We start from the raw sequence: 144,179 nt of genomic DNA on the forward strand, positions 1-144,179 counted from the left end.
TCAGTACCATACTTATGAAGAAGGAGGTAAGGTAAATAACCTGAAATATGCCACCTATCATGGCTTCCCCCCACTTATTGTTTTAGTGATTTGCATTCTGGGAAATTTGTCGCCCGTTATAAATTGCATGACTGCAGGCGAAAATCTCCAGAAAATGCTTCTCCACAGGCAATAATTGAAATCGCCAGTGCGTGTTGCGAAGTTTCCCCGATGTTTCCTAGGGAGGCAACTTCGGAAGAACGAAGTGGTGTGCAGATTTTACCACTGGCAATTTCAATTATTACCGGCAGAAAAACATTTTTTCTGAGATTTGTCGCCCACAGTCATGCATTTTTATCTCGGGCGACAAATTTCCCTGTCGCCCATTACCCATTCAGATTATTCATTATTTTAACTTATTCGTATTACTGATCCTTTACTAGCTGAGTAGGCTCAGTCCCATACTTATGACAAAAGGTAAGGTAAATAACCTGAGTTATGCAAGTCCAAGCATTCAGTGTAGAGCATAAATATGTCTGCAGAAAATTTGGTATAAAATTTTTTTCTGAATTTTTGAAATACTGCATTTTATAAATGCAACTAACTTTTCTCTTTAGCTCTGCTGGATAGGTAATTCTGCATGCATTTTCCTAATAGCACATTTAGAAAAAGTCTTAGGGTAAAACTACACGGGGGATTTTGATCAGATTTGATCTGAACTTGCCATCCAACACACGCAACAGCACAAGATTTGTAGGATCCTGCTAAATCTTATCCCTGCAATAGCTAGAATGTAAAGTCGGTTGGTGTCATTTGTTCATGCTTCTACATCCTAAAGTCAATGTATTTTAATGAAAAAAAAGTTGGTCATACACAATCAGCTTTTATCTTTTCAGATGAACACAAATCATTCCGATCCTACAGTGGTGTCGTGTTGGATGAAACATTTTCTATGTAGTATACACATCAGGTTTTTGTATCAGGCCCATTATATGACTACATGACCCATGTGACTACATCCAACTTGTAGGAAGCATTTGTCAATCCTACAAAATCTCCTGTGGGGTTTAGCCCTTACAGCTGACCCACTCTTCAGCTGTTGGGGGGGGTACTCAAATGTGTAGTTAAAGGGATTCTGTCACAGGAAAACATGCTTTCCCCCCCCCCCCCAAACACATCAGTTAATAGTGCTGCTCCAGCAGACTTCTGCACTGAAATTTTTTCAAGAGCAGATTTTTTTATATATTACATTTTGAAATCTGACATGGGGTTAGACATGTTGTTAGTTTCCCAGGTGCGATCGAACATCTGACTAGTGCTCTGATAAACTTCAGTCACTCTTTACTGCTGCAATACAAGTTGGATGGATATCACCCCCCTTTCCCATCAGTAGCCTAACAACAGTTAACAGCTCCATGGTAGATATTAGAACAGGACTCAATAGTAGAAAAGTCCCATTGTGACTCCTCCAGTTACATTGAGTAGGAGAAACAATAGCTTTTCTGAAAATAATTCCATCCTAAAGTGCTGGCTTTTCTGAAAGCACAGGATCAGGCAAAATGACCCAAGATGGCTGCCTACACACTGATATTACAACTAAAAAATATATATATACTTGTTGGTTCAGGAATAAAATTTTACATGGTGGAGTGCATTATTTGCAGTATAATTTAGGAATAAATACTACACCATAAAAATCATGACAGAATACCTTTAAACAAATGCATGAGCAGGAAAGCCTTTCCCTCGCAGCTATTGTTTTTAGGAAGCTGTTAAATGGGATAAACCTGTCATCAACTTTAAGGCCACCTATCATGAGAAAGTTGCTTCCCCTCACTTATTGTTTTAGTGATCTGCATTCTGGGAAGTTTGTCACCCTTTATAAAATGCATGACTGCGGGCGAAAATCTCCAGAAAATGCTTCTCCACAGGCAATAATTGAAATCGCCAGTGGTAAAACCTATGTGTTGCCCCGATGTTTCCTAGGGGGGCAACTTCGGATAGAACGAAGTGGCATGTAGGTTTTACCGGCAATTTCAATTATTACTGGCGGAGGAACATTTTTTTGGAGATTTGTCGTCCACATTCATGCATTTTTTTTCTCTGGTGACAAATTACCCTTACTTAGGAGTTCAGTGCTAAAACACATTTCCTACAGTGCAAGAGAAAGACCCAAGGCAAGAGATAGTAGCAGCAGATATGAGAGACAAAAAAATTAGCAAGTAGAACTGGAAAATAGGTTAGATAAAGGCACAAGGTAAAACAACACAAAGGATAAACCGTGACAACCGTTAATATAGCATGCTTTTAAAAACACACTGAGCTCACTTGTCTGTCATCCTGCTTGCACCAGGGGACAAAATATTGCTGGATAAAGAATAATTATAACTTATAGACCATCTGGATATGTACGTTATTGCTGTATTAGCTGACATTTCACTCAAATCCCTTTTAGTTTAAAGCCCTTTTACATAACAACAGTAAAATAAGCATGCAAAAGGCTTGGCCCTACCAAGATTTCTGAACATTAATATTCTTTATAAAACAGAACAAGAATTATGGAACCACTTAACATCCCTATAAGAATATTAATATATAGTACATATCAGATCATTTATTTCATGAGGTATCTAGAAAGAAAAAAAAAAAGATATTCTATGTGTATGCATTATAATATAAAACTAGAAATGATTTTGCTCTGATACAATAAAAAATACAATTTGTAGAATCTTCATAAGAATAAAGTGTGCATTAAAATTAGAAGCCGCATGCAAAAAAGATTTCGGCACATCTAATGCAGTTATTTGTTAAACAGATTTTTCCCTTTCTTCCTATCAAATTTCAGGGTTCCCTTTTCTTTTCACTAACAAGGCATGGAATTATTGCTAGTCAGTAGCTTTTACAAGAAAAAAAAAAAAAAAGAGGTCTGGTTAAAATGTGCGACTGTCCCAGCTGAAACAGGACAGCGTTCCCTGGGGAACTCAGGATTTCATCTCATGAACGTGGACATCCTCACTTTCGAAACCAGGGTTGTCCATGTGCGGAAGGACTTCAATAGATGTAGCTGAGGCCTCGTGTACAAGCTCTGTGTTCTCATCTGTGAAGGTAACCATTTTTATTTAATCACTACAACAGGAGTCAAAAAGCCAGTACATATGTATCATACTTTCAGGGGGACACATTCTTTTCATTTTCTGTTCTAACAGTAAAATAGGAGGGTGTAGGCGCATTCCACTTTCTTAGCTATGAAGGATGTATGGTGCAATGTGAAGGCACCTATCATTTCTATTTATAAATGGAAGCCATATTGGCTTGTGTAGCATTTGTATTCTTCATAGGATTTAGGATAATGGACATATTTTTTTGCCTTCATGGAAGGTGGAAACTGGTTGAAATTGTCCACAATTCAATTTCATATTGAATCATCACCAAGTATTATCTATTGAGGCCCAGATTGCTCAAAAATGTAGCCCAGTGCATGATGCCAGAATAGAGGATGGAGCAGCAGATATCATCCCAATCTACAGTATCTGCCCCTAAATACAAACCCTCAATACACTTGCTATACTTGACCTAAATCGAGTAATTGGATTATAACCCTGTACATCTTTTTCTATAACCAAAGGATTAAAGTAAAATAAAAGGGAAAAACCCACAAATGTGCTGTCCTTCATCCACTTGTTCATCTCCACCTCGAACAGATGCATAGCCAGAAGAAGCCGTCTCACTGTGATTCTCCTCTTCTGTTATTTGCACTGTGCTCCTCTGCAATTCACTAGAAACAGAAGGTATTGCTACACTTGTGCCTTCCTCTTCATCTTCCTTTAAATACCCAAGAGAAAAAAAAGACATATTGAAAAAAAAAAATCAAGTAGAAAATAGGTCAACCAGTTCAATAGTGACTTAATAGAAATGAACTGCCTACTGCAAATGTTTGGCTGTAGGTCAGTGGGGAGCTATGTGCCAAAGTATTGTAAGCTATGCTGGGTGCATTGTTTCCAAGTGTTTTGATCCTAGCACATAAACTGTGTTGAGGTATAGGTATAGGTGTACAGGTATAGGATCCGTTATTTGGAAACCAGGTATCCACAAAGCTCCGAATTACGGAAAGGCCATCTCCCATAGACTCCATTTTATAAAAATTTTAGAAAATGGTTTCCTTTTTCTTATTAATAATAAAACAACACCTTGTACTTTATCATAATTAAAATATAATTAATTCTTATAGGTGGCAAAACCATCTTATTGGGTTTAATTACAGTTTTAATCACTTTTTAGTAAACAAGGTATGGTGATCCAAATTACAGAAAGACCCCTTACAGGTATGGAAAAAATGTCCCATACCAGTACACAATTTAAAAGTACTACATTGTATTGCACTCATATCCAAGAACTAATTTGGGCCATGCACATGAGTTCTAAGCAGCATGCTGGGCGGTGTTCATGATTTGCATTCGGACATTTGTAATTTAGTTCAGAATATGTAAATTGAAAATATTTAAGCATTAAATAAACCTAATATTGTTTTGCTACCAATATGGGTCATGAAGCTTAGTTACCATCAAGTACAAGATACTGTTTTATTATTACAGATAAAAAGAAAATAATATTTAACATTTATTGCTTAAAATGGACTGGATGGGAGATGGCCTTCCTGTAATGTGGAGCTTTATGGATATTGGGTTTCTGGACAAGATATTCCATATTTGTATTGTGTTGAGTACAGTGCATGGAGCTAACAGGAGATCATTAGAGGGGTGCCTAATATTTTGCCACCCCCAGTGATTACAACTTTCAGCAATTAAGTTTGCATGCTCTTGTAGGTCTGTTTCTTTTAATTATTTGCTGTGGCTGGAACTGGCTAATAAATTTACCGTACATGTTGACCACTAGATGGTGATGTTGCACAAATGTAAGTATGGTTCAGGACAGGTGAGCTTGCAAGCTCTACCCTCACATTCTACTGTGATTTGAAGCAAACATAAAAATGGAATAAACCGTTTTGATAGCATGCTACATAAGGGTAAGGGCACACCTGGCGATAAGTCACCTGGCCGCATGTGCCATGCCGCAGGCGACTTTTCAATATAAGTCAGAGGGAAGGCATTCGGGGTGATTAGTTGCCCCAAAGAAGAGGCGATTAGTCGCCAGGCGACTAAATCTCCCCGAATCACCAGGTGTGCCCTTACCCTAAGGAGAGATAATAACAGGCTACAAATTTATAAACATCACATATAGTTTTCCTTTACAATCTAAAAGTCATGTACATTTAAAAGACAGCTGTGGCTGTTAGCAGGCACTGTTATCAAGCAATTCCTATTTGCTTTTGGGAGCCATGGGAAATATCGGATTTGTTGTTGTGATTTATACTTAGTTCCCACCCCTTTGTTCAACACAAGAGTAGTGAACTGGGCTTGTGCTGAATATACAAATCTATTGTTTTGCTTAGGTAAAATCTATGGTTTATTATTTCTTAAGATAAACAGCTTAAAGGGAAATTGTCTCTGCTCCATATTGGTAACTTCTTGGTTCTTGGAAGGTAGTTAATCACATTACCACAAAAATGGATAAATCCCCATTGCATAGAGCTGTATAGGTCCTGCCCAATTGATACGTGGCCGAAAATTAGGTCACATATATTGATTTTTCCCACTATCCGATATTTTTCATATTTATCAAAGGAGTTTTTAGTGCAAGAGCACTTTAAAACTGTAAGTATTAACACATTTCCCCCTATAACCAGAGGAATTCCAGTTAAAAAAAACAATCCAAACTATGTATAAAAAAGTGAGGTTAATTAACACAATGTATTATTTCATACATTAATGTATGTCTTGGCAGCACAGTGAGTCTATATCCCTGTCAAAAACTACGTGTATGCATAAAGCACACTAGTCTGGTGCCACAGCTTGTGTTTAAAAAGCTGGCAGCACTAAACCAGAATATACCGCTTTATATCTGTAAGGTGCCAGGTGTTTCCAGATCATAGTGACATTATATTAGCAACTAAAATATGCTTCTCATTAGGACTAACTAATGTGCAAAATAAAATAACCAATATTATCTTTATCTACATCCAGCTCAACTACTGTACATGTAACTATCTACATGGTGCCCCAGCTATGGGGCAAATTCACTAAGGCGCGAAGCGCCGAACACTAGCGTTAATTCGCTAGCGTTTGGCATTTTTGCTACTGCGCAAATTCACTAACGAACGCTGGCGTAGTTTCGCTAGTGTTACTTCGCAACCTTACGCCAGGCGAATCTTCGCTAGCGACGAAACTACGCAAATTCACTAACTTGCGGAGTGTAGCGAACGCTACCTTTTACGCTAGACTTCCTTCGCCACCTCAGACCTGGCGAAGCGCAATAGAGTAGATATGGATTGTTTCAAAAAAGTCAAAATTTTTTCTAAGGCCCAAAAAACGCTGGCGTGTTTTCTACATGATGGCTGATAGGCTGAAAAAGATCGAAAATTTTTTGGGGCTCCCCTTCCTCCCCCCTACATTTCCTGACTCATGGCAACTTACCTAGACAGTGGGCACATATTGGCTGATTTGAAGGTTTTCTAGGCATTTGTAGTGCAGATACGTGTTCCTCCATTGAAATTTGAATTTCGCGTCGTATGCAAATTAGCCTTCGCTAGCGCAACTTCGCAACCTTACACTACCCCTGTGCGCAACTTCGGATTTTAGTGAATTTGCGGAGCCCAGACGAAACTTCGTCTGGCGAAGTGCGGCGAAGTTACGCCTGGCACAACTTCGCATCTTAGTGAATTTGCCCCTATGACTCCAACCATTGTCAATCAGTACACTGACTTTTTAGATCAGAAACAAACTGTTGTGAAAGAAGTGTTACCTCCAGAATATATCCAACATGGCAGTATCTGATTGTTCTACCTGGTCGGAGCATATGAAAGGGCCCTGGGCAGGTTGGATGACCCTGGGCATGCTAAGCCTAGCATTAACTAAGGCTGGAAAAGCAATTTTGGGAGCTGAAGTTCAGTTCACTAACTGGTAAATTTAAAAATCTGAATTATTTGTTGAATATTATGGTGTTATGCAACTTGCAGGTCCTAGTTAATAAATGTTGGCTATGACCATGTAAAACAAGGTTTTTCAAGAATTCTCCCAGACAGTACTGTAAATCTTAAAGAAAGTTCTAAAGTAATGAAAATATCATTTAGTGTTGCCCTGCACTGGTAAAACTGATCTGTTTGCTTCAGAAACACAACTATAGTTCATATAAACAAGCTGCTGTGGAGCAATGGCAGAAATTGAAAAAAGGCTATATGGCACAGGTTAACTAATAGATAACAGATAACACCATCATGTTCTACAGAGCTTATCTGCTATCTGCTGTGTAACCTGAGCCTTTTCTCCTTTGAGTGGCTGCCCCCATTGCTACACATTAGCTAATTTATATAAACAACAGTATTGTTTCTGAAGCAAACACAACAGTTTTACCAGTGCAGCGCAACACTGCGTTAAATTTTTCTTACTTTAAATCACTTTCATTTTTTGATGTTACTGTTCTTTAAGAGACTTAAACAAAGAAAATAGACAGAAACAGGTACTCTCAGGCTAGTTCGTGTCTACCAGAACAGCACACGTAGATGGAGTAGAACTTGCAGGGAGGAGAGGAACTTGCAGCACAGGTCCAGATGGCAGATGACTGAAAATAGCATGGCGAGCAAAATTAAACACATGTTCTATTATTACTCATCTGGTATTTCCTTCCATAAAACAAGCACATGGCTTGGGAGTGATGCAACATATAATTTGTGTACCTTGTGACGGAGTTTAGCATTTTCAGTACACCACACCGTTCAGAACTAAAAGTTCCAGCCCAGTTAGACCATCAGTTGGTGGATGCTGACATTTGTGGTTGTACAAAAGCTGAAATGCCCAAGACTGGCTCTCCCAGTTCTTACTAACTAAGATTTCCAACACAGAGATGCCACACTAAAGCCTCTCAAATGAAATAGGTAATTGAGGAGGTAGAGCACTTACTGCAATTCCAAGTGATTTTAGAATGTCGCACTTGCACATTGGACATGTTCGGTGTTCAAGCAGCCAGGGATCAATGCAATTCTTATGGAAGAAATGGCTAAAAAAGGAATAAAAAGACGTAGAAAATGTGCTGCATTCTTTACATTTCATAAACTGTAAAGGTTCTCCAGCTCATTCTCAAAATCGAGGGAAGAGACAGTCAAAACAACGTACTTCCATGGTCTTCCTCAAGACACAATGACCTGTACCACAGTTCACAATTAAAGGAACAGTTCAGTAAAAATCTAATTAAAAAGGCTGTGCAAAATAAAACAAAAATTCAATATGGTTAGTTAGCCAAAAATGTAAGGTATAAAGGCTGGAGTGATTGGATGTCTAACACAACAGAACAAAACATTACTTCCTGCTTTTCAGATCTCTAACTCTGAGTCAGTCAGTGACTTGAAGGGAGGACACATGGGACATAACTGCTCAGTGAGTTTGCAATTGATTCTTGGCATGCAGCTCAGATTCAAACTCAAACGCTTATGATGTATATGCCCCCCCATCCTTCAAGTCACTGATTGGTTACTGCCTGGTAACCAATCCGTGGAAACCAAGAGAGCTGAAAAGCAGGAAGTAGTGCTCCAGCCTTTATAAACTACATTTTTGGCTAGCTAACTATATTAAAGGGTCATATCTATAATACGGTCATGGGGAAAAAAATGTTTTTCAAAATGAATCAGTTAATAGTGCTGCTCCACCATAATTCTGCACTGAAATCCATTTCTCAAAAGAGCAAACAGATTTTTTTTATATTCAATTTTGAAATCTGACATGGGGCTAGACATATTGTCAATTTCCCAGCTGCCCCAAGTCATGTGACTTGTGCTCTGATAAACTTCAATCACTCTTTACTGCTGTACTGCAAGTTGGAGTGATATCACCCCCTCCCTTTTCCCACACAGCAGCCAAACAAAAGAACAATGGGAAGGTAACCAGATAACAGCTCCCTAACACAAGATAACAGCTGCCTGGTAGATCTAAGAACAGTGCTCAATAGTAAAAACCCATGTCCCACTGAGACACATTCAGTTACATTGAGAAGGAAAAACAGCAGCCTGCCAGAAAGCATTTCTCTCCTAAAGTGCAGGCACAAGTCACATGTCATGGGGCAGCTGGGAAATTGACAAAATGTCTAGCAGCCCCATGTCAGATTTCAAAACTGAATATAAAAAAATCTGTTTGAGAAATGGATTTCAGTGCAGAATTCTGCTGGAGCAGCACTATTAACTGATGTGTTTTGAAAAAAAAATGTTTTCCCATGACAGTATGCCTTTAAAAACATTTTTCATTTTGCACAGCCTATCTATTTACCCAGTTTTTATTTTTATACTAAACAATGCCCTTAAAGTGACACTGTTACTGCACAATTATCCACCATTTTTTTAATGTATGCTTTGCTGTACTTTTTTTCCCTACAGTTGATCAATTTTTGACCTAGGCTTGTTATCATTGATGTTTGCTGGACCTCTACAAAATAAACTGGCCAAGCGAGGGGCAATTACACTAGAACTAGTAAATCAATATTACACAACAGCACAATGCAAGCATAACTGCTAAAATATTTGCAAACTTGCATGCGATTAAGTACGGTTTATGAACATTATTAAAAAAAAATTGTTAATTAACACTCTTTATTTGTGTATTTTGTAGAAATTCTGCATTGTTGTGCTAAATAAGGCGTAAAGTTTAATGTTCAGAGCATGACTGCAATGGAGCCCTACACATAACACTTAAATACCCATTTATAAAAGTCTGAATTTATCTCATTATTTTCTGAAAAACACTCCGATCGAATCCCCATGTTTTTTTTCCCCTTCTGTATCATTACATTTTCCCGAAAATTTCCTGTGCAAGAAAAAACCCGGAAAAAAGTGAAAAAAATTAATTATACAAATTTTTTCTTTTTTTTTCAGATTTTTGCCCGAAAACCATGAAATCTTCAGATTATTGCACGAAACCCAGCGCATATCAAGATAATCTTCAGGACTTCTTCCATTGATTTATAGGCAACCTCGGCAGGCATGAGATGCCGGATTTTTGGATTATGACTTTTGCCATCCTTGAGGTATAATAAATTCTGAAAAAATCACGTTTTTCTTTTCCACTAAAAATTTGGATTTTATAGTAAGAAAACATAAATTTTTCAGGTTTTTGGAATTTTGACTTTAATAAATAACCCTTTATCCTTTGTGCTGACTTACCTAGCTAATCACATGTCACCATCACTTCTGGCACCATGCTGCACAAGAAATGACACTTTGTATACACCATGATGCCAGAAAAATGTGAACACAAGTAATGACTATGCAAATATCCCTACATTGCTTTTTGAGACATATTAATATTCTCACTTATTACATGGTATTGTACGTATTTAATGTAGGTTTCCTAAAAGGATTGGGATGCTACACAGAAATAACAATGTACGGTGGTTCTCTCTTTCTCTGTTTATGGGTGTGACTCCTAAAACATATCTCACAGGATTCTCTTCCCATTGTATCAATCAGATGGCTCGCAACACAGTTTAAGTGCAGAGACACGCGGCTATTTGGGGAGACAAGTCGCCCGGCGACTAGAACGACTAGGCGACTCTTCTGTGGGGCGACTAATCTCCCCGAACTGCCTCCCTGCCGACTAGAACGAAAATCGCCGGCGGATCGCTTAATTTTGCCTCACAAGGAAAATTCAGGCGACTTCGGAAAATGAAGCGCTCCGAGTGCCATCCCGCCTGCGATTTTCATTCTACCCAGCGGGAAGGCTGTTCAGGGAGATTAGTCCCTCGAAGAGGAGATTTGTCGCTGGGCGACTAATCTCCCCGAATTGCCGCGTGTCTTTACCCTAAAGCTTCAGCACCAGGAGTCCATTGAAAATATGTAATTAATGTACAATGGAAAGTTGTACTTACATTTCCTTTTATTATGAAAAAAAACTTATTTTTTGGGTGAATGACCACTTTAAAAATGGTATTGTTCTGCCACTACTGCCCACAGGTAACAAATAAAACCCTACATGTTGTGGCTTTCTGTGGCACTGTTAGTTATTCGTTAGTTATTCATTGGTTACAATTGTGTAGAAAACTCTTAAAGGAACATGTTCCGACACCCAAAATAACAGTAAATACTTACTTGCAGGTTAAAATGCGCACAACATCACTTGGCTTGTAGGGCTCAATACACACAGCGCAGCTATCTCCATCAGGACCAAGTACCTAGGGATAATAAAAAGAATGTGAACAACACAAACAAAACAATAAATATACTTGCAACTTTTTCCTCTTAATTGCATCCCTTTTCTAAAGACATTTAGGCTCCATTTCAACCAAATACTCCAGGTTTTTAAGAAATGATTTCGTTTTTCTCTGTAATAATAAAACAGCACCTTGTACCTGATCCAAACAAGAGACAATTAATCCTTATTGGCAGCAAAACAATCTTATCGGGTTTAATTAATGTTTACATGATTTTCTAGTAGTCTTAAGGTATGAAGATCCAAATTATGGAAAGATCACTTATCCGGAAAATCCCAGGTCCCTAGCATTCTGGATAACAGGTCTAATACCTGTATCACTTTAAGTGTAAAATGACTTGATATTGGCTGCCATAAATATAAAATGTGCAAGTGGCAAGATTATCCACGGCCCGTGTACTTCTGTACAGCATATATATTTGGAACTACTAGAGCTTTGTTTGCTATTCCAGTGGATAATTTAAGCAATTTAACCCCCTGGATGAGTGTCTACGGTAATAATTTCCACTACTTTATAACAATGCAAAATATTAGCCAAACTCAAACTAGTTCCTGATGAAATGGCCCAGATTGTGTGAATGTGACAGGGCCCTTAGATTGTAAGCTCCTCTGGGGCAGAGACTGATGTGAAGGATGCTCTAGTGATTTCATTTAACTTCATTTAGGAGGATAATATGATGATAGCAGAGTGTATGGCAGGCAGAGGGTGTAGCACGAGAGGAAGAGAACAACAATTAGCTCCTGTGTGGATACAGCTGTATAATCGCTAGAGGGAACCTGCTGAGGTCACGCAGGAGGAGAACAAGTAAAACAGTCATTTATCCAGCAGTGACTCAACACACTCTGTTCCCTCTAGAAATACCTTGTTTTTGTTTACAAGTTACACTCAGTAGCCCAGACAGCCAGCAAGTTAGCACCATACAATCCAATAGTCTTGAAAACAAGGATTGCAGAAAGTAATCAGTGAGATCAAATAGGGAAACACACAAAAACATGGAAAAGAGCTCTCTTTTCATTGCAGGTGCCTCCTTATTAATTGACATACTGAATATTGTAGAGGTGGTGGCAAAGAACTATAGCCAGAGACACCCTAGGCATTCTGCCTGTATGTGATTTCATTTTCCAAAATTCCATAAATCTAAAACTTGCCTTTAACAAAAAGCTGTTCCTGCTGGGAACAGGGGACACAGGATGTATGTCCCAGAGTGCACAGATTCATATGAGTGAGGTGGAATTTTGTCAATGTTTTTTTACACGGCTGATAAGCCGTTTGTAATGTTTATTGTTCTTATTTTTGGTTATTTGTTGGGCTTCACCACATTCTGCCAGTTAATCCAGGCAATATTTGTTGCCCCGTTGTGTCAACGCTACAAAACGTGACAGTACGGAGAAGTGTCTCTGCTAAAACACTCAAATCGCTCAAAAATGCATTCAAAGACATTTTTGAGAAATTATACATTTTGATCGTTTAAGCAGAGAGAATTGTCAGTATTGTCTATGGCAGGGTATTTTTTTGGCATTTTGTAGCTGTAACATTACCATTAGGGAGACCACAGGTAGTACGATAGAAACAAAACAATTACAAACTGTGGGATGAGTATCAATTAAATGTAAAGAGTATTTATATGAAATGCGTGAGCATTTCTGCACAGAAATACGCTCCATGTGCCTGCACCCAGGCTGACGCAGTGATATGAATAAGAGACTGGAATACGAATAGGAGAGGCCTGAATAGAAAGATAAGTAACAAAAAGTAGCAGTAACAATACATTTGTAACCTCACAGAGCATTTGATTTTAGATGGGGTCATTTGAAAACTGGAAAAAGTCATTAGAAAAACTATAAAAATACATTTTTTTTCCCCAAAACACATAAGTTAATAGTGCTGCTCCAGCAGAATTCTGCACTGAAATCCGTTTCTCAAAAGAGCAAACAGATTTTTTTTATATTTAATTCTGAAATCTGACATATTGTCAGTTTCCCAGCTGCCCCCCCCCCCCGCAGCCTAACAACAGAACAATGGGAAGGTAACCAGATAACAGCTCCCGTAACAGAACCATCCCTTTAATAGGCAAAAGATGAGATGATAAAAGACCAGTATTGTCATTATGAGCATGACTACAATGGAAAGTTATGTGCAACACTTTCCAGTCTTTTGACGCCTCTGTTTTCCCAAGAAAAGTGGTGGCAACAAAGATTTCTGTTTTTAACTCGAAATTCTATAGCATTATTTTATGCAATTACTGGCAGGCCTAGCTGGGGAAGGGTTTCTATTGTTACTTGTGTAAGGACTAAAAAATGAAATTCCCTTTCCTTATATACAGGCTGAGAAACAGCCCAGTGTGGAACTAACTTAAAACTCAGTCAATGCATTCTGCAGCCCTTTCTAAATTGCAAAAGTGGCTCCTACATAAGTAGCTTTGCAATCTTCACTAGATAAGGGTTTGTTATTTAATTACTGAAAATGCTTACATTGTAACATTTATTTGCTGAGTCAACGAGAAAAATTAATCTGTAAGTAAAATGGAAGAAGAGGACAATAACAATGTTCTTTAACAAGGCCCTCCACCTCAGTACCCCAGCTATTCGGTTTATCCTCAGGTTTGTCTGAATGAACAACTAAATTACTAGTGGATTTACCATAAGGGCTCTTACAGACGAGCGTTTTTACCTGCGCTCCCCTGCGTTCTGTTTTTCTGCGTTCAGCCGCAGGGGAGCGCAGGGATAGACGCATTACATTTTTTCCAATGGGGCTGTACTCACACAGGTGCGTGTAGGCGCCGAACGTAGGAAAAATGCAGCATGTTGCGTCTCAACCTACGTTCGGCGCCTACACGCGCCTGTGTGAGTACAGCCCCATTGGAAAAAATGTAATGCGTCTATCCCTGCACTCCCCTGCGGCTGAACACAGAAAAACGGAAGGGGGAGCGCAGGTAAAAACGCTCGTCTGTAAGCGCCCTTAGCCAAGCAGAAATGTCTGTAAGTCATGACCTAGTAATGGAAAGCAATCTTTTTTTGCCAGGGATATCCACCCTGTAGTAGTAAAGGGCTCAATTATGAGCACAAATGCAGTATGCAAAGTGCAATTTTGGGCACAAGTTGCCATTGTTTCCCACTCTGTAGTGTTTCTTCCCCATAACTACTAATATAATTGCAAATGAAAGGTGCTGATGAGTTGGGCAAAATTGCAGCCAATGAGTTAAATTGTGCAGTTGCATGTGTGATTCAATATAAATCGGATTAAACTGCCTTGAAATTTTTTGGGTGTTTGTCATGTTAGGTTTGATACAAATCGGATTCAATTGCCATGAAATTCTTTGGGTGTTTGTTATTTCTGGTGCTCAGTTATACAATGATGTCTTACAGTTTAGTCTCTTTTGGGGGGTGGCTAAGCTTTGCTAAATCTTCATTATTCTCAAACTATGAGTTTTACAGATTGACACCTCATGGAGAACCACCTTAAATAAAAGATGCATTTGAAGGGTATATGAGCAACTAGTATAGAAACATCCTTAAAGGAGTATATACACGGTTTCCCTCCATCAAGATCATTACAATAAAGCTAAAACATCTTCGCAGCAGTTAAGCCTCATTCTACTTAACCACATGCCAGTGATGTCAGAAAGCTCAGCAGTAATTCATGGTTCAGTGATATGACAGCTTCTCAGGTAACCTTCAATTTTCCATCATAAGCGTGTAAGCAAACAAATGTCAAGCCTATCCTCTATCTACCAATGGCTTCTTATTTGAGCCTGAACAATTGGTTTGGTTCTGATGTAAAGGTTACAGGCAGCTGCAGTAGATAAAAAAAATATAGAAAATAATTAAGAAACAATTAGAGTATAGAAAGCATATTCGTGTGTCGTTACCTTATCTCCTTGCTTGATGGTTCGAAGCTGGAGCTTACCGATAGCCTTCTTTGCTTCTGCTTTTAACCTTTTCTGAAAAATGCAATAAGACACATTGTCAGCTCTCTGTTTAGTGGAACAATAACCCAATTTTTTTTTATTAATACATCCCCCTTCAGCCAATGTTTTACCCATTGTAGGAATCATGGTACAGGTGTTTATAATACAGATGGAGTAGTATTCCATAGCATTCCATACAATTTTTGCTACCTAGATCTTCCTGTAGTTGAATTATCAGTGCAAATGTTTGCTAAATTGGAGCAAAATGGCTTAGATCTCAGGTAAACCCAGTGGCATATAGTATGTTTTTACAGCAGTGGTCAAAACTCCCCCGTTGGTCAGACATCGCCTGTAATACTACTGAATGAAAAACACCATATTGGACTCAGACAGGAAAATCTCAAGGAAAAAAAAATTTATATTTCCACCTAAAGCTGGGCATGTACATGGGGTGTACAGGGTGACTTGATCCGTTAAATCTGATAATCTGGTGCATTTAAAAATTAATCTTGACACTCTGTGCAGATCTGGTTTGTACCCTTATGGTGTTAGAAAAGAAGGGGGCCCTTAAAGAGATTTGGAGATGCGGATAGGGAGGGTGCCCAATTTCTTCCTAACTAAACCCTATAAATATTTTACATACTAAACTAATTGCACCAGCCTAAAGTTTCAGCTTGTCAATAGTAGCAATGATCCAGGACATCAAAGTTGTCACAGAGGGTCACCATCTTGGAAAGTGTCTGCGAAAGTGTAAGCTCAGGGGCCGTCGCAAATTATCAAGCAGAAAATGAGGTTGGCCTGTAATATAAGGTTGATTATTAAATTCTGATGCTAATTGCACTGGTTTCTGTGCTGCCATATAGTAATTATCTGTATTAATTAGCAATCAGCCTTATATTGTGACATTCATATTCTGCTGTATATTGTGAGTGGGTCCCTAAGCTCAGTAAGTGACAGCAGCACAGAGCATGTGCAGTGAATCAGTGGAAAAGAAGATGGGAAGCTACTGGGGCATCTTTGGAGACACAGATCTTTTCTGCTAAAGGGCTGTGTTTGCCTTTGTCTGGTACAGAAGCCCAAAACATAATGTATGATATTTCTAGCCTACTTTTTTACTTAGGCTTTAGTTCTCCTTTAAGCAAAATAATCAGTGGTGGAAGGGGTTAATACCTGGCAGTTCACTAAATCAACAGTGAAAGTTATGTTTGCTCAAACTATAAATCGGTGCATTGCACAAGATTCCACATATCTGTAGAACCAGCTGGTGCCAGTCACTTCACAGGAGGATTTGTGCAAATCAATAGCATGCGGCGTGACCTCCAATAAACAAGCGTGCTAAAAGTCTGTGGCAAGAGCAAGGTTAAACAGTAGTTGTAGGCAGGGCTGTCTCCAGCTTGTACTTTAAATATTGCTAAAGGGATATTGGCAAAAAGTAAACAGAAAGGCTTCCATGCCTGAGACAAAAAAAATCACACAATTCATCTTTATTATCCCTTAAATAAAATGTCATTATCAGGGCATACATCTGTCCAACAGGTAACACTGACAGCTCACTTTTATCTTGCCTGTTAGTAAATGTTCTAATTCATTTTTAGTTCTAACATTTTTTTTTAGTAATATAGACAACATGCTTCTTAGACAATATGAAATTCTTCTTTCTTTTCATTGTGTGAGGGCCGAAGACCCCTAGCTCCACGCCCCGCGCCCAATCTCCCCAACGTAACTGTTCACCAGTTTGTTTAGATGAATGAAGAGCAGCAAGACTGCGGTCTGCTATGACACATCACTTGAAGGGGTGGGTCCCTTTTCTGCTAACTTTTAGTATGTTATAGAATGGCCCATTCTAGGCAACTTTTCAATTGGTTGTCATTATTTATTTTTATCGTTATTTTAATTATTTGTCTTTTTCTTCTGACTTAGATGAATCCAGGATTCGGCCTTTTTCAGCAGGATTCGTCCGAATCCTTCTGCCCAGCTGAACCGAATCCAAATTTGCATATGCCAATTTGAGCCGGGAAGAGAAATCGCGTGACTTTTTGTCACAAAATAAGGAAGTAAAAATGTTTTCCCCTTCCCACCCCCAATTTGCATATGCAAATTAGGATTCAGTTCGGTATTCGGCCGAATCTCTCGCAAAGGATTCGGGGGTTTGGCCGAATCCAAAGTAGTGAATTCGGTGCATCCCTACCCGTAAGGCTACAAATGTAATGTTATTGCTACTTTTTATTACAAGTCATCTCCTATTAATTTGACAGTTTATTTATTCAAATCAGTGCATGGTTGCTAGGATAATTTGCACCCAACTACCAGATTGCTAAAAATGCTAACTGGAGAGCTTCTGGATAAAAAGCTAAATTAGCTCAAAAACTACAAATAATAAAAAATGAAAACCAAATTCAAATTGTCTCAGAATATCGTTCTCTACATCGTCCTAAAAGTTCATTTGAAGGTGAACAACCCCTTTAAGTTCCACGCTTGTACATCGGCTGATCAGGGACATTTGAACTGTGCCAAGATTGGTCTTTAGAGCACCTACTATACAGGTCTGGACTGAGAATCAAAATAGGCCCAGGCATTTCAGGTATACAGAGGCCCAAACAGCCCCCACCAGCCCATTAAATAGTGACTTTCTAGGTCTATGGCATCATATAGCAGCCCCTCTGGCATTTGCCAGAACCCACAGATTGCCAGTCCGGGCCTGCTACTATCAAAAGAGGGGAGGTTTACTTCCCCTTTAATTATTAGTTCTTCTATTTTGGCTTCTTCTATTAAATGACTTTTGAGGTGGGCTTTTTAATAGTTATTAATTAAAATCTGCCATTCAAACATACTGTACAGATACCCTAAATTCAAAACTCGCAGAAAAAAGTGCAGACTGTCTTAGAATATCACTTTTTACAGCATACTAAGAAACTAATATAATTTTCCGATCAGTGCTTCCCTTTTCAGCTGGCCAATCACATATACAGGCCAATAACTCTTTATTTACCAATCATTTCTGCAGCCAACATTGTGTATGCCATGTGTTACATTAAAGGGATACTGTCATGGGAAAAAAACATTTTTTCAAAATGAATCAGTTAATAGTGCTGCTCCAGCGGAATTCTGCACTGGAATCCATTTCTCAAAAGAGCAAACAGATTTTTTTATATTCAATTTTGAAATTTGACATGGGGCTAGACATTTTGTCAATTTCCCAGCTGCCTCAAGTCCTGTGACTTGTGCTCTGATAAACTTCACTCTTTACTGCTGTACTGCAAGTTGGAGTGATATCACCCCCCTCCCTTTTCCCCCCAGCAGCCAAACAAAAGAACAATGGGAAGGTAACCAGGTAACAGCTCCCTAACACAAGATAACAGCTGCCTGTTAGATCTAAGAACAACACTCAATAGTAAAAACCCATGTCCCACTGAGACACATTCAGTTACATTGAGAAGGAAAAACAGCAGCCTGCCAGAAAGCATTTCTCTCCTGAAGTGCAGGCACAAGTCACATGACATGGGGCAGCTGGGTAATTGACAAAATGTCTAGCCCCATGTCAGATTTCAAAATTGAATATAAAAAAATCTGTTTGCTCTTTTGAGAAATGGATTTCAGTGCAGAATTCTGCTGGAGCAGCACTATTAACTGATTCATTTTGAAAAATTTTTTTTTTCCCATGACAGTATCCCTTTAAATAATGTAGGTAGAAGTGTTGTTTTGGGAGAGTTGCATGTTAAGAAATCAAAATTGCCACTCAAGGAATAAAGTGCAGAGTCAAGCACTGTAATTTAACACCACAAATTCCACAATTGCTTTTACCTGGAAGTATCATGTAGTATATTCTCTGAAAAAACACATTTGCCTCTTCTATAAAAAACACATTTTTTTTTTCAATACCGGAAAAGTCTATAGATCTCACTGCTTTGCAAAGACATGCACCATCCTTTATGGCTTCTTGTGTGACCCACCTCCACCCAGAGGCTGAGGAGAAATGCCTTAACAGTGCCATCCCACAGGATACAGGTTCCCAGTACCCACACGTGTACCCACAGTTGGTGGATCTGAGGGCCCCTTGCTTGAAGCACCCAAACATTGCTGCATAAAACAGGGGAGTCACTGTCACTGGGTCCCCAATAGAAGTTCTGGCTGTCCCTCTCAATGGCAGCCCTGAGAAAGGCAATAGATCAACTAGTACTCCAAAAAAGCACAGGGCCAGGGTGACAACAGCCCACAAGATACCAGAGACCTCAAAAACATCTGAATAATGAGCCACACAGCTAAATACCTAGCCCTAACACTTCTCATTATACCAATATATAATCATGTTGTATTTTATCAACATTTCCCATTAAAGGAAAAACTATAGTCCCAAAATGAATACTTGAGCAACAGATAGTTTATATCAAATTCAGTGACATATTAAAGAATATTACCAAACTGGTATATATATATTTAAGTAAATATTGCCCGTGAACCACAATTTTGTGATGTTCTGTGTGCTGCCTCAGATCACCTGACCAGAAATACTGCAACTCTAACTGTAAGGGTCAGGGCACACGCTCAGATTCAGGAAGATTAGTCGCCCGGCGACAAATCTCTTCTTCGGGCGATTTATCTCCCAGAACGGCCTCTGTAAATCGCCGCGGGATGACACTTGGAGCACTTTGTTTTCCAAAGTCGCCCACAGTTTCCTGGTGATGCAACTTCGGAAAACAAATCGATTCGAGTGCCATTCCACCGGCAATTTACATTCTAGCTGGCGGGAGGGAGTTTGGGGAGATTAATCACCCCGAAGAAGAGATTTGTCGCCGGGCGACTAATCTCCCTGAATCTGAAAGTGTGCCCTGACCCTTACAGGAAGAAGTGTGGAAGCAAAAGACAGAACTCTAGTCAAGTTAATTGGCTCATGCGACCTATCATGTATGGTTTGTTTGTGTGCACTGTGAATCATACGATCCCAGGGGGCTGCCCTTATTTTTTAAAATGGCAATTTTCTATTTATGATTACCCAATGGCACATACTACTAAAAAAGTATATTATTATGAAAATGGTTTATTTACTGTACATGAAGCAGGGTTTTACATATGAGCTGTTTAATGTTATATATTTTATAGAGGCCTATTGTCACGTTCGGCACCCTATATCCAGAACCGAACCTAAGCACCCTGGTCTCGGCTCTCACTTCTACCTTTAACCGCCACCTTTCACCTCGTGAGGAGCACTTGGCTAATTGGCCGCCAGGTCTTAACAGAGAAAGGAGCAAAGCGAACGGTTGTGGACGAGTAAAGGGGCACGATCGTCTCACCAGGATACTGGAAGGAAGAACACCACTAGGAACAGGCAGGCCGGGCCAGCACAAGCAGATAGAATGGTCAGACAGGCCGTAATCAGGACAGAGAGCGTAGAATAGTCGATGGACAGGCAAAGGTCGAATTGGAGAGGTCAGAATAGTCAGGCAGGCAAGGATCAAAACACAATAGATAGTCAGAATACACGTTTTAAAGCACCCAGGAACAAGGCAAATTTAACCTAACAACGGGCAAGGTCCTGTAATCTAAATGGGCTTTTTATACCATAAGAATTTTACGCCAATGCGCGCTAGCGTGATGACTGCGCCTTTAATTACGTAGAGGCAACGCCTGATGGGAACGGAGGCATGCGGCGTGCGTCCCCACTGAAGAATGGCGGGCACCCCCGCATGCCGGAAAAGGAACCACTGGACCACCAGGGTAAGCGTGATATTTTATTACACCTATATTGTTTGAAGGGTATAGTTTTCCTCTAAGTTATGCAATATGATATAATAGCATCAACATTTTCCATAGTGTTTTTAATCAACAATGATGTTTTCGTTTTTCCTGTTGAATGCCTGCTTGCCAGTATTTCAGCTCGTCCCTGCCAGTTGTTGTCTAGTGCGATGGTTTCCAGACCTCTCCCCATGGACCCAATCAGTGCATATCTTCAGGATATAATCAATCAAGCACCTTGGTGATGGAGTAGTCATCAACAGATCCACCTGCAGGTCTTCTAAAATTCCACACTATTTAAGGCCTAAGCATGGCTGCCTGTAAAACAAGCTGGTCAATGCCTGTTGCAATATATAAAATAACTGTTTTGGTTGCTAAGAGGACTGTGAATTTTGATACGTTCTCAATAAAAACTATTTCTAAAAGTAGGGGCTCATGACAACTGAAGATGGCGAATTTGTCCACTACCCAGGTGTTGAGTCAAAAGCTTGTTTGGCATGCCTTTGTATGAGACAAAGTTCATCCACTCAATTCTTTCTGTACTAAGAGCACATGTGGTGTCAGATCACGATTTGCCAACACCAAGGGCCCGATTTATGGTCAAAACTGTCAAATTCGACTAGGGAGTTATTTAAATTCGATTCAAGTTTTTGAAAAAAAAACATATAATTAGATTTTTGAGATTAATCATACTCTGGCCGTTTAAGAACTCTAATTCGACTATTCACCACCGAAAACCTGCCGAATTGCTGTTTAATTCATTTGGGAGACGTCCAGGGATCAATTTGGAGTTGTTTGCAGCTTTCCAGACGTTGAGTTTTTAAAATACAAATTCGATTTGAATTAGATTCGAGTTTTTGGGTTGATCCTATTCACCAAAGTTTAAAAAATTCTACTTTTATAATAAATTTCGATTGGTCGAATTTCAAGTTCACGGGAGTTTAAAAAAAAACTCACATGAATTCGACCTTTGATAAATGTGCCTCCAAAAGTAGACCCTCTCATTGCTAGTCAGGGTACACCTAACACAGTTTTGGGCCCTAGGGGGAAGTGATCTTTCACACTACAATGTGTCCTTTTCATTTGAATGTGTAAGCCCTAACCAACCATACAATACTTTACAAATACCAAAGGCTGGAGCCATTATATGAATGTAAAAACAACACATGATGGCAAGCTATGTGGTTTAGAACAAAAGAACACACCGGCACACGAGACTTGTATCTGCAGGGCAAGCCCTTGCAAAAGTTTTTACTGCGGTGGTGCAACGTTTTCGGGGCTCCGCCCCTTTGTCAAGCAAAGGGGCGGAGCCCCGAAACGTTGCACCACCGCAGTAAAAACTTTTGCAAGGGCTTGCCCTGCAGATACAAGTCTCGTGTGCCGGTGTGTTCTTTTGTTCTAGTTACTGGGAGGTCACCGTACCCTCCATTCATTGAGCACCGAGCTAATCTACACATCTACACAACGGGTGTGCGAGGGTCTACTCCAATCGAAGCTATGTGGTTTAGACATGGACGCAGCCAAATAATGATTTTATGTTACCTTATAAAACAAACTGTTGTTTTTCAACCAAACCCTCTACAATAACAGATATCCAGCAACATAAACTTGACTACACTCACCACTGAATAAACAATGATATAAACACATATACACGGAGTATATTACTGAGTGTAAATAAATAAATTGTTCCTGTTTTACCAGCATACAAAGCTGTACAGCACCTGCACAAGGACTGATGTGGAATATTAAGCATGGAGTGGAAAGCACTGTGATATATAGCAGCAATATATGAAGGTTTAATTTAAGGTTTCTCAAAAGAGCAAACAGATTTACTTATATTTAATTTTGAAATCTGACATGGGGCTAGACACATCAGTTTCCTAGGTACACCCAGTCATGTGACCTGATAAACTTCAGTCACTCTTTACTGCTGTACTGCGAGTTGAAGCAATATCAGCCCCCCCTCTTAGAAGCCCATCAGCAGAACATTGGGAGGGTAACCAGATAACTGCTCCCTGGTAGATATAAGAACAGCACTCAATAGTAAAAATCCATGTTCCACTGATACACCTTCAGTTACATTGAATTGGAGAAACAATAGCCTGTCTGAAAGCAGTTCCATCCTGAAGTGCTAGCTCTTTCTGAAAGCACATGGCCAGGTAAGGTGACCTGAGATGGCTGCCTACACAGCAATATTACAACTACAAAAAATACACTTGTTGGGTTAGGAAGGAAATTTAGAGTGAATTATTTGCAGTGTAAACAGTGTAATTTAGAAATACAAAACCATACCTCCCAACATTTTGGAATTAAAAACGGAAAAAAACGTTGACGCGTGTAGCGCAGCAAAACTTTTTGACCACGCCCATTTTGTGGCCACACCCCCTAATTACCATGTTCATTTTACAAAATTTGCCAGGTTATGAAAGTTTTAACATATTTTTGTGTTTTTTTTTTTTAGTTATTACAGTTTTGCGAATGAAGGTGAATTGCTCTTTAAGCTGTGAGTCTAACTTTTCCCAAGGGACCTGTTATCTTATATTGTTACAATTACTTATTTCCTTATCTCAAAATTGTTACAAAAGTATCTTATCTGAAGCTTTGGCTGTTCTGGGGTCTCTGCCAAAAGCCAATTAAGTTAGAAACATTGGTTTTTTTTCTGGCTGTTCAGTGCAGAGAAAATCGGGACTTTCCAGTACAAATGAGGGACTGCAAGTTGAGCTGTCAAAAGAGGGACTGTCCCTCTAAAAACGGGACAGTTGGGAGGTATGCAAAACTGCATCATAAAAATCATGACAGAATCCCTCTAATGCCGAGACACACTAATAAACACTGAGTGTCACTTTATGTCCAATCTACTTGGCCAGATAAGGGTGTGGAAGAAAACTAATGAGAAAACTGGAGTTTCAGGAAGTACAAGAAGAACAAAAGTAAATTATAGGTTGTATGGTATTCATGTGATATCTACTTAGCAACAAGTATATATGAAAATAAGTTTTGTTTTTTATCCACCTAATGTGACTAAACAGAGCAAACAAACCGCTATTTTTTGTGCTCATTCGAAGCACAGTCATATTTGCCCTTTAAATAGTTCGTCATTAAGCATTACACAATAACCTTCTTGTGTTTTCTAGGAACAATGATCAACGGACTAAACTGAAACTCGATTTAATATTAGCGTGGGCCGGGTACAATGAACATTGGTGTGAAGAAACCACGTCATTTCAACAGAAGTTTGGAACTCGGGAAAAATGCAAGTGCAATGTCAACAGCCAACTTTGATAAGAACACCAGAATCCTGCAATGTATGTAGCAATACGATAGTATAATTGCTGTTTGTGTAACAGAATGAGTGATATTGCTAATCGATCATTACTCCTGTTTGAAGAGAATTGGTACAATAAGAAGTTATCATAGACATTCAGGGGCAGATTTATTAAGGTTCGAGTTGTGTTTCCCATGAAAATTTGCATATTTCTGGTTATAAAAAAAAACGAAAGCAAATTGGTAATTGTCTAGACCTTGCAGTCCCCGGACTATGACTGTTTTTACAAATAAAAATAAATAAAATTGAATTTAAAAAAAAAGTAATTTTTCGAGATTTATTATAACCCAACCCTGGAAATAGTTTGAACGGAAAATACATCATCCAAAACCTGTCAGGGTCATCTAGAAATCAATGGCATGTTCGAGTTTTTTTCGGAGGGTTTCACTTGAAAACTTGATCAAGTTTTTTCCGTCGAAAACTTGATCAATTGGAGCTTTTGGGTTGTTAAAGGGGACCTGTCATCTGAAAATATTATTCCAAATCACATAAATCAAGCTAAATAAACTTTAATTACACTATATAAATTATTTGAATCTGGTTTCCTTCGCTCTGGCAATTCATACAGTAATTATAGAGAGCAGGCAGGAGCCATTTTGTGGACACTGTTATTAAGGCAAGCCTTGTATCATCTCAGAATTTTGTTTGTGCACCAGAATGGGAGACCTGATGTCCATCCCCATGCACGGGTTACACAATTAAATGGTGACGAGAGCAGGGGGAATGTGGAGAGAGCAGTGACATCTAGAAGGTGCTTAATGGAAAGTGAAAGTAATTGCATGCCCCACCTCTATGCCTAAGGCATAGAGGAGGGGCAGGCTATATTTGATTGACAGCTGAGATTTTTAAATTGCGTTTACAACTATGAATGCTGTAATACAAAAAAGAATTTTGATTTCATGTTTAATAGGAAAAGGAGTTTTATTTCACCGTTTTTTATGTCTAGGTGACAGGTCCCCTTTAACCCTGAACTCTCGGATTCAAGTTTTTTCTTAAATTAGAAACCAATCGAGTTGTGAGTTCATTGGAGGTCTAAAAAAAACTCATATAGCTCTTAAAATTTGATAAACAAGCCCCTAAATGTTGGCCAAATTAATATTGCTAGGCACAGACCTAGATACAAAAACTGCCATAGAATGTGCTTACGTCTACTTATCATTACCAGTGTGGTTCACCAGTTGCGCTTAGTTTTGTGCAAGGAAACCCTGTACTTATAATCTATCTTGACTAGGGCAAAGTACAGGGATTCCTATGTGTTAAACTGCACTCAATTGAATGGTGTATATTTGCGAGTATATGTTGCATGCACACAGGTACATGTTGTGCCTTAAAAAAAAACACAAAATTTAACAACAAATCCTCCCAAACATATAGGCACAAATTCTCTGAGGCTGAATTGCCCTGAATGGGTCTCTATAAAAAAAGGCTGATCTCCTACCAATGCCATATACTTGCAGAACTGCTCTAATGTATGCAATCATTCTAATTCCAGTTTGATATTTCCATTTCCTAACACGGAGGACAGACCATTCTAAATATGAACATATGGACACTATCACTGTGCCACTACTGTGACATCTGTCACAAAAGGGGTCTGCTGCTTTTTTTTTTATTACAGAAGGAAAGCAGAAAAGTAAGGTATATAGTTTCTACCTTATCCAAAACTGCAACCCAGTAAGTCCAAAAACATGCGGTTTATAATAGTGCCTTTTTAAATATGTATTGTATTCTTTATTGTGTGTGTGTGCGTGCGTGCGTAATATTATACTATACTAGTTTTGTGTATAAAGCACTGAACCCCAGGGAAAATAAATCCAACCCTTTTCATCAGAGCTGTGGTAAAACTGACAATGGATATTTGAGCAGCAAGCCTTACCTGTAGGCCGTGAAACCACAATGGAAGCACAGTAGAACTGGTATGCACTTGTAAGAACCCTCTCCTCGCATTAAGCAGCAGCTTTTGTTCCACATGGGAACATTAGCTCATATGGTTAGGTTACATTCCCAGTCCACTACCCATAGGGAACTGGATTATTTTTACATCCAGTAGTCGTAAATGGCCGGCAGGGCCTCAAGGTCTGTAACAGACTCCAAACTATAAGCTAACCTAAAGCTTATGGAGAATTTCAAGTCTAACAAAAGAAAGGCCACATTATTTTGTAAGTAGACAGAATGACCAGGTTCCAAATAAGAAATGACTTTGCTTATTGAGTGAATAACAATTATCAGAGCTGAGGGTAAATACTTTGAGCTGTTTTCAGACCCTAATACAGTGATCCCTAACCAGTAGCTCGTGAGCAACATGTTGCTCTCCAACCCCTTGGATGGTGCTCTCGGTGGCCTCAAAGCAGGTGATTATTTTTGAATTCTAGGCTTGAAGGCAAATTTTGGTTGTATAAAAACCAGGTGTACTGCTAAACAGAGCCTGGATGTAGATTGACAATCCACATAGGAGCTACCAAATGGCCAATCACAGCCCTTATTTGGCACCCCAAGAACATTTTTCAAGTCTGTGTTGCTCCCCAACTCCTTTTTCTTCTGAATGTTGCTCACAAGTTCATAAGGTTGGGGATCCCTGCCCTAATACATGGCAGTATATATATATATACCATTCGTAAATTTGCATGATTTTTTATTACGGATTCACAAAATTTATAATTTACTGCAGGGCTGTCCAACTTGTGGCCCGCGGGCTGATACCCCCCCTTATGTGCCCCCCCACATGAAAGTCTGCCTGCTGTGTCTGCTTACCATGTGTAAGCGTTGAAAGGTATCAGTACTGATATTAAATGGCCCCTGCATGGTTTAAACCTCAAATTCAGACTGCAGTGGTTTAACTAGATATTAACTGGGCACCAAAGCAAATTATTTGTCGGGCCTCCCAAAAGTCTAGAGGTTGACCTGTTTTACCAATATTTATTGAAATTGTATATGAGTTAGGTCCTCATGGGGCCCCTATACCTCCTGCCTGCCCCCCCACCTGCAGTTGCAGGGTCCGCTTCCTCTGTAATTACGCCTGTCAGACTGTATTGTTCATCCATGTGATCCCCCCTGCATTGTTCACACCTTTAACACGTCTATTGTTCACACCTCTAAAGCCCTGTACTGTTCACATCTCAGACCCCGACTGAAACTGCATATTAAGACTGGTCCTGATAGGTTTCCCTGTCTCCTGCTCTATTCTGCCTGCCCTATGCTCCGTGTGTGCCTTTACTTTGACAGTGTGTCTTTACTCTGCCTGTCTGTGCCTTTACTGTGTGTGCCTTTACTGTGTGCGCCGTACTCTGCCCGTGTGCGCCGTACTCTGCCCGTGTGCGCCGTACTCTGCCCGTGTGCGCCGTACTCTGCCCGTGTGCGCCGTACTCTGCCCGTGTGCGCCGTACTCTGCCCGTGTGCGCCGTACTCTGCCCGTGTGCGCCGTACTCTGCCCGTGTGCGCCGTACTCTGCCCGTGTGCGCCGTACTCTGCCCGTGTGCGCCGTACTCTGCCCGTGTGCGCCGTACTCTGCCGTGTGTGCCGTACTCTACCAGTGGAGCATAAGCCTGGTATTTGTTCTGGGAGTTTGTTAGCATGTGAAAATTGTTAGAGACCCCTAAGATGTTTAATCATGTGTTGGGGGGGTGCTGTCCTATCCACAGGGGAGGAGGCATATGGATTTAAAGGAACAGTTCAGTGTAAAAAAAACTGGGTAACTAAATAGGCCATGCAAAATAAAAAATGTTTCTAATATAGTTAGTCAGCCAAAAATGTAATGTATAAAGGCTGGAGTGACTGGATATCTAACATAATAGCCAGAATACTACTTCCTGCTTTTCAGCTCTCTAACTCTGAGTTAGTCATCGAGTTTATGGGGGCCCACATGGGACATATCTGTTCAGTGAGTTTACAATTGATCCTCATCATTCAGCTCAGATTCAAAAGCAACAATTATGACCCATGTGGCCCTCCTCAAGTCTGGTAACCAATCAGTGGAAACCAAGAAAGCTGCAAAGCAGGAAGTAGTATTCCGGCTGTTATGTTCGACATCCAGTCACTCCACCCTTTACAGATTATATTTTTGGCTAACTAACTATATTAGAAATATTTTTTATTTTGCATGGACTATCTATTTAGCCAGTTTTTATTTTCATACTGAACAATTCCTTTATACATCATACTTTTTTCACATATGAGTGATAAGTGATATCCCCTGGTGTGCTACCACCATTAACGTGGACATGGTCTTGTCAGGGCCAGATTTACATAGCGGGTGCACTAGGCCTAATGTCGTTTATCGCTGTGTCCCCTCCCCTTTATTCATGCAAATTTTCATTATTGGAACCGGAGCAATGGGGATTGGTGCACTGCTTAATTTACATAGCTTTACATAGCTGATTGCTGCAAAGCTTAATTTAAATAGCAAGAAGTACAAGACCAGCTGGAGCACCTCTTCTTTGAATGCTATATCAAACTTGCCCTCTAGGGCCATGGAACAAAGTGTGCAAAAAGAGTGTGATGACTTTTGATTAAGACACTTACTTGTTTTTTGTTCTGAGCCCGTGTGAGCCTCCACCTGCGCGCTGAGTAGAAGATGAAGTAACCCACAGTAGCTGCAGTGACGATGAAGAAAGACACGGAGACAAAGAAGATAGAATAATGGTTTATCCATGATCCATGTTTCCTCCCAACTTCTATCACCATTGTGACCTGCATGCCACCTTTAATCAGGTCTACAATCTCATTCCCTTTCAGGTTTCCAATCATGATGGCAACGGTGTCCTTTGTGCCTGTAAAACAAAATGATTGATGGGAACTACAATTTTGGTTGTCTGGATGTGTGTGCCTTAAAACCACAGGCAGCATAAAGAAGTAGTTATTTGAGGGTTAAAATAGTCGTTACACATAATTCTTGATAATGGCTCCTACACACATTGAAACAGATCATGCCATAAATTCCTAAAACTGCAATTTGTTGTTAGAATTCTGGCAGTTTTATCAATACAATAGTTATAGATTACATGGCATACAATATATCAAGGACTAATAACATGCTGTTTATTTAGTAAATAGATTTTTTTTATAGTTAACCTCAATACTAGGTTTACCTTGCATGCAAAGATCTACAGACGTGTGGAATGTTGTTATGGGGTTAAGCATTTAGGTCAGTGTGTAATGTATCTTAGAAATGTATATGAAGGCATAACCTCAATCTCTAGACCGCATTTCATTCTTTTGTCACAAAAATAAGCAGGTACAATGAAAGATCTCAGTAATTTTTTAAGTCAAAAATGTGAACCTGAGACCAATATCTATGCCTACAGGCAAATACTGTATGTTCATGTGTTCCAAATATCTCAGCCTGCATTAGGTAAGTGATTGGATTCTAGGTCAAACATAGGGTGGAGAGGACAAAATATTGAGAAAAAAATACATTAAAGCAGATCAAAATTCTGCCTCCTGTTTCCCACAGTGTCCCCTAGTTCTCCATTGAAGGTGACCAAAAACTTAGCGCTGGTAAGGAGCATTCCATACCTCACCAACATTTGAAAAACGAAAAGAGGGATAAAAAATGGACCATGCCCATTTTATGGCCACATCCTATAATTTACTATGTCAAACAAAATTTGGCAGGTTATTAAAGTTTAAACACATTTTTTGGGAGTTTTAGTGCAATATTTTATGTGTTATAACAGTGTTGCTAATGAAAGTGAATTGCCCTTTAAGATGCTAGTCTCAGTTCTCCCAATATACCTGTTTATTTTAAATAGTTACAACTGTATCTTTGCTTATCTCAAATTTAGGGATGCACCGAATCCACTATTTTAGATTCTGCCGAACCCAGAATCCTAAGCGAAAGATTTGACTGAATACCAAACTGAATCTGCATCCAAATTTGCATATGAAAATTAGGATTAGGATTCGGATTCGGCCCATCAGAAGGATTCGGCCGAATCTGAATCAAGCTGAAATGGCCGAATCCCGGCCGAATACTGAACCAAACCTGGATTCTGTGCATCCCTACTTAAATTGTTACAAATGTATCAAAGTGCAGCTGCTGGCTGTTCTGGGTTTTCTGCCAAAAAGCCTCTTATTTTAATCTTTTTCTCGAGTCAGTGCAGGAGATCATTTTAGTACATTTTACATTTTAGTAAGAAACCCAGGACTGCAGGATGAGCGGTCAAAATTGGGACGGTCCTGCAGAAAACGGGGTAGTTGTGAGGTATGACATTCTCATTGGAGAATTCTCTTGCATCTGTAATTGTGAGTCATCTTGCGGTTACCTTACATATGGAGATTAGTGTGTTAAGTTGGTTTCACAATATTATTATTGTAATTTTAACATCTCAATGTAGGATATGTTGCTTCTGCTGCTGCTTAGTTGGTCTGTGATAAACTGGATTTAAAATCCCCAGCTCCAGTTGCAGGAACAAAGAATATGGAGTCATATTTACATAATTCAGGTGCAATTCTCAGTGGCAGAAACACACATACAAACTGACTGATGGTTGGCTAATTTAGATAAAGAAGAATATTTTAAACATTTTTCAATGTGTTTTGACATGTTTACCTGTTTTACCAAGACACTGTCAAACTAAAAAAAAACCCTACAGTTAAAATAAAGATATAACTCCTAAAGGTGAATCAATGATTCATGCATTCATATGCATAGAGAACATTTCCATGCGTTGTGCCACCTAAACTGCATCACAAATCTGGTACCAGATTCACCCCTGGCTAAGCATAAGATAAGGACCAAAACTGTAGCAGGTATGTGATCCCTTATCTAAAACCTGTTATCCAGAAAGCTCTAAATTGCAGGAAGGCCATCTCCTATATGGTCCAATAATTCTAATTTTTAAAAATTGTTTTTTTTACCCTGTAATAATGAAACCATAATGGTAACTAAAAGCATGAATCCACATTGGTGGCAAAACAATCCTATTGGGTTTATTTCACGTTTAAATGATTTTAGGGCACGGTGATCCGATTTTTCTAGATAATAGATTTTATAGATATGTATGTAGAAAGGAACGTGGCTAATGTTGATAGGAAACTATACAGCTTGGCCAAAACTGTTGTACAAAGTAATTGCTATGTGTTTATATGTTACATGGGCAGATAGGGGAGTGCAAGCTGGAAGCCGGGGGGGGGATCAGGGAATGTGTGTTCTACAGTTGCCTCAGTGAGCTCCGTTGGAAGTTCTCGCCAGAGGTAATTACAGGGAGTCATGCATGACTGCCAGCCTGACTCCTTATTTCAAAACATTCAATTAACCCCTTATCTGTCATGGATTGTAGAACTTCTATGGAAACGCCAGCACTGAGGATTTTACATTTCTGGGGTTCATTTATATCTATGCGTGGCAGCATACTGCATGGTAAGATAAAACCCATGTGGTTAACCCTCTAACTGTATAAGTACTTTAAGGTAAAGTCACCTAGCAAGTTTGGTAAGGGGTCATAAAACTTAGGAACGTTGTTGGACTAAAATCCCCAGCATTCTTGAGTACATAACAAAGAGTGAAACGTCTTAAAAGGTTCACACACTGCACAGTAGCCCAGTTAATGCAAGTGGATCCCCCAATGAGAATCCCGATGCCTTGGTTTACATGTGACCCTATGTCATGGCTTCATACAATCATTGGCAAGAGATGCCTGCATGCCAAGGCACAAATAGTACAGTACTCAACATTACAGATGTACCTCTAGGAGAGAGTATTCTTATTCTAGAATTGCCTTGTATAAAATCAATTTTATTTCTGTCCCCTTTAACGAGAAAATCATACTTGGCTCTTATTAAACCAAATATTCTTGTGCATACCAGACTGGCTCTAGACATAAAAGGGCCTCTATGCTGCATTAAGAATGTTTGCAGAAGCATGTTCGATGCCAGATGGCTATGTAGAGGAATATTTTGTGTACGGGGCATCTGAGGATCAAATCAAAACCACCTAGAGTGACAAGTTCAAGGAGGGACAGACAATAAGCACTTTGTTTTGCACATTCACCTGGGACACCTCTCAAACATATCTAGTTTCTTTGGTATGCAAATGGAAGAACTGCACGGATACCAGAGTTGAGCTGCTCTGCATACAACTAAGTGATACAGGCAAACGACCACATTTGGAGAAGTAGGAAGTAGCAGGTGGGGGATTGGCCCAAGGACGGGTGTTTACTTTACTTTTAAACATATTTATATTCCAGTCTCTTATTCAAAGCAGCACATGGTTTCTAGGGTAATTTGGACCCTAACTACAAGATTACAGATAGGAGAGAATAAAACACAAAATAACTCAAAAAACACAAAAAATTAAACCAGTTGCAAATGGCCTCACTCCCTTCATCATACTAAAAGATCATTTAAAGGTGAACAACCCCTGAGCCAGTATGGGGCTCCATTTGCAAAAGCTCACTTTATAGTCCAATCAATGCAATTGGTATTAGAGAGCTTTAATTTGCATTCAAATAAAATGGAAAATAAATTGTAGCAGGACAGATAAGAGATATTTTATTACCTCCAAGATACGCAAGGAGTGCAAATAACAGTGTTGTAATATAATGACAAATCATCAGCCCCAGAAAAACAAAAGGGATTGGACAGCTTGATTTCCTTCAGAATATATTTACTTACTTTACTTATTTACTGGAATTCTGGAAATCATGGATGGTTGAGGGTCACTGAAAACTTGAGAATCACAAGTAAAAGAGAATAAAAACTAATTGGGTTTGCTTTAAGGGTTATGTAATAAAATGCACTAAGTTTGCCAAGGGGCAGTAACCCAAAACAAGTAGAATTTAAGTCACCTTAAAAAAGCATTATTGGGCGCTTTGTGTTACTGATACCGTGCTAACTTGGTGACTTTCATTACATATGGTGATTTTTCCCATAGACTTCAATAGAGTTTTCACATGATAAACTGAGATCATTTTTTCTGAATTGAATTGCATCTCATCCATGCATTTTTACTAGATAAAGCTTTTTCTCGCTGCATTGAATCTGGCCCTGTGAGTGGTTGATAATCTGGTCAGTTTGGTCATATGTATCAACAAGAAAAGCAGGGAAGGAAAGAAACTAGCAAAATAAATGCAACATAAGAGGAGAAAGGAAAATGGTGGGGTATGAAGAAAAATATACCCTTTGTCTGATGATAGTGTCCCTGTAAATAAGGATTTATTCTATTTCCACCCTTTCCTTTTTTCAGTGCTACAGCAAATTTCACATGGTATCTCCCCACTCTGTCTATAATCCATTAACTTTCCATTAGTCATGCAATATCAAGCCATAGATATCTTTATTGTGCACAGAACTTCTCTAACACTGAAGGGTGGAATTAGATTACCCAACAAAAGAACTTCCCTGAAATTAAACAAACATAGTGCCTGATGGGCAATCGTGGATTTAGATTCTTTGTCAGTTTTAATATATAAATAATACATATAAATGTATATATATATATTCCTGTACAATTGCCCAACGTGCTCCCCCTTTGCTTATTCTTATTCCATCTTTCCTTGGTTTCCTATGTTATTGCTCTATTCCCCAGTTCAGCTAAAATGCAGTAGGAAGTAAGTTGTGTGTAAATCCATTTTCATTTGAGATACTTGCGCCAAAATGCGTTTTTCGCACTTCCGCATAATTGCATTTGGCACCTTCCTGCCCTCCGGTCTCAATCAGCTGCACCTATTGAGGCTGGGGAAACCTGGAACTACCTCCACCTCCTAATCAGGGAGTTCAGCCATTCAGGGTTCAGACATTGGTCAGGGCACCCTCCAAGGTTCAGTCGTTGGTCAGGAGCCCTCTAATATAATGAAACACAGACAGATATAGGAAATTTGGTGGGCGGGGCAAAATTTGAGCTGGCTGGCAAAAAAAAAAACAAAACTATTATGTGCCTACCCGCCTCTCCCATCCTCTTAGAACTGTTTTTACAGAAGCCAGTAGGACTGTGCGCTTCTGCAAATATTGCGCACAATCCTGTCTGCTTCTGAAATTACGATTGCAATACAGGTATGGGATCTGTTATCCAGAAACCCGTTATCCAGAAATCTCAGAATTACAGAAAATCCGTCTCCCATAGACTCCATTTTATCCAAATAATCCAAATTTTTAAAAATGATTTCCCTTTTCTCTGTAATAATAAAACAGTACCTTATACTTGGTCCAAAGACATAATTAATCCCTATTGGCAGCAAAACCAACCTATTGGGTTTATTTAATGTTTACATGATTTTCTAGTAGACTTAAGGTATGAAGATCCAAATTACAGAAAGATCTGTTATCCGGAAAACACAAGGCCCCAATAATGCTGGCTCACAGATCCCATACCTGTACAATGCGCATGGTGGGAACCATAGGGGAAACGGAAGGGGGCGGGGGGAAATGCCGGGCAATCCACCAACAAAAAGGGCCTGGGTAGAGCAATGCACTCCTAATCTCACCATAACTGATCTTCAAGATGGGTTTTCAGGTGTAGCAAGAGGAGCAATGACCATTCTACCAATTTTCACCCTAACTAGCCTTCAGGGTTTAGTTTCATTTGGTTATATTCAGGGCTCAGAGTGTTTAAGTAATGATACCATTCATTTGTGCAAGGATAAATAGGAAGAAATGTTATATTTGCAATAAAGTTATAGGACCTATTATCCAGAATGCTCCGGACATGGGGTTTTCCACAGTTAACTGATCTAGAAGCTGTATCCTTATTTTTTATCTCCTGGATCAAGGAAAAAAATGGTAATAATCATTACTCATATACCAGGCATGAATTTCCTTCTGGAGAAGGTTAATTGGGAGCATGAAAATGTTGACTGTGCATCTGTTGAACTTTGAAAAGGAACAAGGATTTCAAAAAGACTCCAAAGCACAGGGTTTCTGTCCTGAGCAGGGGTCTGAATACATAATACAAATTATCCAGTTGGTAGAACTTTTAAAATGCTAAATGTTAATATTGCTTACTTTCCACAAGGGACTGATAATTATAAGGAGTGCTGATGGAAGTATTCATTGGCTGCATTGCTACCAAAAGATAATGCTAGTGGCATCTTTTTATTCTTATAGATATCAAATGCCTCTTCAATCTGGTTCGTTTGCATACCTGCCAAGCAACAAAAACTGTATGTGTCAGGCAGAAGGTGTGAAGACAGACATACATCCCAAGATTTGGTCAGGCAGTTTGGCCATTTTAGATCACAATGACTAATCTTCTGGGTTCTTCCTTTGCCACAATGCATTGCTGAGTAGTTTTCTGATATTATGGAAAGGGGGAATCCCATTGGTCAAACATGTTATTTTGGAGTAAACAAATAGCAGTTTGAAGCTCAGTGTGCCTGAAACCCACAGGAGCAGGTTTTGTTGGTTGATTATTTCAATGATACTACAGAATGGGTCAATTTAATTGGTTAGATAGGAAGAGTGTGATTTTAAGATAAATAGATGGCAGAATAAAGTTAGGACACCTTTAAGAAAGTGTTGCATTTGGTCTTATGCTATAAAGCAAGTAAATATTTGATTGGGCAGATAGAATGCAGCTATTGTGAGGGGGTGGGATGAAGTCCTGCGTATACAAAGTAGTCGTTGACCTTCTCCTTGATGTGAGGACAATTCCTGAAAAGGAAATGCATTCTGTGTCGAAACAGATGATTTGTCGTAATAGGAAATAAAGCATCTATGATACAGTATATGCCTAACTGTATATAACAAGTAGAAACTGTCAATTTCGCAGCACAGTAGAATACATGGATGTATACACTGAACATACAGATTACATGCAAATGATAACTGATACAATGGGGTAAATAGGGCCCTGACATACTGTGTGCCACAGTCCTTCATAGAGAATGTTGTTTAATCATTTACATCTGTCTCTACCCCTGTGGAGGTTACCATTTCCCTTTCACAAGTACACAAACACATGCTAAGGTCCACTTCCTCATCTGCCAACTGAGAGAACATCAAATCACAACACTTAGAGCCCCCCACCTGTACATGAAACAGCAAGTCTAACCACTATAATACTGTGAAACCTACAAACTGAAAAAGGGGACAATTATTATGTATTTGCAGGGGCGTAACTACAGAGGAAGCAGACCCTGCGCCTGCAGGGGGGCCCAGGAGGTATAAGGGGCCCCATGAGGCCCTAATTAATAAACCATTACATTATATATTGGTAAAACAGGGCAACCTCTCAATATGTTGGGGGCCCTAAAATTAATTTGCTGTGGGGCCCAGTAACATCTAGTTACGCCACTGTGTATTTGCTAACAGAAATCTGCAAATGTGCCTGCTAGCAATCTCCTTATTAAGGGACAAGGAAAGAGTTAAGTACAGGAGAGTGCCACCGTGTTGGGCAGCCCCCCAGCGATTAGAACCTCAAATCCAGGGGCATTGTATAAGCCAGCAGAGAAAACAATCAATGTCCCAATAATCTAAATAGGTGCCATATAAACTATAGAGACTCTGCAACTCAAAAGGTGGCCATACACAGGGAGATCCGCTAGTTTGGTGATGTCGCCAAACAAGCGGATCTCTCCACATTGTGGTGGGCGATATAAGACTGATCTGATTGTGGGCCCTAGGGCCCAACGATCAGATCAGAATGGAGGCTATACGGGTGGTTGGATTGCCGGACTGCATCAACGTACATATTGATCGGGGACGACCGTCGGATGGCCCCACACACAGGCCAATAAGCTGCCAACAGACCAAATTGGCCTGTGTATGGGGGGGGGGGCTTTAGGGGCAGATCTATTAAGGGATAAATTGAAAATTCTAAATTCTAATTTTTTAGTTTTTCTATGGTCATAACCAGGACCGCAGTCAGAAATCGCAGGGCCCCATACAACAAAATTTCCTGGGCCCCCTGGGCTGCACCCACCGCAAGCCCCACCTACAGGTCCGCCCTCCCCACCCCACAGGTCCGCCCTCCACCACACAGTAAAAAAGCAAAAAAAACATTTGTGGCCAGGGCCCACTGATTAAAAATAATGGTGGCTAGGACCCCACATGAGAAAAAAAATTGGTGGCCAGGCCCCCCCCCCACATTATGAGAAAATTGGTAGCCAGGGACCCTTAAACGTCCATGCCTTCCCGAAGTCAGCAGCTCTCAGAAAGATGGGGGGCCCGGCTAATCAAGTAAGTGTGGCGTGGCTGGCCCCCCTTACCCTCGGGGCCCCCTACAACTCTCCCCCGTCCCCCCTGATGGATGCCCTGGTCATAACTGTCAAATTCGACTAGGGAGTTATTCAAATTCGATTCAAGTTTTTTTTTTACAAAAATCTATTTTATTAATAAATTTCAATTGGTCAAATTAAAGTTCATGGGAGTTTAAAAAAAACTCACATGAATTCAAAATTGATAAATGTGCGTCTTAATCTATAGAGCACTGCAGGACAATGATAGGCCAATACTTTCTTTTTGAATACTGGAATGACAAACATTTATGCAGATCATTTGCCACCATAACAGCCAAGAGAGCGAAAAATATCTAAAGCCTTGATAAGAATAATGTCACACCTTGCTGTTCCTCTGCCTGCATATAAACACAGGTGGAGGAACGTCCAATGCACTCCCATCTGCTCCTGCCTGTACCTGTGCTGAGATAGGCCTGCTTACCAAAGAGTAAAATTAAAGCTAACCAGAGTGAGATTCCTCCACTCTTTATTCGGTTTTATTGGATTTTTAAGAGTGGATTTATCAAGGGTGAACTTTCCCTTTGACCCACTAATAAACTCATATAAATGAATAGAGAGTGGCGTAATTTCACTATGAAAGACTATGGCAAGCTCTAATTAATCTGTCCCTTAGCCCTGAAGTGGTGAAACCACTAAAATCATAGTGCTGTGGTACAGACCATAGTAGTAATACCAATGGTTGTAAGCAAGTGCACGTTATATGGAACACACAGGGCTATCTCTGCCAATTGTGATGCCCAAAGTTTCAGAACCTGCATTTGCCCCCCCCCCTATCTGTCCCATTGCAGAGAACTTTCTCTTTAAAAATGAAAAAAGTTCTAATATGAAAGGTAGCTTCTACCCCCCTTGCAGCCTGAGGTGAGGTTCTCATAGTATTTATTACAATATCTTTTTTACAGAGAACATAAGGTAACAGGATATCCCATGAGGCTGTTATAATGTTTAGTTTACACTTCGAAAGTATACTGGGCTAAAAATCACAGTATGCTCCAACATATGATCATTATTAAGTTACAGCATTCTGGTAACTTTAACACTCCAGCAACATCAGGGTTGTAGGTGTTCTATGCAGGATTAAAATGACATTTATGTGCACCCCCTGAATGTCTTGGTGTAATGCCCGAAGGCGCAGTTGAAGTAAGGACCAAAGAGAAGGCAACAATCCAAGTTCGCGGTACAGAAAAGGGTTTATCAAAGAATGGTCGTAAAACAGGCAGAATGGTCAAGACAGGCAGTACAGATTCAAAGTCGATAACAGGCAAGGTTCAAACACGGATAAGCAAAACAGAATATATCGCACCCAGGAACTATATGAAATAGACCTATAATTGGGCAAGGTCAGGATGGAAATGAGGGTCTTTATAGTCCAGTCTATTGGCGCCAAAATTGACGCGCTGGCGTCAGACGCAGACGCCAGCGTCCCCACGCTGACGCCTTGACGCCGGCGCCCGATTCTGACGCCGGCGTCCGTTCCGTCGCCGGCGACCAATCACAGGGCAAGAAGGAGATGATGCAGGATGATTGCGACCACCCGGAGCCATGTGCAGGGAAGAGGAATCGCCATTTTGGACGCCATCTTGGAGCAGGTCAGTAGACTCCATTACACTTGGTCGTTTCCCATACAACACTTTGAGAGTGTACTTAAACGACTAGGCCTCTGACATGGTTAATAAAAAGGGTTGCACCAAATCCAGAAATCCATTAGTTGTTTGGCCAAATCCCAGTACTTTTTGAAGTGTTTAGCTGAACAGAAAGAAACTGAACTCTAAAGCAACGTGACTGCATAACTGAAGATGATTTTTTTCTCTCAGTTGCTACAATATTTTGGAATTTGTCCTCAGATTTGAAAATACAAATTAGGGCTTGGATTCCCTTCAATAATCGAAAACATCGAAAATTATGGATTTGGTGCATCCCTAATTACAACAGAAACTCCCAACCATGAAAGCTGCTCACATGTTTCTCCTGCAGATTTATGCCTTTATGGAGGTCAGTAGTTATTATAGAACAGTGATTAACAGAAATGTACTTTGATTCCCTTTTCACAATGACGCAGAATATTGCCATAGCCTGCATGACACCCAGCATAGGAAGAATGTAAATCTGTTATCCTTGTTCCAACAGTAGTTGGTTCATGGAAATGGTCAATATTTGTGATTGCTGAAATGAATAAAACAAAGCATAGAAGCGAAGTCTAAAAGTGGCTATACACGGGCTGATAAAAGCTGCCAACTCGATCCTTCTGGTGCGAGCTGATGGGCCTGCCCAACCGATATCTGGCAGGTTTGATTTTGCCATGGATGGAGGGACTACATCTGCACATTCATACGCCCCATCCTGACTGCCTGTCTAGGGTCAGACAATCGGATCAGCTTAATATTGTCCGCCTCAAGTTCTGATCATTTGGGGACTTCACTTAACTGTATGACGAGTGACAGAGCAAGCGAGTGTGTGTTTTGTATATAGTGTTGAGCAAATGTATTCACACCAGAGATGGCAGCTTTAAATCTTTTTAGATTAGGACCAGCTTTCCCCAGGAGTGATTTTGGCCCATTCTTCAAGGATATTCAAAAGCACCACAATTTGCAGTTCCCAGTTGGTTAGTAGAGCGAGGTCACACGTTGTGTGTTTATGTTGCGTTTTTAAAAACGAGCGGTCAATGGTAAATACACCAATGAAACCACACACACAAGATAATATGCCTTTTTCAGCCTGTAGTTGTCTTTTCCCAACATACACTTTTGTTTTTTCTTGTTCCCCACAATTCCACTCTGAAGAATTTTAGTAAACTTTCGTTAAAAAAAAGCCAAGCAAAAAAGCAATTTACATGCAAAATGTAGCCATACTGATCAATATGCAACGTAATTACACCAATTCACCAGCATACAATGCCGCAAACACGTATATGCACAATCCATCTTGCAAGAGTGTTCTTGAGCCATTCCAGTGTTACATTGGTCTTGTGTTTGACATGAGGGCCTTAAATGTGAATTTTTGTCCAGAGTTCGCTTTTTCAGCAGACTGAAATGAGTTTGTATGCAACTTGATATGGATCCACACCTATAGTGAAGTATGGCGTGGCAGCATTACCATGTGGGACTGCCGTTTAAAATGCAATAGAAGAGTGTCTTATTCGAGAAAATTAAATAACTTGTCAATGGTGTGGATATTTTTGCAAAAACAATTTCATTGGTGAAAAAATAGCACTAGACATATTCCTATAAAAAGTAGGAACGTGTATCACTTTAAAAAAGTGTAAGTCAGCAATTATAAACGGCCTTGTTAATCTACTGATTTACATCTGTCCATAAACAGCAGTCACGTTGTGCAAATGAACCTAAGTCTGATAAAGTTGAACTTTCCATTGGTCCTACACATACAACATAGTAAGTTAGGTTGAAAAAAAAAAAGACACGTCCATCAAGTTCAACCTTTTAATTCTTTAAAACCTGCCTTACTGCTACAAGATCTTCAGATTAATACAGGTGCTTGGGTATTGCAGTCGTAACCATAGTCTGTAAGCATACACCAAGGGGGTACTTATTTATCAAAGGTCGAATATTAGAGTTTTTTTTTAAATATAAATGAATTCTAAGGACCTCGAACTCGAAGAAAAAAATAGAATATCTAAAACTCGAACGAATATTAACGATTTCAAATTCGAACCGTAATAAATCTGCTCCCGAGTTTCTTTGGTTGTCATTCAGAAATGGAGTTTTTCAAAAAGAAATGCATTTTTTATTGTAATTACATTTAATGGGCCTCCCCAACTAAAATAACTGTTTGATAATTAAAATCATTTGTAAGCCTGCATTGCCCGATAGGAAGGAAAAAAAATGTTAAAGCGCTAGGAACATACGCACTAGAGAAAATCAGTCACAGATATTTTGTACAGGATCAAACATGTCCTAAAAATATAAGTTTTTATAAATTTTATTTTATCTCTTTCCTTGGCTGAATGGCTGGATATATGCAACTGACATGCAGTGGTTTCTACAGATGAACCAACTTAGTAACGAAGACATTTCACTATTATATCACACAGGTTGGGCTTTGCCAAAGCAAGTACATCTGGAATTACAGTTAGATAATTACACAGTTGTTAAGATGAATATCTCTTCTTCCATCAAGTTAAAGCATAAGTAGGAGGTTTATATAAACTCCTCACATCCCATTCCTCGCCGGTTAGAAAGTGTCTGGGAAGGAGGGGTTTTCTTATTAGCTACAATATAGAGCAGTGGTCCCCAACCAGTAGCTTGTGAGTAACATGTTGCTCTCCAAACCCTTGGATGTTGCTCCCAGTGGCCTCAAAGCAGGAGCTTATTTTCGAATTACAGGCTTGGAGACAAGTTTTGGTTGCATAAAAAACAGATGTACTGCCAAGCCGAGCCTCAATGTAGGTTGACAAGCCACATAGGGGATACCAAATGGCCAATCACAGCACTTATTTGGCAGCCCAAGAACATTTTTCATGCATTAGTTGTTCCCAACTCCTTTTACTTCTGAATGTTGCTCATGGGTTCAAAAGGTTGGGGATCCCTGATATAGAGTAAGCAGAGCCCAACAGTCCAGGCCCCCCTGTTCCCTGGATTCCCCTGTGACTGTGAGGTTTTCTTCCTCTACAGTTACACCACCAGCTCGAAAAATGTAATGTATAAAGGCTGGAGTGACTGGATGTCTAACATAATAGCCAGAACACTACTTTAAAGCAGGAAGTAGTGTTCTGGCTATTATGTTAGACATCCAGTCACTCCAGTCTTTATAGATTACATTTGCAAAGCCTATCTATTTACCTAGTTTTTATATTTATACTGAACAATTCCTTTTAGAGTTACCACTGGGGTCTTAATGTGGCCGTAGACGTGCAGATACAGCCCTTTGTCCGACGCACGATTGTTCGTTACAATCTCCAGACCTACCACTAAGAATTCAGATTAAATAAAGTAGTACAGAGAACAAATCAGACAATGTTCCGGCCATTAATTAAAAGACAACAATCATACAAAAGTTATGTTCGACAAATATTAGTGACAGTTACCCATTGATATCGTCAGATAGGCAATGCATGCAGAGATAAATCGTACGAAACGAAGATTCATACAATTTAGGGAAGGGACAGAACAGTAAAGCTTTTTAGTCATTTGCCAAGAACAAAAAGAACATAATTGGCAATGAACAACAAGCTGTGAATATTGATTGACAGCTGTAAGATTTTATCAGGCAACCAGTCACAAGAATAGTCACAAGCAGTTTTTGTGATAAGCATTTAGCTTTTGAACAGAGCAAAAGTCAAAGAGAAACTTAAAGGGGTACTATCATGAAAATTACATTTTAATATTAGCTTCATCATACTGAAATAAATAACTTTTTAAATATAATCATTTAAAAAATCTGCACTGAAATAATCAAGTATTTGTATGATGCAGAACTGTACCAAATTGGTTACAATTCTGCTTGCCAGTGCCAGGTTAAAATAAGTTGAAAAGCAAGGGAGAATTGCTGCAAGGTCCATTACCTTAAAGGGGTGGTTCACCTTTAAGTTAATTTTTAGTATGTTATATAGTGGCCAATTCTAATCAACTTTTCATTTGGCCTTCGTTTTTTTTTTATACTTTTTTCTGACTTTTTCCAGCTTTCAAATGAGGGCCACTGACCCCATACAAAAAACAAATGCTCTGTAAGGGCTGGGACACACTGGGCGATTTGGGGAGATTTAGTCGCCTGGCGACTAATCGCCGCGACTTTCCACGACCAATCTTCCCCGAATGCTTCCCCTCTCTCTGCGCCTGGCTAAAATGAAAAATCGCCTGCGCTAATCACACGCGGCGATTCGTTTTCCGAAGTCACCCGAAGTTTCCTCGTGAGGCAACTTCGGGCGACTTCGGAAAACGAATCGCTGCGTGTGATTAGCGCAGGCGATTTTTCATTTTAGCCAGGCGCAGAGAGAGGGGAAGCATTCGGGGAGAAAAGTCGCTGCGATTAGTCGCCAGGCGACTAAATCTCCCCAAATCGCACAGTGTGTCCCTACCCTAAGGCTACAAACGTATTGTTATTGCTACTTTTTATTACTCATCTTTCTATACAGGCCCTCTCTTATTCATATTCCAGTCTCTTATTCAAATCAGTGAATGGTTGCTAGGGTAATTTGGACCCTAAACTGGGGAGCTGCTAAATAAAAAGGCGAGCAACCCCTTTAGGACAATGTAAGAGAAGCGGTTTCCTTGTAGCACTAATACAGCATATGCCGTGGCTGCTGAATCACGCAGTGAATATATTAGTGTGCACATTACAAGGCATGAAAGACATTTATTGATAACATGGTTTCTGTTTAGGTTGTGTGATAAGCAACAATCATTATTGGTCTGCAGAGGCCTTGTACCACCTCCTGCACAGTTACGGACCACACACACACATTGGGGCAGATTTACTAAGATGCGAAGTGGCTAACGCTAGTCGACAATTCACTAGCGCTGCCACCCGCACGGACATTGAGGATTTACTAACAGGCGCGGGCGCCAATTCACTAGCGAAAGAGGCCATTGCTAGCAGTCATTTGCAGTCTTTTCGCTCTGGCGAACTGACGTTACTTTGCAAATTCACAAAAATGCGGATTTTACAGAATGTTACCTCTTTCGCCAGAGTTGCCTTTGCCACCTCAGACCAGGCGAAGTGCTATAAAGTAGTTAGAACTTCCTCAATCTTCTGTTACTTACATCATATCCTGTGTGTCAAAAATGCATCTAAGTTTGAAAAACACTGGCGACTTTTCCTTTTTTGAAGTGGGATTGCCTGCAAAAGTCCCCACTTGAACTTTTTTTTGGTAACTGGTTTTCCCCATACATTTTCAAACATATGGAGCATTATAATAACTCTATTGTCTTAAGGTTCTCTGGACATGTGTTTTTAAAAGTGGAATTTGTAAGTACGTATATGCACCAACAGACGTCCTTACAACTTTAAATTTCCCAACTTATGCAAATTGACCTAAGTACAAGATCACTTGTGAATTTTCGCTAGGCACAAATGAACGCACTGCCGAAGTACAACTAGCAAAAAGTTGCCAGTGTTTGGCGCCCAGGACAAAACTCCACATATTAGTGAATTGGTGTAGTTTGAGCACATTTGCACCTGGCGAAGTGTTGTGATGGGTGCAAAACGGACACTGGTAAAAATTCGCCGCTTAGTAAATCAGCCTGATTGACTTATGTAAGTGATGGAAATGGAAGTGATAAGCAGCTACAAATGAACTGATAACCACACACACAGACAAATAAGGGTAATCAACTTTGTCCTGCACTTTGCACCCTGCCTTCATGAATTGTAGTAGGTTTCTCACTCCATTTTGGAGCACAGACACCTCTTGTGACTGCCCCTATGGATCCAGTGCTGCCTGATTTATGTGCGCTGAATTCATGAGGGGTGACAGGCTCGTAGGCCGGCTAGGCAGCAGTAATGGCCACAGGCCAAAATGGAGCCCTATAATTACCACATGCCCTCTACCCTAAAGCACTCTGCACCTCAGGGAGGATTTTTACTTATCCAGATCTATGTAAATGAACCATTGTGTCCCTACCTGTGTACATATTTATATGGACAACTGGAGAACTATGTAACCTATACCCTGATTCTGTTTATAAATACAGAATAGAAAGTTACTTATTGTGACACTGGAAATAAAAAAAGGATAAAGCTGGCCATAGACGCAAAGATCCGATTGTACGAATCGAGGATTTGTCCGATTTTCTGACCGTGTGTGGAGAGTCCCAACATTTTTTATCCGGTCGTTTGGTTGATCGGACAGGTTAAAAGATTTCCGTTGGCTGCCGATAATATCTCTGCGTGTATTGACGATCATACGATTTTTAGTGGGAGACCAGCTTTGTTGGGCATAACTTTCGTACGATTGCCGTCAGGGGCAGAACATCGGCTGATCTGTTCTTTTACTACTTTATTTGATCTGAATGGTTAGTGGCAGGTCGGGAGATGGGGAAGATCTTTGCATTTATGGCCAGCTTTAGGGTAAGGGCACACGGGCAGATTCGGGGAGATTAGTCGCCCCGGCAACAAATCGCCTCTTCTTCGGGGCGACAATCTCCCTGAACTGCCTTCCCCTCAGCTATAATAAAAAATTGCAAGCTGGGCAGCACTTCTCTTTCCGAAGTCGCCTCACGCGGAAACTTCAGGCGACTTTGGAAAACTTAGCGCCACGAGGTGATTTTTCATTATAGCCGGCGGGAAGGCAGTTCGGGGCGATTGTCGCCACGAAGAAGAGGCGATTTGTCGCCGTAATCTCCCTGAATCTGCCCGTGTGCCCTTACCCTAAAGCAGCCTGTTCCTACTGGCTTTCCATTTGTGTTTGTCACTCTCTTCAGCTCCATTCCCAGCACAGAAAGAATGATTAGAGGCAACAATTATACAGATTCAAGGTTAATACCCTGAGCCTTCTTCATTAGCTGGGGATGTAGTCACAGGGCTGGAAACAAAGACTTCAAAAGAATAATGAAAAGGACTACTTTAATGGCTACATTTATTAAAGGGTACAATGTATTAAAGCTTACATATTACCTTGCAGAATAGTGAGTGCACTGGAGCACAATAGTGGGACAGCCAGCGACTAATAACAACAAATAAATGCAAACAAACAAGCCACGTGCCCGTTATGACATTACAAGAGGGATCACATTCCGAGCAGCGTCGGTGCCAAAGTACAGGGCACAGTGTTGAGGGGAACTTGGGGCAAACAAACATAAATAAACGCTACGGACTGGAGAGAGTTGGGAGAGACTTTTGTGAGGGGGGAGCAGGACTACTACTAGATATGAAATCAGAGAAGCAGAGCCCCGCCACTTACCCGGGTGAGACATCTCAAACACCTCATTGTCAATGCCATTGTTATAAACGACCACTGCCCGGGCGCCCCTCTCGGCAGCTCTATTGATCTTCTCAGTGAAAGTGCAGCCCCCTCCCCTCTGGATGAGCGCGATCCAGGGGCCGGTCCAGCCGCTCGGGACGCTGAAGTTCACGTTGTCTTTGCAGGCGGTGTAAAGCTTCTCCGACTTGGGCAGGACCACCAGCCCCGCCGCCCTTTCAATGGGGGAGTCTTGTCCGAAGACCCCGATCTCCCCCTCCTCCCCGTAGGTCTTGTTGTCATACACGTACGAGTAGTTCACGTTGGCCGTCCAAAGAGTCTCGGCGCGGGTGAGCGACAGGTTTAAGAGCAGTAAGGCCAATAGTGATAAGTAGGGTAAGGGGAAGCATTGGCAGCGCATTTTTAGCGCCCCCATTCCTTCTTGTGATGTTTGGGCTCTACCAGCCGCTGCTTGTGTGCTGTGCCAGTGTGTGCACTGATTCAGCGGTCACTCCCTACCTGCTGCACTCTCCAGGTGATATCTGCTCCCACCCATAGGCGAGGCCTGCTGCTTGTAACCTAACACTCTCCAACCCTCACCCTTCCATCCATCTACTGAATATCAGCAGCAGCACCCATATAAACACACACACACATTATGTAATATAGAAACTGCCCTCTCCTATCTCCCAGGTGCAGAGCACTGAAATGTAGAACAATATAGCAGGGTTGTCAGGTGTAATTTTCAAACCCAGCCAAATTCAGCTCCAAAACCATCCCAAAACTAGCCAAAATAGCACAATATGTGCAGTGAAATAAAGTCTAAATAATATATAAAAATATATATGAAAATACACCTTTTTTTCATGTTTCCATGAAGCAAAATGGGACGAATTCACCTGTCATCAGGGGCGTAACTACAGAGGGGGGCCCAGGAGGTATAGGGGTCCCATAAGGCCCTGATACATATACAATTTCAGTAAATATTGGTAAAACAGCTCAACCTCTAGACATTTTTGTGGCCAGTAGATTTTTGCCCCAAAATTGTCTGAAATTGAGGAAAGTCACAGAAAAATGCAAGTCAGTCCCATTGCATGCTGGGTATTGTAGTCTTACATTAAAATTTGCAAATTGTTAAACAAAAACGACATTACCCAACATGCATTGGGAGACTCAGGCTTGGCACAATTAGGGCAAGAAAAAACTTTGGCTGGTTTCCAAAGTACAAACCAAAGGCCCAAAAAATAGCCCAAATTCGTACTTTGTCTAGTTTGTACTTTCAAAACCCGCCTGGGCTTTAAATTTAGCCCAATTTGGCAACCCTGCAATATAGTGACTAGGGATGCACAGAATCCACTATTTTGGATTCGGCCTAACCCCAGAAACCTTTGTGAAAGATTCAGCCGTATACAGAACCGAATCCTAATTTGCATATGCAAATTAGGGGTGGGAAGGGGGAAATGTTTTACTTCCTTGTTTTGCAACAAAAAGTCACGTGATTTCCCTCCCCGCCCATAATTTGCATATGCAAATTCGGTTTGGCCAGGCAGAAGGATTCGGCCGAATCCGTATCCTGCTGAAAAAGCCTGAATCCCGAACCGAATCCTGGATTCCTTAAAAGCACAAGCCAGATGTTTAAAATTTCTTTAATCAAGAATTTTTAAATGTAAATGTTTCTGCACATGACAATTTTTATTGTCCATTTAGGAGAAAGGAAAGTCTGGGTGTCATTCCAGTCCCTGGGAAGGGATTTGATAAGTGCACTTTAATTTGCATGACTGTGAGTATAAACAACAACCAGAGCCGATGCAGAGAATACAGTGAGTTTCTACCATACCTATACCATTTGTCTAATACTGATCACTAATTCACATTGTATTTGATGAATGTGTGGCACAATTAAGTGATTTTCACAAAGTTTGGGTGTTTGGAGTGATATTCCTTGGATGTTTTGGACACTGATATGGTGTGAGTGTATGGTACAAGGGTGTGCATATTTATGGGAACGCAACACTATATTTTTCTTGTTTATTCCCTATTCTGCATTTTTTGGAGTTTTCCAGCAACACTGGACCATATATGATCCATTCATTTATCCTATGTGGATGTTTATTGGTTGTGGAGTTCTCTCGCCTAAAAAATGCTACAGCTATGGGCCATTGCAAGATGCATTTTTGAGGACAGGAGTTGCCAGCCTATGAAAATTATGATTAAATGTAATCAATGTAATTTGGATATTACATTGATGAGTGTGGATGTTTAGCAGCTAGTATGCACCTGTGGGGACTGTATTACTGCAGAAATATGGGGCCATTGAATGTGTATTGATCAAACCCCTTTCTATGTGAGTTGCTGCACCAACGTTGGCCTGATCAATAGCACTTTATACCTTAATTAGCCTTGGGGTGCTCATACAACCATCAAACTAACCATCTAACTCCTGCAGATTCATAACACACTATAGGGGTTAAATGCTTTGTTCCCTGCAAACAGAAGAAATGCAGTGCCACCCTTTTTGCTTGCTTAGCAAATAGAAATATCTGTCTTTGCTTTGTTACTATTTACTTTCTCTAGTCATTTGTACAATCACATGCACATAAGGGGGTGAATTCGTATATCAGCAACTTAACATTATCTTTGCCGTTGATTTATTCACCTTTATTTATACTCTAAGGCTAAGGGCAGAGACGCTCTCAGATTCGGGGAGATTAGTCGGCCAGCGAAAAATCTTGGGGCGACTAATCTGCCCAAACTGGGCCGGCTAGAATGTAAATCGCCTGGGGGGATGGCAATCGGTGCGCTTCATTTTCCGAAGTTGCGGAAAATGTAAATGAAGCGTTCCGAGTGCCATCACGCTGGCGATTTACATTCTAGCCGGTGGGAGGCAGTTCGAGGAGATTAGAAGAGGCGTTTTATCGCCGGGCGACTAAATCTCCCCAAATCTGAGAGTGTGTCTCTGCTTTAATTGTACATGATGGGGGGGTGCATCTGCTATAGGTGCAGGCCTAAAAGTCAAATCGACCTATCATAGAAGTTTTGTTCTACCTAAATGTTGCTGGTTTATTACTTTGCATTCTCCAGGGTTAAAATATGGGATCTGTTCAACTCTAATTTCTTTTTTGATAACATGTACAGATATGGGATCTGTTATCTGGAAACCCGTTATCCAAAAGCTCTGAATTACGGAAATGCCATCTTCCATAGACTCCATTTTAATCAGATAATTCGAATTTTTAAAAATGGTTTCTATTTTCTATATAATATTAAACCAGTGCCTTGTACTTGATCTCAACAAAGATATAATAAATCCTTACTGGAGACAAAATAATCTTATTGGATTTATTTAATATTTAATATTTAAATTTTTTTTTTTAGTAGTCTTAAGGTACAGAGCTCCAAATTATTGAAAGACCACTTATCTGGAAAACCCCAGGTCCCGAGCATTCTGGATAACAGGTCCCAAATATCTCTTGCCCACATTTTTCAAACCAGTGTGCAAATATTTTCCTTTTTGTGTTTCAGTAACATTTAGTTCAGTAAAATGTATATTTTAAAAAAGAGTCCTGGGTTGTCCAACTTTTTAAATCCAGCATCACAACCTGTCTTTTTACTCACTTGGACCTGCTACCCGAACTATAATCACCTTATCCACAACACGTTGACCGGCTTTAAACAGGAAGTGCTGTCGCTGCTGACCAGAAGTGACATCATCAGAAGTGGACAGTGCAGAAAAACAGTTTTAAAATGTGTAAAGGAGTAAAACGTGCAATAGACATGTAGCACACCTGTGGGTGGGCCTGAGAATGGTGTGTCAGAAGTGTGCTGCTAGTGTATCCTGGAATACCCTTGAGCTGTGGGCAACTCCCTGCAACTACCATTAGTGTGTGTTGACCCCTTTAAGCACCTTAACCTCAGATGAATCATGTATATCTCCTGGTGCAGAGATCAACCTGGTTAGAAGTAACAGCAGTCTAGTGCAAGAGTGTCCTTACTTTACTAATGCTACTTTTAATGATGATATCCCATTATGATGTGCATGCATAAAACACTGTTAGCATTCTGTTCCATGGAAAATATTGCTTAAATATTGATTTTTGAGAAAATGTATATTGCTATGTTTAACAAACAGTTTTTTCTTATGTAACCTTCTTATGTAACCGTAATAAATATCTGAATGAAAAGCAAATGCTTTTGTTGACTATGTCTTGAGACCTTCTGATCACCAGCTAAAGGTCTACTGGTAGATCCCGATCTACCTTTTGGACACCCCTGGTCTTGTGGGTTGCTTCAAACAATAGCTTATGTATTGAACAATGGCAGTAAATATGTCTCACAGCAGTCCGGCAGTATATATCTTCAAGTATATTCACTGTAATCAGTGGAAAACCTTTCCACTTTGAGATATTTCAAGTCGATCCCTCTTAGGGGGTAGTGCAGCCTGTCTTGGAGATTTTCCCCAGCACAAGGGATCCCTCGGGGTATTCCCTGCTCTTGAGTTCACGCACTTGTGTTTCTGTCTAGAAACACAAGTGCACCTCAAGGGTGCTAACCCCAATTATTCTCCTTGTTGGAGCCAGAAAGCTGCTCACTAAATACACTGCTTCTAACTTTAGCTCCTGGAGCGACTATTCTAGAACACCCAAAAAGTGGGTGTAACAACTTACCCTGGTGGTCTAGCGGTGCGACGGGACGGCCGCCATGCCATCCTTATACGCTTTCCAGAAGAGTATTGTGATTGCCATTGCAGGCACCTTGCATATAACTAATTATTACATAAGCTGAACACAGGGAAAAACAGTCATGAGATGTCATAAGCTTTCCAAAAATAGTTTTTACTGGTGTTGTGAGGTCAGTAAATCTGGACTAAAATAGTTACCGGTTTTGCCATTATCAAAAGGTGGCAGCCTAAGCCCTAATTACTAATTTGTCATAACCTGAAAATCTGGAGTCCTGCTGCACTTGAACTGCATCTTGTTTCCCATCCTCTCTATATTAACAATGCAAATACTGTATATTGGCACCTAGCATTCGCTTGTAACAATAACCAGAAAGACTACAAACACCTGCTTCTGCTTTGCTCTACTTGCAAGTGCACCTAGCTACTATAAAAGAAGAAAAAGAGTAGCATATACAGTATATAGGGAAATGGGACCTAGACCATACTGTATCTGTCTTTCTTGCGGATACACTGAACCTTGCAGTGTTATAAATAAATGGCCCAGAATGCATTTCAAACGCAGTTGTATAAGCATCCACAGTGACGTCACTTGCAGATTAACACTGATAACAAATCAAGAACCAGCCACATTTTACCTAGTCATGCTAGTATCTTGCCCTGCTGGGTAAAATCAAGGCCACATTCCATAGCAAGTTGTAGATTTAATTGACTGGTTTATGTAAAATGGTAAGGCAGTTAAATAACTTTGTTGTTAGAAACCAGGTCCAAAATGCAGTAGGAATTGTTATTGCTCCGGGATGCCTATAATGAAATCATGAGGCCTTAGGATATAGCAAGATAAATCACTATTTATCCAAAAAATCAAATAAACGGATTTATTATATTTTTTCAACTCTATAAAATAGTTTTAGAGCATTAATAATTTAATATAATAATTTTAAGCAGTTAAAAAATACATTGCCTTCATATTTGCATTACAGTAAAGACCATTTGTTCGCTGCAAGTCTGGGGCTTGTAGTTAAAAAAAAAAACAGCTGGAGGGCCACAGGTTGGACACCCCTCATTATAATTACCTCTGTCCCTCAGATATTCACCCCTCATTATAATTACCTCTGTCCTTCAGATATTCACCCCTCATTATAATTACCTCTGTCCCTCAGATATTCACCCCTCATTATAATTACCTCTGTCCCTCAGATATTGGCCGAAAGTTTCTTTCTTTTCCAGGTGCCTCCCTTTGTAACTCTGGCTCTTATTTTAAAACAAAGTACTAGATGTCAGTAATAATTTTTACCTGTAACAGTAGTAAAGCGGGGGGGGGGCGGATTTGGGGGATGAATTTTTATGTAGTATGTAGTTGAGTAGGAGGTCTGTATGAAAAAGTGTATGAAGAAGGCTGGCCAGCCAATCGTTTCTATATTTGTGTGTGATGGTTAGTAAATGATTAATATATTAAGATAATTATTAGGATAATTAAAAAGTGGCAAACAGGAACAGAACTACAAATCAAATGAGGACTAAGCCAGAATATAAAGACACATTAGAGGAAGTAATATACAGAAGAAGGAAAGATACAGTGTAACACATATCACTGCAGCAGCCTAGCAGAGAAAAAATGTAAACTATAAATGACATTGCTCAGCGCCATATAATTAGCTGTGCATAATGGTTACTGATCTCAACTGGGCTTCTTCCCCTGTGTGACTGAAGAGAGGGTTTAAACAGGGTTGAACTGGGTTGGCCAGGCCTGGATTTGTGGAAAGGCCCGGGCCTAAGACGGCAGGATTTTAGGGACGCGGCATGCTGTCCAATCACACCCATGTTGGTTCAGAAACACTGGGGATGCTCAGGAGATACAATAGTTTTTTATTTCCTGTGCGCCAATCCCTATTGCTCCGGTTCTAATGATGAAAATTTGAGTGAATAAAATGGAGGGGACAGGGACCACCAACGTCAGCGGGCCTAGGGGTGCCCGCTATGTAAATCCGGCCCTGGGGCTGGTGGGACACTAGGAAAAACCGGTGGGCCTCAGTCCAGTCCCACTCCCCCTGAATGCCTTAAACAATATGCTCCCTGACCTCCCCCTTTCCCGATTGACAGAAGAAGAGCAGTTCGGGGGGCAGAGGAATCAACCATCATTTTTACCAGCCAGGCCGGTAAAATACCATGTGGCAACCCTAGGCCTAGGGGGGCCTGTGGAGTTAGGGGCCCAGGCAGGTGTGTGAAGACCCTTGGTGCGGCAACCCTAGTGGGCCCAGACCCTTCCAGTCTGACACTGGATTTAAAAACTTTTGCCTTCTTACTACCTGCCATCTCAACCCTATTCTTTCCAAATTTTGCTGCCATCTCCTTTTCTCTATAATCAAAGTTCACTTCAACTATTTAGTTTTCTCCTCTTAACTGGAATCTTTGCAACTCAAAACATTATTTACTGCTATTGTGAAAATCCCCTTTCTTTCTTTTTCTTTCTTTCTTTCTTTCTTTCTTTCTTTCTTTCTTTCTTTCTTTCTTTCTTTCTTTCTTTCTTTCTTTCTTTCTTTCTTTCTTTCTTTCTTTCACACCTGTTGTGCAGTGTTCTCCTAAGACCTCTATAACTTACATCCGCTGGAGAATTACTGCCAGCTGCTCTAAGCATGGCAGCCAATAAATGCCATCAGGACCAAGCCTAAATTCAAATGTGACAGCAGGGAAATGTAACTCTGTTCATCATATGGTACCTGCATGAAAATCATTCATCACCTAAGGTTCTATGTTTCTAGTATGGCACTTTTATCTTTTTATATGGCAATGGGGACATAGATATTAATTACAAATGATAGAGTTTAGAGACACGTCTCTATTGCTCAGTGTAGTCAGCTTTTAGCTGAAGCTACATACAGTTTCCAAGAATGATTATTCTCTTCCTTGGTTTATGGTTTTCTAAAGCAATATATATATAGCAGGGGTGTGCGACTTAATTTTATTTTTCATAAATACATTTTATTCTCTTCACTGCATGGTACAAACAGGTTGTAATATTCTTGTAGCTCACATAGGCAGCATTATAAGTATCATATGATGTTGATTTTTTTTAAATCAGTGCAAATCAAAAGTAATCCATTATCTCCCTCTAGTGGCAAATATTGTTCATCACCTCACAATTAGGTATCTGGTAGATGGATATAATTATAATCACATATTTATAAAGTGCCAACATAATCTGCAGAGCTGTAAAACAGAAGATTGTATACATTAAACATATAACTGACATACAGATACTGACTGATACAGAAAGTACAGAGTGCCTTTCTATTTAGAGCTAAAAAAGTTTTAAAGGTATGCAATAATACAACACATCTGTAATGCCTTACATAACTATATTAAAGGGGTGGGTCACCTTCAAAGTTAACTTTTAGTATGTTAAAGAATGATACATTCTAAGCAACTTTTCTATTGGCCTTAATTATTTCTTTTTTTTATAGTTTTTAAATTATTTGCTTTTTTTTTTTACTTTTTCCAGCTTTCAAATGGAGGTCACTGACCCCATCTAAAAAAACAAATGCTCTGTAAGGCTACACATTGATTGTTATTGCTACTTTTTATTACTTATCTTTCTTTACAGGTCATCTCCTATTCATATTCTAGTCTCTTTATTCAAATGAATGTATGGTTGCTAGGGAAATTTGGATGCTAGCACCCAGATTGATGAAATTGCAAACTGGAGAGCTGCTAAATAAAAATACAAAAAAAAATGAAAGCCAATTTCAAATTGTCTAAGAATATTACATTCTGCATCATATTAAAATTTAATTCAAAGGTGAACAGCGCCTTTAATAAATCATTTCAAAGCATGGAACCTTTAACAGACTTTCTTGCATTCCCTTATTTAGAAGCACTTATAGAAGCTGAACTGTGGTGAGTTGTGATTCCTATATTATATAGAAATAATCCTATATTATACAGTATATGATACATATTGGGAGATTTGTAAAGTGTCAGAGCTTATTCTGCCTTGAAGCAAGAAGAGTCTTTGCAAGAATTGCAAGAAGAGTATTAGCACACTGGATTTGTGTTGAAAAGTGCCCAGAAGTGATTTATTGGCTCACAGTGACACAGTCAAGCAAGATGGGTTCAAAACTGGATAGATGGCAGGCCTAACCAAACACCAGCAGTTATGGTACCCAGAATGTCTGACTGACAAACTGACTGATATCCACTGAGACTAAAAACAAAGTGTGCGGTGTTCCTAAAAAAAACGACAAGAACCCAGATGCAAACATGGCATGGGCAGCGTAATTAAATAAATTCAAATAACACAAGATATGAACTCTCGCTAAAGCAGATTGACATTTGCACCAGTGCAGTAACCCAAAGCAACAATTAGCAGTTTGTTTTTATTGTTCTTGTTCAAATAATTCTGTACACAACACCGACTAATATTAGTCCTCATTCACAAAGCCGCAATGTCACCCTGCATTATTTGAATAACCATAGGGTATGGAAAAAATTAATTAAGGCATCACATGCTTTCACTGAATGTACCAAGGGCAGATAACAAGAGGGGGTGGTGCTTATAAAAATAAAAACCAGCACCAAGGGTCTTGCAAAGTCATTAATGCATAGTAGGTACAACCGACATTTCAATCCCCAAAGGTCCCAATGAAAAACGAAAATTTTTGACTTTACAAGACCCATGGTGCTGGTTTTTGATTTTTATACACACATTGATTCTCCATGCACAAGGGCAGCTACAAGGTAGCTTAAAGGAAAACTATACCCCCCAAACAATGTAGGTCGCTATAAAAAGATATTGCATAAAACAGCTCATATATTAAACCCTGCTTCATGTAAATAAACCATTTTTATAATAATATTCTTTTTTAGTAGTATGTTCCATTGGGTAATCATAAATAGAAAATTGGCATTTTTAAAAACTAAGGGCAGCCCCCTGGGATTGTATGATTCACAGTGCACACAAACAAACCATACATGTTAGGTCACATGAGCCAATTAACAGACAGAGTTGTGTCTTTTGCTTCAATACTTCTTCCTTTTACAGTTAGAGTTGTAGTATTTCAGATCTCCCTTTGTATGGCCAGATGAAGGGTTGGCATCTGTTTTTGCAGTGGACAGCCCAATTTTTCTAGGCTGTCTAGTTCAGCATTGGCCGAGTATCAATGTTCTGAGCCAGTACGGAATGCATTTTAGGACATCCTGCAGTGAAATTCCTGTCCTTCATGCGATATCCTATGCCTTCGGCACAGTTAGAGTTGTAGTATTTCTGGTCAGGTGATTCTTGAGGCAGCACAGAGACCATCACAAAATGGTGGTTCAAGGCAAGAGATGTAAAAGGGCAATTTTTACTTAAATATATAAACCAGTTTGGTAACATTCTTTAATATGCCACTTAATATGATGTAAACTATCTGTTTCTTAAGTGTTCATTTTAGGGGTATAGTTTTCCTTTAATGGGATAATAATCTCTACATCATGTACCTTATTTCTCTGCGGACCCAAATTGCCATTAAAGGCTTCTTTTGGTTTAAAATCCACCCCAGCATTTATTATTTGGAACATCACACACCAATAAGGTGCTTGTGTAACAATAGGTCTGTCACAGGAATATGATACAAGTGTCCATAGTTGCAGCACTTTGTTTATTAATTATGAAAACTGGTACCAGGACCGTGAGCTGCATAGCAGGGTGTGGGACAGAAACTTCATGGCTTGTAATGAGTCACGCAAGTATCTGTAATTCTTTACCCAGCAACATTTATGATATTATGTTTTTGTTTTCTTTAAAAGGAACCATCCGTATATTATCTCTCCATCAGCTGATAAAAAAGTCCCTACTCTGTAACCATGAACTTTGATAATTTCTTGTGTAAATACCGAATGGCTAGAACACTTGCATCTGCTACATAATGATATAGCTTACATAAATAGTGGAAAAACCTGTAGGGAAATTGGGCTATATATTTAGGACTTTAAACATAGAGATAAGGTCACTGTGGTTCACTGGGGTGCTTATGAAACCATGATCCAATCTAATTAAATCATAAAGCACTAATTATAGTATAGCCCAGAAGGTATTTACAAAACAGTAAGACTGTTATAACTAATAACTAAGGCATTTTCTCTAGTCAAGGAAAGGAATTGCCATTAAGACTTTATTATAAACTGTATTCTGGATAAGGTCCCCCCAACCAGACTGTGACTGATTTTTGTCAAATGATTACTGATAATTTCTGGGAGAATACACAATGTTGCAGGCCAAGTCCTCTTTATACACTGGGAATGGAAGCTCAACATTCATAGACTCCCATGGTAATCAAACTGATCCTGCTGGACCAGGTGATTATAGCTTTGAACAGGGCCACTTTAACCATAGGACCAATTGGGCATCTGCCCAGGGCCCACTGTGCTAGAAGTTTTTTTTTTAATAAATTAATTTATTTCCATCCCTGCTACCCTTTGCCGCCACTCCCACTGCCCTCCTTACTCCTGCTGCTCTTCTGTCTTTTGCAAAAGGCTGTGTATTCCACTGTGGAATGCATGGAAATCTTGGAATTTCTGCAGCATATTGAGCAGGCAGACAGAGAGCACACCAAGCAATTGTGGGAGCAAAAGGAAAGAAGGAAACTTTGCTACTGGTATTCTGCTTGTGCAAGTGTAGGGTAATGCTTTCAGTGTATCTACTGATCTTATTGGCATGTATGGAGTGCTCATTGGCCATTTTTTTAGTGATCCTGCTGGCATGTGTGGAGTTAATGGAGTACATATTGGGCATTTTTCTGTGATCTTGCTACAGTAAATATACTGGCACAGCTGGAGTTAATATGCTGATTATTCATTTTCTATAGTATTATACTAGAATGTCTAGGATTAATATGTCTGTTATCCATTTTATTTAGGGCACATCTGGGGTTAATATTCCCATTATTCATTTGTATTGTAATTATATTGGCTTATCTGGGTTTTGTTGTAGTAAAATGGGTGTTGTATTTAGGGGTGTGCCTAAAAAATGTTGCTGCACTGTGCTCAACACAATAGTTTGGGCCCACCATTTGGCTCTTTGTCCAGGGCCCACCAAGGCCTTAAAATAGCCCTGGCTTGAAATTTCATCAATGTCTATAGGGGGCCCATTCATTAAGTTCGAGTGAAGGAATAGAAGAAAAAATGCTTCGAATTTCGAAGCATTTTTTTGGCTACTTCGACCATCGAATGGACTACTTCAACCTTCGACTTCGAATAGAACGATTCGAACTAAAAAACGTTAGACTATTCGACCATTCGATAGTCGATGTACTGTCTCTTTAAGAAAAAACTTCGACCCCCTAGTTCGTCTAAAAGCTACCGAAGTCAATGTTAGCCTATGGGGAAGGTCCCCATAGGCTTGGCTAACTTTTTTTGGTCGAAGGATAATCCTTCGATCGTTGGATTGAAGTATTTGCGAAATATCGAATATCGAAGTCGAAGGATTTTCATTCCCCAGTCGAATATCGAGGGTTAATTAACCCTCAATATTCGACCCTTGATGAATTTGCCCCTAAGTGAATTCCACAGTCAGGATCAGTGCAGTTACCCGGAATTGTATGATATTAAAAACAAAATTCAAATGTATTAATGTAATTGTTATCATTAAACGGTAATAAAAGGTCATAAATTAAGGGTGTAGATTTTTGGCACAAAAATAACAGCCTTTTCACTAAACAGTTTTATTACATACACTGCACATTGTCACAAACTAGAAAATATGATCTTTTTCCTTGTTGGATGAGTCCTGTGGGTTCACACATCTTGGATTAAATATGATACCTGCCCCTATGTCACAATCGGGTTGGGCAAAGTGAACATATCAGCGGAAGATCCAGGACAAGACAGGTAATACAACAATGCCATTAATTCACCAGACTTGTGGGTAACATGCAGGTCCTGCAGCACCAATTCTACGCACCAATTCTACCCATATAATTGCTCAACGTTTTATATTATATTTATATTAGCAGTTTTTAAAAGCTTCCTAAATTATCATATTAATTATCATATTAATATGTTGCAATACTCTCCAGTCCCCTCCTGGACAGAACAGCAGTGGCATCCCCTACGACACATTCATTATTTTAGCAGTGTAACAACTGCTAAAAAAAATATTAGAAGAAAAGTGCTCAGAAGAATTTTACATATAGGTGGGTATATGCCCCAATAAAACATGATGGGAGCTGTAGTCCAGCAGCAGAAACAATGGATTTTTACAACTTTTTTCACCAAATCATCCAGGTCAAGTGGCCCAATTGTTGCAAGATAATCCAACAATACAAATTCTGCTTGCTCCTGTTTATACTTGAATGTCATAGGAAAGATTCTAACTAGAGAATCGCCTTGCATCTTTACCTGTTCACCTTTAAATGAACTTTTGATAAGATGTAGAGAGTGATATTCTAAAACAATTTACAATTGGTTTTAATTTTCTATTATTTCTGTTTTTTGAGTTATTTAGCTGAATACTGAGATTATTTTGTGATGGTTTTTTTTCCAACATTTCACTGCGATCAAATTTAAAAAAAACAATACACAATAAAAAATATATGTTTAAAACAAATACACACTGCAACAAGCTGTGCAGGTGAAATACACACAACCTGCATTTTGATACACTTGTGAATTGTGAGCCAGGCAAGAGGGGCTTATCTGGAAATAGCACCTCATTTGTAACCATTTATAGCTTTCCTATGCTTATATATAGGGAAATGCACATCTGTAACTTTGGCATTGCTGCAACTACTCCAGCACAGAAGTTAAGGCTAAAGCCCCGTACAGGGACAGATATAAGTTGGCAGTTTATTGGGCAGTGTAAAAACCCTGCGACAGGCTTCCCCGATCGTTTTCTGTCCGAAAGTCAGATAGATGTTGATTGGTTTTAAAATCCCGTCAGATCGAGGACATCATTATTTTATTAATGAGGTCCTCGAACCGACCGCCCATATTCTTCTTGTTGTGATCCCCGATCAGCCCGATATCGGCCACCTCAAGGTGGACATATCGGGGAGAGATACGCTCGTTTGGCGACATCGCCAAATGAGCAGATCTCCCTTTGTATGGCCAGGTAAAGGGTTGCCTCCTGTTCAGTTTTGCAATGGACAGCCCAATTTTTCTGGGTTTTCTAGTTCAGCATTGCCCGAGTATCAGTGATCTGAGCCAGTGCCCTCCGTGATGTCACAGCCCCTCCTCCAGATCAATGCCCCACCCCTAAAGGGCACAGCCCTCCTAAACATCATCACTTCACCCCCATATCCTGGTCTCTTAAGTCATTTCTTAGGCAGCAGGATTTAAAAACAGTGGTTTATATATTTTAAACCACTTTATAAACATGTCACGGAGGATGTATATCCAGTTTGTTGCCATTAGATGTCACTGGTATCCTACATCAGAGCTAACTGCCTTGGCAATAACTAGGCTGTGAGATCCCAATATGTAAATATAGATGAGAGGGCATCTATAGGTATAATAAGGGCTAGTCAGTGGGACATTGATCAATCCAATATGTATGTATTAGCTATCAATGACATTCAGGCAAGGAACAAGAAACAGTTCCATATCTCTGTATAGCTTATGCTTTAATCTACATTCATTTTAAAATGATACTATTAAATGAAATACCCAGTCCAGATTTATTTAAACTTCTGATGCTCTTGTACTTTAAAGGAGATGTAAACCCAAAATATAATTTTGCCTAAAAAAAGAAAATGTAATTCTAAGCAAGTCTTTGTTATACAATGATTAAATCTTTACAGTCCGTTCAGTTGCTATTGACTGGTGCACTGGTGGTTCTGACTTTTGAAAAAACGTAAAACAAGCCTTCCGATAAACTTGGTTGGAGAAGAGCTGACATTGTTTGAAGAGTCACAAACAATGGAGAAAAATGCAGACACATACTCCTTTCAGTTGCAGATACCTTAAAACCACTGTAACATGAAAAGTTGCATAGAAAGTCATTTTCTTTGATTATGCAGAATTTTATTCTGGTGTTTATACCCCTTGTAAATTGTTGTGACGGGATGTATGTGTGGAGCAAAACTGCTATGGGAAGCAAAGTGCACGCAGGTGGTAATATAAAATAAGAAAATGTAAATTATTTGGTTTAGAACCATACCTTGGATATTTGCTTAAATATTCAAACTCATTTTAAGAGGCTCAATTGCTAAACAACTGAGGGATAGGGGATATTCTTGACAGGTACCCCATTTAAGTTGATTGGTATGGATATGCCACTTACAAATAAGATCTAAACTTTAGGTCAAGGTATAAATAACCAGAGAAAGGACCCCTAACCCCACAATTCCTGCAAGTGGATCCAACCAGATTTCTGCAGCCACACAATATTTTGTGCTCTTGTGCACATATGTCACTTTCAGAATTAAATGTGTCTTTCTGCAAGTATTTTAATATGAACATTATTGGCCTGTAGGATCTAGAACAGGGGTCCCCAACTTTTTTTTTACTCGTTAGCCACATTTAAATGTAAAAAAGAGTTGGGGAGCAACACAAGCATGAAAAAGTCCATGGCGATGTCAAATAAGGGCTGTGATTGGCTATATGGTAGCCCCTATATGGACTGGCAGCCTACAGGAGACTCTATTTGGCAGTACACCTGTTTTATTTGCAACTAAAACGTGTCTCCAAGTCTGGAATTCAAAAATAAGCACCTGCTTTGAGGCCACTGGGAGCAACATCCAAGGGGTTGGTGAGCAACATGTTGCTTGCGAGCTACTGGTTGGGGATCACTGATCTAGAACAAGGGTTTTCATCTACAGAGCCTGTAGTGAATAAAGCTGGCCATAGACGCAAAGATCTCATCGTACAAATCGATTCGTACGATTTTCGGAACATGTGTGGAAAGTCCCAACATTTTTCGTCCGGCAGAGATCGGTCGTTTGGACGATCGGACAGGGTAATATCTCTGCATGTATCGCCGATCGTACGATTTTCAGTGGGAGACTGTCACTAGCTTTGTCGGACATAACTATCGTACGATTGCTGTCAGGGGCAGAACATTGCTGATCTGTTCTTTTACTACTTTATTTGATCTGAATGGTAAGAATTGGATCTGAATAGTTAGTGGCAGGTCAGGGGATGGGAAAGTCTGATCGTACTTTGATTTGTACGATCCGATCTTTGTGTCTGTGGCCAGCTTAAGGAAGCAGGATGAATCTATTATAATATATGTTGCAAATCTTCTTTTAGCAATTAGGTTTGCATTTTATGCTTTTCTTGTATTATTTATTTGACAGTTATTCTGTACATTTATGTAAATTGTCTTTTAAATGATAAAGACTGATTTTAAAACAAGGTTCTGTAATGAAATGTATAAAGTTATGTGTAAAATTGTGTTTTGCCACAGTTGTAAGTTTTAAGTGTGCATTATTTTCTCAAAAACAATAAAATAAAACAGGCAGAGGCGACTCTACAGGTGTCAGGACCTGCCCAGCCAAGACCTGAGAAACATAGGGGTAATTTACCTGTACCCAGGACAGAAGTGCTATAGCACTGATGGGCACAAAAGAGGCTCCCTTAGTGGTCATTGAGAGTACACTTTTGTTAAAGGAACAGTTCAGTGTAAAAACTGAGTAAATAGATAGACTGTGCAAAAAAAAAAAATGTTTCTTATATAGTTAGTTAGTTAGCCAAAAATTAGATGTATAAAGGCTGGAGTGACTGGATGTCTAACATAACAGAACAGAACATTACTTCCTGCTTTTCAGCTCTCCCTAGTTCCAGAAGCAGTGGTAGCAGTTTTTCGCTCCCCTGCACATGCGCACTTGTGCACCCCCGACGCATGCGCACTTGCGCCTCCTCGGCGCATGCGCACTAGCGCGTCGCGTCCTCGGCGTATGCGCTAACGGTGGGGGGGGGGCGGAGTAGGCGCTGGGCACTGTTCACCTTCCAAACACGTTTTGCTGTTTTCAGATTGTTCACCAGAAAAAGAGACTTTTTTCAATTGCTTTGAATTTTTATTTTTTACCGGTTTTCCAAAATGAAAGTTTAAAGTTTTAAAGGGGTTGTTCAGCTTTAAATTAACTTTTAGTATGACGTAGAGAGTGAGATTCTGAGACAACTACCAATTGGGTTTCATTTTGTTTTATTTGTGGGTTTTGAGTTATTCAGCTTTTTATTCTTCAGCTCTGCAGTTTGCAATTTCAGCAATCTTGTTGCAGGGTCTGATTTACCCTGGCAACCATGCTCTAATTTGAATAAGAGACTGGAATATGAATAGGAGAGGGCCTAAATAGAAAGATGTGTAATAAAATGCAGCAATGACAATAAATTTGTAGCCTTACAGAGCGTTTTATATTTTAGATGGGGTCAGTGACCACCATTTGAAAGCTGGAAAAAGCCAGGCAAATATTTAAAGAAACTATAAAAAATAAATGCCAATTGAAGTTTCTTAGAATTAGCCATTCTATAACATAATAAAAGTTAACTTAAAGGTGTACCACACCATTAATGTTCCTGTATCTGGTGTTTCATTCTGGCATTCTGAACTGTTACAATTTGCTACTTTTATTGATACATTTAATTGACATACTGTATTTCTCAGCAGCATCTCTGGAGTATTAGCAACTATTGTATCAATTCTATCAACTGTCTTTAATGAAACGCAGGGACAAAGGTGAGAAATGTATCAACTAAATGTTTAGAACAGTTACAGAGTCGGCAATCCCCCTCCCCCCCCCAAGCTCCTTTAGAAAGACAAAAATGAGGTGAAAAATGAAACTTTACACCTTAAAATTACAAAAACGTCACAAATTGAAAATAGAAAGTAATTGTAAAAAATCTTTATTTCTGGTGAACTATCTGAAAACAACTCAACCGAAATAAAGTGTTGGAAGGTGAACAAACCTTTTTATAACCAATGATCTGCAAAGTGGGCAGTTGTGGTATTAGAATGGCTAAGGGAAGGGTTATAGCAGTTATAAAAGCAAATATGCAAAAATATATAATTTTTGCATACAATAAGTTTTGCTATCATCGTTCCTGGGAATATAATGGCAGTATATTGTGCAATAGTAATAATATGTGTTTTGAAAATCCTGTTTATTAGCTGTGTTTAAGTACAAAACTGTCTAATAATGTGCTAATGTTTGCGTGTCAGTGTGAGAGCCACTTGACAGTTTATGATCATTCCAGGCAGGAATATGCAAATAAGTGCTAATAGGCTCATTAAGTATCATGATTAAATATTTAGTTGCCAACATATTAGACAGTGTTGAACAGTTGGAGCAATTCATCAAACGATAAATATACAGATAAAAATGTCTCTGTATGTGGGAGCTAACAATCTATAGAGAGCTATAACAAACTGAGGGCTGTCAGTGGCCAAACAATAATCTGGTTTAAAGGTGCAGTGAAGTTATCTTAGCCAACCAGATTTTTACTCATTAAAATCACTTAAGCAGACCTAAGAAGAAATCCAATTGTACATACTGTTACAAAGGTGGCATCACATGATGATGTAATATATATCCTGTATATAGATATTATTGCACTCCACTTACTGTCCAAATCTTAAGAGTAGAGCAAGATTTCAGCCTATAATAGTAAAGCTTTGTTAGGTACCAATCACTGCCCTAGATGACATTCTGCTTACAAAAAGCTGTTACCCATGATTTGAGCATTTGCAGTTGAAGCCAATTGCTGACTTAGCCTAACTGTGCTTGCTCCAGCATGCTTCATGTCAGCATTGAGTCCTGAAAGAATAAGAACTGGTGGAAGATGGTGCCCTGGAGCTCCGCTGCGCTGCATTTTAGGATCAGATTTTTTTAAGGTTTTTTTTTTTTTTTAACTAATGTACAGTGTGGGGAGGGAGAGGGGGGCAATTCTAGGCAGTTAAGGGGGGGGGGCTTTTTTTGTACAGAGGTTTTAGTTCTCCATTAAAGGAGAAGGAAAGCTATGGAGGCATTTTATTGCCAATAGATTAGCTGTAATAGTGCAAGCTAGAATGTTTTACCATCCTGTTTAGGATAGCAGCTGCAGTATTAGCTTGGTGTGAAATCACTTCCTGCCTGAGTCTCTCCCTGCTCACTTATAGCTCTGGGCTCAGATTACAGCAGAGAAGGACGGGGGAAGAGGAGCAAACTGAGCATGCTCACGCCCGGGGCAAAGGGTTTAAGCTGAAGGCAGGAAGTCTGATACAGAAGCCCATGTGTACACAATAGAAGGAAAGAAATGCTGTGTTTCTTTTGACAGAGGACTCAGAGCAGCATTAGTTTGAGGGTTTACTGGTATATTTAGGTGGTCCTTTTTGATAAGGCTTACTTAGTTTTAACCTTTCCTTCTCCTTTAAGAAGAAGAAGAAGGACTGTTGTGAGTATATTCCTTATGACACTTGGCATAATAGGAAGTGGCTAAACAATATACCCAAGCAGGAATAAAGGAAGCCAGTATTATGGTGACACATCTGGCGATTGACACTTGACAAAGAAGCAGAAGGCAGCTACATATCTGCAGACTGGTGTGTTAACGGCTTTAGAAGGTGATTTGGTGTTGCAAATGAACAGATCTTCAAGTTTGTGGCTAGCTGTAGTCTTGAAAAACATTAGTCTACAATGTGAAAAGAGGTGCTATAATTCTAGGGGCTGCATACCTCATGACTGTGGTTGCCCAGTAATGTGCAAGTCATGTATGAGTGTGTGTGCCCATCACTGGGAAAGGGGCAGGATTCCACACCCTCCAAACAATGTGTACTAGGGGTCCCTAGCTCTGAGGTTTAGATTTTGACAGAAGTTACAGAATTTATTTACCATTCAACCATTATCTTACTAACATTCAACTGCTTCATCATTGCTCATCTGTCTACCTCTACTACTATCTGGAAACATAATGATGCACAGTCTCGGTATTTTATTTACTTAAATATATATTCCAGTTTGGTAAGATTCTATAATATGCCACTTAATATGATATAAACTATCTGTTGCTTAAATATTTAATTCATTTTGGGGGTAAAGTTTTCCTTTAATGCTTAGAAAAATTTTTTCTGCATGGGATTATCTAATCGCATATATTACTAGAAAAGAATCATCATACGTATGTGATAAAATGTTCAGGGTCATGGTTTGCCTTTAACAGCAGCCTTTCTTTTCATTATGGCATGGTCTTTAATTGGCTATATTAATTCACCATGGCATTGCATAATTAGTACCATACTTATTCACTGAAAATATTATAAACAATATCTAATATTTACATTTTTGACACTAAACATGCCTCAATGCTATTTCACTTGATCAGCTGTACCAAAGCTCTCTCTGCAGATATGTGAATGGTTAATCTGGGGGATACAAATAAATCAGTTGTTTGTTGTAACCCTGTCAGCCATTTCATATTGCTTTGCCCCAGCTTCAGCTATCAGCCATAGCTCTGTGACCTCCTTTCTTTAACTGCTCTCATAAACGCTGTCACATTATACAGAAAAAACATTTATAGCCATATGGGTAGTATAAACAATTACTTTAAGTGTATGATTAAACCTCGGCTTCTTTCTTATCCCAAGGATTTTATGTTTCGTATAAAAATCAATTTAAAAATAGTAGTAAATCCGAAGAGGAGTGGCCTGCATCATGGCTTGTGCTACTAAGCCACTGTAACTATCCTTTTTGCCTCTCCTGGAGACCCAGGATCCTGCTGTTGATCACCACACTGCTCCCTCCAACTGGGGCATGGGCAGCAATAAGGCACAAAAGCTAGATGAATATGAAAACCGGCAATGCAGAAATAACCTGCGAGTAGTAGGCCTGCCAGAAAGAACCGAGGAAGACAATCTAATTGGGTTCGCTGAACCCTGGCGGCGCAAGCTGCTCCCGGTAGCCACCAGAGACCTCCTTCACAGGGTCCAAGATGCTCATTTTCTGCCCCATATGGTATCAGACCATTCACCATTTTACTAATTAGATTGGTAATGCTTCCTGCGGCAGGCAGTAGGACCTGGCACCTGAGCCTACTATAGCTAATGAAACAGTATTGGATAATATTGCATTATCTCTCCAGTAGTATTCTACCCTAATCAATGACACAACCACCCCTACCACAGTTTGGGAAGTCTATAAAGCGACCATGAGAGGCTCCCTCATCAATGCCATTGGAAAGTCACAGAGGCTGAAATCTTCCAAACACAGGCAAATCTTTTACAGGCAGAGTCACAGTACATAGCAGAACCAACACCTATAAACCATACAAGCATATGTATCAGCACAGTCCACACATGAGTGGGCTAAAATGTCTGCATCAAAGGTCTGCACTTAAGGAATGTAGAGAAACGTATATCTCTGTACGCAGATGATGTCCTGTTGTACCTAAATGACCCAGGCCCATCACTGCAGATGGTACTTGCCATAGTCAAAGACTTTGGGACATACTCAGGGATCTCGGTTAACTGGGATATATCCAGCATTTTCCCTATAGATTCTGGAATGAGCCCCCAACCCTTCCACTCCATGCCGCTTGCTTGGGTGCTTTAAATACCTTGGGATCATGATGAACAAAAACAAAGAAAAATATGTGGATTTATACTTGTGCCCATAACAGACACTATGTCAAGGATAAAAAGCTGCGCCAGGATTAACCTTCTAAAGATGATACAGGTACAGGGGGCAGTATGATGGTTGGCTACTGGCACAGGTACAGGGGGCAGTATGATGGATGTGGCTGAAAACTCTGCAGCTACATATTAAGCTACCTCAAAAATGGAAGGGCTGGCAGTGTAAGGGATTCCTCATCACTGAGGAGGTTTTAGCTTATTGCACTTGTGTTAAAAGTAAAATGTTGTGGCCATTCCAGTATTGATGTTAAGTGAACCCTTCATTTGCACCTTGTTTAACAGGATCAAATTATCCTATTGTTTTTTTCCCCTGACATTTACCTTATTTTTGTTATATATAAAAATGCAGGGATTGACAGCACTCCAAGGAAATACATCAAGTCAATAATTCAAATGAAAGTGGAGATTTATTGGTGATCCAACGTTTCGGCTCCGCACAGAAGCCTTCGTCAGGCTTTCCATTCTGTTTGATTTTATATATATATAATCTACAGTCTGGTCAATTCCCTATGGGACCAGACTGTAAATTATAACCTTATAAACAGCGCGTTCTGGCGTCAGAACGCGCCGTTTATAACTTAATGCGTCGGCAGTGGTCACTGCCGCACGCTACCTGCAGCTTATCTTCCTGCTTGTCTGCCGCACTTGTCACTTCCCCACGTCCTCTCTCTCCCTCTGCTGTTTCCATCGTCAGCGTCTCGCTCACTCTTCTCTCTGATCTCGCTCAGTCTGCGTGACGTCTCTCTCTCCCTCTTCCGCTCCCCCTCCAACCACTCCCTCTGCCCCTCCCACACACTTGAAAATAAAACCTGTCAAAAATGACATATGCTGCAGCCCGTGAGCTTAACTCTTACAAAACAGCAACATCCCTTAGTTACATACCTTGTGCTTGTAAGGGTGGGGCAATTATGGATATTTACAGGCAGGTAAGCCAATGGCTAATCACGTGGGTGTGGATTTCGAGCAGCTGGAAAAGATCAATTGGTGGATGCCTGTACTGAGGTAAAGTCTTCTAAGTGCAAAACAAGTAGATTGCACGTGCTGCGTGTCTGCTGTGTGTAGTGATGCATTACAACATGTGCCCCTAAACTGTGTGGCTCATGCGACATGATTTCTGGGGCATATAAACCTTGGATGCAGCTGGGTATAATGTCCCATGTTTTCTTATAACTGTAAGCCTGTTAGTTCATAATTGAATGAGCATTAGATATTGACTAATAGTACAGCAACAGGAACTTGCTTTTAGCAGAAAAGGGCTGCATTAGTTGTTGCTGAACTTCAATTTTCACCACATGGGATTTTCTTTCTATTCCTAAGCGTATAACTATATTGCAATACTAATCAAAATGTACCAGAAACAAGTAAACATCAGAAAAACAGAACAAGCATAAAGAATCCAAAGCCTGGGCCCTGCTCTTAACTGCCTACCCAGTTCCAGTCAGACTGAGCTCCCCATGCACCTCCTTTATGGAAGCTGCCACTACATTCTGGAAAACTCTGTTGTAGAAGGACAGATGAGAAGAAAAAATAGTGTAGGGTAACTTTTATTTTGTACAACAGCTGTTTTCCCTCATGAGGTAAACAAATCTTTTCCTCTGAGGGATGCCACTTTAGTTCAGCCACTGAAACTGAAGACTGAGAGACCAGCAAAATAGACTAGTTGGCATTATGTAAAAAGCAAAACACATAAATCTTCAGGAAGTAAAAACTGAACTCAGAACTTTAGATTATAATGAATAATGTACCCCCTACTTTAAATTTATAAAGATATTAATAGTCACCTCGGAGTTATGTGACCTGTATAAAAGCACTCGGCCTGCGGCCTCGTGCTTTTATATGGTCACATAACTCCTCGGTAACATAATATCTTTATAAATTACAGTAGGGGGTACATTATCCACTATATAATACACAAAAGCCACGAATATCCTGTAAATTATATCCTTATAAACGGTGAGTAGTGATGTCATCAGTTATAAACGGTGAGTAGTGATGTCATTTCTGTCACATGACTCACTAAAATTTGTGTATTATAATAAATAAAGTACCCGCAGTTGTAAAATATGAGGATATTAGAAGTTACCTCGGAGTTCCATGACCTGTATAAAAACACTCGGCCTTCGGCCTTGTGTTTTATATGGTCATGAAACTCCTCGGTAACTTATAATATCCTTATATTTTACAAGAGGGGGTACTTTATTCACTATATATATATATATATATATATATATATATATATATATATATATATATAATATATATATATATATAGTATATATATTAGGGATGCACCGAATCCAGGATCTCTAAAAATGAAAAGTTTCATTCATTAATGTGTTGTACACTTTCTTGTTTTCTTTATTTAAATATCCACGGTAAGGTGGAAAATGGTAATGCTCTTTCAGGGGGGTGGGGGGGCGCTAATTGAAGCTCTTGCCTAGGGTGCCAAACTACCTTGGCCCGGCCCTGCTTCCTAGCCTCACAATTGTACTATACTGCTTGGTGGTTCTCACCAGACCCCAATAACCATAATTGTCAGCTCAAGCTAACCTGGGCGGCTCAGTAGAAAGACTAAAATATATATCGTACTGGAAAATTTCAGATTTACAGGTTAGACCTCCAATTCTGGAAACACCTCACCAAGCATGGAATGTGGCATTACGCCGTAGACTTACCTTAGGATTAATAATTATTTGGACAAAGTAATGTCATGTATAAAGGACAAAACTACATTTCCAAATATAATTAATCTGTTAGGTATACTAGATGACCTTGGCCCAGAAAATGCAAAAAGGGACCTTTGGTGATCCCTGGTGTTCTATGTGAGAAAGGCAATTCTTATGACGTTGCTTGATGGGCGCCCCCTCCATCAAATACTAGCTAGTTTTTACCCTCAAGAATCAGCCGTTGATACAACTAACCTATTTAGCCAGGGGTTGCCCCGATAAATATGATACAATCTGGGAGGATTGCCACTTCCTAAACAAAACAACAATATACTCACAGGGGGGAGATGTATGTTTTTTCTTGACTGCTTTTCTTATTAACATTATGGTTGATCACACAAGCCTAAGATGACTATGTATTACATGCTACTGATAATGGTGTGCCAATGTGCCTGATAACCCCTTCCCCACCCTCCCACTTTTCTTCTGTACTCCCTTCCAGTTCAAATGATAAATAAAAACTGTAGTAAATCAACTTTGACTATGAAAGACTGAAACTGGAAATCCTAAGATGATATCTAAATATCTGAATATTCGTAAACTTTGTGTTATGAAATGTTGGTCTATTTGAAATAAAAGAAATGACACGTACTGACAATACTGAAGTCCAAGCTTATAATAACAATATGGCAATAATAACAACTGACAAGCAGCACTAAAAAATGGTACCAAATATAAATATTTTGGTGCATAAAACACTACAATATACCTTATTATCCTAGCATGTTATTGTATTTGTGGAGTTGCAGAAAGGTCTGTAAAAAAGTGACTCCTCAAGGGTGCACACGTTTGGTGACAGTGACACACGACAAAAAAGGTCAAACCATGCAATTGCCTTTAGTTTGTTGACAGGAACAAGCTAGTCCAAAAGAACACTAATGTGTACACTGTAATGCAAAAGGCAAGCAAGCTGAATCCTCTAATTGTGGAAACACAATATAAATATAATATATGGCACGAGTAAAGTTTTTTTTGCTAGAGTAAAGCTAAAATATAATTAAAGATGATTTCTTAGGATGTCTAGTCCCTCCCCTTTAAAGCAATTTTGGTGTTTCAGCCTCTATAATCATCATCATCAATTTGGTTCTAACAGGCAAGTAACTCTCCTAGTCCTGAATTAAGCAGACTTGTTTTTCTGAATCCTACAGTACTAAACACACGATACATATTAGAATTCATGTGTTCCCAAGGGGTATTTTGGGGAACCTCTCCCTGCAGCAATAACAAGTTAAAATGTAAGCAAAAGTATATTGTATGGCTCCCAGCTAAAGGCATTTACTGAGGGACCTTAAGCAATATTTCCAGTTCTTCTTTCACTGCATTACAGTGCCACGTCAAAGTACGAAAGTACAAAGTAAGGCACTGGTCTTAGGCCTAGTTCATACAAGCTGTTGACAGTAGAATTATATTACTGCTACACAAACATATCTTGTAAGCTGCTGTTACCTGTAACCTTTATCCTCCAGTTCATCTTCAGTATTTAGCGACCGGCATGCGGGTTTGGTATGTATTACAGGGATACCCCTAGCAACTGGTTGTTGTTAGTGTACATAGCAGCAACACAGTCACAGAACCTGAAGGGTGTGATAGTGAAGCTAGAGACCATAGTAGTGCTGTATAAACATTGGGATAACTATTGGAGATACCTTTAAAATTGAGGCATAAGGGATTCCTAAGAATTTCCTTCATAGAAGCTCTAGGTTGTTTTAATCTAAATCCTACAGACAGGAAGATATGGTAGGCCACTAGGGATTGTACAGGGGACACCCAATAAGGAGGATTAAGGGAGCCTCAGCTTCCCAAAAATAAAAAAAAACAACTTATTTAATACTGGCGCAAACTATAAAGTGCAAAATCATTTTCAAATGGCAAATGGGTTGCTTAACAAGATATTTTAAATGTGTGTAAAGGGGAGATGGTTTATGCAACAGTGAGATTTCTTTTATTGGCCGTATTTTCCGTCAACTTTTATTGGATTCTACTAATAATATTTTATTTGTATCTACTGCATAGCTGTCCAACCTTTGCGGACCAATTGTTTACTATTCTACATATTCAAAAGTCAGATCATAATAAAATTAGGGATGCACTAACCCCAATCTTTCATGAAGGATTTGACTTAATTTTCATATGCAAATAAGGGTAAGGAGGGGTTAGGAAGAACAGAAAAAATTTAGCAAATTCCTTTTGTGACCAAAAGTCACACAATTTTAAGGGTGCAGATTAGGGTTCGGCCAAATCCAAATCCTGCTAAAAAAAATGCTAGGATTTGGTTGTATCCCACAATGAATCTGGCATTTGGTGCATCTCTAAATAAAATGATAACATGGAAAGAGGTCAGTCAAGCTTTTCAATAGTCTGTGGGCCAAAAATATGTCTTGGATACCAATTCAATATGATCCACCAATAATACATCACCCCTCAGAGGCTCAAGGTTATGGGTAGATCAGAAGGAGCGAAATGTGCAAAATGTGGCACAGGGGACGCAGGGTTCCTCCACTTAATATGGGAATGTCCTGGAGCAGTACTGTCCAACTTCTATGGTACAGAAGGCCAGAATTTTTCTAATCTACATGGTGGAGGGCCAGTGTTAGCCACTCCCTGTTTTTAGACCACACCCTCTTTAAACCACACCCATTTAAACCACACCCATGTTAACGCAAGACCACGTCCACATTAATAGCACACCAAAAAACCAAATGGTTGGTGCTCACTGCAGGGATCAGGGCCGGAACTAAGGGTAGGCAAAGCAGGTGGCTGTCTAGGGCGCCATCATTGAGGGGCGCACTTTTAAGGGGATTTTTTTTGTTTTTTTCAAGCGTTTATTTAATAATTTGTTTCAGTAATCATGGTCACCCAGTTGGGTGGAATCCATCTCCTTCACCTTCTCCCTCTTGCCGGCAAGTAATAGCTCCTTCTGTGCATTGCAGCGCAACATGCGTAAATTACATCACTGATGTGTTGGATGACAGAGAGAGGCAGAGAGCTGGCGGCCTGCTTGGTGTGGCTCTCGCTGCTCTCAGCCTTGCACAGTTACACTGAACTGAAGACATTCTTTCTATTACTGTAAAGTGTGAAGCTTCCTGCTGGCACAGCCAGGTACAGATTTGGGGGCCATATGTTTGCTGTTGCTGCTGGGCGCTGGCACAGGTACATAAATACTTGGGGGCAATATGATGTGATCAGATTTATTTTTGGCTGCTGCTGACACAGGTAAAGATTGGGGCAATATGATGGCTGCAGGAGGGCTGTATGATGAATGGCTGCTGAGCTTGCTTGCACAGGTATGGGCGGGGTGTATTATGGATGGCTGCTGAGCTTGCTGGTACCGGTACACGGGGCAGTAATATAAATGAAAAATGTTGTACACTCTCTTGCTCTCTTTATTTAAAAACCATCATGGTAAGGAGGGAAATGGTAATGCAGGACAGGGGGGCACTGATTGAAGCGCTTGCCTAGGGTGCCAAACTACCTTGTGCCTGCCCTGGCAAGGATGTCACTCATATGTGAAAAAAGCTAAGCCTCCTCCTCCCCTGTGTATAATACAGTACCCCAGCATATAATTAAACACCTTAGGGGCCACTAACAATAATTTTCAATTGCTAACAAACCCCCAGAAAAAATACCAAAGTATGACACACAGGGAGCATAGGGAAGGCAGAACAGAGCAGGAGACAGGAATCAGGAGCAGTCTAATATGTACTACATACAGTGACACAGTGCTGGTGCACCATTAGCATTTTGTATAAAGTGTCAACAGGTGAACAAAGTGTGAACAATACAGCGGGATCACAGGTGTGAACAATACAGGGGATTGCAGTGTGAATTTGAGGTTTAAACAATGCAGGGGCCAGTCAATCTCTGTAGTGATACCTTTTAACATTTACATATGGTAAACAGACACAGCAGGCAGACCTTGATTTGGAGGGCCATATAAGGAGGGGCCGCCAGTTGGACAGCCCCTGTCCTAGAGTAATATCATATTGGAAAGAGGTAATTCAATATAGTAATGAACATCTGTCTCTCCCTGGAGTCACTACTCCCGAAATCTGTTTGTTAGATGTAATAGATTAATTAGTGCCCTTACAAAGAACTAGAACATTAGTATATCACAAGTATAAAGTGAGATACAGTGAGATGTTTCGGGGCCTGGTGTCCCTTGAAGGGATATGACAGTCACTTCTGATATGTAAATGATTGTAAACAGTATTTTCTGTAAGTGCCAAGAACGATTGTTATATTATCATTTATTGTTAATTTTTCTTTGTTTGTTTGTCCAAAATGCAAAATAAAACCTTTACAAAAATATATATATATGTCTTGGATAGCTCTGCTTTATTGTATTGTGAAACATATTTTCTATGAAAGAGGTCAGGGATGTTAATGTTATGTTCTCTATGGAAGGGAAAGAGTAAAGAGGATAGTGCTGTTATAAGATATTCTATTTATGAGCGTAATGCATTTGGTCACATGGGTGAAACCATGAGAAGAATCCACTGTGACATGTCCAGTGGCACAGGCAGAATTGTAAATTAGTAAAAACAAACCAAGTTGTGTTTTAATTCATATCCCTTGGGCATAAGGTCACCCACAAAGCACTCAAACCTCAGCTTTAGTCAGACATTTCTGTCTTGTATATTCCCGGAGAATGCATTTGATGATTTTTGTGCAGCTATTTTAAGTTGAAAAAAGCAGAAAGGTTATCTAAACCCGTCAGTTTTGTGGCATCTGCTCAGTCTGATAAATTTGATCTGACGGTGTGCTCTAATCACCAATGATCTGCCCCACGATTTGTGTTCTACACAATGGGTATACAAACGATGAGCTAAATAACAATAAGAAACAAAGTCATTTTTAGTTCTTGCTATTTACCCTAGAGCCCATGCAGCTGCCAAGCCAGTTTACAGCTATTTGTGCCTGACACCCAAAGAAAAAGTACAGTATAACTATGGATTGTGTTTTACATGTTTCCCTCAAGTCATAATTACTGGAGCTCGGCTATGCATGCTAATCTGGAGGGATAAGTACATTTCATAGTACCAGAGCATATTTTGCATCTCTGAAAATAAGGCAGGGATTATTGTCTGCACAAATTCACACAAACCATCAATATTTTAAGATATTACTTAAAAGTATTTATTACTTTTTCCACCTTTGGCGAGTAATAGAAAAATCTTCATCATAACTGAATTATGACTATATGTATCACTGAAATCTTCAGACGCACCCCCATATTTATCCAAATTACAAGAACTGGGGTGCAATTGACTCTTTACTAAATTTGCACATCTCTGGATATGGCAACACTTGGCATATTATATTTTATATTTAATAAAGCATTAGAACAAGAACAGCTATGTTTATTGTACTAGCATTATATACTAGACTTATGGTTCATTCTTTTGAAGTTATTGTTGCCTTTAGCCCTTCAAGCCATGAATATACCGATAGAATGACTTTAAATGTACAGTGTATCAGTGTATTATTTGTAAGGACAGTTTTGTCACCATTCCTCTTAGCCCCTATGTCACGGTTGGTTTGACTTGTCCTAAAAAGTGCCTCTTTAAAGAAGAACTAAACTAAAGAAGAAGAAAAGACATTTTATACATTATATTTTGAGCTTTTATACCAGCCCAAGGCAACCACAGCCCTTTAGCAGGGAAGATCTGTGTCTCCAAAGATGCCCCAGTAGCTTCCCATCTTCTTTTCTGCTGATTCACTGCACATGCTCTGTGCTGCTGTCACTTATTGAGCTTAGGGGACTCATAGAATATAAATGTCACAATATAAGGCTGATTAGTAATTAATACAGATAATTACTACATGGCAGCTCAGAAACCAGTGCAATTAGCATCAGAATTTAATAATCAGCCCTGTAGCATCAGCTTATGCTACAGGCCAACCTCATTTTCTGCTTGATAATTTGCAATGACCCCTAAGCTTAGCTTCTCAACAGCTGCTCAGAGCATGTGAGTGTTGCAGACACTTTCCAAGATGGTGACCCCCTGTGACAAACTGAAAGTCCTGGATCATTGCTGCTATTGAAACTGAAACTTTAGGCTGGTGCAATAAGATCAGTATATAAAATATTGCATTTTTAGCCATATTTATTTTTAGGGTTTAGTTCTCCTTTAAGGCTGCCACATTCTACTTACTGGAAGGGGTTGGCTGGTTAAATATGACAATATGACTGTTTTCGAAAAAGCATGGATTTGTCACATATTTGAATGGAATTAAATTGGACTTTCTTTCCCATAGTTTTAAAATGTATATTAGGACTTATTGTTGAGTTATAACAACTGAGGTGAGCTTTCATATATAGAACTTTGGGAATGTCTAAGGGTGTTTGCACTATGGAAGTGATTGTTCCTGTCTTATGAAGATGCGCTGCTTGATACATCCATACCTAGGGGCACATTTACTATTGGTCGAATATCGAGGGTTAATTAACCCTCGATATTCGACCCTCAAAGTAAAATCCTTTGACTTCGAATATCGAAGTCGAAGGATTTGCCGCAAATGCTTCGATAGAACGATTAAATCCTTCAAATCGAATGATTCGAAAGATTTCATTCTATCAAACTAAGGATTTTCCTTTGATCGAAAAAAGCTTATGGGGAAGGTCCCCATAGGCTAAAATTGGTGCTCAGTAGGTTTTAGGTGGCGAAGTAGGTAGTCAAAGTTTTTTTCAAAGAGACTATTGAATGGTCGAATAGTCGAACGGTTTTTAGTTCGATTCAAAGTCAAAGTGGTAGTCGAAGGTCGAAGTAGCCAATTCGATGGTTGAAGTAGCCAAAAAAAAAAACTTCGAAATTCTTAGTATTTTTCATTCTAATCCTTCACTCGAGCTAAGTAAATGGGCCCCCATATGTACAAATTATTATTTTATTATAGATTATTTTGGGGAGAAGGTATGGCTTCTGCAGAATATGTCTTCTCCAAAATACAAGCGCACACCCTGGCGCTCCTGAAACTTGAATCCCTGGTGCCCAGCGAAATAGGGGATCGGCCAACCCCTCAACAGTCCAAACGAAAAGAAATTCACTGGTACTCAGGTGATACTCGCAATGCGGCATGCAACGTTTCGGGGACAACCCCTTTATCAAGCATATGGGAACAGAATGCACAGAACAATTTAAAGCCTAGGCTGGTAACGTGACCATCATGTGACTGTGTTCAAATTAACATAATTAACTAATTAACTAAACAGATTTTGTAATAATACAGTGCATAATCCGATAAACTACCAGATATTAATAATTATAAAAAATATACAAAAATACAAAAATAACAGGAAAAGAGAATGACATCTTTAACCAAATTTTCAACAAACTTTTTTAAAAAAATTTCATAAAAATTTCCAAAATTTTTTAATGTAAAAGCAGCAAATCATATTATCTCCACAGGTGAAAGTGTCCAGGTGAGAATCCAAAATAGTCCACTGGAAATATAATCCACGTAGCCAGTTAATGAGGGTCAAAAGAATCACCTCTACACCTGAACTGTATAACGCTGAGTCATCAGCTATGGTGGATAAATTTGTGGAAAGAGGTTACGATCAAACGGCATTGTTAGCTACCCAAAGAGAGGTTGAACTTATACCAATAGAATCTGTTCTATGTAAGAAATCAAAGGATAAATCTGCGAAACCCCAAAGAATCCCGTTTGTTACATCTTACGATACTAACTCTAAAATACATTGTAATATAATTCTGAAACACTGGAAAATTTTAAGTACGGATTCTAACTATGGGCGATTGTTATGGTATGGATAAAAAGAGAAGTTTATTACAGCGAGAGTGTTATTGGATCTGGCTGATGCAGTCAAGACACCCGAGTGGGTTAAATGAAGATTTAATATGGCGTGTTACCTTTGAATTGTTTATTAACTTATGCTTTTTCCTTTTAGATAAACAATTGTGCCGGATTGGTTTGAGGGACAGTTCCCCTTAAAGGGTAAGCTAGTTAACTTATCTCCTGCTGCTTGATTGAGATTGTTGCAATATTGTGCTACATTATGGTAATATCTAACTTGATACATTGTCTTCTTTTTCCTGGTTGTTTTTAATTTTTCGACTATTTATACATTTTATGAACGTTTTTTGGATTTTTTTGGATTATATTTCCAGTGGACTATTTTGGATTCTCACCTGGACACTTTCACCTGTGGAGATAATATGATTTGCTGCTTTTATATAAAAAAATTTTGGAAATTTTTATGAACTTTTTAAAAAAAAAGTTTGTTGAAAATTTGGTTAAAGATGTCATTCTCTTTTCTGATATTTTTGTATTTTTGTATATTTGTTTATAATTATTATATCTGGTAGTTTATCGGATTATGCACTGTATTATTACAAAATCTGTTTAGTTAATTAGTTAATTATGTTAATTTGAGCACAGTCACATGATGGTCACATTACCAGCCTAGGCTTTAAATTGTTCTGTGAATTCTGTTCCCATATGCTTGATAAAGGGGTTGTCCCCGAAACGTTGCATGCTGCATTGAATACATTTAAAGCAAGGGTTTCACCCTGCGAGTATCACCTGAGTGCCAGTGAATTTCTTTTCGTTCTGCAGATTATGTGTCTTCAGAGAACCTTATGCATCCTGAATGAAGTGAAATAGATATGCGGATGATAGCTTACTTTGAGGAAATGTTATATTTTTCCATCTTCACTTAAGAGGTCTCTAAGGGTGAAATGAATTTGCTTTATGTAAATATTAAAATAATTAGTGGCGGATTCATTACTAATAAGCACTGCAAATCAATTAACAGGAACAATCTCTTACACATGAGCAGATCTCATAGTCTACACAGTCATCCACAAAGGTCACTGCACTGCAAATAAATAGCCTCTATGGAGATTCAGATGAAATTAGTCACTAGAGAGTTAACAGAGCGACTCAATGAACGTAGCTACAGTATTTAATGAAAAGATATAAGGCCTTGCAGCAGCAAACTGATAAGTTACTCCTATCAAAACTACAAGGTAACAAGAGAGATAGGATCACTTTTGTGGATAAGTATGATAAGGCAAGTGATAGCATGGAAAAAATGTAAAATTCTGTCCCCTTCAAACAGACAGTAATTATGGCTTGTCATTTAATAACCTCCACCAATTTTACATATTAAAGAAGAGCAGTATCTTTTATCTGCAGCTGATTTACCTAGTGGTAGGACTTCCATACTTAAAGAAACACTTGTCTAAGCTCATAAATAAGAGTTCATGAATATACTGTACATCATTCATCTTCAGAAAGTCTTCCATAAACCACCCGGGCTAGTAAATATGTTGAGAATGTTGTGAGAGCAATCTGTCAGTTTATGGGCATATTTATAAAGGGTCAAATTTTCGAATTGAAAAAACGTTGAAATTCTAATTCAAAAAGACCAACCAAAATTAAGTCAAAGTTATTTTTGGGTTGAATAGGTTCGCTTTCGATCGAATAGGTCGAATCGTTCAAATTGAAGGAATAGCGCATTCGATCGAATTTGATTCGAACTTTTTCCACAAAAAAACTTAGATTTTTCAAAGTCCAACAATTGACTCCAAATGGGTTCTAGGAGGTCCCCCATAGGCTAAAACAGCAATTCGGCAGGTTTTAGATGGCGAATAGTCGAATTTTTAAAGAGACAGTACATGATAAATTTCGATATGGGAATTTTCAGATTTTTTTTTCAAAATCAAATCTCTAGTCAAAGTACACAAAAATAGCTCAAAATTTGAATTTTTTCAATTCGAAAATTCACGTCGACCTTTGATAAATCTGCCCCTTAATGTGAGGGTTAAAGAACACAAGAAAAATAAGTGGTATTTCACACCAGGTTCTAATGATACTCCTGTTTACAGACATTTTAATAATGCAGAACCTATTAGGGTCTGCTTATGGAAAGGAAATGTGCAGGGTGCAAAAAATGCCTTCAATCTGAAAATGTTCTGCACTTTATATATTCCCTTACTGTCCTAGAGTAATACAGATAAAAAGGAAATTGTGTTTAATTATTGGAATTATTTGCTTACAGTGGACTCTATTGGAAATTACCTTCCTGTAATTCAGAGCTTTCTGAATAACTGGTTCCCTGATAAGGAATCCCACACCTGTATTTGAAAACAGAGGAGACTTTTAGTACTAATTATTCTAATAGTTCTAGAGAGAGTGCGCCTGAGAAAAGCTTTGTCATTAGGGATGTAGCGAACGTCGGAAAAAAAGTTTGCGAACATATTCGCGAACTTGCGCAAAAATGCGAGCGGTTCGCGAACGGTTCGCGAACCCCATAGACTTCAATGGGAAGGCGAACTTTAACATCTAGAAAAGACATTTCTGGCCAGAAAAATGATTTTAAAGTTGTTTAAAGGGTGCAACGACCTGGACAGTGGCATGCCAGAGGGGGATCAAGGGCAAAAATGTATCTGAAAAATCTGCCTGTGTGTGCTTGGAAGAGATAGTGTAGGGGGAGAGCTGTTAGTGATTTCAGGGACAGATGATAGTAAGTTTGCTGGCTAGTAATCTGCTTGATACTGCTCTGTATTGGAGGGACAGAAGTCTGCAGGGATTTGAGGGACATTTTAGCTTAGGTAGCTTTGCTGGCTAGTAATCTACTGTTCTCTTTAAACAACTGCCATACGTTGACCTTGTAGGCATTGTTTGCCCAGTTTTTTTGGACGCAGCCACTGAAGCACAGTTGCCAGAAAAAATATGCCATATAAATGCTGAAAATAGTCATTTTTCGCCATACGTTGACCTTGTAGACATTGTTTGCCCAGTTTTTTTGGACGCAGCCACTGAAGCACAGTTGCCAGAAAAAATATGCCATATAAATGCTGAAAATAGTAATTTTTCGCCATACGTTGACCTTGTAGACATTGTTTGCCCAGTTTTTTTGGTTGCAGCCACTGAAGCACAGTTGCCAGAAAAAATATGCCACATAAATGCTGAAAATAGTCATTTTTTGCCATATACGTTGAGTCAACGTATGGCAAAAAATGACTATTTTCAGCATTTATATGGCATATTTTTTCTGGCCTCTGTGCTTCAGTGGCTGTGGCCAAAAAAACTGGGCAAACAATGCCTACAAGGTCAACGTCGTTGACCTTGTAGGCATTGTTTGCCCAGTTTTTTTGGCCACAGCCACTGAAGCACAGAGGCCAGAAAAAATATGCCATATAAATGCTGAAAATAGTCATTTTTTTGGTCGCAGCCACTGAAGCACAGTTGCCAGAAAAATTATACCATATAAATGCTGAAAATATAAATTTTTTTGGTTGCAGCCACTGAAGCACAGAGGCCAGAAAAATTATGCCATATAAATGCAGAAAATAGTAATTTTTTTGGTTGCAGCCACTGAAGCACAGAGGCCAGAAAAATTATGCCATATAAATGCAGAAAATATGCATTTTTTTGGTCGCAGCCACTGAAGCACAGTTGCCAGAAAAATTATGCCATATAAATGCTGAAAATAGTAATTTTTTTGGTTGCAGCCACTGAAGCACAGAGGCCAGAAAAATTATGCCATATAAATGCAGAAAATATGCATTTTTTTGGTCGCAGCCACTGAAGCACAGTTGACAGAAAAATTATGCCATATAAATGCTGAAAATATAAATTTTTTTGGTTGCAGCCACTGAAGCACAGAGGCCAGAAAAATTATGTCATATAAATGCAGAAAATAGGCATTTTTTTGGTCGCAGCCACTGAAGCACAGAGGCCAGAAAAAATTAAACCAGTAGGGTTTGCACCCTAGTTTGTAACGGTGGCGGAGGGAGGAGGAGGACGCTAAAGGACAGCTGTGTGTGGAGTCATGAGGCTTGAAGAGAAGGACAGCTGCATAGAAGTCAGAACAAGTCTTCCGGCGTGCAGTAACCCTCCGAGATCCACCCCTCATTCATTTTAATAAAGGTCAGGTAATCGACACTTTTGTGACCTAGGCGAGTTCTCTTCTCAGTTACAATCCCTCCTGCTGCACTGAAGGTCCTTTCTGAGAGCACACTTGAGGCTGGGCAAGACAAGAGGTTCATGGCAAATTGTGACAGCTCTGGCCACAGATCAAGCCTGCGCACCCAGTAGTCCAGGGGTTCATCGCTCCTCAGAGTGTCGATATCTGCAGTTAATGCCAGGTAGTCCGCTACCTGCCGGTCGAGGCGTTCTTTGAGGGTGGATCCAGAAGGGTTGTGGCGCTGCCTTGGACAGAAAAACATTTGCATGTCTGACGTTACAGACTGGCCAAAGGGCTTTGTCCTTGCAGGTGTGCTCGTGGCAGGATTACTGGCACCTCTGCCCCTGGAATGTTGATGAGTTCCTGAAGTGACATCACCCTTAAAAGCATTGTACAACATGTTTTGCAGGCTGGTTTGTAAATGCCGCATCTTTTCGGACTTGTGGTATGTTGGTAACATTTCTGACACTTTATGCTTGTACCGAGGGTCTAGTAGCGTTGCGACCCAGTACAGGTCCTTCTCCTTAAGCCTCTTGATACGGGGGTCCTTCAACAGGCATGACAGCATGAAAGACCCCATTCTCACAAGGTTGGATGCAGAGCTATCCATCTCCGCTTCCTCATTATCAAGGACTGCATCATCCACGGTCTCCTCCCCCCAGCCACGTACAAGACCAGGGGTCCCCAAAAGGTCACCACTAGCCCCCTGGGAAGCCTGCTCCTGTTGGTCCTCCTCCTCCTCCTCCTCCACAAAGCCACCTTCCTCCTCTGACTCCACTTCTGGCACCTCTCCCTGCGTTGCAGCATGTGCCTGGGTTCGTTCTGGTGATTCCGACCAGAAATCGTGCGCTTCCAGCTCCTCGTCACGCTGGTCTACAGCCTCATCTGTCACTCGTCGCACGGCACGCTCCAGGAATAAAGCGAAGGGTATTAGGTCGCTGATGGTGCCTTCGGTGCGACTGACCATATTTGTCACCTCTTCAAAAGGTCGCATGAGCCTGCAGGCATCGCGCATAAGCACCCAGTAACGGGGGAAAAAAATCCCCAGCTGTGCAGATCCAGTCCTACCACCCAGTTCAAAAAGGTACTCGTTGACGGCCCTTTGTTGTTGCAGCAGACGTTCCAACATAAGGAGCGTTGAATTCCAGCGAGTCTGGCTGTCAGAAATCAAACGCCTGACTGGCATGTTGTAGCGCTGCTGAATGTCAGCAAGGCGTGCCATGGCTGTGTAGGAACGTCTGAAATGGGCCGACACCTTTCTGGACTGGGTGAGAACGTCCTGGAATCCTGGGTACTTGGAGACAAAACGTTGGACTATTAAATTTAACACATGTGCCATGCAGGGCACATGTGTTAAATTGCCTAGTCTCAACGCTGCCAACAGATTGCTTCCATTGTCACACACCACTTTTCCGATCTGCAGTTGGTGTGGGGTCAGCCACCGATCGGCCTGTGACTGCAGAGATGACAGGAGTACAGATCCGGTATGGTTTTTGCTTTCCAGGCACGTCATCCCCAAGACAGCGTGACAACGGCGTACCTGGCACGTCGAATAGCCTAGGGGAGCTGGGGGTGCACAGGTGTGGAGGAGGAGAAGGAGGACCCAGCAGCAGAGTAAGAAGAAGAAGAAGACGAGGTAGAGAGCGATGGAGGAGTAGAGGTGGTGGCAGAACCGCGTGCAATCCGTGGCGGTGACACCAACTCCACTGTTGTTGTTGAGCTACCCATTCCCTGCTTCCCAGCCATTACCAAGTTCACCCAGTGGGCAGTGTAGGTGACATACCTGCCCTGACCATGCTTGGAGGACCATGCGTCAGTAGTCATATGGACCTTTGGCCCAACACTAAGTGACAGAGATGCGGTAACTTGGCTCTGCACATGTTGGTACAGGTGTGGTATTCCCTTTTTAGAAAAAAAATTGCGGCTGGGTACCTTCCACTGCGGTGTCCCAATTGCTACAAATTTGCGGAAGGCCTCAGAGTCCACCAGCTGGTATGGTAAAAGCTGGCGGGCTAAGAGTGCAGACAAGCCAGCTGTCAGACGCCGGGCAAGGGGGTGACAGTCAGACATTGGCTTCTTACGCTCAAACATGGCCTTCACAGAAACTTGGCTGGTGGCAGATGACTGGGAATGGGAACAGGTGGTCAAGGTGGAAGGCGGAGTGGAGGGTGGTTCAGACGGGTCAAGGAGAGCAGAGGTAGAGCAGTAAGATGCTGGACCAGAAGGAGTGTGGCTTTTAGTTTGCCTGTTGCCTTTGAGGTGTTGCTCCCAAAGTGCTTTGTGCTTGCCGCTCATGTGCCTTCGCATAGAAGTTGTACCTATGTGGCTGTTGGGCTTACCAAGGCTCAGTTTCTGACTGCACTCATTGCAAATTACAATGCTTTTGTCAGAGGCACACACATTAAAAAAATCCCACACTGCTGACTTTTTGGAAGTGTGCGATCTGGCGGTAACAGTAGAAGTTGGCGGAGTTGGCGGTATTGGCGGCAATGGCGGGTGCGTTGGCCGGCTGAACACAGGTGCCGATACATGTTGTTGCCCTACTGATCCCTGCGGGCTGTCCTCCCTGCTTCTTCTAAGTCTTATTCTCCTACTGCCTCTCTGACTCTCCGTCTCTCCATCTGAACTACCCTCCTCTTGCTCTCTTCTACTAGGCACCCACAAAACATCAATCTCCTCATCATCATTCTCCTCAGATGCATCAATTTCTTCTGACACATCACAGAAGGAAGCAGCAGCGGGGACCTCCTCCTCATCACTCATTATGTCCATCTCTATCGTGTTCTCTGCCAGAATTAAATCTGGTGTAAGGTCCTCATCTCCTTCATCTTCTTCTGGCAATAATGGTTGCGCATTACTCAGTTCAAGAAACTCATGGGAAAATAACTCCTCTGACCCCAGTGAAGAAGGGGCACCGGTGGTGGAGGAAGTGTTACGTGGGGTGGCCATAGCAGTGGAGGATGAGGAGGATGTTGTGGTAAAGTTAGAAACGGTAGAGGATGGGGTGTGCTGTGTAAGCCAGTCAACTACCTCTTCAGCATTTTGGGAGTTCAGGGTCATTGGCTTTTTAAAACTGGGCAATTTGCTAGGGCCACAGGATTGCATAGCAGCACGGCCCCTAGCACGGCCTCTGCGTGGCGGCCTGCCTTTGCCTGGCATTATTTTTAAAAAAACAACAACAACAACAAAAACTCAGTTGGTTTTTCTGGAAACGATAATACACACAGCTAGATGGCGGGTTGAAGAAAACACTGTGCAAATAATGCCTACAAAGTCAACGTATACACTACTACAGCGGTGGATACGGATTACGTAAAATATATGAATGCTGCTTGAAAAAAAGTAACTCAAGTGGTTTTTCTAGAGACGATAATATTATCAATATTTAGACAAAATGTGAACAAGGTCACACAGCTCGATGGCGGGTTGAAGAAAACAGTGTGCAAATAATGCCTACAAGGTCAACGTATACACTACTACAGCGGTGGATACGGATTACGTAAAATATATGAATGCTGCTTGAAAAAAAGTAACTCAAGTGGTTTTTCTAGAGACGATAATATTATCAATATTTAGACAAAATGTGAACAAGCTCACACAGCTCGATGGCGGGTTGAAGAAAACACTGTGCAAATAATGCCTACAAGGTCAACGTATACACTACTACAGCGGTGGATACGGATTACGTAAAATATATGAATGCTGCTTGAAAAAAGTGACTCCGGTGTTTTTTCTGGAGACGGTAATATTATGGATATTTAGACAGAATGGGAACAAGGTCACACAGCTCGATGGCGGGTTGAAGAAAACAGTGTGCAAATAATGCCTACAAGGCCAACGTATACACTACTACAGCGGTGGATACGGATTACGTAAAATATATGAATGCTGCTTGAAAAAAAGTAACTCAAGTGGTTTTTCTAGAGACGATAATATTATCAATATTTAGACAAAATGTGAACAAGCTCACACAGCTCGATGGCGGGTTGAAGAAAACAGTGTGCAAATAATGCCTACAAGGCCAACGTATACACTACTACAGCGGTGGATACGGATTACGTAAAATATATGAATGCTGCTTGAAAAAAAGTAACTCAAGTGGTTTTTCTAGAGACGATAATATTATCAATATTTAGACAAAATGTGAACAAGCTCACACAGCTCGATGGCGGGTTGAAGAAAACAGTGTGCAAATAATGCCTACAAGGTCAACGTATACACTACTACAGCGGTGGATACGGATTACGTAAAATATATGAATGCTGCTTGAAAAAAAGTAACTCAAGTGGTTTTTCTAGAGACGATAATATTATCAATATTTAGACAAAATGTGAACAAGCTCACACAGCTCGATGGCGGGTTGAAGAAAACAGTGTGCAAATAATGCCTACAAGGTCAACGTATACACTACTACAGCGGTGGATACGGATTACGTAAAATATATGAATGCTGCTTGAAAAAAAGTAACTCAAGTGGTTTTTCTAGAGACGATAATATTATCAATATTTAGACAAAATGTGAACAAGCTCACACAGCTCGATGGCGGGTTGAAGAAAACACTGTGCAAATAATGCCTACAAGGTCAACGTATACACTACTACAGCGGTGGATACGGATTACGTAAAATATATGAATGCTGCTTGAAAAAAAGTAACTCAAGTGGTTTTTCTAGAGACGATAATATTATCAATATTTAGACAAAATGTGAACAAGCTCACACAGCTCGATGGCGGGTTGAAGAAAACACTGTGCAAATAATGCCTACAAGGTCAACGTATACACTACTACAGCGGTGGATACGGATTACGTAAAATATATGAATGCTGCTTGAAAAAAAGTAACTCAAGTGGTTTTTCTAGAGACGATAATATTATCAATATTTAGACAAAATGTGAACAAGCTCACACAGCTCGATGGCGGGTTGAAGAAAACAGTGTGCAAATAATGCCTACAAGGTCAACGTATACACTACTACAGCGGTGGATACGGATTACGTAAAATATATGAATGCTGCTTGAAAAAAAGTAACTCAAGTGGTTTTTCTAGAGACGATAATATTATCAATATTTAGACAAAATGTGAACAAGCTCACACAGCTCGATGGCGGGTTGAAGAAAACAGTGTGCAAATAATGCCTACAAGGTCAACGTATACACTACTACAGCGGTGGATACGGATTACGTAAAATATATGAATGCTGCTTGAAAAAAAGTAACTCAAGTGGTTTTTCTAGAGACGATAATATTATCAATATTTAGACAAAATGTGAACAAGCTCACACAGCTCGATGGCGGGTTGAAGAAAACACTGTGCAAATAATGCCTACAAGGTCAACGTATACACTACTACAGCGGTGGATACGGATTACGTAAAATATATGAATGCTGCTTGAAAAAAGTAACTCAAGTGGTTTTTCTAGAGACGATAATATTATCAATATTTAGACAAAATGTGAACAAGGTCACACAGCTCGATGGCGGGTTGAAGAAAACAGTGTGCAAATAATGCCTACAAGGCCAACGTATACACTACTACAGCGGTGGATACGGATTACGTAAAATATATTATGGCTGCTTGAAAAAAGTGACTCCGGTGTTTTTTCTGGAGACGGTAATATTATGGATATTTAGACAGAATGTGAACAAGGTCACACAGCTCGATGGCGGGTTGAAGAAAACAGTGTGCAAATAATGCCTACAAGGCCAACGTATACACTACTACAGCGGTGGATACGGATTACGTAAAATATATGAATGCTGCTTGAAAAAAGTGACTCCGGTGTTTTTTCTGGAGACGGTAATATTATGGATATTTAGACAGAATGGGAACAAGGTCACACAGCTCGATGGCGGGTTGAAGAAAACAGTGTGCAAATAATGCCTACAAGGCCAACGTATACACTACTACAGCGGTGGATACGGATTACGTAAAATATATTATGGCTGCTTGAAAAAAGTGACTCCGGTGTTTTTTCTGGAGACGGTAATATTATGGATATTTAGACAGAATGTGAACAAGGTCACACAGCTCGATGGCGGGTTGAAGAAAACAGTGTGCAAATAATGCCTACAGGGCAAATAATGCCTAAAAGGTCAACTTATACACTACTACAGCGGTAGTAAAATAAAAAAAAGTAAAATAAAAAAAATGAATATTAAAAAAAAAAAATTAAAGTTGGTGCTGCTGAACTACTAGGAGCAGCAGATTAGCACACCAGTCCCACTCCCCAACACTGCTAGACTAATAGCACTGGGCTCTTATAGTAGTAGTAGTAGTAGTAGTAGTAAAACAACAAAAAAATAAATAAAAGCAGTCCTTACAAGGACTACTGTTATTGCAGCAGTCAGCAGATGAGATCAGAAGCAGGACAGCTGCCCACTGCAGCTACATACAGAGCACTGCAGTAGAAGGTAGATTACTAGCCAGCAAAGCTACCTAAGCTTAAATGTCCCTCAAACCCCTGCAGACTTCTGTCCCTCCAATAACAGAGCAGTATCAAAACGATTACTAGCCAGCAAACTTTCAACTGTCCCTGAAATCACTAACAGGCAGCAGCTCTCTCCCTACACTATCTCTTCAGCACACACAGGCAGAGTGAAAAAACGCTGCAGGGCTTCGGTTTTTATAGGGAAGGGGAGTGGTCCAGGGGAGAGCTTCCTGATTGGCTGCCATGTACCTGCTGGTCTGGGGTGAGAGGGCAAAAAAAAGCGCCAACAATGGCGAACCCAAAATGGCGAACGTCGCGCGACGTTCGCGAACTTCCGGCGAGCGCGAACACCCGATGTTCGCGCGAACAAGTTCGCCGGCGAACAGTTCGCGACATCTCTATTTGTCATCCCTTGCCGGTTGAGAGAGATGGACTTAACACTACTCTTTTATATGTATTAATAATAATATATACTTCTAATATATATTTGACTCATCAACTAAGGTGAGGGAATCATATATTTTTTGGTGGATACAGTCACCACACAGGATCCTACTAAGGTTATGATCCATCTAAGTATATGATTACAAGTTAGTAAATCAAATATGCTGCACTATTTTTTTTTCTTAGTCCTTTTTTCCTTTCTCTCTTTTTTCTTCTTCAGGCTTTAAGCACTGGATTATTCTTCAATTGCATTCTTCGATTATTTTGCATTTGATTGCATTTAAGGTACAGTAGACCATACAGAGACCACAGACCTAATGTCAACAACATTAAACTGATTTGAATGCTACTTAGCTAAAATGTCTTGGAATAAACACATTGCATGCCAATCCACTGATTAATAATGCGTTTTTCTATTGTGCTAATGGAATGGTCCATCAGGAATATTGAACTCTAGTTTTATCTAACAATGCATCCTGTTCAAAGCTGAGCTGTGCCTCTTTACCCTTCTAAAAATCCTTTTCTAAAGGCTGAAGTAGGTTTCAGCATCCTACAGGTCCAAATCAGCTCAGTAATCATCTACACTGCTATAAATGTGTCCATGCGCCTAGTGGTAGATGTGAGAATAGCACCCAAGCAGAAGAAAAGGAGGTTAATCTCTGTCATACTTTTAGGGTTTACCTGTAGAACTAATGCACTTCACCTTGACACATAATGCATTTTTATTTGGACAGGAGATCTACTTACAACAAATGGGCTGTGCCATGGGTTGATGTTTTGTGCCACAACATGCAAATCTATTTATGACCAGATTAGAGAAGGAATTTTTGTCATCCTGTACCATTAAGACAATGGTTTACCTCCGCTACATTGTTAATCTGGACTGCAAGTGAAGAGGACCTCCTTTCCTTCTACAATAGCTACAACACTACCATAAAGCTCAAATTAAGTCAATCAAAAACAAAAATGTATTTCCTGGACACCACTATTGAAATTAAAGGTAGGAAACTTGTGACCTCTGTTTAGAAAAAAAAACAACAGACAAACCTCAGAAACAACAGCTTCCACCCCAAACATATAAGGAGCTCAATCATATACAGCCAGGCAATACACTCGTATTTGCACAGACTCTATCAACAGTAATGAACCCCCAGGGGTGGTGGCAAACGGGGAGATTAGTCGTCTAGCGACAAATTTTCTCTACTGTGGGCAACTAATCTCCCCAAATGCCTTCCCGCCGGCAAGAATATGAATCACCGACGGGATGGCATACGAATCTCTTCGGATTTCCGAAACCACCTGAAGTTGTCTCACAAGGAAGATCCAGGGGGAGTATTCGCCGGCAGTAGAGATGATTTGTCGCTGGACGACTAATCTCCCCATGTGCCACCACCTAAGAGAACATAAAAGTGACTTCATCAAAGAGGGATACAACCCCAGATCCAACATCAATTGTGGGAAAACGGATCTCCCAGTAGCAGCGCACTTCTGCAGCAACAACCACAGTATTGATGATCTTCACTGTCACTGTACTAATGGGCAACTTCAAAACACAACAGGAGTGAAAAGAATGGGAATATAAATTCACTGCTAGGTGTTGATCAATATCTGTATGGAAAGAATTGATACCATTTCTTACTCAGTGCTAGTGTGTATAAATGTTATGATCTTTTAGTTTCTATGTATACCATGTCTGAAGCAGGGTCCCTGAAAGCTAACATTTTTTGAATCTACTCAGTTAGCCAATAAAAGGTAACACCTTCACCTACTCTATATGTTCTGGTTTTGATCTATGGATAACACGGTACAACACTCTTTTAGGGAGATGAGATTAGAATTGAATAATTGAGGCAGTAACTGCCTGAACGGACTGAGATGGCTGCACACACTCCATTATTATTTGGTTTGAAAAATAGATAGTGGTTAATTTGCAACGCACACTGTGTTATAAAATATTAAAAACTACACCCTAAAAAGGTCATGAAAGGGCAGCTAATTTCTGTAAATAACCTGTGAGGGACAGCTTGCTATAACTTTCATATAATGTCTGACCAGCAATCACATCCCAATTTCATGTTTTTTTGGGTTTTCCAAACAAGTCTCCCAGACATTCACCACAATAGCATAGTGCTTGCATTTCTGTGCTTTCCCTTTGAATTTGGGGTGAAGTGATTTTGTCACATGGAGCAATCATTTGTTTTGGCTAACGTGCTGGTGTGAAAGAGGCCCTGCTGCTTGAGCTTGATTCTATCCATCTTCAACCCTAATACAATTCCTCATTTGAAAAAAAAGTTCTATTTAGATGATAGACAAAGGTCGTTTGACAACGGTCTGTTTAGAAACTGAAAATATTGATCCTTCAAATAAACATCTATGAATAATGATTTGCTGCTTTTGTAATGAGCATTTGCACACTACTCTATGCTTTTTACAGTTAAATGATTGCTCCCTTTTTATTTGATATGTCACAATTTTTGCTGGCGCACAATAAAACTACAGTGACTACTGAGTACCATATACTATTTATTAGGGATGCACCGAATCCAGGATTCGGTTCGGGATTCGGCCAGGATTCGGCCTTTTTCAGCAGGATTCGGCCGAATCCTTCTGCCCAGCCGAACCGAATCCAAATCCTAATTTGCATATGCAAATTAGGGCTGGGGAGGGAAATTGCGTGACTTTTCATCACAAAACAAGGAAGTACATTTTGTTCCCCTACCCCCCCCGAATTTGCATATGCAAATTAGGGTTCGGATTTGGTTCGGTATTTGGCCAAATCTTTCTCAAAGGATTCGGCTCACCCCTGTCCCACCTCACACCCAACTTTCTCCGCTCCACACCACACCTATGTAAATGTCTCACTGGAGAACAGTGGCTCTTATATTACCTATATAATACAAAAGCTGTGAATATCTTGTAAATTATATCCTTATAAACGGTGAGTAGTGATGTCATCAGTTATAAACGGTGAGTAGTGATGTAATTTCTGTCACATGACTCACTAAAATTTGTGTATTATAATTAATAAAGTACCCCCAGTTGTAAAATATGAGGATATTATAAGTTACCTCGGAGTTCCATGACCTGTATAAAAACACTCGGCCTTCGGGCTCGTGTTTTTATATGGCCATGAAACTCCTCGGTAACTTATAATATCCTTATATTTTACAAGAGGGGGTACTTTATTCACTATATAAACCTCATAGGCCTGCACTGTACAAAGAAAGATTTTCACTCATTATGCCCACATGGTACAAAAACTGATCCAGCCGATGGCACATTTAATTATTTGATTGTATTTATAACAGTAGGATTATTTGACAACTCTATCACAAGCCTAATGTTTTCCTTGTACAGCTGCATATTAATCAGGGCCAGACACCATCCAATAGGAGATTGTTTTCTGTTTTTGCCATCCCAATTGTCTAGGCAACATGGATTCAATCATATGTGCATGGCTTACAATTAATCATTAATTATGTCAGATTCAGCAGATACTTCTGGGCAAATGTCCAGTCGCGGTTCGAGTACTAATATAATATAGTCAGCTTTGCATAGCTGCTGTTCACAGAGAGTTGCACTGAACATAGGAGAACTTAATAAGTATTACAGCTGTTCTCTCTCTATTTGGTGATGGAAAAATCAACACTGATGATCATTAAGTGACCTTTTGTTGACAGAAAGTGGTCAGTGCTTTACCTGGTTCTAGCTGATGTTCTTTAAATAAGTAAGGCTACCATTGAAAAAGTGTTGCCATACCTAGGGAACATTGCCTAGTTCCACTGTGCTAAATGGGCCCAGGGAATATAGGGAGACTAGTGGGGGACAGATTGGCGGTTTCAGTATATGTTTAGAAAGAATTTAATATTCCTAAACTTTATGGAGGGGGCCTAATATAATTTTGCTGTAGATCCAGTCCTGGTTCTAGTTATGCCAATTTTAAGGGTATAATAATGGAACAGCAGAGGGAGTATGGTCTCCCAGGAAAATAATATTGTTCTCTAGGACCACAACATAGTCCTTAACCTGCTTAGACCAATGACAGATATTTTTTTTTCTACTTCGAATAAACTAATAATTAAAAAAAATATAATGTTTGCTTATTTATTAAAAAATCCCAGTAGAAAAAAACTCAACTGAATACAATTGTGGAAAACGGCAATACCTCAAATTTGTGAGTATATCGGCTCAAAAAACGTTTTCAAGCTCCAAAAAAAATCGATGATCTTGAAAAAAAAATGGCTTGAATTTTGCCTAGGAAAACTCCTGCTGGCTTTTACTTGAACTCGCAAGCTTTTAGATGTCAAAGTTGAAATTTCGAGTTTTTTTCTGTGCTTAATAAATACCTAACAATTGAGTTTTTAAAAAGATTTGAATTTACGAGTATTCTTGCAAAAAAAAAAAATGAATTGTGGCAAAAATTCTAATTCGGATTTTGATAAATCAGCCCCTTAATGTCATTGCTCAGAGAGGGTTCAAAGTGACATCAGTGAAGTCACCCAGGGTCTGAACAAGAAGTAAATGGACAATTATTTCCCTCTATGGCCAGTTTGAAAAGTTTGTCCTTTCAGTATTTTGGCTAATTCTGGATAATGCTAAATGCAGAATATTTTTATAACCTGTGCATAAAACAATGTAAATTATTTTCTTTGTGTAGAAAATACTAGATTATAACAGCACATCCTTTTCAAATGGAATTAAAGGTTCATTTAATAAGCACTTGTCAGCGCACAGTGTGCAGTGAGTTAATTTCCATTTACTAAACTGTCTGCCATAAACAAAGGCCTTGACAATTTCAGGTCAACGAGCTGTCTCTCGGTGCTGCAAGAACTTGTAGAAGGCAGACTGTAGAAAAACAATAGCAAGACATCTCCCATTATTTAGGGTATCATTACTGCATGCACAAAGCAGTAATGGCTTTTCCAAAGCAGACAGATAAATAGCAACTTTAAAATAGTTAATAAGCACTTACCATAATGCACCATGGGAATGGTCTGATTTCCATAGATGGAAGGAGCGTTGTATATCACCACAGCACTTGCACCATGTCTGGCAGCCTGAATGATTTTGTCTGAAAAAGTACAGTTTCCTCTCTCTATTAGTGCAATCCAAGGAGTAGAAGTGACAGCAAACTGGGTATTTAAGTCACAGGCTTGGAGATTTGGAGAAAGCGGAATTCCCACCGCCCCCTCGGCACTCTTCAGGGGCGAGTTGAGTCCATACAGGCCACACTCACAGTACTTGGATATTGTGCTGTTCAGCTGTATACTGAAATAGGATAGGTTCAGATAAGCATTTGCCTCATAGGTATTTGTAGATCTCACATCTATTAAAAGACTCAGTCTCAGTAGCCAAGGAAAGTAAGCGCATAGCTCCCTTCTCATTGCTGTTTTCATTAAAAAACGACACAGAGGCACAATAAATCCCACAGACTGCGGAAACCGACTAACGTCCCGTGTAATCCTCCTGTGCTGCTTCGCGTTTCAGCTCTAGAAAGGTAACTGACACCAGTACGAGCAACATAAACCTTGTAGGCGTCAGCTCCATTTCACCTGCCTTATCAAATAAACCCTTGACCAGTATAACAAGTACAGAGTATTTTCAAAGTAAACAGCAGTTCCGCAAGTGTGCATGAATTTGCCTTCAAAGGGAACATGATATATTGCAGCTTTAATTTACATATTATACAATATATACTGTAGATAAATATACCTACCAACTTAAAGGGATTTACAGTTTTATATTGCTCAAATGCTTGTCTAAATAGGAGTTGTACTGCTTTCATATAATAGCAGAGCAGCACAGTTCTGTGTTTAAATGAAAGGTAGTCAGCACATTGCTGTTTACATACAGTATATATATATATATATATATATATATATATATATATATATATATATATATATATATATACACACATACACACACAGTATATATACAACCAAATATAGTAGCGCTCTCCTGGGATTTTATTTAAAACAATAAAGTTTTTATTCCAAAATGGCACAGAATCAACGTTTCGGCTCACATATAGAGCCTTTATCAAGACTGTGAGCCAAAACGTTGATTCTGTGCCATGTTGGAATAAAGACTTTATCGTTTTAAATAAAATCCCAGGAGTGCGCTACTATATTTGGTTGTACATACATGATCCCAGAAGCACCACCCGGGTATTGAGAGAGATTCCTGTAGGAGTGCAGATCTTTATGACATTTATATACAGCAGGCAGCAGCACACTTCAATTGCAATTACCCCAGTGCCCAGTAAAACTTGGAATATAGAAAGTAACTTGCCTGTGCCTCACCTCTAAACATGTGACAGGAAGCACAAATTAGCAAAAGACATATTTACAGACATAGAACCCACTCTCAGGCTTCAGCCACCGTCTTAAAGAACCTCTAAACAATATTTCTATTCTACAATCCCTCCACTGCTGGAACACACCACAGGTACCAACCCTTCATAATATTTATAAAACTTCAACCTACACCCGACTTGCAACTTCCCACTCCTATCCCGCACCCAACCTGAACACGGCCAGCACCTACATTTATAGACCCACCCCGAACCACCCATGTCTGACATTATGAAAGAAGACGGGGCAGGTGTGCTCCTATAAATGAAGGCTGCTTGACACCGGGGTCCAAAGGGTATCAGGCTAGCCTGTATATCTCTGCTTGGCACCATCCATCCTCTTCCAGGAGGGGAAACCAAGCCAAATGTCATGACTATCCTCTACCTTACAGACCACTAGGGGGCACCACCTGACACCCCAATAATTAATGGGGATTTCAAACCCACCCACAGAGCATGCAAGATGGCTTACACTATGCCACTTTCCAACTTATTTTTACTCTATGAAACATGAATTCTATGGGAAAGTGACAAACAATTAAGGGGAAATTGAATACCTGTATATGAAAAAGTATGCATGTATGTAGGTAAATTGCTGTCTCCCTAGGAACTTTTATCATTGATAAATGGATGTGTGTATATATATAAATATATATATATAAATATATATATATATATATGCTAGTCTGAAAGATATGTAGAAAAGCTGCAAGGATTGACAGCACTCCTAGGCAATAATTCACAGCATGTCAAAGTAGCAAATAAAGTGGAGAGTTTATTTGTGGTCCAACGTTTTGGGTGGGTGCTAATATTCTGGTCTATAAATGTACATCTGTGTACATGCAAGTAGCGAATGTCTATAAGAGCTTTTTAAAAACGCCAAAAATCACAAATTGCGAATATTATGTGCACATGCTGCGTTTGAATTACGCCACAATTTTGGTGGCAGAGAAAATATTTGCAAAACAGTTTTGCAATTTGCGAATTTAGGTTACGGTCAGCGCTATTTTTCGCACAGTGAGCGCACTCACGCAAACACCCGTCTCATTTGCGAAAATGAATTCTCAATGCGAATTTGCAAAAAACGGAAAGACGCAATATTTCAGGAAAAAGCATGAGCAATACAAGTATTTGCGAGTTAATATGCGCTGCACAAACTTTATAAATGAGCCCTAGTATATCATAAGCAATCAGTGTGCAGTCCAAAAAAATTGGAAAATCTAAATCACTAATTCAATTAAAAAATGCGCACAATGAATATTGATTTAAGGGCATGCATGCAAACCTCAACCTACATTTTTAAAGAAATCAATAATGTAAGAATATAAATGTGCAATTTCCTTGACAAATGACTTTTCATTGCATATTAAAGGGCACACAAAAGATCTACAATATTTAAACAACCCACGAGGATAATAATGAGTCAAAGGTATTTCATAAGCGCTGACAAATATCAGAGCAGAGAGTCTGGTAACATATACAACTATGACATATGCTGTAGGGATACTAGCAGCAGTGTCAGGGTTGTTATAAATCATATATAAATCATAAATCATGTGACATACCATGTAAGGAATCAGCACGGTGCTGGGATCTGAGGGCAAAATAACTTGTGTGGGGTCTCATTTATCTAAATCTAGTCTATCCAACTTGGAGACCTTAAGCCACTGTTGATCTATAATCATAGCTCCAGTGATACTGTAAATTGTAGTCCTGCAATTTCCGTATGCTTCAGATTGGACGACCCAAATATAATGTGCTGCAAATTTTAAGTGTACTTCTTCAACTTTGCTTTATTAAGTGCAATTAAAACAGCGTAGGAACCCTGTTTTGACCCATACCTATTGGTATAGAGCCTGATAGTAGGTAAAAATTACAAACTTTTCTCAATGACTGAAACACTGAGAGGCTGCTCTGGTAGCTCACTCCTTGTCTAAATATTTCCCTCCACCCCATGAGTTTTTAGGTTTTCTGGTACAAGATAAACAAACCTGGCACACGGATGCAGTGAAACATGGGGAAAATCCCTGTGGCTTATTGTGTCAACTGGATACACAAACACTTTTTGTGTATCTAGTTAACACAATAAATCACATGGAATTTCCTCACGCTGAACTGCGTACATGTGCCAGGTTGGTTTACCTTGTACCAGTGAGTTAGAGGGGGGTCCCATACCCTTCTAACCAGACTATTTCAAGCCAGAGGTTCTCATAATGTGCCGGTGTGTTTTTAGGTTTATACCTTTCTTTTTAATGCAACTGAAATTGCATGAATTGACTGAATTCAACTTATTGTAATAAAGCTTCTATTGGCATATAATTGAATATCATGCCACGGCAACCTAACTTTTCTGCTGCAAGAACACATATAAATATTCTCTAGACTGTGATTTTAAGACAGTAGTCAAAGTCAAAGTAAACTTTATTTTTTATTGTCATCTCAGCAGTATACGAATATACAGTGAGACAAGACGACGTGGCTCCAGCTAGTACATATCACAAAAAGGCACTTAAAAATACACAATAAATATGTAAACATGAAATGTGCAATATATTGGCAGAAATTGGATATATACATGTGTAAACCTTTAGAATTGTGCAAATAAATTAACAGTTCACAAAGTTAAGTTCACAGTTCAGGTGTGTCTGGAATGTAGTGGGAGGACAGGCAGTGAGTTGAGGAGTCTGATCGCTTGTGGAAAAAAGCTTTCGCGCAGCCTGGTTGTTCGGGCTTTAATGCTGGAAAGTGTCTCCGGATGGGAGCAGTGTGAACAGTCCGTGTGAGGGGTGTGTGGAGTCCAGTGCAATGCAGGAGGCCTTTCTTACACAGCGCTTGTGGAAGATGTCCTGCAGTGATGGACGAGCCGCTCCAATGATGTTGCCAGCTGCTCTGACAGTTCGCTGTAGACCTTTCCGGTCAGCAGAGCTGGCACTACTGTACCAGATGGAGATGCAGCTTGTCAGGACACTCTCTATGGTGCCCCTGTAGAACACTGTGAGGGTGGGAGGCGGAAGGCTGGCCCGTTTCAGTCGTCTTAGGAAGTGAAGACGCTGCTGAGCCTTTTTGGTGATGGAGGCGGTGTTGGTGGTCCAGGTGAGGTCATCAGAGATGTGGACTCCCAGGAATTTGGTGTTCTTTACTGTCTTTACAGTGGAGCCATTGATGTTGAGTTGTGTGTGAGCAAGGAGAGTTCTCCTGAAGTCAACGATCATCTCTTTCGTTTTATCCACATTCAGTGACAGGTTGTTCTCACTGCACCAGACCGCCAGCTGCTAAACCTCATCACTGTACGCCGACTCGTAGTTGTGGCTGATGAGCCCCACCACAGTTGTGTCATCGGCTAACTTGATGATGTGGTTTGAGCTGTGTCTAGTTATGCAGTCATGTGTCAGCAATGTGTACAACAACGGGCTGAGAACACATCCTTGAGGAGCTCCTGTGCTCAATCTGATGGTGCTGGAAACGTTGTCGCCGATACGAACAGACTGAGGCCTCTCTGTCAGGAAGTCCAATTGCACAAAGAGGAGCTCAATCCCAGCTCTTTTAGTTTTCCACTCAGCTTTTGAGGGATGATGGTATTGAATGCTGAGCTAAAGTCTATAAACAGCATTCTCAAATAACTGTCTTTCTTGTCCAGATGAGTTAGTGAGAGGTGGAGTACAGAAGATATGGCATCCTTAGTTGACCTGTTTGGCCGATATGCAAATTGTAGTGCGTCCAGTGAGCGGGGGAGGGTGCTCTTGATATGTGCCATCACAAGCCTCTCGAAGCATTTCATGATGACCGGGGTTAGTGCAACAGGGCGGTAGTCATTCAGGCAGGTTACTGAAGATTTCTTTGGCACTGGAATGATGGTGGTGGACTTGAAGCATGTGGGGATGATCATCTGGCTTAGCGATGTGTTGAAAATGTCAGTGAAGACGTCAGCCAGCTGATCAGCACAGTCTCTGAGCACACGACCAGGAATGTTGTCTGGCCGGCAGCCTTTTGTGGATTAAGCTTGGTTAAGGTTCGCCTCACGTCAGCTGTGGGTAGACAGATGACTTGATCGGTGAGAGGAGGCGTGGCTTTCCTCACAGGCTCTTTGTTTAGCGTGTCAAACCATGTGTAGAACTTGTTCAGTTCTTCTTGGAGTGTGGCATCTTCGTCACTGCTGCTTATACTGTGTAACAGCCTGAATGCTTTGCCATAAGTTGCGTGAGTCTTTTGAGTTGCCAAAATGATTTTGAATCTTCAGTGTGTACTCCTGCTTTCCTTTGCGGATGGTTCGAGAGAGGTTGGCCCTGGCTATTTTAAGAGCAACTCTGTCCCCTGATCGGAAAGCGGCATCTCTCTCTCTTAGTCGTGCACAAACCTTTGCTGTAAACCAGGGTTTTCGTTGGCTCTCGTGGTGACCGTTTTGGAGACGGTAACATCCTCTATGCATTTGTTGATGTAGCAGCTCACAGAGTCTGTGTACTCCTCCAAGTTGATGGAGCCGTTGTGGGTAGCAGCCTCCCTAAACATGTTCCAATCTGTGCACTCGAAACAGTCCTGAAGCGCTTCCACAGCTGCACTCGGCCAGACTGTGAAGGTTTTTCTGACTGGTTTTGTGCGTTTGAGCAGCGATGTGTATGTGGGTGATAACATCACTGTCCGGTCCAGTAGTGTAACAAAAAAGGAACAGACCCTCTTGGCTGCAGGGGGGGTCTTAGTAAGTATCTGCACATGTCCCCCAGTATCCACCTACGCTGCCATACTGTATGTACTGATGTAGGAGAATTGTAGGATTACTAGGGTACTCAAAATACTCCTTGGCCCATAGGCTTCAGCAGCCATTGTTTTAATGCAGGCTATTCACACGCTCTTCATCATCTCTTCCAGGGCCATTAGTAAAGCCTATTACAAAAAGTCCAGTGGGGATATACCCTACTGCACAAGGGTGGTGGTTCCAAAGGGAGCGTGGCATGTCAGGTAGGGTCATAAATGGCACTCTTCATAACAGGGGCAACTGCCTGGGTTTTTCCCGGGAAAACAATACTATACAAATATATGGCATAAACCAGCTCATATGTAAAATCCTGCTTCATGTAAAAAAAAAAAAAAAAAACTATCTTCATAATAATATGTGTAGTATGTGTCATTGGGTAATCCCAATGAGAAAACTGTCATTTTAGGAACTAAGGGCCGCCCCCTGGGATCCTATGATTCACGGTGCACAAAAACAAACCAAACATGTTAGGTCACATGGTAATGGACAGAGTTCTGTCTTTTACTGCCACACTTCTTCCAGTTACAGGAAGTGCTGCAGTATTTCTGGTCAGATGATCTCTAAGGGCACATGGTCAGATTCGGTGAGATTTAGTCGCCTGGTGATAAATCTCCTCTTCTTTGGTGCGACTAATCTCCCCGAACTGCCTCCCGCCAGCTAGAATCTAAACCGCCTGGCACTCGAAACGATTAAGTCGTCCGAAGTTTCTTTGTGAGGCAACTTTGTGAGACTTCGGAAAATGAAGCTAGAGTGCAAATCGCCAGCAGGAGGCAGTTCGGTGAGATGTCGCCCCGAAGAAGAGGAGATTTGTCGCTGGCAGACTAACACACAGAGGGAACACACAGAACATCACAAAATTGTGGCTCATATGTGAAAGGTCAATATTTACTGATATCTATATTCCAGTTTGGTAAGATTCTTTAATAGGCCACTTAATATGATGAATTGGTTAAGTATTTATTTTGGGGGTAACGTTTTCCTATAAGTGACAGCCTGTAAAGAAAAACATCTTATAAAAGGAATTTCTCTATAGTAAACTCAGTGACTCATTAGAAATACCCTACTCCCAGACAGGAGGCAGCAGCAGATTTGTGTGACTCACTACCGGTATTGGAAAAGACAAGAAAAGATAAAATGGATACAAATGCAAGCATTGTACAACGGCTAAAAGCGATGATTAAATATTCTCATTATATCCATGCAACTTGACTTTTTTAACGTGATGTGAACTTTTATTTATAATGTGAAATGTTAAACGTAGTAATTAAAAGACCGTGCTGAGGGTCTTGCAGTATTCAGCGGCATTTGTCTGCATTGATAACTCCCCTTTTTATTCAGTGCACAGATATCTAAAGATAGTTTAGCTCAGAGCAGCCATTAAACAAGATTCAAGCAATATTTTCAACTGTGTAAACAAACTGCTTTGAAATGTGCTGACACTCCACCTCATTCTATCACTGCAAGACTTTAGCACATGGAAATGAATTGCAAATTAACATCTGCAGAGCAAGCCATCGGGCGGTTACTGGGGGGCTCCCATATCTTTTATGCTCGGTTGATGATCATGGTGTTTATTTAAGCAAGATCAGCAAACGTGTAAAAAGCTGAAGTTTTGATTAATGCAGACATACACGTGCCTTCCTTTTTTACATTACAAAAAGCTACGATAGTTGCTGGAGAAAGTGATTAGGAGCTGCTTTATACGGCAATATGTGTTAGAATTCAAATGAAAGGAGGACACACATTAACTTTATGTTTGCAGTGGAAAAAAAAAAAGTGACATAATTAACAGAGATCTATTAACATAAAAGAGTTGATGGGTTATTTAGAAAACATATTGCAGCCCTCCCTGTGTTATTAAAATACAGCTCCCTGCAGCCATTGTCAGCTTTCTGCTGGAGAATTCAGATTATACAGTCTTGGTATACAGTGTTACTGGCAACACCTTCCATTAAAAGTAACAAATCTGTGGGGTGCAACAGCATCGCAGTATACTCCGACATATTACCTGGAAGCAGTAGTCTGGCAGCATTAGGGTTGTGTTTTTAAAGCAAAACTGCTCAATGAAAGCAGGCATATATTTGAATGCTACCTGCTCACCTATCGCCCTGTTCTTTGTTCCTTGAATTGGAACTAGAAAGATTCACCTTTAAGTTGACTTATAGTATGTTATAGAATGGCTAATTCTAAGCCACCTTTCAATTGGCCTTCATGTTTTTTTTTTTTTATAGTTTTTTAATAATTTGCCTTCTATTTCTGACTCTTTCCAGCTTTCAAATGGGGGTCACCGACTCCATTAAAAACGAATTCTGTGTAAGGCTACATAATACTTTTTTAATATTAATCTTTCCAGTGGCATAACTACGGTAGATGTTACTGGGCCCCACAGAAAAATAATTTGAGGATTTGTGCATGTTTGTGCGCACACAAATAGGAACAAACATGCACAGACGCACAAGCATGCATAAAACCATGTGCACAAGAAAAAGCACACAAACACTGAATGTGAACAAACACACACAAACATCTGGACAAATGTTCACAAAGATGACCACAAACACTGTGAAACACACTGAGAAATGTGCACATAAGTACAAACGCATGCACAAACCCTCTTTCCACATCTCATCATTACCATTATATCTGACTCTTGTAACAGCAATTTATTGTCTTATAAAAAAAATATAAAGACGGCACCATACGTTGTTACAATCCTTACCTATATGTACATATAAAACTACTTGTTTTAAAACATTAAAGAAATATTTTAAAAAAGTATTTTATTTACATGTAAAAATGAAAAACACAATAAATTGCATCTTATAAATTAATCATCAGGATGTTCTGACAATGTGCTTTAAATAAACCAGTATCATGAAGCTGGTTCCGTTTCAGTACTAGTGAGGTGATAAACTCTGTTGAGGTAAACTTCAGTTTTGTTCTCTCCCAGGTGACAGATATCCAAGATGCAAATGACACGCACTCTGTCCTTGGCATTCACAAATTGCAAAACATCACCTACAATGTGAGGGTAAGAGATCGGAGAGAAGTCAGAGATGTTTGAATAGTAAAGCAGTGACAACTGTTACTTGGAGTAAAGACATGAAAAAGGAAGTAAATAGTGTTGCTCTAACATGCGTCACAAATAGTAATGAAACTGCCATTGACCATGCACATGAGATTTTGGCCAGAAAACACTTGAGTGTACATTTTCTGGCTGAAATCCATCTTGAGTGTGCTGACGGGATCAAAATTAAAGTCAATGTCTAGAGTGATATTAGTGGTTTTCAGGTTGCAGACAAAAACATAACCCTCACTGAGCTAGATAAATGCAATATATCACTCTTTGCAGGCTAATTATCATAACCCTACTCACTAAGGAGTGAATTGGAATTAGGGCTGCTGAATGCTCCTTTGGAGTAAAACTGGCAGCAACCAGTACCAAATGATTCTATGTAGTAAAATCGCCCTTGAACTCCATTAATTTTAGAGATGTCAGGAATGCATTGGCAGATTTATAGAAATCTCACATGCCATTTACAGGAATTGTTCAGTATAAAAATAAAACTGGGTAAATAGATAGGCTGTGCAAAATAAAAAAAAAAAATCTAATATAGTTAGTTAGCCAAAAATGTAATGTATAAAGGCTGGAGTGACTGGATGTCTAACATAATAATAATAAAGTCAGAACACTACTTCCTGCTTTGCAGCTCTCTTGGTTTCCACTGATTGGTCACCAGGCAGTAACCAATCAGTGACTTGAGGGAGCCACATGGGTCATAACTGTTGAATCTGAGCTGCATGCGGAGGATCGATTGCAAACTCACTGAACAGTTGTGTCCCATTAAAGTCTCTGACTAACTCAGAGTTAAAGAGCTGAAAAGCAGGAAGTAGTTTTCTGTTCTGTTATGCTACACATCCAGTCACTCCAGCCTTTATACATTACATTTTTGCCTACATATATTAGAAACATTTCTTATTTTGCACAGCCTATTTACCCAGTTTTTATTTTTACACTGAACTGTTCCTTTAAGGCAGTGATCCCCAACCCGTAGCTTGCGAGCAACATGTTTCTCGCAGCTCCTCTTGGTGTTGCTCGCTTTTCCAGCCCCATACCAGTACTGTTTTACCCAGTAGATCCTGACTCACTAGCCCTGTGTAATAGAAAACATTTTAATAGATTGTGTGCCAGTGAGATCCCTTATCCCTGACTCACCATAAGAAGCTTATATCAGATCCTTTCTATATAGCCAACCTTCTGAAGTACTTTCCAACCAGTCCTCATACTCTTTTACATGTAAACTGTTACACGTACTTCAGAAGGTTGGCTATATAGAAAGGATCGTGCTTGAACTGAAACTGTGATATAAGCTTCTTATGGTGAGTCAGGGAGAAGGGATCTCGCTGGCCCACAATCTATTAAAATGTTTCCTATTACACAGGGCTAGTGAGTCGGATCTACTGGGTGAAACAGTACTGGTATGGGGCTGGAAAGAAGGGAGCGCTCTGAAGCCTAACAATAATCTTTTTGCTGGCAGAAATTATATGCAAATCCAGCATTGAGCACTAATAACAGCGCAATAGTTTCTGTTCCTCCCTTCCCAGCCCCCCAGCACAATATTTTTCTGCTGCCCTTCTCCCTAGTCCCTGCCATTACTGTGCCAATTCTGATAATTCCACGTTCTCTGTAACTCCTTCTCCCTCACCTATTACTTTGTTGTACCATTATTATTCCCAACTCCACATGATAACTTTGCACCAGTAGCAGTAGTGATCAAAGTACGGAATATCTAGAAGTAGTTTCCCAAAGACTACATCTGAAGTGGCCCGTGGTCTATTTTTATTACTAAAACATGTCAGTGACCGACAATCATGGCTAATATGCTGCTTGTGGTACTTCGGCTTTAAAGGAGAAGGAAAGCCCCAGGGCGCAAAACCCCTCCCCCCCTCCCCTGTGTTGCCCCCCCTCCCTCCTCCCCCCTGGCCTACCTGTCCCCCTGGGCAAATGCCCCTAACTTGTTACTCACCCCTCTGCGCAGGTCCTGTCCACGGAGTTCACAGTCGCCATCTTCTCCCACGCGCGTCTTCTTCCTGCTCTGACCGGCGTCTTCTGGCGCATGCGCAGTAGGAACAGGTACCGGTACAGCTCTACTGCGCATGCGCCGAATGTCACGAAGTTTTCCGATTTCACTTCGTGACATTCGGCGCATGCGCAATAGAGCTGTACCGGTACCTGTTCCTACTGCGCATGCGCCAGAAGACGCCGGTCAGAGCAGGAAGAAGACGCGCGTGGGAGAAGATGGCGACTGTGAACTCCGTGGACAGAACCTGCGCAGAGGGGTGAGTAACAAGTTAGGGGCATTTGCCCAGGGGGACAGGTAGGCCAGGGGGGAGGAGGGAGGGGGGCAACACAGGGGAGGGGGGAAGGGGTTTTGCGCCCTGGGGCTTTCCTTCTCCTTTAAACAATGTGAAACAAACAAATATCTTGCCAGGTGCTAAGCCCTAAAAATAATCAAACTAAGAATACAGGTACGGCATTTGCTATTGCACTCATCAGGTGCTTACTGTATGTGTGAGTGGTGCAACCATTAGAACCAAGGCCTTGCAGTGCTGGGATCGTAGGTTCAGTTCCAGCCAGGGCATAGAGTTACCACATGTCTGGTTTCGAATAGGGCAGACTGATTTCTCTAGGATAATTGTGAAACCTGGACAAGAATCAGCCCAATCGAAGCAGTAAAGTGCCTGCTGCTGTTCCAATGTCACAGTTCCACCCCAAGCATGACCTAGACCGCGTCTGGTTTACTCTGGTTTCCAGCAGGTACTCCAACTACCTCCCTGGCCCCAAAAACATACAGGCAGGTTAAATGGCTCCTGAACAGCGTGTAGGTGAATGTGATAAGGACTTTAGACTGTAAGCTTCACCAGGGAAGGGACTGATATAAATGATGCAAAGTACAACAGAATAAGTCTGTACAGTATAAAGGAAAATAATATCTTTACAGCCACATTTGTCAGCAGCACATGTTATGCAAAGAAAATTCTATGTATACAATTCTATGTATTCTATGTATAAGAGGGAAAGCTGCCACATTATATATTTTTTTAAATAATGCAATCTCTTTAAAAAAGAAAAGTGAAACTAAACTCTCCCTATAAATCTTAAAAACATTATGATGATTAAGGGTTGGCTCTCACCATGAAGTGAAATCCCATGTTCTATGTTCTCACATAAATTATCAGAAGCACAAGCTTTCTGGCAATTATGGGCAAGAAATTTCATGCCCAATCCATACGAGTCATCGGAGCACAAAACTGGCAAAGACACAACATCTATTGCCGCCTTTCGATTTACACCTGCAGAAACACAGTATTGAAGAAAGTTTGAAAAACAAGGGAAAACTGAAAATAATCAATTCTAAAGTCAAAGATTACAACACCTGTATTAAATGGATGCCCAGCATATGAGGCCAGTGCTGGAAATGTATCCTCTTTATTGTCAATTAAAAAAAAAACTATAGGTTTAGGCTGCAGTAAATGTCATAGGAAAGAAAAATTGCTGAATGATTTTATCTTACATTCGCTTCGCTGGATAATGTTTAGCCAGAATTCTCATCCAATTAATTCACTGGCATAATGAACTTCTATAGTCTGCAGTATACAGCATGGGGGGGGGGGAAAACTACTACTGATTGGTATTCTTTGATTATTCCTAATAAAGAACATAACTTTAAAAAAAAAAAACTATGAATACATATTCAGCATATGTTCGATTTGTCTTAATCCATATGTGCATGTGTGCATATTTCTCCTTTAGACAAAATAGCTTTCACATATTTGATAAATATGCATTTAGCATTTTAAGAGTTTATTTTAAGAAAATAATTAATTTTTTTTTTTTTCCTTTTTCTCTGTAATAATAAAACAGTTTCAAAAAAAGAAAATATTCCTGGTTCCAAGCCAAGAGTATATAATCTCACCAGTTAATCTGTGGAGTACAGGTGAACATGCCCCAGACCTACAGCTCAAGGTGGAGATATTGGACCATGGAGAAGACAGCAGGCACTCACAGTAAAGGAACTGCAAATTTTATTTCAGGCAACGAATGAACAAACACAGCCCTATTCGTGTTATACACACAGGCACTTAATCACAGGCTTGGAAAAATGGGGTCTGATAAAACATATTTATACCCCTAGTCCACCAATCAGTACAACATATTAATCAACCAATTGGGGTGGGGCATTAAAGGAGAAGGAAACCCTGTAGAAAAAAACCCTATACCCCCCCACCCCACGTAGACCCCCCTCTTTCCAGGCTAGCAGACTTCACGGCATCCATCTTTCGGGTCCTCAGTAAGCCGACTGGGAGTTCGGCAATTTCGGCGCATGCGCAGTTGTTGCAAACTGGCAAATCGCTCCAACTGCACATGCGCCGACATACCCATCTCCCAGTCAGTTTACAGAGGACCCGGAAGATGGATGCCATGAAGTCCGCTGCCAAAATCTGCGACGAGGGGTAAGTATAAAGTAGTTAGCCTGAGGGGAGAAGGTCTACGTGGGGTGGGGGGTACGTTTTTTTTTCTATAGGGGTTCCTTCTCCTTTAAAACCAAAAACAGACAGCTACGTAAATAAATAAGGCATCTATAGGTGTTCCAATAGTCATTTATAAAAGCAGGACACGTTGAAATCATAGTTCAATCCCTGGGGTTGTCTTGTTTTTAACATAAAAATCCATTTAACAATACTTTTATTCAGTAGGACTGAGAGACTACCTCCTCTGGGACCCAGACTGACTCTGTCTATGCCAATCACTGAGAGGGAAGTTTGTTCACTCCTTGCGTGAAATAAAATGTGCAGTTCCTGTACTTTGCCTGTGGTGGTGTCTTCTCCATAGTCATATAATAAAACAGTACCGGTACCTTGTACTTAATGGTAACTGAGTTGCATGAATCCATATTGGTGGGGAAACAATCCACTGGGATATTTAATGCTGAACTCATTTTAAGCAGACTTAAGATATGGTAATCCAAATACCCCTTATCCTGAAAGACCCCAGGTCCCAAGCATTCTGGATAGTGGATCCCATATCTGTATCTTTATTTATCTTTAATTACCCAGCCTAGTTGAATAACGTGCCTTTTCGTATGAACAAATATAGAATGAAAATTAGGAGAAATGTTTTCAAAGCAGTATGTGTGAATGTATGGAGAGCTGCCTTTACTACTGCTTTGTGCAGCTGAATGCAATTACTTACCAAGTATAGTCAATTCAAAGTGACCAAGATCACTGGCAGGTTTAAACTCCTCAATTTGCTTTTGTGGGTGATTCAATTTTGAGATTTTGGCCGGATGAAGATTATATTGCTCCATAAGGATTTCCTTTTGAGTGTAATCAAATTTGCGGGGACGACTTTCTGAGTATACATTGGAATAATGTAAGTGTTCTTCTATGGAATGCTTCACTTCTGTCCATAGACTGCTTTCCCAGGAGAATCTGTGGTATTCGGTACCTTTATTAGATACTCCTGTAGATGTTCAAAAGTTGTATTCGTGAGTGTGACACAAAGTCTTACAGATGCATATAGATGTGCGCTCTCTGATTTATGTGCCTCACTAAGCATTCTATTTTATCAAGCTATGTAGAATACTTTCCACTAGAAAAACTGAACAAAATATGGCTTTAAATAAGCAATACTTAAATCAAGTAGTGTATTAATGCTTACAATGTCCAACCTTATTACAAAGTACAGCGTATTTAACAATGTGTGTATTTTAGCTTATGCCACTGGTTTATTAATGCCGGAATTTAAACAACTGGTTTACTTAAAACCTTGCACAACCCATACAAGTCACTTGGTCAAGATTAAGAGGAGAAGAAATTTTGTTGTAAAACTATGTAGAAAGAGACAATTCTGTTTTTTTTTTTTTGTCGCTTTTCCTCAAGCTCATTTTTATGTTCGAATTATAACAAAATTACATAGCTGTATAAGTACCCTTGACTTTACAAAGTGATAGCTGGCGTTCAGATGGGGTTTTGCAGAACTATAAAGTTACCACTGACTCTCGTGGAAACTACTCAAGGATGCTAAGAAGATTTATACGAAGAAAGCTTTTGGCCTGATATTAGTAGGGCTAGAATTCTGTTAGAAAGTGTGATCCTACTGTTACCCCTTTGGAATAAACTGCCTGGGCACAGGTTGTGGATTACGGTTTATAGTGAATTGACTGTATTTTACTTGTCTAACTCAAAAACTGTTGTGTGACAGTAATTACCCACTGCCAGTTCCATGTGTTTCCTAAAAAAACAGTTTCTGCTTTCAAGGGACAGCATACCCTATTGTTCAACATGAGTGCAATGAATAGGGCCTGTGATAAAGGGATACTGTCTCGGGAAAACATGTTTTTTTTTCCCAAAATGCATCAGTTAATAGTGCTGCTCCAGCAGAATTCTGCACTGAAGTCTGTTTTTTTAAAAGAGCAAACAGAATGTTTTATATTTAATTTAGAAATTTGGCATGTGGCTAGATATATTGTCAGTTTCCCAGGAGCCCTCATGCTTGTGCTTTGATAAACTAAAGTCACTCTTTACTCCTACACTGCAAGTTGGAGTGATATCACCACCGTCCCTTCCCTCACCTCCACAGCAGCCCATCAGCCTATCAACAGAACAATGGTCAGCTAACCAGATAGCAGCAGACACCTCTACTGAAGGATTTGTTTGGATTGCTAAAATTGCTCCCCCTGCATTTTTCCTGCTTGGGTGCTATTCTCATGTCTACCACTAGGTGGTATAATACAATGGGAAGGGGAGAAACAATAGCTGTCTCAAAGCAGTTCCATCATGAAGTGGTGGCTCCTTCTCAAAGCTCAGGATCAGGCAAATTGCAATGAGATGTCTGCCTCCACACCAATATTACACCAAAAATACAATTTTAAATACTAGAGTGAATTATTTGCAGTGTAAATAGTGTAATTTAGAAATAAAAAGTAAACCATAAAAATCACGACAGAATCCCTTTAAACACCTATTGCTTTAATCACACAAAAAAAACTATGGAAATAACAGAAATCATAGATTTTTCATGATTAAAACTATAGGTGAGAGATATATTTGTACAATTTTTATTATTTTACAACTATTTACATGTTTGCCTATAGCAGGGCTGTGTAACTTGACTGCGGCCCTCCAAGGCAATTTAAACCCCCATGTGTGCCCTAATATGGGCCATGAACATATTTTATATGAATTTATCCACGCAGAACATGAAAAAAAGTTGAACCAGGATGATCATGGAAAGCAACTGTCATTAACTGCTGCTAACAGACAGAGAGGATTTCCTTTAAAATTAAAAACGATTTCATAAGGTAAAAAAACAAATCTTTACCACTGACACATAAACATCCACTTTTGCGTCTCTATTCAAACCATATGGTGTTAGTGTATTGTTTTGTACAAACAATGGGACAATGCTGCTGGTTTTGTAACCCTTAACAACAAGTGGTTGGTTGTAGGATTGCTATATGTGTTAAGGTGGCCATAAACGGGCCGATAAAAGCTGCTGACAGACCGAGTCAGCAGTTTATTGGCCCGTGTATGGGGCCCCCCGACGGGCTTCCCCGATCGAGATCTGGCCAAAAGTTGGCCGGATCTCGATCGCATGGGACTACAAATCCCGTCGGATCGCGGCCGCATCTGTTCGTTGATGCGGTCCCGCGATCCGACCGCCCGTAAATCCACCGTAGGATCCGATCGTTGGGCACTAGGGCCCACGATCGGATCAGCCCGATATTGCCCACCCCAAGGTGGGCATATCGGGGAGAGATCCGCTTGTTTGGCGATATCTCTCCGTGTATGGCCACCTTTAGAAAAAAACAACAGCACGGCATAGAATTATTGAGAAAAGGGAAAACATACAGTATAGAGTGGAATTGTGTCAGATCGCAGATTTGTCAAAAGACTGAATTGCCTCTGAAGATGAAGAGTTTTCCCAGAAAACCCTTTTGGCTGGTTGCTCATATTCATTTTACAGCTGACACACTTAAGGGAAGATTTATCAAAGTGTGAAATTAGAGTTCACCATAAAAAAAACTCACCCACTTTCTATTAATTCCTATAAGGAGTTTGATAAAGTTTGATAAATCTGCCCCTTAATTTGGAGCTAGTAATGTGAATAGATGCTTATTTGCAGCACTACTTTAATACCAAGTAAACTGCAGTGATATTTAACACACACATTACAAGCTTCAAGCAATCAAAAAGAGTATACCTTTGGTGGACTGAGGTTCCTGAGCTGTCTTTTCTTGATCTTGTATTATGTCCTGAAAAGAACTGTAAAGAAAGCAATTATGGATCTTTTGCTTATCAGCTTTATATAATTTCTACATTAATATGTATCATTTAAAAGGCACACTATACCCCTTGTTCAACACAAGTGTGATGAACAAGGCTTGTGCTGAACTTACTTTTTGCCTATTATTTTGATCACTAAAAAAAATCTATGGTTTTTGTTATTTCTTGAGTTCAATAGGGAAAACTCTATACTTGGTCCTTATTTGGTAGATAACTAGATTTCCAATGTACAGAGATTTCCTCTGCATAATGGACTACTGCTAACAACACAATCACAACACAGGGTGAAGGTGGAGGATAACGGTGGCTGTACACACACACAAACACACACACCTTGTTAATGGTAGAGGCAGTAAAGATGAAAAAGTTTACCAAAAGCTGTTACTAAATGCGCTGCTATAGTAATTTGCTTTCTATTTCCTTCAGTCTTTGGCAGAAAGTAACAATTTGAAACTATAAATCATATGTATAACTTTAAGTGTTGGCAGAATTAGAAGCAAAAAGGTTTCCCCACAGTGTAGAATGTAATGTAGAAATGTAGAAGCTATGGTGTGTGGCCAAAAGATCCTTGACAGTCAGGGCTATAGACTGTTCTTTGTGCTGCAGGCAAGTAGTCAATGCAGACATACTGTATATAAAATGAAAAAAATAGAAAATAACAGTTACTGGTTGATTTCAAGTTGATGTGTTTTCCTTCTTTTTACTGGGCTCAGATGATTAATTTCGTCATTTGATGATTGTTTCTCTTCTCTTAGTTGCAGCTGGGCATCAGGGAATTCTTCCTGTACTAGCTGGGTCTTTTGCTGCATCTCTAAAGCTCCTTCACTTGAAATGGATGCAGAACTTTCCAGCAAAGTTCCAGGAAGCAGCACTGCATGCTAAAACATGACAAAACATGTATTAGCACCCACAACGCATACACATCATCTTCTACATCCCTAATTTTGCACAAAACACAAAAACAAGGCCCAGACAGTGAGTCGTATAGATTTTACCTGACAGGCATGTTTAGAGGTATCTTCAGCACAACCATTGCAGTGTACATACTTTATAGCAGCAATAGTGCCCTGAATTGCAACACGTTTGCGCTCTCTGTAGTGAAGCTGTGAAATGGTTTCCTTTAATTCACTGAATAACTTTAGAATTTCCCCAGCTGAAAAATAAAAGCATTGTTTTTTTTGTTATTTTTTAATATAGATTTATTAATCAAGACAAAGGAGCACTGGAATTAGCATTATTTTAGAAGACATGACTAATTAACCTATTCCATCAGAAACGGTTAGAGTTCAGATACCAAACCATCCTCCGTAATATAACTCTTATACTGCTTTCATGATCTCTGATCATTGCAAAGTGACTACAAGGACAGGCAATATTTTAACATTGAGTAATAAAAATGATTGCATTTAAAGGCAATGAGTGGTCAGTCAGTTAGTGCTACCCAGTAATTTGCATGTATTTGACGTTTCAGTGATTTTTCTAAACAGGAGGAATATTCTAAACAGGAAATAATGCTTAAAATTGAGAAAACTCCACCAACCTGTATTATCTTTGCAATACTTTGGGAAGGTTTTTGGAGTTATTGGATATGGTTGATAACCACCCATTACGGTTTTCTTCCCAAAATCAGCTTCACTCTGTGATTTCATCCAGTTTATAAAATGTTTCACTTTGAGATCCCTGGTGTACGGCTGGCCTTTGTGATACCCTAGTCAATATAAAACAAGCAACGATTTAAACAAGACATACAGACTACAGCTGGACTAAGTTGTGACACTTTTTATAATGATTTTTTACTATCCATTAGTTTCAGCAGAGTACACACTGTTGTCTAAAATAAACACAGTCATAAAACATATGGCACAGGATCCTTCTTAAACAGCAACTAAGCCCTTTAATAAAAGTAACTCATAATATGGCAAAGGGATGATGGGATGCTTCCCATAGCTGCAGCCCTATTTCTTTTAAAAGACAAGTAAACGATATTTCACATATAATAAAAATTAACTGCATTAAATAGAATTCCAGATGCAAGATTGGAGTTAAGTTACACCCCTGACTGCAGCCAGCAAAACCTTTCCTTATCTTAAAGAAGACCTGTCACCCAGACATAAAAACCTGTATAATTTAAGTCCTTTTCAAATTACACATGAAATCCAAATTTTTTTTTTTTTTTTCTAAACATCCATACCTGTTGTGAACACATTTAAAAATCTCAGCTGTCTATCATAAATTTCCAGCCCCTCCTCTATGCCTTAAGCACAGAGGCGAGGCAGGAAATTACTTTCACTTTCCATTCAGCACTTCCTAGATGTCAGTGCACTCCCTACATTCCCCCTCCCTCCTTACCATCAAATTACGTAGCCAGTGCATGGGCACTGCCATCAGGTCCCCCATTCTGGCACAGAAATAAGATTTTGAGATAATGCAAGGCTTGCATTAATAACAGTGTTCACAAAATGGCAGCTGCCTGCTTGCTATAAATTATGAATTCCCAGGCTAAAGCAAACAAGATTTAAATAAACTGTATAGTATAAATAAAGAATATTTTGCTTGACTAACATGATAAAATAGGATTTGGAATTATTTCTTAAGGTGACAGAATGCTACCTTTCCCCTGATGGCATTCACTGCCCTTACCTGCAAACCTTTATTTGAGGGAGCTGGCCTCTGATGATATAACGGACATATACACTTGTATACATAACTACCATGCACTACACATATACAAACTTGTGTGTTATTGGTCAAAATGCCGGCCACAAAAGATGGTGACATTAATAATTCGTTGTCCATTTTAGCTTAAAACCCACTTTAACCCTTTAAGTGCCACAGAACGTAGAATCTACGTTCTGTGGATCAAAGGACCAAAGTGCCACAGATCGTAGATTCTACGTTCTGCAGCACTTCCGGGTTTGCGAGCGGAGGAGCGGCTGTTAGAGCCGCTCGCTCCGCTCCTTCACGATCCCCTGCCCCTAGACAACGAGCAGAGCAGGGGATCGTGTGGCCCCTGGGGCGCGATCGCCCAGGGGCCCCAAAGCAGCAGCAGGGACGCGTTTCCTATGCGTCCTGCTGCTGCCTGCGCCGCACTTCCGCCCAGCTCCGCCCCCACATGGCTGATGATCGTTGGAGCTGGAGATCTGCTGCGTGGGACCCTTTCTGATCGATCTGCAGCATCTACCCCAGGTAAGTGTAACATTTACACACACAAAAACACACAAACACACCAACACACACTTATTACAGTAATATACACTTACATTCACACTTACACACACTCACACATAGATTTTTGGGGATTGGGGGGGTCACACACACTCACAGCACCCATGTACACTTGCACACGCGCACATGCGCAAATAACATGCAATTTACCCGTTGTGCACACGCATATGTACATATATGGCTTTGTGGCTTTTTTTTTTTTTTTTCTTATCGCATCGTCTCTTTTTGGGCTAAAAAAAATGTTTTATTGCCGTTCCGAATAGCGTATTCGCTAACCGTACTGTGCAATAGCTTTTGTATGTTATTTTGGTGGTTATATTGCAATTTTGGGTATTTTGGTGCATTTTTAGCCATTTTATTGAATTTTTAGCCATTTTATTGCATTTTCAGCTCTGCATTTGTGTTGTTCACTTGTTTCTGCCCGTATAATCGATTTGGCCCAGCTAAAATATTCAAACGGTAATTCTGGTGGCCGATTACACTAGTGTGAAAAAAAAAAGCATTGATTTTTGTGGTTTTATTAGTTTTTGGTGATTTATTTGCATTTCACACTGTTCTGTGTTATTTTGTTTTGCCTATGTAAATTTTATCTACTATATATCCATTTGGGGGTCTCTGTGCGCCACATAGTTTGGTATATCTATGCATATTGGGCATCAAAGTGTTCAGTAGACCCCTGTCATTCATATTTAGGATGTTTTATGCTGATACGTTACGAAATGTGGGGCACATAATGGGGTAAAATTCAAGCTTTGTGACGATTTTCAGAAATTTGATAAAAACCGTTATGTTCAGCATTGCTTTGCAGTTTGGCAGTTTGCTGTAGAAACACTTATTTACCCATTTTGGATTCGTCAGAATGTGTACTTTCTGAAAATATATGGTTTTCTGGGGTCTCTGTACTGTTAGGGGGGTCTAATGTCGCATAATACACACACCAGGTGCTTATATTGCAGCAGCCAGCGCGTCAGCTGTGAAAATGTCTATACATATTGTCATTTGGGGGTCTCTGTGCGCAACATAGTTTGGTATATCTATGCATATTGGGCATCAAAGTGTTCAGTAGACCCCTGGCGCTCATATTTAGGATGTTTTATGCTGATAAGCTACGAAATGTGGGGCATATAATGGGGTAGAATTCAAGCTTTGTGACGATTTTCAGAAATTTGATAAAAACCGTTATGTTCAGCATTGCTTTGCAGTTTGGCAGTTTGCAGTAGAAACACTTATTTACCCATATTGGATTCGTCAAAATGTGTACTTTCTGAAAATATATGGTTTTCTGGGGTCTCTGTGCTGTTAGGTGGTCTAATGTCGCATAATACACACACTGGGTGGTTATATTGCAGCAGCCAGCGCGTCAGCCGTGAAAATGTCTATACATATTGTCATTTGGGGGTCTCTGTGCGCCACATAGTTTGGTATATCTATGCATATTGGGCATCAAAGTGTTCAGTAGACCCCATGCGCTCATATTTAGGATGTTTTATGCTGATAAGTTACGAAATGTGGGGCATATAATGGGGTAAAATTCAAGCTTTGTGACGATGTTCAGAAATTTGATAAAAACCGTTACGTTCAGCATTGCTTTGCAGTTTGACAGTTTGCAGTAGGAACACATATTTACCCATATTGGATTCGTCAAAATGTGTACTTTCTGAAAATATATGGTTTTCTGGGGTCTCTGTACTGTTAGGGGGGTCTAATGTCGCATATTACACACACCAGGTGCTTGTATTGCAGCAGCCAGCGCGCATCAGCCGTGAAAATGTATACACTATTGTCATTTGGGGGTCTCTGTGCGCCACATAGTTTGGTATATCTATGCATATTGGGCATCAAAGTGTTTAGTAGACCCCTGGCGTTCATATTCAGGATGTTTTATGCTGATAAGTTACGAAATGTGGGGCATATAATGGGGTAAAATTCAAGCTTTGTGACGATTTTCAGAAATTTGATAAAAACCGTTACGTTCAGCATTGCTTTGCAGTTTGGCAGTTTGCAGTAGAAACACTTATTTACCCATATTGGATTCGTCAGAATGTGTACTTTCTGAAAATATATGGTTTTCTGGGGTCTCTGTACTGTTAGGTGGTCTAATGTCGCATAATACACACACACCGGGTGGTTATATTGCTGCAGCCAGCGTGTCAGCCGTGAAAATGTCTATACATATTGTCATTTGTGGGTCTCTGTGCGCCACATAGTTTGGTATATCTATGCATTTTGGGCATCAAAGTGTTCAGTAGACCCCTGGCGCTCATATTTAGGATGTTTTATGCTGATAAGTTACGAAATGTGGGGCATATAATGGGATAAATTTCAAGCTTTGTGACGATTTTCAGAAATTTGATAAAAACTGTTACGTTCAGCATTGCTTTGCAGTTTGACAGTTTGCAGTAGGAACACATATTTACCCATTTGGATTCGTCAGAATGTGTACTTTCTGAAAATATATGGTTTTCTGGGGTCTCTGTACTGTTAGGGGGGTCTAATGTCGCATATTACACACACCGGGTGCTTATATTGCAGCAGCCAGCGTGCGTCAGCCGTGAAAATGTATATACACTATTGTCATTTGGGGGTCTCTGTGCGCCACATAGTTTGGTATATCTATGCATATTGGGCATCAAAGTGTTCAGTAGACCCCTGGCGTTCATATTCAGGATGTTTTATGCTGATAAGTTACGAAATGTGGGGCATATAATGGGGTAAAATTCAAGCTTTGTGACGATTTTCAGAAATTTGATAAAAACCGTTACGTTCAGCATTGCTTTGCAGTTTGACAGTTTGCAGTAGGAACACATATTTACCCATATTGGATTCGTCAGAATGTGTACTTTCTGAAAATATATGGTTTTCTGGGTCTCTGTACTGTTAGGTGGTCTAATGTCGCATAATACACACACCGGGTGGTTATATTGCAGCAGCCAGCGCGTCAGCCGTGAAAATGTCTATACATATTGTCATTTGGGGGTCTCTGTGCCCCACATAGTTTGGTATATCTATGCACATTGGGCATCAAACTGTTTAGTAGACCCCTATGTTTATATTTAGGATGCTTTATGCTGGTAATGATACATGGACAATACGATGCTGGAAAGTTGAAGCTTTGAGGCAATTTTCAAAATATTTTACCAAAACCGCCAAATTTGGCAAAGCCTTGCGACTCAGTAGTTTGGGGCAGAAAGGCATGGGTACCCATTTTAGATTCTGTATAATGTGTACTTTCCAAAAATATATGGGTTTGGGGGGTAAACATATATTTCTGTGTTTTTACCCCACAAAAATGCAGTCAATGTGTTGATTTTTCATTAGCTGAAGTTACCCACAGGACTATTTGTATGCGCTAACTTCATTTTGGGGCCTCTAACTGCCATATACTTTGGTAAACCTATGCACAGTGGGCACCAAACTGTTTGGAAGACCCCTGGCAATCATATTTAGGGTGTTTTTTTTTGGTGCGTAACGATACGTGGGTGATATGGTGCTGAGAAGTTGAAGCTTTGAGGCAATTTTCAGATATTTCACCAAAACCGACAATTGTGGGAAAGCCTTGCGACTCAGTAGTTTGGAGCAGAAAGGCATGGGTACCCATTTTAGATTCGGTAGAATGTGTACTTTCCAAAAATATATGGGTTTGGGGGGTAAACATATATTTCTGTGTTTTTACCCCACAAAAATGCAGTCAATGTGTTGATTTTTCATTAGCTGAAGTTACCCACAGGACTATTTGTATGCGCTAACTTCATTTTGGGGCCTCTAACTGCCATATACTTTGGTAAACCTATGCACAGTGGGCACCAAACTGTTTGGAGGACCCCTGGCAATCATATTTAGGGTGTTTTTTTTTGGTGCGTAACGATACATGGGTGATATGGTGCTGAGAAGTTGAAGCTTTGAGGCAATTTTCAGATATTTCACCAAAACCGACAATTGTGGGAAAGCCTTGCGACTCAGTAGTTTGGAGCAGAAAGGCATGGGTACCCATTTTAGATTCGGTAGAATGTGTACTTTCCAAAAATATATGGGTTTGGGGGTAAACATATATTTCTGTGTTTTTACCCCACAAAAATGCAGTCAATGTGTTGATTTTTCATTAGCTGAAGTTACCCACAGGACTATTTGTATGCGCTAACTTCATTTTGGGGCCTCTAACTGCCATATACTTTGGTAAACCTATGCACAGTGGGCACCAAACTGTTTGGAGGACCCCTGGCAATCATATTTAGGGTGTTTTTTTTTTGGTGCGTAACGATACATGGGTGATATGGTGCTGAGAAGTTGAAGCTTTGAGGCAATTTTCAGATATTTCACCAAAACCGACAATTGTGGGAAAGCCTTGCGACTCAGTAGTTTGGAGCAGAAAGGCATGGGTACCCATTTTAGATTCGGTAGAATGTGTACTTTCCAAAAATATATGGGTTTGGGGGGTAAACATATATTTCTGTGTTTTTACCCCACAAAAATGCAGTCAATGTGTTGATTTTTCATTAGCTGAAGTTACCCACAGGACTATTTGTATGCGCTAACTTCATTTTGGGGCCTCTAACTGCCATATACTTTGGTAAACCTATGCACAGTGGGCACCAAAACTGTTTGGAGGACCCCTGGCAATCATATTTAGGGTGTTTTTTTTTGGTGCGTAACGATACATGGGTGATATGGTGCTGAGAAGTTGAAGCTTTGAGGAAATTTTCAGATATTTCACCAAAACCGACAATTGTGGGAAAGCCTTGCGACTCAGTAGTTTGGAGCAGAAAGGCATGGGTACCCCATTTTAGATTCGGTAGAATGTGTACTTTCCAAAAATATATGGGTTTGGGGGGTAAACATATATTTCTGTGTTTTTACCCCACAAAAATGCAGTCAATGTGTTGATTTTTCATTAGATGAAGTTACCCACAGGACTATTTGTATGCGCTAACTTCATTTTGAGGCCTCTAACTGCCAGATACTTTGGTAAACCTATGAACAATGGCCACCAAACTGTTTGGAGGAACCCTGGCAATCATATTTAGGGTGTTTTTTCTTGGTGCGTAACGATACATGGGTGATATGGTGCTGAGAAGTTGAAGCTTTGAGGCAATTTTCAGATATTTCACCAAAACCGACAATTGTGGGAAAGCCTTGCGACTCAGTAGTTTGGAACAGAAAGGCATGGGTACCCATTTTAGATTCTGTAGAATGTGAACTTTCCAAAAATATATGGGTTTTGGGGGGTAAACATATATTTCTGTGTTTTTACCCCACAAAAATGCAGTCAATGTGTTGATTTCTCATTAGATGAAGTTACTCACGGGACTGTTTGTATGCGCTAACTTCATTTTGGGGCCTCTAAATGCCAGATACTTTGGTAAACTTATGAACAATGGCCACCAAAATGTTCAGAGGAACCCTGGCAATCATATTTAGGGTGCTTTTTCTTAGTACGTAATGATACATGGGTGATATGGTGCTGGGAAGTTGAAGTTTTGAGGCAATTTTCAGATATTTCACCAAAACCGACAATTTTGGGAAAGCCTTGCGACTCAGTAGTTTGGAGCAGAAAGGCATGGGTACCCATTTTAGATTCTGTAGAATGTGTTCTTTCCAAAAATATATGGGTTTGGGGGGTAAACATATATTTCTGTGTTTTTACCCCACAAAAAATGCAGTCAATGTGTTGATTTCTCAGTAGCTGAAGTAAAGTCCTGAACAATTTGGATGCGCTAACTTCATATTTGTGTCTCTAAATGCCAGATACTTTGGTAAACCTATGCATAATGGATATCAAACTGTTCAGTGGACCCCTGGCAATCATATTTCAGGTGCTTTTTCTTGGTACGTAATATAGTTTGGGATATGCGGAGCAGCAAAATAAAACCTTTGAAATGATTTTTCAAAATTTTGAATTTTATTTTGAAAAACCGCTATGTTCAGACAAGCTTTTCTGTTTGGTAGTTGGGAGTAGAGAGACATAGTTACCCATTTTGTAATCGGCAGAATGTGTACTTTTCAAAAATGTATGGTTTTCTGGGGTAAACCTATGGTTTCAGGATTTTTTGCCTTGGAATCTAAAGCATGCCGTTTTCTGCCTTAGTGCTTTCAAAATTCAGTAATATACTGCCGGGAGTTTTTGCTGTACAGAAATCCTAAATCTCCCTAAAACTATACATATCTGGTATTGGCACGTTCGAGAGACATAAGGCTTTCCAAATCAGTTGGATTTTCATCTGTAAAATGAAATATTTTTCTGGTATAAATTGATATACAATGAAAAATGGTAATTTTTCATTTTTTTTTGTTATTTAGCACTATAAATTTTTTTGCACAGGTGGAAATACATGAAAACTCAGGCAGATTTAGAAAGCTCAGTTTCTACCGAAAAAAACAATGTATAGTTTTCCTAGGTAAACTATAGGTTTCCCCTCAGAAAATGCCCCTAAAGTGAGAGAGCACAAAATGCTTAAAAACGGCTGGCATTTCGCGTAACCAAAATGTGAAATTCTGCTGGCACTTAAAGGGTTAAGCTGCTGACCCATAGCTGGTGTTGTCAAAAAAATTTACTATTTATGCAGTAATTATATAGAAGCCTTCCTAATCCAAAGGGCTACCTTTTTAGGCTGTGGTACTGCATTGTTGTCTGGCAGTGTTTGGGTCTTCGGTAGCCATCTATTATAGCTGAAAGTCTCTGACATTATAATTTAAATGTTGGCATTAAGATATTCTCAAAAAGATACATTCTCGACAAAGATATACATGTCAGTGCAGATATTTACCTATAATAGATTCACTACTTTAAAAGGAACACTGGACTGCATGGAGTATTTCTCTTGATCACAAAAGAAATGTCACTTGGTGACTGAGAATCTCTTTTATGGAGTGGAATTAGCCATGTATGACTTAATGGCATGGTTAAGGATATTGAGTTATAGGCTTAATTGAAAAATCTCTGTTTTGCTTTAAAGGTAAGCAGAGGTATCAACTGTTTCCCTTCTAACTTCTGCAGGTATCCGTATGTAAAAAAACAACATATTTGCTAATTTTAATTTTGCAAACATTAAAGCAGAAAATAAACATAATCTTGGCATGTGCAAGGTCCCCGACCTAATTAGATCATTAGGCATTTAAGAGCTATTAGGAATTGTCACCTGTTGACAATTGCTGAGCTTAATAAAATCTCTGACTCCCCTAACTTTGTGCTGTCACTCTACAACTAAGGGCTCCTCCAAGAAACAGAGAGAGGATCTATCCAATTAAGCGGTTAACTATAGGGCAGGGGGAGGCTATTCAAATATTACAAAAGTTTCCAGCTTACAATTTCCATTGTCCATAATTTAATGAATAAATGGCAGTTGAAGAGAACTGTGGAAGTCCAGGTGAAATCTAGAGCAGCAAGAAAACTTTCAAAGAGAATTGATTTTATGCTGGCCAGAAAGGTAAATGCAAACCCACATATGCCAGAACCTGCAGGAAGGTTTGGGTGACACAGGAATGGTGTTGCACCATTCCACAGAGCAGTGTTGCTTGCACAAACATGAAAAGAGTCATCAGGAGGAATCTTAACCTGCAACCTAATCACAAACATCTCAGGTATGGAAAACAGCATCTAGACAAGCCAGAAGCATTTTGGAAACAAGTGCTATGGACTGATGAAGCAAACAGTGAACTCTTGGTACTTCTTGCTGCTTCTCTAAACTGACATGTTCCTAAACTAAAATTAAAACTTAACCAAATACATAACTTTATTTTTATGCGACTCTCAGTGTAGAACATACCTGACATCTTGGGCAGACTAATGTCCATTTTGTGCCACAATAGGATGTGGACAAAGACACAGTAAAGAGATGTCTAAAACCTTCTGACAGTACTTGACATTATAAAATAGGTGAGAACATGGCCTACGGCTTAAGAAAATGGATGTTATAACATTAATAAAACTATGATTAGGTGGTTGGCAATATAATTGGCATTGATGAGTTTGAGAGTGACTGTGTTAAAACGGATCTTTAAGTATCTATATATTATGGGTCGAATGTGCGCTTTCCCTTACCAGAGATGAATACCTGGCTTTCATTAGATGTTGTGAGATATGGAGTCAAAGAGCCATCATCTGGACTTTCTCGAACCACTCTCATTTGCGTACACACCAAATAAGACACTAGAGGGAAAAAAAAGGATCAGCAAGAGATGCATCTGGTGCAATTCAACTTTCCAAATACTAGATGTGACCTCACAGCCCTGACTTGAAGACCACAAACTATATCCAACTCCCTTGATTACAAAACAAACAAAAGAAGTCACTTAGTGACTGTGAGATTCTCTGTATTTATGGAATACAAATACCGCGATTAACTTAATGTCAATACAGTATTTGTGATATTATGTTGTACAGGCAAATGGTTATCCCTTGAAATGAGGTATAAAAACCAGTGTTTTAAAGAGAAGCAGAGGTATCAGTGACACAAACTCCAAACTAAACCTGGTCCAGTATTTTGTTGCAATACCAACTATGATTGTGCACCACATGTTTAAAAAGCCAGACTCATACTTAAAGGGGTGGTTCACCTTTATGTTAACTTTTAGTATGCTGGCAACTAGATTGCTGAAAATGCAAACTGGAGAGCTGCTGAATAAAATGCTAAATAACTCAAAAGCCACAAATAATAAAAAATGAAGACAACATGCAATTTGCCTCAGAATATCACTCTACATCATACTAATACATGAATTTAAAAGTGAAAAACCCCTTTAACCCATTGAGGGGATTGTTCTACAGTTTGATGCAAAGGGGCATTGTTCTCCAAGATATCAGTACAACATGCTATGAAAAATCCATGTTTTATATTGTTTCTTCTACTAAGTAATGCCGAGGCCTTGAAGCCATTTATAGATCTATCAGCTATCCTGAAACAAATTAGGAAGTGGACATACAGGATGAGGTTAAGCTCTGTGACTTACCATCCTAAATGTTGCAAATTTGCACTGTGAAAGTGACCAATTAGTTGCCCATGGAGCCAACAACAGCAATAAATACACCATGATCTCACTAACTCCTAGCCTCACTCAGTGTTATCTCAATGTTTTTCTTAGCTGATGGGTATATTTTATAAATATATACAAGTAAAAATACATACTTGGGTGTATATGTTCAAATATGTCAGGTTGTGAAGTGGCAAACATTTCAATAAGGAATGGCTGGTCCATACTTGAGTCAATCATTTGAACCCAGCGATGTACCCAAAAATCTTCTCTGTCATCTAGAGGGGTTTAAAAAAAATCATAAGAGTCCATTAGGTGCTGGTTTTATTGGAGGAGTAGAGGAAATGCAATAATCAAGGACTGGTGGTGAGGCATTCCTTTGATAAAGAAGAAATACATAAAACATTGTCTTCTCTTTACTCCTCCTTGCTGTGACCCTGGATATCTTTCTGTGGGCAGCCAGGAGTTTACATGGGGGCTCCAAGAAGACAGTTTTTTTTTTTCTTAAGGGCAAATATATACCGGAGCTCAATTTCAGTTTAATGACTGGGGTTTATGTTGCATTATTTAATCGGGAATCCGCGACTTTTTAATACAGATACATATAACATTATTTCAACTAACTGTTCTGATTAATGTTTCATAAGAAAATAAAGAAAATATGGATTTTTAAAGAAAATCAAAGAGGCAAAATATATTTTCAAACACAAGCCCTATGGATTTTACTGCATAAAAATGGTTTTCAGACAACCTTTGAGGTAAAAAAAAATAAATGAAATTACACTAAGTTTCTCCACCATTTACCACCAAGGTTTCAGACCTATGAAAATGAAATCCAGCCAAAGATCCAAGACTATGTAGGACAGAAATAAATGGTTCACCCAAAATCAGGCTTAAACTGACCTACAAACTTGGCTTTAGGAATATTTAGGAGATTGAATAGGCATTCAAATGATTTAGAAAATAGTTTGGTTCATGTTTACCTGGCTAGGCGGTTTTGAAACTTTATTCACACCTGATAACTGTGGCTTGTTAATGCAATTAAATTACCTTTCTGTCTTTTCCGTTCACATCTTCCAACATATGTGACAAGACCGATCACATCACAGACTTTGTTATGCGGAAGATCATTAAGTTCCAATCTATTTTAACAAAAATAGTGGTAGAAAAATAAAGCTTTGTGAAATATGCAAGAGGGGACAAAAATAAACCATAAGAAGGAGGAATGTGTTAGGAAGGAAGGGAATAAACATATATTATAGGATGGGCAATTCCATCCATTTTGAATGCCAATAGTTTTTTACAGAATCACCAAAGCTCCATTCTCATTATAGAATAGGCATTGTGAGAAAAAAAGTCAACAATTCCTTGAAAATTCAAACAGATCTGTCTTGGGAGATGATTCTTTCTACGCACCTTACTTACAGGGGTTGTTTTTAATGGGTAACAGCCAACAAGGATTCTCTGGGGTTTCCCCCAAAAAAGCAGACTGTGTCAAAATATGTCAAGAAGTGGGTAGACTGACATAATACATACGAATTGGGTTAACATTACTTAGAATGCAAAGAGGATCTTTAAAGGGACATGTCTGTAATTTTGAAATTTTCAAAACACAAGTGAACTGAGGCTGTTTTTTTGGAATGACTGTACATTCAGCACCTAAAATAGCACTGAAGGAACTAGAGGTCTGTTTATGTGAAAGAAATGAACGGATGATCAGTACCTTGTGACAAACTGATATTTCACATCCGGTAGTCTCCACTCAGGCTTAACAAGCTTCTCCTTGATAACAGTAATAGTGGAAGGAGGATCTCGGGCATTTAGGCTTATTTCTAGAAACAGAACAATGACAAGAAAACAAAACATGCATATTTTAATCATCAACAATGGGTGTTATAATAAAAAAAAATTCACAACAGTTATCATAAAGGTCTATTATGTGTGCTTTAGTCTTTTGAAAACTGCATTTTTATAGCAAGGGGTTTAGGTCAGGATTCAGCTGCAGCTAAAACTCCATTCGTATGTAGCTTAAATAATTGCCCTGATAGCAATTATTTGCGGCAAGTTATTGTAAAAAAACAATCATTATACCCCTTAAAAGCAAATAGTAGCAATCATACAGCACACTCGACCAGAGGACATAATAACCAATCGTTGTGACAAAGATGAAATATGAGGAAATCATCCAAAAAAAGGAGCAAGGCAACTGCACTTATTAAACTTGAGCTGTAAAGCATATGTTTTGTTTTTCATTAATACATGATATTTGGTGATGGAAGACACAGCTACAGAGCCAGTGAGATAGCAGAAAATATAGAGTTCAGCCAGTTCTAGGCAATAGATCATATTAGCTGCATTGAGAGGCGTCTCACCCTGGCAGTTTCCAGCAAGCCCCTTTCTTGTAATAAGGTCCTCGACTCATCCATCAGGCTCTGACAAGTAATTTGCTTAGTTCATGCAGGGAAAACAGAAACAAATCCTATCTACTTGTCAACAAGATATAGTTCAAGTGCGGAGAATGTGTTTGTGGGTGCAGGCTTTGTCCGCCCAACAATTTGTACACAAAGCACTATAAGAAGGAGATACCGACAGCATTTGTTTTCTTTCCGGTGCCTAAAGCTACCGGAAATGTGACTATGATAATTAAGTGACATGCAAGTCTTTCCATTAAGTAAAAAATTTGCATATAGTATATGAAGAATATTTTTTTTATAGATTTTATTTTACAGTGATGGGGTTTTCGTTTTAAAAGTCAAAATACAGTGCCCTATTTTGATGTAATTGGCTGCTTTATTTACCTCTTGTATCAGTCACTATATGAATGTAATCAGCATGTGCCATGCACATTTACTGTAGTATTATTAGAAAAAAAGAGGTATAAACAAAATAAATATATAAATATTATAACTTGTTAAAATAAAAGTGGAAGAAAATTGGATATGTTACAGATATCTTTAAGCAGTCATTCTGGGAGAATTGTTCACACCTTATTGCAAATAAAAGTTACATTAAATATTAGGCGCAGGGCCAAATACTGGCTGGTCTCTAGATTCGAAGACTGTTCTTTGAAATGCAATGCTTTCTAAATTAAGGATTTCTTAGAAATAGTGGGCTCTACAAGAGTCAGCTAGAAGAGTTCAAGCTTATCTTTATCAGGCAGTTTTGCATTGTTCTTAAAGGGATACTGTCATGGAAACCATGTTTTTCCAAAACATATCAGTTAATAGTGCTACTCCAGCAGAATTCTGCACTGAATCCATTTCTCAAAAGAGCAAACAGATTTTTTTATATTCAATTTTGCAATCTGACATGGGGCTAGACATTTTCTCAGTTTCCCAGCTGCCCCAGTCATGTGATTTGTGCCCGCACTTCAGGATGGAATTACTTTCTGGCAGGCTGTTATTTTTCCTACTTAATGTAACTGAAGCTGTCTCAGTGGGACTTGGCTTTTACTATTAAGTGCTGTTCTTAGATCTTCCAGGGAGCGGTTATCTTGTGTTAGGGAGCTGCTATGTGGTTACCTTCCCATTGTTCTGTTGTTAGGCTGCTGGGGGGGGTGATATCGCTCCAACCAGCCCAAGGCACCACAGCTCTTTAGCAGGGAAGATCTGTGTCTCCAAAGATGTCCCAGTAGCTCCCCATCTTCTTTTCTGCTGATTCACTGCACATGCTCTGTGCTGCTGTCACTTACTGAGCTTAGGGCCCCACTCACAATATACAGTACACATACAATATAAATGTCACAATATAAGGCTGATTAATAAAGATAATTGAAGTACTGTTGCTATTGAGAAGCTGAAACTGTAGGCTGGTACAAGTTCCAAGTTCATTATATAAAATATGGTATTTTAAGATTAATTTTTAGTGTTTAGTGTTGTCAGGGGTGATCCTGGCCCCTGCGTCGCCTGAGGCAGCAGCAGTTGCTGCTGCCCCCCCCCCAGAAATTCGCTCTTAAAGTACCAGGAGCAGCATTTTTGCTGCCACTGGTACCTAGTGGGGCGCTGCCGCCTGAGGCGACAGCCTCAACTCGCCTCATTGGCGAAGCACCCCTGAGTGTTGTGCACCCCAGACCTGCACACTGAAAGACAATATAATTCTAAGCAGCTTTTCAAAATACATTAATTGAAAATGCTCAGTGGTTTTGATGTTATTTGTAACTATAATTACAGCTAAAATCAGAATCTGTTTGTCCCTTCCTTCCCTGAACTGCTCATTCTGACTCTTAAAACAAAGCAGCAGGAGCAAAGGGGCAGTGCACACCTAGACGCACCTTTTTTTCAACAGGGGCAAAGTAAACAGAACAGATGCTGAAAATACATTTGCATATGTTTTAGCAGAATAGGAGCATTATTTTGTGTTCACACTATTCTACCATTAAAGGGGACCTGCCAGACATAAGTTGTATAATAAAAGTCCATTTCAAATTAAACATGAAAACCAATTATTTTTTTTAATTAAGAAATGTAATTCGTGCTATAAACTAATTTATAAATCTTAGCTGACAAGTCACATTTTATCTTCTCCACCTCTATGCCTAAGGCATAGCAATAACTTTTACTTCTGCACTTGCCCTCCTCACTGTCTAGAATTACAGAGCCCTTGCATAGGCTTGTGCATTAAGTCCTTTTTCTGGAGAATACATTGGCCTTGATATCAGCTTCCACAAAATGGCACCTGCCCATAAACTCTTAACCATTAAAAATGTATATAAATGTCAGTATAGTTTATTTTGCTTGACTAACACAACATAGGATTTGGGATTATTTCTTAGGGTGACAGGTCCCCTTTAATTAAATATTGAAATTGAGCTCTATAAACTCCTCCTCCCTTTTTACTGCCATAGATATAGATAAGTAGAGGCCCATTATACAGGGGATTACTGTATCTGAGCACTGGTAAAATAATTATCTACCTTACAAAACCAAACATGAAGTAGCTTCAGTTTTCCGTTTTGCCCTGTTTCGTTTAAGTCTTTAAGACATAAAGACCATAGTTTTTTTTTTTGTTTTTTTTTAAATTAATCTCATGTTGCACAAGGGGGTATACAACCAACAAAACCCATGACGTGGGACTATGATGTGGCAATCAATTATCCGCTGAATGTATTCTGGTGTGCTTGCCTATAATCATTTGCACTTTGGAGAGATGAAGTAGATTGGATAATACCAACATTCCTACATGCTTTTTGCAAATTCAAAGTCAGCTAACCTGCCAAATCTTTATCAGTCCCCCTAAGGGCAGAGACACACGTGGCGATGAGGTGCCCAGCAAAAAAATCACCTCTTCTTCGGGCGACTAATCTCCCCGAACTGCCTCGTGAGGCAACTTCGGAAAACGAATCGCTCAGAGTGCCATCCTGCCGCCAATTTAGTTTCTAGCCGGTGGGAAAGCAGTTCAGGGAGGTTAGTCAGCCGAAGAAAAGGCGATTTGTCGCCGGGCAACTAATATGATAAAGCGACACATGCATTCCAATGTGCACCTTAAAAAGACCTTCATAGTATACCGTAAAAAAGACTGGCTCAGTGCTAGATTCAAAAAGATCAGTGACCTTGGGTATATTACTTCATCTTCTTTGCCAGACTAAATGACAGGGTAGTCAGGATATACAAATGCGACACATTTCAGAAATACTCTACCTACAGAAGGCAGCCTCTTCACCTGCGAGTCCCCTGGAGTTGGAAGTGTCCTGTTCTGGTAACTCGGTTTGACAGAGTATTGCTGAAGCAAAATTACACTGCCAACCTGCAGAGTATTATACCATTCTGGACACAGTTCATTCCACAAAACCATTGACATCATTCCTGAGTAATCAGCAACCTCGAAATAGGCCTGGAATTTAAAGAAAAAATCTCACACAGCAATTCCTGATGCTGGAACTCCTATTAAATACTATGTGAATGTAACAGAATCTTGCATGATGCAGCTTCACTCCCAAAGATAAAATCAACCAGTCCTATTTTTAATTGTGCATTCTATTCTCCATCAGCATTATATAAGACTACGAATAATTTGTCCCTTCCACCCACGCTTAGGCCCTCCCACTTACTGCCAAAAAATTTTCAAGAAAAATGTGCATTAAATCATATAATTTCAAGAATCCAACACCATTTTTTTCATCATTCCAGCCTCTGCATGTGTGCCACACAGGCACTAAAAATAGGAGAAATGCACCATTAGACTAGATTAGATGTTTCTTATCAGCTGTGAAATAGACACGGAAAAATTGATGGATAGCTAGACAATATCATAAGTAACACACATCGGTAAGTGATAACCACACCCCATTATCCCAATAATTAGAGGAATCTTCTTTTTTCTCCAATTTCGCTTATCTACATCATAGAACTTACTTGATATGGAATGTCAATTTTCTTATCCGGCTTCCCAAAATAACGAAGTCTGGATTTGTACATAATTCGTACCAGCAATGGGGGCAATGACCTTCTTGTCCTCCATTGCACTTCCAGACGCTGTAACGAGCTGACTTTGCTCACTACCATAGGGAATTAAAGAAAAAAAGAATCACATTAATTAAAATAAACAAATAGCATTACAACAAATGTATAAATTATTTTGCATTGAAAATAAAAAGCACCATCCCCAAGATAATATATCCTGGAGAAGGCAGTACAGAAATATTTAAAATTGTGTTTAATTAGTCTTTAAAAGTCCCTGGTATGGGAAATTTTAATATGATTGGTAAATCCCAGCTTTCTGATGTTGAATATTACAGAGTACAGGGTCTAAGGTTGTGCAATCAGAATCTCATTAGGAGGACTGGTGGAGGAAAGGAAACTGCTCCTTCTCTTCACAGCTCAGCTAGCACATCAGATAGAACCACTATGTAACTAAATAGGAAGTGATCTCTGAGGCCTCAGTCACTTTACTACCATGACTTAAGCAGAGATAAAATGCACTGGGTAGTATTATCTTAACTGACCAGAATTCATTCTGCTTACTAACGCATTTCTCTCTTCACTTTATGCCTGCATAAACATGCAAACTTGTTTCTTAGCAAACAGTCATTTTTTCATTCTAAGTTATAAATCAAAAGTAAAAACATCTGGGCCCGTACAAAAAGGTGTGAAGGACCCAGGTCTCTAGCATTCTGGATAACAGGTGCCATACCAGTACAACTCATTCAGGGAAAAAATTCCACAACTTCACAACTCTACTTTTCAAATATTAAGATGGAGCCTCCATTGCTTGAGTCACAATGTAAACCAAAAATCACTGTGAGTGCCGCCAAAGACTAAGGGTAGGGGCACACGGCGCGATTTCGCCGCGATTCTGCGCTAAGCGAGTTGTCGCTGCGTTTTTTAAGCCGAAAATAGCTTTGCTAACTTTGGCGCTGGCGTCAATGCAAATCGCGGTGAAATCGCTGCGCTAATTCACACGCGGCGATTCGTTTTCTATTGTCGTCCGAAGTTGCCTCGCTGGGCGTTTCCGGGCGACAGTAGAAAAAGAATCGCCGCGTGTGAATTAGCGCAGCGATTTCGCCGCGATTTGCATTGACGCCAGCGCCAAAGTTAGCAAAGCTATTTCGGCTTAAAAAACGCAGCGACAACTCGCCCAGCGCAGAATCGCGGCGAAATCGCGCCGTGTGCCCCTAGCCTAAGGGGCAAATTTACTAAAGGGCGAAGTGACTAACACCAGTGTGGCGTCATTACGGGACTTCGCTGATTTACTAACGGGCGCTGGCGTAACGCGCTACTTCGCACTCTAACACCAGGCGAATTTTCGCTCTGGTGAATGTACGTAACTGCGATAATTCACTAAGATGCGGATTTTACTCAACGTTACCTCTTGCGCCAGACTTGCCTTCGCCACCTCAGACCAGGCGAAGTGCAATAGAGTAGATAAGAGTTCCTCAAAAAAACGTAAAAATTAAAGTCCCAAAAAACTGTGCCAACTTTTCAGTTTTTCAGGGTGATAGGCTGCAAAAGATCGTAAATTTTTTTTAGGGTACCTGGTTTTCCCCCCTACATTTCCTAACATATGGCACATAAAATATACACTGGGCACATGTGTAGGGCATTATAACAACTCTATTTTATTTTTTTAAGGTTCCCTGGGCTTGTGTAGTGTAATGTATTTGCTGCAAAATATATATGTCCATTTAACATTAACTTCCCGCCTCATGCAAATTAGCCAACGCTAGCGCAACTTTGCTTGCCAAATTAACGCCAGCGAAACTTTGGCATTGTTCGGTGCCCTGGACGCAACTTCGCATTTTAGTGAATTAGCGAATTTGTGGAGATGTGAGTGAAGCCATCGCTGGCAAATTTTTGGAGGTTAGTGAATTTACCCTTAAATATGTTAACTTTTTACCTTGGAATGCTGCTCCACTTTTCCAAAAATAAAAAATGACTGGCCCAGGGTTCTTGGCAGGGGACATTTTTCTTCAGCCAAATACTGGGCTTGGTGCATGGCAATTTGGCCTAGTACTAGGTTACCCCATGAGCAATCTTCCCGTGTATGTGATATAGCAATCTGCTTTACAGTAAAAACAGTTTACAGTGCAGAGTGCTTTTTTCGATTATTTTAAATACATAACATCAAACTTCCCAGGCAATGACAGGGACCTCAGCTACTTGTCAATAAAATAATGATGCTTCGATCTCAAACATCATGACTCAAAACATATATTCACCACATTAAATACCTTTCAAAATGACAGTCACAATGCCTTGCAATGAACACAGAGACTCTGTCTAACAACGAGGGTGTTGTTTTCAAACTAGTTTTGGAGTTTCGGTTTATGTTTTTTTATGGGTAAAAAAAGTGGATTTTCAACATATCCCATAATGGTGTTTAATGTTTTAAAGCACACAAAATAAACACGTTGAGCTTTTCAATTTGATCTGCCATGTATAATTTCATTAAACATTTTCCTACTTCTGCTTATAGCTCAAAAAATGGCTGCAACAGTTTTTTATTTTTACACTGCATCCAAACAAAACCAAAGGCAGGACCTCACGGATTAAAGTATTTACGAACGATGTAGTTCATTTACACTTTATTTCATTAATATGTGCCTAACTAGTGCACAAGTAAAGAAAAAATGGCAGATGCCATAATATTGAACAGATACAATAAAAAGGCAATCCTATAATGCACGTGTCTTTTCCCAAAGGCAGCAACACTGTTATATCATTTCAAGTAAATAAAATATATATATATGAGGGGGGTGGGGCACTCAACAAATTCTAAACAAGTAAAAAGTAACTGTCATTCAGACATCCTCCCAAACATATACGATATTAAAATAATTATGAATCTAGGCTAGAGGCATGCACATGCAGTCACAAAGCCATAATGAAATATATACTAAAGGGTTTTAGCATTGCACACTTACAAGCCTGTGCAATTTGTAATCTCGAACTCGCCAAATGTAGGAAGTTTATTTAATGTAATAATAAGCTGCTTTTTTTTATTCTTGGATAACTTTATACTTAAAGGGAAAAAGAATCAGCAGTCATATGTAGTTTAACTCGATTTATAATGAATGGACTGCTGCCTGAATATTTTGTTGGTAACGGTCAGAAATTATTATTAAGAAAGCGTCACCTCTCTAAATTATTTTATTATTTGTGCGGGAATTTCTACTGCGACACCATTCTAACAGCAGACATGGATTTAGTTCCCTATCGTCCTGCACAATGGAAGACGTTACAGTCATGGGAAGAGTATAAAAGTTATTTTGACAAATACATTGTTTTAAGCAATAACAAAATGTATCTCTTTCATAGAAAATACATCCTGTAAAACAAGCCACGGAATTACATTTGTACAGTTACATTGTACTTGATGTTGATCTGTACAGCTTGTAAATTGTATTTGTTAAATATAGCTGGAAGGCCCCACAAACCCCCATCTTAAAAACTTTATTTTCTAGGAGCCCTTTTAATATCTGGGTGTGTATGTTAAGCAGGAGGGCTGCAAAATGGCCACCACGTTTATTGCGGCCGAGTGTCACCTCGTGTGCAGTGGTTCCCAACATTTTGGGGCGATTCCTGTGCCTGCGGACCATGGTATAGTGCGAGAGAATAAGATTGTCAGCTCTACAGGCGTAAAAGTGTGTTAATGATAAAAGTCTGGCCACAACACTGTGTAACATTCAGCTGCTGACAAAGTATCCTTTCATATCAGCAACACAGCTGTGTGAGGAGAAAACGACAGCTCAGTAACAGCTGGAGCCACAGTTTCATCTTCTCACATAGGTAATAGGACAGAGCCCTCCATCACAACTTTCTTCAGCCCTCTAAGCACATGTGCACGACCCCCTTGCTTTTCAGTGACCCCCCTTGTACAACTGCCCCTGCTGAAAGCACAGCAGCACTAGGTCAGACACCCCTATAGTCCACGCTTACCATCAATACTGACTTGATCTTCTGCCAATTTAGGACCGTTCCATGTGTCTCCATAGGGGTCTTCGTTATTCCAGAGGGGCAGATAATGTTTCCTCCCACCAAGCAGTGGTAGCTGTCCGGCTGCAGGAAGATGCTGTGCATTAGGCAGCGCAGTCAGTTCCCCGCTAACCAGCAGCTCCTCCACACACACTAGGCCTCTGTCCAGGCTCTTCTCACTGTACATGTAGGAGCAGCGGCTGATTGTGACCCGGGCCCCGCTGCGCAGAATATTGCGCTGGACCAGATAGTTGAGGTCTGAGTGCAGATGCCAGACATCCCCCTGGGCCCCGTCCCACAGATACACATCATAGCAGAACGTGTGCCGTCTTCCGGGTGGCCCTAAATAGCGCAGCACAGCCAGCACCAACACCGGTACCGGCTCCTGTAGTACCAACGTGAGACTAGGGCAGTCCCGAACTTGCTGCCGGGTTCGCTGTGTCCAAGACAGGCCCGTGTCTGTATCACTCTCGCTCAGAGGCCCCAGCCTGCTCGGGACGGGGCCCCCTTCATCAAACTCGGCAGACAGCAGGGCGTGCATGTCCCGCCTGATTGCCAGTGATACACCGGAGTGACCCGGGGCTGCTCAGTCTTTGCATGTCCGGAGCGGCGGGGCTTCTCATTAGGCACAAATCGCGTAACAGCTTGGGGCAGCCATGATCTAACCGTGGGAGGCACCTGGCTTCCGGCCAGCCTTTACGGAAAGCCCCATCTCACACGGCGGGGGGGGGGGGTCTATCTATATTGTTTTACGACAACGTTTAGCATCGTCCCATGGTGCTTGCACTTTAACGTGTGTGAAAGGCTGCCACTTATTTCCAGTATGGTGTCTTTGTGTTCAGCCACTTTTACTTCTTAAAGGAAAACTATACCCCCCCTCAAGACAATGTTGGTCTTAATTGCATAAAACAGCTCCTACGTAAAACCCTGCTTCATATCAATAAACCATTTTCATAATAATATACTTTTTCAGTAGTCCGTGCCATTGGGTAATGCTTAATAGAAAATTGCCATTTTAAAAAATAAGGGCCGCCCCCTGGGATCGTATGATTCACTTTGCACACAAACAAACCAAACATGTTAGGTCACATGAGCCAATTAACAAACAAAATGGTGGTTCAAGGCAAGAGATGTAAAAGGGCAGTATTTACTTAAATATATTCACCAGTTGGATAAGATTCATAATATACCACTTAATTGGATATAAACTATATGTTGCTTAAGTATTCATTTTGGGGGTATAGTTTTCCTTTAACCTTGTTACACTTAATAAATATCATAGTTATCAGAATTGTCCATGTCAGGAGGGTGATAATTATCCAGTCTGTTACAGTGTCAGACTGGGGTACTGGGTGCCCAATAGAAACCTGACCACTAATGGCCCAATGAAACTGCCCAACTATAAAGGTGATGAGATCAGCAGCAAATGTGCAAGACAAGCAGAGGAGGTACTGATGGGAGACAGCCACCTTATTTTCATTCTTCGTGTTCCAACTTATCAAGTCACATCTACTCCAAAGTCAATGAGAAATATGCTGTGGCATGGTGTGGTATTGTTATCCCTTCGGGTATTGCTAGTACCAAACCTATTAGGTTCAAAATAAATAGTATACAAGGGCAGAAAACAAGCTAAAGACAAACTACCCACCTCCAAGGCTGTTCTCTCCCTAACCACATCATTATTATTGGTTAAAATTTCCATGGGCTGCCCTTATTTGCAGAACAGCACTGTAGCATTGGTTACCAGAGACGCTTCCCTCCCAAACCATGCCAAACTTGCTATGTTTGCCACACCTGTTAAAAACAGTTGTGCAGAAAGGTTGGTGGTTGCCTTTTGGTGCTGCTTTATTTTTCTTCCAAGCAATTGTGACATACAGCATGCGCAGTTGATCCAGGTTTCGTTTTGATTGTGCATGCTCCAAGATGTGCAAGATTATTGGGAAATAGAGATCAAGTATTAGAGATGGCAACCTGCTGCTGTGCTACTCTGCTTTTTCATATAAGGTAAATCAAATAGGGCGGTTGGAGGCCTCTCCAGGGGTACATACAATATAAATGCCTTTTAATCTAATTTAAAACAGTTTCATAAAATTAAAGTATTTTTATGAAAAATGTAGTTTTACTCATAGTACATACCTTTGGATAATGCCATGCTAAAACCAAAAAAATAAATCATGCCATTTTAAAGGAGAAGGAAAGTTGATGCTATAGCAAAGTTGCCTTTTCTCCCACTCAGACCTTTTGTTTATTTCTACTGAAATCATCAGCTTAATTTAGAAGAAGATAGGTTTGTCATTTTCAAAAGATTGTGGCTGCCATCGATAATAAATTGAAAATAGGGGGGTGAAGGGTTAATTGGTAATAAATAAACCTAAAAGAGAGAGAATAAAAATCAATAACTCACTGTATTTACATTATTAATACTTGTGTATACATTTATTCATCATTGTCATATTTATTATTATACTCTATTTAGGCCCTATACAGTTACACTTGTGGATTCATTTGGTCACAGTCGGTGCATGTATTGTCTGTTTTATATGTTTTAAGGTATATTTATGTTATTTGTGCTTTTCAGTAGTTATGTCTTTCATCTTGTTTTTACACTTACATGCCAAGCCAAGCCAGCCAATGAATGTTTCTTCCTCCTGCAGTATTTCCTGTCAGATGATCAGTGAGAGACACACATCACAAAATGGTGGCTCAAAAAACATGACATAGAGCAATATACCTGTATACTAATACTGCATACTGTATATGCCAGTTCTCTGATAGGTCTCTTATTAGTATATCAATTAAATATAAGTTATGTTTTGTTCTGAATGTATAGTTCTATTTGAATTTGTAATAGCAAACTAATGAGGCACATGTGTAGAGGGGACATCTATCAATTCCGGGGACATTTTTTTTACACCAATGACGTCTCTGAGACCAGGCCTGCCTTCCTTCCTTCTCGATACTGGGCTCTGTCTATTTATAAAAACACTTTCCAGAGGAGTGTCTCACAAAGTGCTTGGTGAATCCAGTGACTATTTAGGCTCACCTACTGGCCAAACTAAATAGAAGTTTATTGTTATTTCTCTAATCTCAAACTTTCTATACGTCGCTGGTCTGTTACATAATTACAGCAAGAGACTAACTTTCACTTTACTAGGGATCCAGGATTCGGTTCGGGATTCGGCCTTTTTCAGCAGGATTCGGATTCGGCCGAATCCTTCTGCTTGGCCGAACCGAATCCTAATTTGCATATTCAAATTAGGGGTGCAGAGGGAAATCACATGATATTTTGTCAAAAAAACAAGGAAGTAAAAAATGTTTTTCCCTTCCCACCCCTAATTTGTATATGCAAAGTAGGATTCGGATTCGGTTCGGTATTCGGCTGAATCTTTCACAAGGGATTTGGGGGTTCGGTGCATCCCTATACTTTACACAGACACATAAAACAGTGTAGCTACTCAGTCCTACAATATTGCCATATACACACCATGTTTCCTTTAGCACAGTGGTGAAGCTTTCCTGTGGGCCTCCAGTGCAAGCTAAGCTGCATTTAGTCTAACATAGATTGTAAGCTCTGAGTGGCAAGAACTGCATCCCTCTTGTGGATCCTAACAGGAAATTACTATGTATATATTTATTTTGTGTAACAAATATACACAGTCCTTTGTATACAAATAGCACTAAACAAATAAACACATACATATTTACTCTATATGGCCAAAGGTATCTGGACACCTCTATTAATTAGCCGAATTGGCTATTAAAGCTATACCCATTACTCACACAGTTATTATAAAATGCAAAGAGCAACAAATAAAAGCTGCAGAATGGGTCGTACTGAAGAGAACAGTGACTAACTATGTGTCACAAGCAAAGGAAGCCATCTCTTCAACTATTATAGCTTGGTTAACTTCTGGCATTAGACTTGTCATGGTCTACTGTAAGTGAAACCCACTGTGATTATCAACCACAAAGGGGTAAGCCAGCCACATAAACTCAGAAAGGAACTGTTTAGTGTAGTGTAGTTATTGTAGTGTTGTTCACCAATATCATGTCCTCTGTTAGAACTGTCAGTACCATATTCCAAACTGCATCTTAAGGCAACATCAACACAAGACTTATTTAAAAAGATGGGATTCCAAGCATGAGAAATCATACCCAAGCATAACATTACCATTACAATGGTGAAAGTTGACTGGAGTGGTATAAAGGTTGCAGCTTTTGGTCTCTGGAACATTGAAAACATATTGTTTGAAATGATTAATCTTATTTCACCATCTGGCAGACTGAAGGAGGAGGAGGCTAGGTTTGGCAGTTGCCAGGGGGAGGCTACAGGGCAGGGACCTCTTTCCCTTTGTATTAACTCTTAATCTTGTATGTAAATTTATTTTGTATGTATTTGTATTTTATTATGGCATTGTATTGTACTGACTCATGTCTTTCTCCTCTATGCTCCATGTGCCATACTCTCCTCTTTAACTCCCTTCCCTAGTTGGCTATTCTTTGCTCTTAACCCCTTTCCCCAAGGACCCTTCTCTTAAAAGGGTGGTTCACCTTTAAGTTAACTTTTTAGTATGTTATAGAATGGCCAATTCTAAGCAACTTTTCAATTGGTCTTCGTTATTTATTTATTAGATTTTTTTTCTTCTAACTCATTCCAACTTTCAAATATGGGTCACTGACCCCATCTAGAGAAACAAATGCTCTGTAAACTACACATTTATTGTTACTGCTACTTTTGATTACTCATCTTTCTTTTCAGGCCCTCTCCTATTCATATTTCAGTATCTTCAAACCAGTGCATGGTTGCTGGAATCATTTACACCCTGGCAACCAGATTGCAGAAACTGCAAACTGGAGAACTGCCGAATAAAAAGTTAAATAATTTAAAAAAAACCCCACAAATAATAAAAAATGAAAACCATTGCAAATTGTCTCAGACTATCACACTCTACATCATAATAAAAGTTAACTGAAAGGTTATTTGCCAGTATTTCTATACTCTTAACTTTTCCCCTTGTGCCATTCTTTTACATAAGCAACCATAATGTTGATAAATGTGCCCCTGAACATTCTATAAAAGTTAACAGAGAGCTAGGGAATTTCTGGGATGAACTGTGGTCTCACTCTTTATTAATAATGCCACATAATGAAGGCAGTTAATGTATAACCATTTATACAGTATTTACATTGTGCTCCCACATAGAGCCTAATCCTATGGTATGTGGATCCTGCCGGTCAGTAAGCAATTCCCTTGGGTGGAAAAGTGGGGGAGCCAGGACTAGTAAATGTATTAGTCAGGTGAGCCATTTCTGTATAAAAGGAAAGAGTGAGTCACATTTTGTCTCTTGGTGATTCCGCTTCAAGGAAGAAGGGAGGATGTGTGTCTTGGCCTCAGTAAAGCTTAAGCCAGCACAGGGAACATGGACAGTGCTTTGGTCTATTTGTTCATTGAAACATTTTAGTAATACAAATCAGAGACTTAATGAGCACCTAAATTTTAACCATTGAGTGTGAGTGAGATTAGCATCCTCGAGATATCTACCAACCTAGGGACCAAGTTATACAGACCTGAGGGGTGGGGCATGAATACCATTCTTGAGATGTAAAGCTAGTGTAATTAATCTGTTGCTGTGCTCAACAATAGAGACACAATGCTCACTGAGCAGCCATTCATTGCATCTGTGGCATTACCGTGGACTTACTTGTTTCAGATGTACATCAAGCTTATGTCACGTAATGGAATCAGTAGTAAAGGAGGAATTTTAATTACACCCTTTGAGAGAGCTTTCATTATTTGTGTTTTAATCCTTTATTTACAGAACACACACATATATGTATCTTGATGTTGTGGCAGTCTTTAAATTTAACTGCATAATATTCCCTAGTAGGCACTGTTTTTAAAGCAATTTGCCCACTAGATGCCAGTTTACTGAAATTTATGGGAAACATATTATTCATAGAGATAGTCCAGCAACTAGTGTAGCCGCTTCCAAAAAAGCAGGTTTAGGACAATTCTGAGTGCACAGCGGTGCTTTCCTGTGTGTTCTGTTTGTTGCATTATGATCCATTTGCTGTGGGTGCACAGACAGACTGCAGAGGATCGCACAGAGAGACAGTGTCAGGTTAAACGGGTTCTGAAATAGGTCTTCCAAAAAAAGACTTTCCATAGCATAATGAAGCAAGTAAAACCTTTCTGCAATGGGAGACAATTTGCAATCTAAGTTTAAAGTTGAATGTTCCCGTCTCTGGTGCTTCAGTCTAGCTGGTCAGTAATTCGGGTGTTACAATTTTGCAATATTTAGTTGATACATTTCTCAGCAGCATCTGTGGAATATTGTATCAATTCTAACAACTGCCTTCAATGGAATTCAGGGATTCTGCTCAGCAGGGATATAGATAAGATATGTATAATCTAAATGTAGCAATTGATGAGAGTCGGCGATCCCCCTCCCAGAGCTGCTTTAGAAAGGTTAAAAATGAAACTTTTAACACTCCAATATTAGAAAAACTGTCACACATAGAAAATAGAAAGAAACTGTAAAAAAGTCTATATTCTGGTGAACTATCTGAAACCAACTGAACTTTAAAAAAGTGTTGGGAACAACCCATTTAAGGATCATGTCACACAGGGAGATTAGTCACCCAAAGTTAAATCTTGTTACTTTATGTGCCCAAGGTGCTCCACTGTGAGACTAACTTCAAGTTCAGGAATGTAAGCTGCCTGTTATCCTATCGCCCTATCTACGTCATAATCCAGATGACGTAGAACCATGTGGCATGGAAAGGGTTAAATATATTTAATCTCACTCCAAATATCTTAAACATCACGGTATGGGCCCCTTTGATATCTGATTAGTTAAAGGAAAAATATACTCCCCAAACAATGTAGGTCTCTATAAAAAGATATTGCATAAAAAAATTCCATTTGTAAAACCCTGCTTCATTTAAATAAACCATTTTCATAATAATATTCTGTTTTAGTAATATGTGTCATTGGGTAATCATAAATAGAAAATTGCCATTTTAAAAAACAAGGGCTGCCCCTGGGATTGTATGATTCACAGTGCACACAAACATACCAAACAAACCATATATGTTAGGTCACATGAGCCAATTAGGAGACAGAGTTCTGTCTTTTGCTTCCACACTTCTATCTGTTGCAGTTAGAGTTGTAGTATTTCTGGTCAGGTGATCTCTGAGGCAGAACACAGACCATCACAAATGATAGTTCAAGGAAAGAAATGTAAAAGGGCAAGATTTACTTAAATATATATTCCAGTTTGGTAAGATTCTTTAATATGCCACTTAATTTGATATAAACTATCTGCTGCTTAAGTATTCATTTCGGGGGTATAGTTTTCCTTTAACATAATAAAAAAACCTCAGCAAGATGACAACACAATGACTAATACAGTTTCAATTGCTTACTTTGGTGAACTAAGGCAAGGGCAAACAGGGGATTTTTTTAGGCATGTTTAGACTTGTTAATGCAAATGTCACCTGGAAGGGACCCCTGTTCAGACTGGATGGCTGTGTTCACCCCTTGGGATTCTGGGGAAGCTTGCATCAAGTAGGAGAGCAGAGTACCAGTGGGGAAGAGAAGAAAGGTAAAATGTAATTCTGCTTTTTCCCCCCACATAGAGTCACACAAGATCAGTGGCAGGGCCTTCTGCTTGGGACCTAAATGGACTGCTTCAGTTGTCTTGCCCTTGAGCCAGCCCTGCCTTCAACCCCACACAGTAATTGATGTATAACTGACAAAACTACCTGAAGATGTATAAATAGGAGCCTTTTGCATTTAATTTGAATTATCGCAAGTAAACTACTTGTATGTGTATTAAGTGACAGGAGCATGTGTTTTACAATGAAGAATTAATTGCGGTGGAGGTGAAAACTAACCCTAAAAAGTTTTTTAAATATATTAATAGTAAAAAGATGCAGGTTGAGAGTGTTGCTCCATTAAATAATAGTACCAGTATGGTTGTAACAGATACATACCTCCCAACATTTTGGAAGTAAAAAGAGGGACAAAATTTTTTTTCCCGCACGTAGCGCAGCAATTTCTTTGACCACACCCCTTTCTGTGGCCACACCCCCTAATTAACATGTTTGTTTTACAAAATTTGGCAGGTTATGAAAGTTTGAAAATATTTCTCCTTATCTAAACTGTGTTTTTGTGTCTCAAAATTGTTACAAAGTATCTTATTTGCACCTGGTGGCTGTTCTGGGCTCTCTGCTAAATTAAGTGAGAAACTTTGTTTCTTATTCTGGCTGTTCAGTGCAGAGAAAAGAGGGACTTTCCAGTACAAATGAGGGACTGCGGGTTCAGCTGTCAAAAGAGGCACTGTCCCTCCGAAAAAGGGACAGTTGGGAGGTATGCAGATACAGAAAAGGCAAATGTGCTAAATCAGTTCTTTTCTTCGGTGTATACAAAAGAGGAGTCTGGGTTCCCTGGCTCACTTTATAGCTGCACTAATGGCTCAGCTCAATCTAGTCAGTGGCTGACTCAGGATATGATTCATAAAGCTTTAATAAAAATTAATGTAACACGTAAACAAGGCTCTGGGGCCTGATGGCATACACCCCCGGGTTCTAAGAGAGCTTAGTTCAGTTTTTGACCAGTCCCTATTTTTGATTTTCTCAGATTCACTTTCATGTGGTATGGTGCCTATGGATTGGAGAAAAACTGATGTTATTCCAATATTTAAAAAGGGATTACCATCTCAGCCTGGCAATTATAGGCCAGTAAGTTTGACATCTGTGGTGGGCAAATTATTTGAAGGCTTGTTAAGGGATCACATTCAAAATTTTGTCCTAATGAATGGCATTATGAGCAACAATCAGCATGGCTTTATGAGGGATAGGTCATGTCAGACGAATTTGATTGCATTTTATGATGAGGTAAGTAAGATGCTGGACAGTGGGGGGGGGCAGTAGATGTGATCTATTTGGATTTTACCAAAGCATTTGATACTGTGCCCCACAAACGACTGCTTTCTAAACTAAGGTCTGTTGGGCTTAATGAAGTTGTTTGCACATGGATAGGAAACTGGCTACAAGATCGGGTAAAGAGGGTGGTTGTTAATATTACTCTCTACTTGGAATAAGGTTCTTAGAGGGGTCCCTCGGGGCTCGGTATTGGGTCCACTTTTATTTACCTTGTTCATTAATGACTTAGGAGAGGGTATTGTAAGTAATGTATCAGTGTTTGCAGATGACACAAAACTATCCAGCCCAATTAATTCCATCCAGGATGTGGCATCCCTTGCAACATGATCTTGACAAACTGGCAATCTGGGCAGCTAAGTGGCAAATGAGATTCAATGTTGATAAATGTAAAGTCATGCACCTGGGATGTAAGAATATCCAAGCCACTTCTACCCTTAATGGGACTGCACTAGGCAAATCCATTATGGAAAAGGACCTTGGAGTCCTTGTAGATGATAAACTTGGCTGTAGCAAGCAATGCCAGTCGGCAGCATCAAGGGCAAATAAGGTCTTGAGCTGTATTAAAAGGGACATTGATTCAAGGGAGGAGCGGGTCATTCTTCCACTGTATAGAGCACTGGTAAGGCCCCATCTAGAATATTCCGTACAGTTTTGGTCTCCAGTGCTCAAACAGGACATTATTGTATTAGAGAGGGTACAGAGAAGGGCAACTAAGCCGGTTAAAAGGTATGGAAAATCTTTGCTATGAGGAAAGACTGGCCAAATTGGGAATGTTCATGCCGGAGAAGAGACTTTATTTACCAGTAGGTCTTTCCAGCTGACACAAGGTCACCCATTCCAGTAAAGAGGTTCCGCCTAAATATTTGGAAGGGGTTTTTACAGTGAGAGCTGTGAAGATGTGGAATTCTCTCCCTGAATCAGTTGTACAGGCTGATACATTAGATAGCTTTAAGAAGGGGTTGGGTTGCTTTTTAGCAAGTGAGGGAATACAGGACTATGGGAGATAGCTCATAGTACAAGTTGATCCACGGACTAGTCTGATTGCCATTTTGGAGTCAGGAAGGAATTTTTTCCCCCTCTGAGGCAAATTGGAGAGGCTTCTGATGGGTTTTTTGCCTTCCTCTGGA

General features: G+C 39.8%; 2 protein-coding genes across 4 annotated transcripts; both read right to left on the reverse strand.

The window, feature by feature from the left end:
- Window positions 1-1,691: 1,691 nt before the first annotated feature.
- rnf128.L (ring finger protein 128 L homeolog) lies at window positions 1,692-94,528 on the reverse strand. Of its 2 annotated transcripts, none has more exons than XM_018229264.2 (7): window positions 94,024-94,528; window positions 28,767-29,014; window positions 15,152-15,223; window positions 11,162-11,244; window positions 7,992-8,088; window positions 3,636-3,801; window positions 1,692-3,076 (listed from the first exon to the last, which is right to left on the reverse strand). In XM_018229264.2, exons 1-7 carry the CDS (start codon window positions 94,445-94,447, stop codon window positions 2,961-2,963), a joined length of 1,206 nt encoding a protein of 401 aa, XP_018084753.1. In that variant the 5' UTR covers window positions 94,448-94,528; the 3' UTR covers window positions 1,692-2,960.
- An 8,391-nt stretch (window positions 94,529-102,919) lies between these two features.
- radx.L (RPA1 related single stranded DNA binding protein, X-linked L homeolog) lies at window positions 102,920-134,839 on the reverse strand. Of its 2 annotated transcripts, none has more exons than XM_018228474.2 (14): window positions 134,068-134,839; window positions 130,045-130,187; window positions 129,331-129,523; window positions 125,418-125,526; window positions 124,745-124,836; window positions 123,850-123,972; window positions 122,766-122,873; window positions 113,046-113,213; window positions 112,501-112,658; window positions 112,172-112,383; window positions 111,423-111,484; window positions 108,411-108,665; window positions 106,352-106,510; window positions 102,920-103,174 (listed from the first exon to the last, which is right to left on the reverse strand). In XM_018228474.2, the coding sequence occupies exons 1-14, from the start codon at window positions 134,642-134,644 to the stop codon at window positions 103,029-103,031; spliced, it is 2,505 nt and encodes an 834-aa protein (XP_018083963.1). In that variant the 5' UTR covers window positions 134,645-134,839; the 3' UTR covers window positions 102,920-103,028.
- Window positions 134,840-144,179: the final 9,340 nt, after the last annotated feature.

Source organism: Xenopus laevis, chromosome 8L, assembly GCF_017654675.1.
Source record: "Xenopus laevis strain J_2021 chromosome 8L, Xenopus_laevis_v10.1, whole genome shotgun sequence".
Taxonomy (NCBI): Eukaryota; Metazoa; Chordata; class Amphibia; order Anura; family Pipidae; genus Xenopus; species Xenopus laevis.

What these genes read in the sequence shown, in the direction of transcription:
- rnf128.L (XM_018229264.2), bottom strand. Translation starts at nt 94,447, where the DNA reads ATGAAAACAGCAATGAGAAGGGAGCTATGCGCTTACTTTCCTTGGCTA. An exon ending in GGGCTCAGAACAAAAAACAA is followed by an intron (nt 15,224 to 28,766) that starts GTAAGTGTCTTA and finishes TGCATTTTTCAG; the next exon opens with AAAAGGTTAAAAGCAGAAGC. An exon ending in GTGCGCATTTTAACCTGCAA is followed by an intron (nt 8,089 to 11,161) that starts GTAAGTATTTAC and finishes TTCCTTTTTTAG; the next exon opens with CCATTTCTTCCATAAGAATT.
- radx.L (XM_018228474.2), bottom strand. Translation starts at nt 134,644, where the DNA reads ATGCACGCCCTGCTGTCTGCCGAGTTTGATGAAGGGGGCCCCGTCCCG. An exon ending in GAAGAGGCTGCCTTCTGTAG is followed by an intron (nt 125,527 to 129,330) that starts GTAGAGTATTTC and finishes TTCTGTTTCTAG; the next exon opens with AAATAAGCCTAAATGCCCGA. An exon ending in AAATATCAGTTTGTCACAAG is followed by an intron (nt 124,837 to 125,417) that starts GTACTGATCATC and finishes TTGTTAAAATAG; the next exon opens with ATTGGAACTTAATGATCTTC.